The sequence below is a fragment of the Talpa europaea genome (genome assembly GCF_964194135.1).
Source record: "Talpa europaea genome assembly, chromosome: 3".
NCBI lineage: Eukaryota > Metazoa > Chordata > Mammalia > Eulipotyphla > Talpidae > Talpa > Talpa europaea.
This window is the reverse complement of record NC_140069.1, coordinates 134,846,882-134,964,357: the sequence shown is the minus strand read 5'-3', so window position 1 is coordinate 134,964,357 and position 117,476 is coordinate 134,846,882. Positions and strand designations below refer to the sequence as shown.

At 46.7% G+C, this 117,476-nt stretch overlaps 4 protein-coding genes across 6 annotated transcripts; all 4 read right to left on the bottom strand.

The window, feature by feature from the left end:
- Positions 1-7,286: 7,286 nt before the first annotated feature.
- Positions 7,287-13,679, bottom strand: CPA1 (carboxypeptidase A1; the record flags this gene model as incomplete). Its single annotated transcript, XM_084230955.1, has 10 exons — positions 7,287-7,474; positions 9,016-9,100; positions 9,589-9,788; positions 10,273-10,363; positions 11,143-11,253; positions 11,381-11,482; positions 12,047-12,148; positions 12,375-12,608; positions 13,063-13,144; positions 13,615-13,679. 10 exons carry the CDS (start codon positions 13,677-13,679, stop codon positions 7,287-7,289), a joined length of 1,260 nt encoding a protein of 419 aa, XP_084087081.1.
- A 7,398-nt stretch (positions 13,680-21,077) lies between these two features.
- CPA5 (carboxypeptidase A5) lies at positions 21,078-39,629 on the bottom strand (the record flags this gene model as incomplete). Of its 2 annotated transcripts, XM_084230193.1 has the most annotated exons (11): positions 21,078-21,265; positions 21,718-21,802; positions 22,160-22,359; positions 25,545-25,635; positions 26,021-26,131; positions 26,726-26,827; positions 27,966-28,067; positions 29,229-29,327; positions 37,244-37,378; positions 38,382-38,463; positions 39,514-39,629. In XM_084230193.1, the coding sequence occupies 11 exons, from the start codon at positions 39,627-39,629 to the stop codon at positions 21,078-21,080; spliced, it is 1,311 nt and encodes a 436-aa protein (XP_084086319.1). The 2 variants fall into 2 exon arrangements, with proteins under 2 accessions (XP_084086319.1, XP_084086320.1); XM_084230194.1 differs by lacking the exon at positions 21,718-21,802 and having other exon boundaries at positions 21,113-21,265.
- Positions 39,630-55,316: 15,687 nt separating this feature from the next.
- Positions 55,317-76,397, bottom strand: CPA4 (carboxypeptidase A4; the record flags this gene model as incomplete). Of its 2 annotated transcripts, XM_084230186.1 has the most annotated exons (11): positions 55,317-55,534; positions 60,336-60,420; positions 61,388-61,587; positions 62,983-63,073; positions 64,129-64,239; positions 64,895-64,999; positions 66,264-66,365; positions 69,380-69,478; positions 70,555-70,689; positions 71,080-71,161; positions 76,330-76,397. In XM_084230186.1, 11 exons carry the CDS (start codon positions 76,395-76,397, stop codon positions 55,347-55,349), a joined length of 1,266 nt encoding a protein of 421 aa, XP_084086312.1. In that variant the 3' UTR covers positions 55,317-55,346. The 2 variants fall into 2 exon arrangements, with proteins under 2 accessions (XP_084086312.1, XP_084086313.1); XM_084230187.1 differs by lacking the exon at positions 69,380-69,478.
- Positions 76,398-79,279: 2,882 nt separating this feature from the next.
- CPA2 (carboxypeptidase A2) lies at positions 79,280-98,440 on the bottom strand (the record flags this gene model as incomplete). The annotated part of the gene is made up of 11 exons (XM_084229199.1): positions 79,280-79,467; positions 84,477-84,561; positions 86,628-86,827; positions 88,358-88,448; positions 89,570-89,680; positions 91,001-91,099; positions 93,207-93,308; positions 95,040-95,135; positions 95,706-95,840; positions 96,496-96,577; positions 98,376-98,440. 11 exons carry the CDS (start codon positions 98,438-98,440, stop codon positions 79,280-79,282), a joined length of 1,254 nt encoding a protein of 417 aa, XP_084085325.1.
- Between the last annotated feature and the right edge of the window lie 19,036 nt (positions 98,441-117,476).

Below are 117,476 nucleotides of genomic sequence, written 5' to 3'. Positions count from 1 at the left end.
CAGTGTTGCTTTGAATGTTCAACACTACACGTTTCTTCATTAGATTAACTGACATGTATTGTTTAAGTGATCAGTGGTACTTTGTGCAATTATGAATGTTGAAGATTAAAGTACATAGTTCTTAATTTGTTGTTTCTATTAATATGCTGAGACCTGCCAATGCCTCTCTTCTCTCGGTTGAGCTGATCTGGGGGAGCCACAGGAGACTGGGGTGATTTGGAAGAGTACCTCTTTTTGCTGCATCTCCCTGGAAGGGAGAGCTGCTCTTTGTGTAAATGAATCAGGAAATCGTTCCACTGAGGGCCAGGGACCTGAGCTGTCTAGTCAGGAGGTCTGGATTCCTCTGCAGGCTCAGGCAGAAGCTGATTGCCACCGGAGCCCATGACAGCAGGGCTGTCTCGTCAGTATTTTGGGGGTGATGAGCTGCCCTCCCCGGGAGCCTGTGACCCCCTAGAGAAAAGGTGCTTTCGATGTATAACTAGCGCTCCATCCGAGCAACTGTGGTGTCCAGCATCTAAATAATGTGTTCAGGGCTCTCAAGGAGGTATGCATTCAAGACAGAGAGGAGGGAAAAGAGGGGAAATGCGAGGAAACAAGAAGGGTGAATGAGGAAGGGAGAGGAAAGCTGCATCACTCACTGGGAACCAGATGAGGGGCTGTAACGTCCTAGGCTGTAATAATGTCAGGTTTAATCTATTGAAAGGTATAGAATGATTCAAATGGCCTAAAAGCACTTTTATTTTTTATCTTTAGTAGAAAACCAGAACCAGCACAATTATATTGGACTTGGTGTGAATCAGAATTAAGAGAGAACAAATAACGTTCATTAGTTGCTCAGAGATTTCTCCTGTGGTGCTATTTAGATGATACAGAAATTCTAAAGACTTTAGGCTGCTCACCAAGAAAAGAAAACAAAAAAAAAAAAAAAAAAGCTTCTTTTCTTTAATTCCCTGGTGGAATATAAGTGAAATCAGAGTTGTAGGCTAGGAAGAAATATGTAGGTAATTTTTCTTGTGTTGGTTTTGGTTTCTGTCATGTTATATATTGGTTATAGATTCTGTCTTTTATGTTATCTGACTTTTTTAGGGGGGATAATTAATTTCTGTCCACCTGGATTTAGATCCATGACTCCCTTCTTGCTCTACTCCGAAAATAATCATTAAGAGCCTTTCTCTCCCTGGTTCCAAAATGCTGTGTCTTTAGCGTACGTGTATTTTCTTCATAATTCCTTCAAAGAAAAACTTTCCTTTTTCCAGAAACATCAGAAACATGGGCATGATGATATGCTTATATGCAGGTCAATTAATATTTTAATTAGCAAATATATTTTTCCTATACAGACAGTAAATAAGACATGCCGAACTTCCAAAGTGTTCAGAACACATTTGGGTAGTAACACATTCCTAGAATTATAGTAATTATTGAGATTGTCACTGCAGTGCCCTTAAGTTGATACACAGGGCAGTCCTAGCATAAAATGTGCCATGGTGGGGATGTATAGGCATTGGATTCTGACAGAACGGCATTCGGTGCATGATTTTATGTGTGTTTAAGAAAACTATTTCTCACACTGTGATGCCTGTATGGTCTCACTCTCTGATGCTGACCCTTTGTCCTGAAAGCTTCTGCAAATTCTCTTGGCCTGTGTAATATCCCAAGACACCTGGCAAAATGAGCGGCAAACAGGGGTCACTAATTAAATGTTCCTGACTGATGGCATACCCTTTGTAAGGGATGTAACTAAGTCTTCTCTGTGAAATAATTTTGACTGTAAATTCTCAGAGTGAAAAATCACCATTTGTAGGACGACAGCGGCCCTTCCTCGGTGTGAATGAGTGAGTGAATGCCCGCTGTGGTCTCTCAGTGTTGGCTGCTATTCTGGAGAGCGGGGGAGCTTGCTACCTTTTGTCCTCTTGTATGTCCTGCTTTTGTAGGCGAGTTACTCACAATCCTGCGGCTTCTGGACGACCCTCTGCAGGAGGCACCCAGGGAGCTGTTAGGGGTGTTGTTATTACTCTGGCTGCCTGCAGCCTGCCAGGCCTGTGGTCACAGTCCCCTCAGGCCCCCAGTGGCCTTCAGACTTCATCCCATATAGGTTGCACGCCGTCCCCATTGGGGAGTGTGCTGTTTTTTCTCTCTTGTTTCAAATCTCGAAGCTCTCTAGAGAACACTAGTAAACATTTATGAAGCACTAACTGTGGTAAGTGGTTTCCTGGACTCTTCCTTATAATTACTGACTCATTTAATTCACACAACAGCCCTGGGAGGTAGGCACCCCCATTTTCAGGATCGGAGACTGAGGGTCCAGCGGAAAGGTAGTAACTCACCCTGAATCACTGAGTTCTAAGTTTGGGAAGCCGGGGTCCAGCCCGAGAGCTGCGGTCCCAGAGCAAGTCTGTTCAGCCCTCTGCTCTGTGCTCCCCACTGGGTGAGCTCTCCCGGGCCATGCATCCACTGCTCCCACGAAAACAGAACCTTCTCTTGACTGCTGGCTTCCCTCCCCTCCTGTCACCCGGGGGCCCATTGACAGCTTTTTTCCTCCGCCAGCCCAAAACGGGGTGGAAATTCTGGGACCGAAACATCCGCCCCTGGGAATATGTGTCCCACATTTCTGTGCGGCTGGTGCCCCGGCTTAAAGACTGGTGCCCCGGGGTTCCTCAGGTTGGCCTTGTTTCTTAATGAACACCTCATGGGATACCACCGAAGGCATGGGAGTTATAAAGTCCTGATAAGATTGTAGGGGGGAGCGTGCAGAAGTAAGTTGTTTTCCCGCTCGGCAGAACTATTCATCCAATAAACCATATTGATATGATTTGTGTCTGATCTTTTCTTTCCTGTGTGGTGATGTTTCCGATTTAGGCTGAAACATAAATTGTGGGAATTGGCTCGTGGCCACCGGCAGGGGCTTCAGGGGAGGAAGCAGAGGCAAACCTCTGTGCCTCAGTCTGTGTTAACAGAGCTCAGTCACCCACTGCTGAAAAGGTAGCTGATCACTGCGCCTGTGGTGAAGCAGAAGACTTTTAATTTTCTTCTTTTAGTTTGGCAACAAACATTTGGCAGTCGCCCTCTCTGGGACTGTTAGATGATGCTCACAGTCTGAGTTGCCAAATTAATGCGGATGGGAAAGCTTTGGGGAGAATTCATTACCCTTTGACAGCTTCTCAGATTTGCCGGGCCTCTGTGCTTTTTGCTCACAGCTCTTCCTTTATCTGGCCAATTTGGATCGATGGCCGGTCACATCAGCTTCCCACACGCAGCGTCGGGGTCTTAGTGTGTTCCAGAACCATGTTTCTGTCCTTCAAGAAAGGATCGACAGCATCTTCAAATCCACCTAGTCCCACTTGCCCTTGCAACAGTTGCTAAGATGACCAATAGCCCTGCCCTGGCGGGCCAGTGAGGTCAGGTCTGGATTGTATTCAATGGCATTTCAATTTTAACTTCTGGCCAAAGCCAGAAAGTTGCACATGCGTATCCAAGTGTCGATTCAAAAGACCACCCGAAGGAGTCTCATGGACCATGACCCATAGTCCACACCGAGAACCACATATAATGGTCTATGAAAAAGGAAAATGAGTTTATTTAAAAATAAAGATTTTTGGAAAATCCTGGAGAATAGACATTAGCATAATCAATTCCCTCCCAGATTGCTACGGGAACAGAACATGAGCAGAGAGAGTGCTTGGGAGTTTTCACCTTACTTATGGCCAAGTGCTTAGGGACTGGCCCCCAACTGGAGCACATGAGTAAGTCCTTCCCACGGCAGTAAAACAGCTCTTTCCATTGGAATGTGAATTTTTCCAACGATAAGACAATCACATTTTTTTCTGGGCAAGACAGTGAAACGTGATGGCAGAACAGAAGAAATGCCTATACAAAAAGGATCTGGGCACAAATTAAGATGGCCTCTACGTGTTTGATGTTGATAATGAATTGTTATTACATAACTTAATACACAGGTTACCTGTGTGTTGGAAATATTTGCTTTTTTTTTTTTTTTCCTGATTATAAAAGCTCATTGCAAGAAGTTCAGAAAAACCACCACCCTTCCCACGGTAACCACAATTATCACTGGGGACTAGGTCCTTCCAGGCATAAGGTGTGTGTGTGTGTTTCAAATAAAAAAGGAATTTATGTTCAACATACTGGTTTGTGGCCAGCTTTAAAAAGAAAAAAAAACAAAACTATGAAAGTACAAATCACAAACCATAAAATTCACCCATTTTCAGTACACGATTCAATGATCTTTAGTAAATTTTCAGAGCTGTGCAGCCATCACCACAATCCAATTTTAGAACATTTCCATCGTGTGGCTAACTTCTTTCATTCCGTATATTGTGACCATTTTTCCATGTCAACAGACCTCAGCAACTTTACAATATTCCCTCGTGAAAATACATCAGACTGGTATCAATGCTGGTTTCTATTTAGGTGCTTTTTATTTTCGTTGTTTACCATTGCCATCCTGGACATCCATGGATTTGAACTTGCTCAAATATTTTTATAAGATTCTTCCAAAAGGTTTTTTTTTGGGGGTCAAAGAGGCAATGCATTGAAGATTGTGATTTATATTGCCAAATTGCCCTCCAGGAAGGTGGTGAGAATTTATACTCCCACCAGCAGTGTATGACAGGTCTTATTTCTTCATACCCTTGATAACACTGAGTTTTCAGTCTTTTTATTCTTTGTCAATCTGATGGGGGGAAAATGATCTATCTGTTTTTCTTTAATGTGCAAAAAAATCACCCAGAGGATCAGTATCTTTCATACTTTTATTGGCTTTTTGTGTTTCTTCTTTTGGGAATTACAATTTTTCTTCTGAAATGTTAGTCTTTTTTTTTTAACCCCTTATAAGAGCTCTTTCCCCCTCAAGACTATTGATACTTTTTTGTATGCACTACAGTATTTTCTAAAATTCTTTCAGCTTTATGCTTTTATTTATTAAAAAAAAAATTTACCCACAAATTTGTAAAAATATAAAACATGTAAAAAAAAATTCTGCAAACGAAATGTAAAGCTATTCCCACTCTGGAAAAAACTTTAAAAAGTATTGGTGACTTCTGTGTCTCCATTTAACACGTATTTATTAAGTGCACATGATGTGTGTGTGCTGGGCCAGCCAGTGGGGGCTGAATGTTAAAACAACATAACGCAATCCTTGCCCTCATGGAATTTTCTTTCTGATACCTCATTCCTTGTCTTTTCAACTTTCTTAAGACTCTTATTTGTTCAGGGCCTTAACTTCTAAGTGGCAATTCTGGGAATTCCAATGAACTTGCAAGCCTCAATACACATTATAAAGTTTATGAAGTTGTTAGTAAAAGTGGAGGAGATTCATTGAACAATATCTGCTGTGGATCTCTCAGTCAAGCACTGCGGATGGTTTCAGAGACTGAATGCCAAACAAGTGGTCCTGCTCTTAGTGACCAGTTTATTTTAAATTAAGCGACTCTGCCCTTAAAGGTATCCAGTTGTGTAAAATGACAAAGTATCTTGCTAACTTAATTTTTTTTTTTTTTTTGCTGATCGCTCTTTATGAAACAAAAAAATAAGATCAGCTTTTTACTCACCCAAACTGAGCAGTTGACATGGGTTTCAGTTTATCTACAATTTCTCATTCGTTAGATTGATGGGAAAGTCTCCTGAAAGAGAACTTGAAGGAAGCCTTTGTGCAATCTTTAGGTCATCTTTCCGTTTCAGACTGAAACACCGTTTTATCTTGTCTCATAAATAAGTACAGAAAAGTCGATGTATCCTCTGTCTAGTTAGCCTCATTGTTACTTTTGTTTTTGTTTTGTTTTTTTAGAATGGTTGGTAGCAAAAACAATATTAAAATGGGACCCAGGATGAAAATTCCTCCTGAAGAAAGAAGCATTTGCGCTTCAGGCCATTTTATGTGGTAAAGAAAGCAACATGGAGGGTGCTGGAAGGGATCATGCTCAACGAAATAAGCCAGAAAGAAAAAGAAAAATACCGGATGGTCTCACTCATAGCAGGAATCTAGAAAACTTAAATAAGGGACCAGGAAAATGAATAACTATAAGAAAGTGAAAATCAAAATCAACAAAAAACTATGAACCAGAGACACTTGTTGGGGGGTGGGGGGCAGGAGGGGAGGGATTGGGGTCAGAATGGGGGGGTTGCAATTGCATGGGGAATATAAAAATAAAATTTATTATTTAAAAAAAATAAAATAAAATTCAGACGAGTAAATAAAAAAAAAAAAGAAAGAAAGACTTTCCGTCAGTGGACCTGGGTGTTCTCACTGCTGTTCTCACCCATGGTTCCCTGTTTGGGGAGCCACAACCCCCTCCCCTGCTTCCCAATGATTCTGTGGGAGTATCCCTGAGCTCCGGAGCCACATCTTAAAATATGTGAAAGAAACAAAAGGTAGATTCTAGCTTTGAAAAACCCTTGAGATTCCCCAGGTACTGTGCTAGCTACCCACTATGAAATCACACCCTCAGCATCTCCAAGCCAGGGGAGCAAAGCCAAATTTCAGGAGCTGTGGGGAGCATCAGTAGGAGACCCTTATTTGTGAGAAAGTTCTTGAACAGTGAGGAGCGGGGGTGGGTAGCACAGGAGAGCTCTGTAAGGGAGGCTGCCAGGAAGGAGGTGGCAAATGAAAAGTAAACTGCTTCTGTCCCCTAAGGCAAAGTCGTCATGATATACTACAATTAATAAAATGTCTTGGGATTGGTGTTAGTTCTTTATCTTCAGTAAATGATTCCATGTAACCCAATTGTTTTCTTCCAATTCAATTCAGGAGTGGGAGATCATATTTTGCTTTATAGAAATTGGCTTTGCCCGGCTGCAACATCTATTTGGGACAGCGGTGGCCACCAGGATTGTTCTGTTTCATACTCAAGGATATTGCTTTTGTAGATGAATGGATCCAGCCAGCTAGACTATTGTACAAGCTGAATTCCTTTGCACTGCAGGGTGCCGGGCATTTGGTTAGCAGCTGTGGCTGCTGCTTGCTACTAAGGTATGAACAAATCACCCCACTGAAGAGCTGAGCTCAGGGTGGTCTAATTAAAACAGACGCCACTTGGATACAACTTCACAGGACTTGGAATGCAGGGGGAATGCAGGGGTCATCTCGTCCAACCACACACACATTTCCAGTGAGGCCTGCAGGAACTAACCCACTTCTGTCCCAGCTTGAAAAGGCAGACACACCACATGCATTCCCACATGCAAGCCCCAAGATTCTGTTCTATGTACACTCAGAATTTATTGGGTTGCCTGGGTAGGGCAGAGGAAGAGGAGAGTGCCCAAGGGCCAGTTCAGTAGGGGTGAGTCACGACATGCTCCATGATGGTCAGAAGGGCCAGCCAGGTCTCCTGGGCGGTGGGGACGATCTGGGAGGCGGGCAGCAGGAAGCCGTAGCGCCCGGTGTCCCGGAGCTCAAAGGTATAGGAGTACTTGATGCCCTGGCTGTAGGTCCAGTCAACAGTGTTTCCACTGGCTTGGTCTGCAGCGGGAGCAGAAATGGGAATGCAAAGGTCAGTCACTTGGGAAACATTTCCATGGGCCAGTCTAATGGCCCAAGGGCCAGAGCCTGTGCAGTGTTGCCGGGAGCCAGCGTCTACGAAGTGCCCTCCGTTGACCAAGCAGCCTGGCTACCTCCCCAGAAGCTCCCGCCAACAGGTCTCAGCCCAAGAGACCCAGAGAGGCAGCCCAGCAATGTTGCTCCTCTCACAGGGGAATGCAAGAAATCCCTGCCACATTGCAAAAGTCCCCCTGAAAATTGCCACTGTCCAACAGGCACTTGGGTCAAGTCTCCAAATATAGCAGTTACCCACTTGGGTAACGAGGATCTACCCCCCACTCCACTCCACCCCCCAGGGTGCTGGTCTGCAGGGGAAAGTGCAATGGGCCAGAGTCGAATCTGTCTTTTTGGAGGAAACTCAGCTGAGATTTGCACTTAACCGTGGGGTATGAAGCCACTTTGTTATTGGGTGGGGGCAGAGGAAGGGAGCTGGCTGTCAGAATTGAACTTGACATTAAATGGGAGCAAAACCCTTTTGACGCAGGGTTGAAACCGTTTCCAAAGTAGGCCTGGAGTGCAAAGGCCAGGACAGCCGTAGGGAAGACCGTGACTCACTCGCCCACCAAGACTGGGCACTCAGGGACGGAGTTGCTGTCTTCCCACCTCCGTGCTCTCTCCCTGCTTCTTCAGGTCGCCTGCCCCCTGCCCTGTTCCCTTGGTGCCTTCGCATCTGCCACCACCCCACCTGTTTTCTACAACCCCTGCCCCCATGCTGCAGCCACGCAGGTCTCCTTCCCCTTAATTCCAGTCCAGTCCAGTGGGGCCTTTGCTCTAGAAGGTTCCTCTGCTTGGAAGCCTCTTCCCCAGATGGATAGCCTTGGCTCCTTCCCTCATTTCCTAACTTCACTTGCCCAGAATTTCACTCTTCCGATGAGGATTCCTGCGGCCTCTCACCCTGTCGAGTTTCTCATTTTCTCTCTAGCATTGCTCACCCCACATAAACTTATGTTTATGGCCAGTCTCCCAGGCTAGAGTTCTCTGATCTCTGCTTATTTCCAACTTGTCCCAAGCACACAAAACAAGGCCTGGTGCATAGCAGGTGCTTAGTAAACATTTGTTGATTTCATTGCACATTGATGTCCCATTCACGCAATGCAGAGCCTCTGTGTGTGCAAGCAAGCTGGAAAAAGATAATTGAAGGGCCTTGGGGATGGAGCCTTTTGAGTTGAATTTCTTGGTGATCCACAAATGACAGCAGGACTCTCCACCCCATCCATGTGTGAAGGGCCAAGGGTTCTCAGAGGAACAGATGTGTTTATCCAAAAGTGTCAACGAAAGCAGAGCTCACATCAGGAGAAGGCACTGCCCGCCCATTCAGCGATCATCAGCACAGCCGGGGACATTCTCCTCAGCCATGTACCTAGGCCTGGGCACCCTCCAGGAGGGACACCCCCTCAGGCAAAAAAAAAAAGTCAAGCTCAGTCCCTCCTGAGGCCACCTGCAGAGACCATGAGCCCACTTACAAATTGTGGTGTAGACGCTGCCATATGTGAACTTGGTCCCGTACAGGGAGGACAGGGCCGTCACAGCCGCCTTGGCCAGCTGATCCTAAAGAAAACACAAATGAGGTTGCCCGCCATGGCCAGCAGCCCAGGCCTGGGAAGAGCAAGGCTAAGGTAGCCTGGGAGCTGGGGGGGGGGGTGTCCCTGGGGAGGCATCCTGCAGAAGCCAGTCCCCAGCAAGGAGCTCGGTGCCAACTGGGGCCTTCAGCATCGGTTCTGGGGGCTCAGCAGCCTCAGGGCCCGCTGCCCTGTGTCTGGCAGGCACGTCCCTGCCACGGTGCAGTTCCACACACGAACTTGCCTGACAAGCCCAAAGTCGAGTCCTGCCCCTGACTTTATCATGAGACAGAAGTGACTCAACCATTCTGTGCCTCAGTTTCCCAGGGAGAAAGTAAGGCTAGTCCTCCTTGCTGCTCTTCCCAAGCCATCTGAAGCCCCTGGGAGAAGGCCCTGGTGCCTAAGCAATTCTGATGAATGAAAACCCAGGCCTGCCAGAAGCTGCCCCAGGACCAACAAGAAGGGGTCCGTGCATACCAGCTCTTCATGGTCGGGGGTTGGGGTGTTTGTGTAGCCGTGAGGATAGAGGAGGAGCTGGGAGTAGCTGTGGATGGAGACGAAGCCCTTGATGTTCCCGTGGTTCTTCACAAAGTCAACGATGGACTTGACCTCCACCTCGGAGTTGGCATACTGGCCGTGGTATGTCTCTGTGCAGGGGTTGCTGCTGGCGCCGGGCACTGTGGGGGGAGAGGGGTACTTGGCATTCCTTACATCCAAACGGACTGGCTTCCATGAGTCCTCATTCTCTGCATGGAATTAGGGGTGTGGTGGGGAGCAGGAGGCTTTCCCCTTACCCCCAAATTCAGGAAAGAATGGGGTTCTGCCTCTGTCCCCACTCAGATTTGGGCAGAGCTGATGGTGCCACCCAGGGAGCTAAGAAGTTTCCTTAAGAGAAACCCGTTCTTGCAGTGAAGTGGGCCAGGCAGGAAGAAACCGAGGTGACATTAGAAACCCCAGGTTTGTTTCAGAACTTTCCTTTTAGGAGAACTTTCCTTTTACAGACCAGGGGCAAGCAAATCTCAGAGCGCTGCCTTCCACACTGGCAGCAAGAGGGGCTGGCTGGCACCCCGACCTGACCCTCACTGCCGGGACAGGAAAGGGTGGGGGCAACAGGACAAAGGATGGTACCCCATTCCTGCTCCCAATCACACTGGGCCTTACTCCCAAAGGCAGCATCCCAGTTCCTGTTGGGATCCACTCCGATGCAACTGGAGCCAGGTGTGCGGGATCGAGTCTTGCGCCACAGGCGATTCTGGGGAAGGAAAAGCGATCAGACCCTCATCAGCTGCAGTACTGTTATAGGACAGCCCTGATATTGAACGGGTTGCCTGGCTGTGGGGCTTTAGGACATCCTTTTCCCCCTAACAGTACCAGGCGGGGGTCTGAGCCGCGTGGGTGGCCGGCAGCCGCAATCAGCACTAAGTACCCTGATCCAGAGCTGGGGGGTGGCCACAGCCTGGAATCAGAAACTATTTTCGACTGGCTGCCAGGGAGATGGTCTGCAAAGGGGGTTCTTTATTGAAGCAGAATGGCGGGAACGGTGGATGCCATTGGTCGGAGGTTCTACTGGTGGGAAGTGAAGACACGAGCCGCCCCCGGCCCCCGATACACACGTGATCAGCAGCATATTGTCCTTGCCACAAAAGTGAAATTGAACCAGGAAGTAAGGTCTGGGGCACTGGACCTCCAGTGGGAGCAATTTTGCCCTCTCCCGGGGACATTTGGCAACATCTGAGGATGTGTTGGGAAGTGTCAACTGCGGGACCCTACTGGCATCTAGTGAGTAGAATGTCAGGACACTACCAAGCACCCTGCATGCACACCCCCCACCCCACCCCCCCAAACACACACACACGCTCATGAAGAACTATCCACCCCAGATGTCCACAATGCCATGGTCGGGAAACTGGTCGTGGGGGACGGGGGCTTGCTCCTCCTTTGATTTATTCTGTTGAGATGAAGGATCAGTAGTTTTGGGGGCTCAGAGGCCAGAACCACCCCACTTTCCCGAGGACAGGACAAAGTCCATACCGTGCTGTGGGTAAATGCGAAGCCGTCAGGGTTGGTGACGATCTCCAGGAAGATGTCCATGGTGTTCAGAATGTTCTTGAGAACTGGGTCCTTGTCATAGTCCTCTGTGATCTGGTGGGGGGATTGGGGAGCAACGGGGTGAAAGGGCAGTCACAGCTTCTGACTGCAGGGAGGGCAGGGCTTCTGTGGGCCTTGGCACCAATGCTCTAACCACCCCCCACCACCTGCCCAGGCTTACCTTCTTTGCAAACCAGATCCCGCTGGCCTGGGTGACCCACTCCCGGGAATGGATGCCTGTGTCGATCCAGATGCCTGGACGTTTGCTTGTGCTAGTGCTGAACTGAACAAGAACAGGGAGACGGTCCAGCTGGGGCCTCGTCTCGCCTTCCAGTAAGCAAAGGTGCCCCCGGCCAGAGGCCATCTGCTCGCTGGCTATCTCCGGTTGAGGCTCTGTCTGTGGGGCCGTCCCTCAGGTGGCTGGTAGGGTCTGGACAAGGATCCCACAGAGCTGGGCCTCCTGCCCTCAGCCCAGGACTGGGGCAAATAGAACCCAGTCAGATTCCCAGGCCCCACTCTGCTCCACTGCCCCTCACTGCTCTCTGCGGAAGGTCACAAACAAAACTTTGGATCCGGACTATACCCTGCTCCCCACCCCCATCTTGGGGATATTCTCCACAATAGGACCCTTGATTGGAAATACCTGGATCACATAAACATTTCAGTTGTGTGTGTACATGTAAGCACCTGCCTAGACCAGCGTGGAAATCCAGGTCTTTCTGAATGTTGGCTGGGGAGTTGGTAGGACGGTGGGAATCACAGATCCCAGTGACCTTGGGCTACCCCCAGAGGCAGGTGCCGGTTCTTGCATCCCAGCCTGTGAAGTTCACCTGCGGGGGCCCAGTACCTTCAGCACGTAGATGGGACGACCTTCATAGGTGTTGCCAATCTGTAACTTGCTGACAAGCTGTGAGTTCTCAGCCACCAGCATGTCCATAAACTCGTAGATCTGAGAAGGGGAGTGGAAGCAGCCTTCATGGCCTCTGGGCACCTGGACACCTCACTCGGCAGCTCTGTCAGCCAGCCTGTGGCCAGCCCAGCGACGCGGAGGAGCCGCCACCCTTTCCACCCATGGCACTTGGGGGAAGAGCAGGTGCCGTGCCCGGACTGGCTGCATTCTGCCGGCAGGATGGAGCACTTGGTGCCCAGGGCAGCGGTCCCATGGGTGCCCTCACCTCGTCCAGGGTGTGGTAGGTGGCATAATTAAAGTTGTCAGTGGAGCGGGCCCGGGACTGGAAGGCAAACATCTGCTCCTGCTCCTCATCCAGCAGCGACTGCACGTCCTCGATCATGATTCTGTAGCTGATGTCGTTGGCCTCCAGGAAGATCTTGACAGCCTGGATGCTGGAGAAGGGCACTCGGACATCGATGGAGGAGCCAGGCCGGGCAGGGCCCCGCCAGAAGTCCAGCTGGGGAGGACAAGAGCAGGCACGGTGGCTGTGAGCTGCAGGCACCAGCCGGGACAGCAGCTATAGTGAAGGCCAGCCGGGGTGGGGGGTGGGGTGGGAGGTGTTGGAGTCAGAATCTCCCGTATAATTGGGGCTGAGGTGCAAGTATCAGAGGGCAGAAGGCACTGGACAGAGGCCTGTGTGTTCAGGGCAATGACTCAGAATGCAGAGAGAAGGGGCTTTGTGACAGCAAGGGAAAAAATTGGGTCCCCACTTTGCTCAGATGCTTAAGGGCAGCAAGATTCTGGAATTGGGAGGTTTAAGTCACTTCCTAACAGGGATCCATCCCATGGTTCCTTTGGGTGGGGCGAGCCCAGACCCCGGTCAGCCCAAAGGGGTGGTAGGAATCTGAGATGGGCCCGGCTCGCCTGGGTAGTACCCAGGAGTCTCAGAGAGGGCTTCCCCTTCCTCTGACCTGCAGGTGCTCCAGGTCCTCCAGCTCCTTCACCTTCTGCACCTGGGCTTCATTGGCTGCAGAGATTCGGAGCACCTGGTGCCTGCGCAGAGCAGTGGGGGAGACTGAGGTGCTGAGAAGCCCCTGCCCTGACCATGCATCTCCCCAGATAGGGGGAAGGTGGCAAGCAGCCTGGAAGCCCAGGCTAGCCCTCCATCCTCTGGGCTGAAAGTAGGAAGCATGATGGGTCTTACCAATGGGGGCTCCTTGGAATCTTCTAGACATTGCTTCTATTATCATACAAACTTAGACTCTTTCTCAATCTAAAACCAGCAAGATTTCCCCCTCCTTCTGTCCTGAAATTCCTCCTCAGGGCTCAGATTTCCCTAGGGCTCAGGAGGCTGTCTGTCCTGAAAGACCCTGACTCTACTCAGCCCTTGTCCCAGTCAGCTGGCCTCCCACCGCACTGCTGGGCTGCTTCTCTCTGGCCGTCTTCCCATGGCTCTGTCTGTCTGTCTCTTCCAGACACTCACGGGGGCCAAACCCTCCCTGTCTCCCTCTGAACACCCTTACCCCACAAAGTTCTCTAAGCCAAGGGTGGCCCCCAGCAGCACGCTCAAAATCAGCAGCGCCCTCATGCTGCAGCCTGTTGGGAAGGTCACCTGAGGCTGTGTGAAAGCCCTGAGGCCTTTTAAACCCTCCCAGGACAGAGCCTCCTGGCTGTGCCCATGTGCTTCTCCCCTTGCACCTGGGCCCTTCCCACGGGAAGGGTAAGGTGGGACCGCTGAACTCTGGCACCTCCTTGCCCTCCCTGATAAAGTAGTAGGGAACAGGGCAGCTGGGGAGATAACTGGGCCTCCACCCCTTGGCCATGAGGGGCCAGCCCAGGGCCCTGAGGGTCAGAAGAGCTTGAGGCCTCCCAGTGGGGACCTCTTGGCTACAGCCCACAACCCAAGGCCCGCAGTCAGTGAATTGCAGTCCTGTTTGCCAGCCAGGCAGTGGGCAGGAGCCAGGACTGCCGTCAGCCATACCAGCTGGGGTCTTGTGCAAGGTGACCCCTCTCCCACATCCCTGACACCAACTTATTTTGTTCCCTGACAGAGCAAGTTAGGACATCCACCCCATCCAACTCTTCGACCTGCTGGCTTCATCTAGGGCTGCCCATACCTGGTGCCTGGCTCATCCTTGTCTTGGGGTACAGCCCCTAGTAGGACTTTCCTTGTCCCACCCCCACCAGCCTCGACGATCCATGGGAGTCAGGCTGCAGCAGCAGCAACAGGTCTCATGGACGGTGCGTCCAGCAGGGAAGACAGGAGTAGCCAACTAACTGTTTGCTCAGGTCCTCCAAGAAGCTGTCCCAAGACAGGATTCAATGTGCAAGGGCTTTATGGGGGAACCCCCCCACCAGGGGTAGAGGAAGGAGCAGGAGGAGGCAGGAGGGCCTTCCCAGGCTGCAGGCTGGCACCTGGGGAAGGGGCAGGAGGGGGGATGGGGCAGGAAGAGCTCAGACAGCAGCACAATTCTGAGGGAATCTTTGAGTCCTCTTTGCAAGTCAAGGGGAATCTGGCACCCCAGCGGGCACCTCCGTGTTCTCCTTCAGCTGGGAACAGCCCTGGGGGCCTATGGCCTAGTACCCCATGACAGTGGGGCCAGCAGTCAACTGTGTTCCCCCCGACTTGTCCCTCAGGTCCTGGAGCTCACAGTCTGGTGGGAAGGTCAGAAGGAACCAGCTAACGCGTTGATTTTCTAACAGGTCTTTACAAGAAGCTGGCGCTGTGGCAGGGATTAAACATGCAGGAATCTGGCACATTTTTTGTGACATGTGCAGGAAAAGTCTCTGTGGGAATCTGGACTCAGCACTGTGGGCACAGACAGGAGGGTCAGGGAAGAATTTACCAAGAAGGTGACATTGGACCTGGGTCTTAATGATAGGTTTTGTCAGGCAGGGAAGGGATGGGGTGTGTATCCCACTGCTCGGCGCCTGAACCTGATTCACATTCCTTCCTCCTTAATTGTTCCAGGGCTGTTTTTCCTGTCTTCCCAACAAGACTGCAAATTTCCTTAGACCGGGAACCCCGTCGTACCCAATCCTCACCTCCTCCATCCCGTAGCGCCCTGCAGTGTTCTCCAGCTTTCTACTCTAGTCCCACCAGGAAAGAAGGCTTTGGAGAGCCAGTTTTTTGTTTGTTTGTTTTTAGTTTGCATTATGAAAACAATATTTCTTTTTCTATTTCTAAATCTGAAGCTGTCCTATAATTCTGAATATGTTTCACACACACTGCACATGTGGGGAGCAGGGACTCGTTCTTGGGCCTTCTGCGAATTCTTTCCAAGAAAGACAAGCCCGTCAGGAAGAGGGGGGGTATATGGGGGGAGGGTACTGCCTCGCCAAAGAGCCTCTTACTGCCTCCAGCCAGCAATCTAAGATGTCCAAGAGTCATTTAATCTATTTTCTTGCAAGGTTGGAAAAGATTAATTCAATGCTGCAGGCTGAAATTAGGGCCAGTGCTGGCAGGGAGCTGAAAGCACAGTGGCAGAGGAATTTGGGTCTCCAGTGGAGGCTAAGCCTAATTCTCTGGGCCCCTCCAAAGCACCTCAGGAAGCTGAAAATTGCCTGTTGGTAAAGAGCAATTTACTAGAATGGAACCAGGGGCAGGGGGCCACACCTCTGCCCTCCCCTTCTTGTTTCACACCAGCCCAAAGCAAGGGCAAAGATGAAGGTCCGTTAGGCTGAAAGCCGGGGGAATAGGCAGAGCACCAAGACCTATTAGCATGAGAAAGAAACCAGGCTGGCATTTGGTTCAAGGACAGGTCACCAGGCAAGAGCTGGATGCAAATAGAAGCTTGAGGAAGCCACTCTGCCTAGTGCTCACAGGGCCCTTCCTTCTTCCTTCCTGGCTAAACAAACCCAGCCTGAGTGCAGACATCACCCAACAGGAAGCCACCCCATTCCCAGCTCTGGATTAAATTCTAATATTAGTCTAAGGCAATCAAGGAATCTCACTCTCTTCTCTGACTGGTTTAGAGGTGAGCATGTGGCCCAGCTTTGTTAATGAGATGTGAGGGGAGCCCAGCAAAGGATTTCCCTACTCGTGAGGAGGCGGCGTGGTCCTCTGGATGTTGCCAAGTCTGTTACCCCATCTTTGGATGATATAATATAAAAGAATACACATTTCCTTTTTATTAATTGGAGTTTCTGTTGCTGCTGTGGAAAGCATTCTAATTGAGCCACTTACTGAGCTTTTAAAGTGCTTCTATTGTTAGAAGACAATACAGTTTTAGCCTAGGGGAGTCTTTCTGTCAAAGGAAGAAAGGCGCCCTTCACCTCTGGACAGACATAGCCCCTCATGTGCTCAGTAGAATGCTTTTTGTGCAGTGCACACACTGGACAACTATCCAAGGCAGTCCAGCGGCCAGAGAACATCCAAGCAAGGGAAGCAGAGACTCTAAGGCAATGCGCAGAGACCTCCAAGCCAAAACCTAGAGAATGGGGTGCTAAAGAGGCAAGAAAACCATTCTCCACTGTCCAGATTAGGGAGCAAAGGGGCCCGTGGGCAAAGGGTATCCTTGCAGAGAGCACAAAGGGGCGCAGGCACAACGGCTGTCCACAGCAGCTGGATGAGACTGCAGTTGCCTCCCTTTGGCAAGTGTGTCTAAGGTTGCTGTGGTTCACTTGTGAGCCTGAAAACAGAAGCCCGGGAGAATGGGGGGCAGTCAAGCAGTAAACAACAGTGGACAGCCCTTGTTTTTCCTGCCCAGTATCCTCCTCCTTCCGATGACAGCGCTTCCATTTCCTAAGACCACCCAACACGAGACCACGTGACCAGGTGGCCCTCACCACCCCTGCCCGCCCGGCTCTCAGGATGAACCAATAAAGTTCATTTCTCCCCTCAAGCGTTTTCAAGTTGCTTTTCTGTCACGTGTTTGGGGAAAAAGGGCACAGCTAATACACACACTTCTCTAATGTCCGTGGTGGTAGAGCGGGGCGATGCTGCCTTCAGAAGTAGGTGGGCAAAGCCAGTCCTTGATTTGGGGCAGGTCACTGGCCATCCCTAGACATCCGTGTCCTCGTCTTCATGTGCAATGAAGTTGCTGGTCAGACGCTCTCTTGGTGGTCCTCTCCTGCTGGGACACTTTACAATTCTAGGACACTTGTATTTTTTACCCACAAACAAATCACAACAGTGGTGACAGGTCTGGGCAGGTTAGAGTGCGAGGCTTGCCAGGTTTGTGGGGAGATCAGACGCGAATCGCAGGGACTTGGGCTGGCGGTGTTAAGTGGGGAGGACCACATCCTGCTGAGGCTGCAGTGGGCGTCTCGGGTTGAGGGACGTCATGGAAGGCTGGCCGGGAGGAGGAGGCCCCATCAGTGACCTCCTTGAGTTTTGCTTTCATAACTGAGTGCCCTGTAGAACCTATTTGTTTTGCTTTGAAGCTGCAGAACTGTCACTTTCAAGTGGCTAGTGGTGTTTGTTTCCAGAATGGAGGCAGAATTTTTTCCTTGAAGGAAGTGTCACCTGAGGGAGCAGCACTCCAGCGGGGCTTTAGGAAACGTCAAGTCAGAGCCGGGATCTCAGTGGATGAGGAACTAAGAAGGAAGTTACCATAATGGGAAAAGAGAAATAAGGGAGCAGAGCTTTGCTTCTGACTGAGCCTGACGAAGGAAGTGGGAGCTCTTGGAGGGCCATTCCTGTCCTTGGGGCAGGATGGGCTGCCCCAGCCTCGTGGGTGCTGGCAAAGGAGTCACAGAAGCAAAAGCCGTAAGCGTTTACCTCACAAAATGTCAACTCCAAGGCCAGCCATCTCCAGGGCCCAACTGAAATGTTTCATTTCCTACATTATATTTCCCTTCTATATTTCCAAGTAAAGTTTTGGGAAAAGTTCCCCAGTGGGCTTAGCTATGCCTTGGGTGAAGTAGGCTGAGGGGCAGGAGGGTGGATGAAGAGCCACAGAGCCAGGTGAAGCTGGTCAGGGGAGAGCACGGGGCAGAGGCCTGGTGTGAGAGCCAGCAAGGGACAAGCCAGAGAAATGGACCTGCAAACCTGTTATCATTCCCTAGGACTGTCCCAGGTACTAGGGAGACCCTCCAAAGGCCATACAGGTTGGAGCTATCCTTCAGGACACCCCTACCTGCCCCCCGCCCCAGAGAAAAGAACAGTCCTCTCCAGACAGGGCCAGAGAGAAAATGGCGTTACTGAAAAAAATCAAATTTTCTAATCCACTTGCCCCTCAGGCTTGAGGAGCTTGAGATGGGGTGTGGCTTCACCAGACTGTGAAGCCCTGACAGGCCTGAGGTACCCTGGTTTCCCTCTCAGCCTGTATCAAATGGCTGCCTGGACTGTCTTATTTTTCTAAAGGAGCGTTTTTGAATTTAATTTTACTTTTTTCGGTAAAACCATTTTCTCTCTGGCCCTATCTGGGGCCATCAGAGGGAATGGTAGCAGACGGGGGGACATGAAGGGCACCTCGGCGGACTCCCCAGACCCCGGTCGTTAGCCCATCAGCTCAGCCTCTGCAGCCCGCCCTGTCCTCACACAGGACTCTTTCACGTTCCAAACTGCCGGCCTGGTTTGTTTTTTTAAGAAAGCAATAACCGCAGCACATTCACTGTGGTTCTTTATAGCTTTCCATATGTATAATCACTCTTTCTCTCTTCAGTTTTTCCAATGTTTTTTTCTTTTAAATAAATGCTCATAAATTTTACTGGTGAAAAGGATGAAAAAACATACCTAAAAAGAGCAGTTTGTTGCAAGGGAAAAAAAGTCAAGCAGAATGTAGAAAAACTGAACTCCTGTTAAGCATTATATATACCTAAGAAAATGAGGGGGAAAAGTTCAGGTTTTATGAAAAAGAGATTCTGTAATATCTCTAAAATGCGTGTGTGTAAGTCTTGAGCTTTTTTTTTTAGATAAACATATCCCCAGCCATTACCTCCCCGGGTTTACTGAGGAGACCCTTCAATCCTGGGGAGGACCCCTGACTTTAGTCTCCTCAACTGTTCCTTTGGGACCTTGTAAAAGTCAGGTGATTCAGGGTCCACGATTGTTTGTAACTACAAAGTAAGGGGGTTGTACTAGTATAATTTAAAGAACACTTTCTTCTGGAAAGTTCTATGACTTTATGATTAAGTCAGTCAACTGATTCAGAGGCCCCTTCAGCTCCTCCTCCCTTCAGAGAAGCTGCAGCAGACTCTGCTGGAGGAGTACTCAATATCCATTCTCTCCTTCCTTCTTATGATCTCCTTCCTTCTCCAACTTTATTTGGGACAGCTTCCTTGCAGATGGGCCTGGTCATGTAACACAGCCCCAGTCAATGAGATACACGTTTAAGCACTCAAGCTGTGGGCAGCCACTGCAGCACAAGTTTGATCCCCGGTTGGCCAGGGAGGTGACCCACATGGTGCAGCAGACCTCTCCTGTCTTGCCGGAGGCTCCCCTCTGCAGTGTGTTTCATTCAATTTGCCTGTTCTGTTCCCCACTCTGTCTCTGGTGAATCCTCTCACCCTCCTGGCACCTCTGGCTTACACCCCAGTTCTTATATGCATAAATAAATAAATCTTTTTTAAAAAATAATTTTTTTAAAAATAATAAAAAAGCACTGTCAGCCACAACCTGACTCTGAGAACAAGTTCCTGGTCTTGGTCCTGAGGGATTTTGAGCAAAACTCAGGCTCTCCTGAAGGCCAATCCCAGGCCTGCCTCTCCTAACTGGGTGCCGTTTAGCCACTATTCTTTCTGAGCCTGAATTTCATCTGAAAATAAGGACAGTCAGTCACTTGATGAACTGACTCAGAGGCCCCCTTCAGTCCCTCCCGCTTCTCAGAGAACTTGCAGTAGACTCACCACTTAGGGCTGTGAGGAAGCAACGGGTGAATTCTATAAGGCACTTGGAACCACGCCTGGCACATAGTATGTGCTAGAAAAGAGTTGACTATTTTCACTGTTACTGGGAAACCCATCAGAGTCCAGACCTCCTGTCTCTAGACCGAAGCTTCTCCAACTTGGCATTAGAATCACCTGGGTCCCTTCCCCGGAGATTCTGGCTCAGTAGGTCAGGATCTGAGACTTGGCATTGCCCACAAGCTCCCAGGGGATGCTGGTGCCTGTGGTCTGCAGACCACACTGCTCTAGGCAAGTGCTAAGGCAGCCCCTCACCCCCAGAATAGTTTGGGGATGGATAACCAGCCTCCCCCACTGTTGTAGTCACCTTCATCCTGTTTTCTTCCCTTTCTATGATTTTTAATAAAACCCTGTGCTCTGTGCCCTGCAGGGGGAAGACCAACGTACAAGAAACTTGAGGGTTGGGGGGGGGGGGCACCTCCTTTGGTATCTCCAAAATATTTCCCCTACTTTCCCTTAGACAAAGTGCTCACTTAGTGCATGGCCTGGCGGACCGCCCAGCAGGCCAGCCGTGATGACCCCCGGGAGAGAAGAGGGTTTTCCTGTACACGTGTTCTTGGCTGCGGAGCTCTGCTGTGACCCACCCCCAAGACCAGGGGGCCTGCAAGGATGCCCAGGAGGAGCCGGTGAGCAGCTCACTTGGGTTTCTGGGATAAGTGGAGTCTTTTAAGTGGGGCCTCTGAAATGGACCCAGCTTGGGAAATGAAGCAGGCCCATTGAGACCTGGCTCCCCCTCATGGAAAGCTATCCTTTAGCTCAAACTTTCCCCTTTGGGGTCATCTTAAATGGTAAATACTGTGGAGGCCATGTGTCCATCAGCAGCTCCCAGAGGGGGAGTTAGCTGTTTGAGCCCTGAGAACATGGCCGCGGGGAGGACACGTCGTACGTCCTTCACTGTCCCGCGTACCCAGGGGCCACGAGGCTTCCCAGGAATTTCAAGTTGTCCTGACCCCTCCTCAATGTTGAGCCCAAAGGGGTGGCAGCCAAGCCACCCCAGAGGCCACCAAGCCTGTTCAAAGATTCTTTTATTTAAGGGATCAGGGCTGGGGTATGGGGTAGGGCTGCCTAAATGAGGCTCAGGAGGAGCCCCAGGCCTTGGGAGAGGACAAACCCTCTTGCTCCTCCCTCAGTAGTGCGGCTAGTAGGGGTGTTTCAGGGTGTACTCCATGATGGTCAGAAGCGCCAGCCAGGTCTCCTGGGCGGTGGGGACGATCTGGGAGGCGGGCAGCAGGAAGCCGTATTGCCCGGTGTCCCGGAGCTCAAAGCTGAAGGAGTACTTGATCCCATGGTCGTAGGCCCAGTCCACAGTGATCCCGCTGGCCACATCTGGAAGCAAAGGACAAAGAAGTGCCCCAACAGGAAAAACAGGGTGTGGGCACAAGGCACAGATGCATCCTGGGTAGGTCCTTGGGGCCAAATCCCCCCACCAAAGACCATATCAAACTTCCGGCACAGACTCTGACTTGGGCCACCTGCTGCTTACCCAGCCCAAACTCTGCCCCCTCAAAAGAAAGCTCCCTGAGGCCAGCAGACTTAGGATCTCGCCCCTCAAGGAACTTTGCAAGAAGCCAGGGATCAGCTCTGTGTTAACTGATGCTGCAAAGCAACCGCTGCCCATTTCTGGGTACCCCCACTCACACCCTTCTAGTCTGAGGTGGGAATCAGCTAGATCTAGAGCAGTGCCCTGTGACCAACCAGGGCTGCCAGCCAGCCAGGAGCTGCACCGCCAGCCCTGGCGGCTGTGGGCTTGAAGCGGTGTCAGCGGGAGGCTCACTCACAGAGGGTGGTGCTGATGCTGCCATAAACGTACTCGATTCCGTGGACCTCATGCAGCGCCTGTGCTGCATTCTTGGCAAGATTGAACTGCAAGGTGGCATGCATCGTTAAATGGTAATTTTTCCTTAATAAGACCAGAGTTACCTGTAGCTAGAGGAAGCTTTGGTCTGAGTTCTGGTCTAGAGTTCTGGTCCAGAGGGTGAGGAGTGGGGGATCCCCAAGCCTGGCACCCTCTTCAGTCCCCGCGATTAGGAAGGGTAGAAGGTTCTCGTGAGAAGGTGACACAGCACTTCGGGCTGGAACCTGGTCGCCCATGAGCACAGCAAGCTGCCCCCACTCCTACCAGGAGATCTACTGACCAGACCCTCATTTCAGAGGGATTACCTGAGGCCTCTGGGAGTCTGCTAGATCCCCCCACCTCCAGCCCTGAGCGACTGATCTCACCAACTCCTCCTGGTCAGAAACAGGCTCCAGTGAGTGGCCGTAAGGGTACATGAGCATCTGGGAGTAGCTGTGGATGGAGAGCAGAGCCTTGATGTTCCCGTGGGTCGTGATGAACTTCACCATGGCGGCCACCTCTGGCTCCGACTCGGGGGCGGGGCCGTGGTAAGTTTCTGAGCAGGGGTTGTTATTAGAGCCATTTCCTGGAAGTGACATAAAACCACCCAAAGGGTTAAAATACCCAGTTTTGGGAAAAACCCTGAGTGTTCACAGGGTATCCAGGATTCCTCTACATGTCCCGGCTCCTCTGCAGTTTGGTGGAGGCCATGAGACGACGTGTGATCACGGAGTGGGGACAGGAACGATGTGTCTCTTCTTGTCCAAGATCAAGCGTTTGTCCCCATGTCTTCTAGCCATGTGATTGGAAGGAAAACTCTAGATGGAGGGGGTGTCCGGGGTCCCTCTGACACCGTGGGAAGAGTGCTGCCGAGCAGTGCCCTACCCACCGTGGACTTCATGTGCATGAAAAATAAACGTTCACCATGTTGGGCCACCAATATCTGAAGAGGCGCTTGTGAGCCCTGTGTTGCCCCATCTAATTCATCAGGAGGTGGTAGCCACGCTGGGAGGCAGCAACTCTGGCCCTGTGGGAGTTCCCTTGGCCTGTCCTCTGATTCAGTTCCAACTGTGGTCCCGTCGGAGAGGCAGACCAGGGGCGACGCTAGGTCTCCCGCCCAACCCGGCTTCCCCTGAGCAGAGACCCCTTGACCTGACCCTTCTCTGCGGACCCTCCATGGTCATGGGAAGGGTTGGGTTCACTGCCCTTTGGCCACAGCTGTGGCCCCAGATTTGACGGGCTCAAGGGGCCAGAAACAGAGATAATAGATCCCCTGAGTGGCCTGAGGTTGGTCTGGAAACCACAGATGCAAAGAGGTCTTTGAAAATTCTCCTTAGCCACCTAAGTTGGGGAAGAGGGCAATGAGGAACGCAGCCTCTGTTCCGTTCACAATTTAGTTTGTTCCCATTTCATCCTAGATTCTTAGGACCCATCTCTTTTTTTCCTCTTCTGCTCCTCTCCTGCTTTCCTCCCCTTAAAGGTCATGTTCTAGGGTGCCGGGCTGGTCAAGATTTAGGGATTAGGGACCCTTAGGGGAAGAGCCAGCCCAGGTTTTCTTCTAGCACCTTCTCCCCGAAATAATTGTACATAAGCCCAATCCAGGGGCCAGAAATCCTCCCAACTTCTGTAGTCCCCAGAGGATGCCAGAGCCCCCCATTTTAAGCCCCAGGTTAGCAGCTGGCTGAGAGCTAGGGGTTGGCCCATGGACCAGGTGAGATGATGCTCAGGATTGCAGGAAACCAGTCCTCCCTAAGAGTGCAGGTGAGGGCGGTATAGGTGGGAGAGATGGTCTACAGATTACTCACTATGTAGCAATTAAATTAATGCAATGATAAACCATAAACAAAATCTTCCCGCCTGAGTCACCAGCCCAGACACACACTATTTCTGGCCACAGGCAGAGCCAGGGGCAATTCTGTCACTGGGGAGCACACACCTCTTGGTGTGCAGGTCTTCACCTGGGGTGGGGACCCTGTTTAGAAGGGGTTGTTCCTGCAAGGAGTGAGGGGTAAGAAGCAGCCCCACAATCTGGAGTCGGACCCCCCTAACAGTGGCCTTGTTTGTTGTGTCTGCCGGGAGTTTCTGCACCTGCTATACTTGATGAATGACAAATAGCAACAGATGAGCAGAGGGGTGGGGGGCTGGGGAGGCTGAAAGCTTTGTCTGCGTTTGCAGCCCACGCATGGAAAGCGGTTCCCTTGCCAACAACCAGGTGGCTTTGCCCAAATATGGAGAAACACTTCAGGCCATTAGTTCTGGTTTGAGCTAAGCAGAATAAACTAATCTTCCCCTGACCAAATGGGAATTAGCTGCCTGCCTCTCTCAGACATTCACAGCCAAAGTCCTCTGAGCCTGCCTGTTTCACAAGTACCTGCTAATGGATTCATTAGCTATTTATTTTTCCTTCTCTAAAAATGTAATTTGTAGCAAGGGGAAATCTCTGGAAGGACACGGTAAATTATTAAAAGCAGTAATCTTTGGATAGTGGGATTATGGGAGCTTTTTGTCCCTTCTGGACTTTTTTTCCATATATTTTTTTTTACACTGTGTATATACAGGTTTTTTTTCCTGGAATGAAATTCACAAAAGTTACTTTCTTTAGGAGGTGATTTGTCTTTCCATGAGGTGGTCTGTGTTGGGGTCCGTGAGCACACACTTCAGCCAGTTCCAAGGGGTCCTCCTGGGGCGAGCGCCTAGTTGTTGAGGGGTAGAATTGCCTGACTTTATGTATTCCATCCCCTTGCACAAGCTGTTACTCACACAGACCTAGACTCTAGGTAACCCCCACATTGTGGACTGGGGGGCCTCACTCCAATGCTTGAGATCAACTCAATGAGAACAGACTCAAAGAAGTTACATTTTCAAAGTGATGGGCATCCATCCAGGTGTAGAATGTCCTAACTCATTGGCTGGGCCACCTGTCTATAGAACTGTTTTTCAACAACAATGGCACGTCTTCCAAGAAGCCAAACCCCAATTCCCTGTATGGTGTGGAGGCCACATCTGGGGGCTGAGGGCTGTGCCTGCAGTCCTTGCCTCTAGAGACTGTCCTGGCAGAACCCAGCCCACCATCAAATTGCCACATTCCCAAAATCCACATACTTGTGTCTGGGCTTTCTGGAGGCCTCAGTTTCCCCATCCAGTCCCTGTGCCCCTGGCATGATGAGGGAGATTACCAGGGAAGAACATTAGGGATTCAGGAGAACTAGAAACACACAGCCCAGTAGCCCAGGGCTACAAAGGAACTGGGTCAAAAATAACCACCAGGCACAAGTCAGTGTTGATGATAGAGTTGGCTTATTCTATATTTGAACCATCATCCTGGCTTCCCCAGAGGGCAAATATCAGATCATAGCTCCCAAGGAGTGAGTTCAGAAGCACCTTCTTGCATTGAGCATGCTCCCTTCAGGAAGGGCTAAGGACATTTGGAGAGCACCAGCAACTCTGAACTTTGAAAAACCAACAAGTCTACCATGTACCTCCTTATGCCTTTCTTTGCCATATTTGCGAATTGCAGTCAGTTCCCATGCAAGGAGCTGTTTCCCACGGAGGTCTGGCGTACTGTACACATTTAACACACACGTGCAAGCTCTCCCAGGGCCCACAGCCAACCCTGGGCATGTGTTCACCTGCCCCTGGCCGTGACTCACGCCCATTAGCTAACTACGTTGCCTCCCAGCTTAAGAGTCAACATAATTGGACTGTGTGGGACACGTGCCAAAGTTCAAGGCCTTCTCCAGCCCTGCCCCTGGGCCCAGCAGGTTGCCATACCTCCAAAGCCCGACTTCCAGTTCCTGTTAAGATCCACACCAATGCAGAAGATCCCCGATCTGTTGGACTTGTTCTTCCGCCACAAGCGGTTCTGAGAAAGCCCAGAACAGGTGACTTCATTCACTGGGCCCATTGCCAGGATGGGGGCCTCTGTCAACCTGTCCTAGGAAGGGGGCGGGGACCTGATAGGACAGAGAGGGGCAAAAGGAAGGCATCTCGAGGACAGGATGGGGCTGGGCTGAGGCTGCAGATCATCTCTTAGCAGTTAAAGTTGGGGTATGGGTAGAGGCCTGAGCACAAGCTGCCAACAGTGGCCTTCCATGGGCCATGGGAGGGTAGCCTGAGGACAAGAGATGAGCCAAAGACAAGGCAGCCCACCTGCCACAGTGGAACTCAGCAAGGGGCTCCCAGGACACTACAGCCCAGGTTCCCGAAGCACAGTGACTTTCCCCTGCCCCCCAGTGCTGACCCCTTACCATGCTGTGGGTAAAAGCAAACCCATCGGGGTTGGTTACGATCTCCATGAAGATGTCCATGGAATTCAGTATCTTTGTCAGCAAGCGGTCTTTGCCGTATTCACTGACAATCTGCAAGAAAAGGCAGAGTGGGTACAGGTGAGAGATGAGAGGCCCTGCAGGACGTGTGCGTAGTTGGTAGTGGGCAAGGGTGTCATCAGGTCATCAGGCAGTAGCTTCACAGGACCACAGCCGGGGATTTTAGATGACCTCAAGGCAGAGGATAGACAGGCACGAAACCAGAGATGTGGTAACTGCTCCACAGGGCAAGAGGGGGAGAGTGCCCTGAGTTTAAACAAACCCAGGAAGGGGCCTCCCTGGTGGTGAAAGGGGTTAAGATGCAACCAATGAAGCTGTCCGCAGCCTCTGCAGCACTAGTTTGATCCCCGGCCAGGGAGCTACCCACATGGCGCAGCAGACCTCTCCTGCCTCGCCTGCTGCTCCCCTCAGCAGTGTATTTCAATGAGTCTGCCTTTTCTGCTCTCTACTCTGTATCCGGTGGATCCTCTCACCCCCACACCCCTGGCCTGCACCCCAGCTCTTGTATGCATAAATAAAATCTTCAAAAAAAATAAACAAACCCAGGAAAATTGTCCTACTGGAGGTGCCCTAAAATGGTCGAGCAAAACCCACCCCCTTGCTGTAGCCCCCATCATTCAGGCTGACCTTCTTGGCCGTCCAGATGCCAGTGGCATGGGTGATCCACTCCCGGGAGTGAATTCCAGTGTCGATCCAGACGGCTGGGCGCAGAACACCTCCCGTGCTGAACTGGGAAAAAGCACCAGGCCCCAAACAGAGGTGTGAACTAAGACAACCACAGGGCTGCCCCTGGGCTGCCTCAAAGAGGCCCTAGTTGAGTCCTCGCAGCCTGGGGTGGCCCAAGGTGCCCGAGAGAGGGCAGGTACATGCATGCAGGTCCCTGAGCAAGAGCCCTGGGGTGCTCTTGGAGAGCAAAGTGATCTGGTCAGAAGCACAGAATTTCCCAGATTTGGGTGTGTGTTAGATTGATGCTTCCCAAATCTAACGGGCTCATGAATCTCCAGGCACCTCACTAAAATGCAGATTCTGATTCGGGAGGTCTGATTTCCCGCTAACAAATTCCCAGGGATACTGAAGCTGCCAGTGCAAGGACCGCACCCTGAGGTCTTAGATGACAGTATAGAGAGATAAAGGGTGGCTCCTGGGGAAAACTGAAGCAGGGGCTGGCAAAGTCAGGTCCTAGGTGAGACATTTGGGCCTTTCAGAAGGTCCTTAGGGCATGTTGAGAACAGCAATGCAGGTACTCCCGACAGATGGACAGCCAAGGCTTGCGTGCACCACTCTCCTAATGCTCACTAGGGCATATACAAAGAATTTTGTTTTCTTGGGAGGCAGGAGGGGTGACTCCACACTCTCACCTATATTGGCTCCTTCATGAGCAAGGGCACTGATGCTGCCAAGTTTGCTCAAATTCTGTCTTCACGGGTCCCTATGGAGGACAAGGAGGTGTCTCCATAGACCCAGGCCTATCTGTGGGGCTCCCTGAGCCAAATGACCTCAGACATTTGCAGATGAGGCCTCTATGCACCTCTTGTCCCATTTAACAGATGATGCAATCAAGGTAACAGGAAGACCGTTGACTCACCCACATTCACACCCCAAGTCCAGGGTGATGACTGTCACTCTGCAGTCCCCTCTCCTTAGCAATCCTCACCCCTACTTCCTGACCCAGGACATGCTGGGTCACACTGTCACCTGCAAGGGTGGGTCCCTGGACACAATCCCAAAGCTCATGGGTCACCTCAGGACAGGAGTATACATACCTCTCTCCCTACTACTCCCCTCCAGCCACAGCTCCACATGAGCTCAAACTTAGGCCAGAAGCTCTCTAACTATAGAGTCTAGAGGTCAACTCTGAGAAATTTACCTTCAGGACAAGAATGGACCGGTTTTCAAAACTGTGGCCAATTCGAATTTTTGAGACAATATCTGAATGCTCAGTTACAAAGTTGTCGATCCAGCTATATATCTGAAAGGAATGAAATTTATCACACAGGTAATTAAGCAGGGAGGGGGTAAACCCCAGGACCTCTCAGAATATTTCCCATTCTCCTTAATGCTCCCCTTCTCCCCTGAGGATCTAAAAGAACCTTGAGAATTACAAGAGTCAAAGATGCCCTTCAGGACATAGGACAACAAGTTCTGGTCAGCCTGCATTCCCAGGTTTCCTGCCCCCTTGCAGGGCTAAGACTTTGCCTGAGAGAACAGCATAAGCTGAGACTACTCAGTCCTCAGAGTCAACCTGCAAGTCTCTCTCAGCTGGAAATGCTCTCTCAACCCCTTCTATTCATTTGACAGATCTCATAGGTCTTCCTTTCCCTTTTAGACTCTAAGACCCTCAAAGGAAGGGTTATTTATCTTTGACATGAATAAAAATTGACAGGCTGTATTAATTCACTCCCTTATTCATGCAATACCCATAATTTAATTGACAAATACAAGAAAGAAAATGAATCCTCCATTATAGGCCTTGTGGAATGAGAAGAGTAATCATGACAATAATAGAGAGGACGGCTTCAACCTTTATTTGGAAATGGGCCCTGAGCCTCGAGTTTCTGTATTAGGTCTTTCCCTGTTCTGCTTACATGTTCTTTATAAATAAGTCACCATCAGTCACACCTGTCCCAGCTGGCTGTAGCTGTGATCACGAACTTTCTTCAAGTGAAGGCATCTCTATTTTATTCTACAAAATGACTCTCAGTGCGCTGACTTCCTGCTCCTTCTACCCTCAGTACCCACGGCTGGGCCACTTAACACCAGGTCTAGTTGTGGTGAGGTCAAGACCCCTCGTCCCTAGCCACAGGGTTGGATAGGAAGGCAGTCTCTACCTGCTGTTCCAACCAGTGGAGGGTCCCTGCCTTGGCTCCACCTAGTGAGCCCATAACTCTGGCACCATACCGCTGTGGGCTGCACTCCTGCCCCTCAGCGCCCTCTTTCAGGATCCTGGCCTTTGGGCCTCTTTGAAACTGTCCTACCTAAGAACCCTCCACCCAGTGTCTGCTTAGCCTGCCCCAAGTGTCCCACAGTCTCCTCAGCAACCCACGGCTCTTCACTGGTCTCTGCTTAAGTGCCTCTGTCCCTTAGGGCCCAGAGGGACAACAAAACCCCGAGCTTAACTGGACAGACCTACCTCTTCCAGGGTATGGTAAGAGGAGTAACTGAAGCTGCTGGCGCTGCGTTCCAGCCGGCGGGACCTGGCCATGGCTTCCCTCTCCTGATCCAGCAGCACCTAGGAGAGAGGAGCATGTTTTAGAAGGAAGGGGAAGGCTGGGCCTGCCAGGCCCCTCTGGAGCCCAGACTCAGCTGTACCCAAAAACTGCATGATCCCGGGAGACTGAGCCACCACGAGCAAACCAGACAGCAGGGGAGACACCGGGTTGCCGGATGGTTCTTCCACTTGGCCATTGGCATTCATGCCACCACTTCCCAAGGACACAGGACAAGGAGTCTGGAGAGCTGAGTTCCGTGTCTGCCACCGCCACTAACTTGCTATGGAAAATTGGTTTTAGTGTCCTCAGCTTAAAAACTGGGACAATTATCTCTGTCTTGCCCAACTGATAGAATAAAATGCAGTGATGGATATGAAAGTGTTCTGGAAAGATGCTTGTGGTCTGCTGCCAAACTTGCTTTTGCCCTCCATGAACACTCCACGTAGCCCAGGCCCACTCTGGACCATGTGCATTGACCCTCAACATTAACTCTACCCCCAGCAAGTGCCTAGACGCTTGGTATCCAAGCCATCTGGAAAGCCAGGTGTGGACAAAGTCAGTCCAAATTACTGTGATTTATGTGTCAACATCCGTTCACTCACCATGTTAACTGCCTCTTAAACAGAGTAGAGGTGAGCCAGAACTATGTCCTTGAGCACCAGCCTGGAGTTGGCACTCAGTCTTCATGGGGTACATGCCACCGACCATAGTGAGGGCAGCACGGTGCCTGGGTTGGCTCGACACCCACACATCCCAGCATTGATCACCCCAAGACACATTTCCCAGCCTGACACTCAGCAAATGGGCAGGCACCCTTTTTCAGGAGCTGACTGTCCAGTGTGGGTCTACCCGGGCCCCTCTGAACCCTGGGTCTGGGAAAACAAGGCCTCGACCCAGAGTCACTCTGGTTTACAACCCTGGGTCACAAGTAAGTCTTGATGACATCTGACTTAGGCCAGAGTCTGTCAGTTTACAGGATTCTTATCCTCATTGTCTCAGTTGATCCAGCCACATGCCAGATGACAGAGCAGGAATGAACAGTTCATGTTGGAGAGACAAAGCACACTGGAGAGGTAAAGAGATTTAATGGCAAAGTTAGCCAAGGGCAGAGGTGAGCTACAAACCAGATACCCTCGCTCCCTGCCTTGGGTTCCTTCGTTAGTTAGCTATCAGAATTAAAGGCTAACAAGAATAACAAACATGCACACACAGAGGTATGTGCGTGTGTGTGTGTGTGTGTGCAGAGAGAGAAAGAGAGGTGTGCAAAATGTCACACCAATAGCTGAAAAATAGCTGAAAAATCCATCATACTTGTCTTGCAATTAAAAACTATTTTAAAATAATGAAAAAGCAAGTACCCTAAGCATAGAAAAACAAGACATTAAAATGCCCAAAAATTACACCAAAATGCCTGTTAGGATAGAAGGATTATGATTAAGCAATTTCTTTTCTCTATTCTCATGTTTTGGCAATGTGTTTATACTACTTCAATGAGTGAGATCTTTTAAATGAATTAGTAATACCAAAACTAAGGCAAAAGTCCCTGATGGCTGAAATGAAGTTGTAGCCATGGAGCCTTTAGTCCCGGGCTTGGAAGAGACCAGCTCCCCTTAAACACACACACCACCCACCCCCCCACACACACACCTTGCAGCACCCACAGCCACTGCCCCGTGGCTCGCTCACCCTGCTGCCCCACTCAGCTGGCTCACAACCCTCTGGTTTATAGATTTTAAAATGGGACTGGAAATCGATGTTTAAGGCTCATTTTCTTTCCTTTTTGAGCACTGACTACACGCTAGGCAATTGTAATTGCAGCGTTTGCGGGCTGAATTGGAGAGGCTGGGGATGATTGCACTTGGGCAAAACTGAATTGCTGGTTAAGTTAGAGATGGTGGAGGAGTCCTCAGCACTGCTGGCACAAGCACCCCCCCTGGGAAGCTGGAACAAAGGGAATTTGTCTTCTCCCCAGGAAATCCATGGGAATCTCAACAGGCCTCCATGACCAATGTGTGCCCAGCACTGCTGGTTGCCCGCTACCAGCTGTGAAGAGCAGCTGCAGAGGAGAGAGCAGGCCAGGCCAGGACACCCCAAGTGAGGGTCAGCCTGGCCCCAGCTCTGTCCTGCCTGTAATGCAGTTACAAGTTTCATCTGTCTACTCTCCTAAGGACTACAGGAGCATCCGGAGCTGTGTGTGAATGTGAAGGACAGAGAGAAACTGGGAAGAAAGGGCCAGAAACCCTAGCTCTTCCCACACAGCCCAGGGACACCCACAGGAAGACAGCTCCCAAGGAGGGGGGTGTCCTTTGTTCCTCAGAACAGCTTGGAGGCAAATGGGAAGTCGGCACCAAACTGCAAATAACTTTCCAAACACCCTAGCAGGCTTGTGAATGGATATGACGCCTGCTTACAAATTGGGAATGCTCAGCCCTCGCAGCTGCGCCCCAATTCCAGGAATATTAATCTGCCCTGGCCTGAAAAATACACACATGTTTGCTCCCTTCACGGAGCTGAGGGAAGGGGATGGGAGAACTGAGCACGCATCTTGCCACAGGCTCAGGAATGCCTAATTACAGTCCTGTCAGGCTGCTCAGAAAGAAGAAAAAAACCTCAGACGTAAGCCATTTGCCTCCCTGGAAGCCATAACCTGACAGGGAAAGTAATACCTTGGTGTGAATTAATTTATGACAGGGATGAGGAAGGATGGGGACATTAAGCAAAGATCAGCACTTCCTTAGTGGGGGAGAGACGGGGGACCCTGAGGATGATGTTGAGGCCTGAACTCCACAGACGGTAAAATGGCCGCCGCTCACAGGCCGCCGCACACAGACACATGGGCTCTTCCCCCACTCCCTGCGGCCAGCAGGCACCTCTCCAGGTAGGTCCCTGGCCTTATCGTCCAGGCTTAACATTCGTAGTAACAGGTCATGGCGGGTGGCAACTGCAATCCAAGCATTCTTGAAGGGCGACAGCACATTCCCCCTTGTTAGAATGAAAGCCCCCCTGAGGTCCAGGCTGAACTGTGTGTTCACTGCCCAGAAAACAGTTAAAACACCCAAACAGCAGTGATGACCACCCAGGAGGCGGATGGCACAGGAGCAGAGAACCAGGCAGTTTCAGATTAAATGCTGAGGCCGTCAGCACCTTGGGCAAATGACTAACTTCTCTGTGCCTCAGTTTCCCCTCATATAATGGGGGTCATGTTCTCACACACTTTAGCACTTATTTTACCGTGTTCCCGTGAGGACTGGAAGGGTTAGTACACACAAAATGCTTAGATCACTGCGGAGCACGCGGTAAACGCCAGCTATGAAGATACCAGTGACAAGACAGCAGTTGGGGTGACTGGGGGTTGGGGTGACTCCAGGACTCTGGTGGAATAATCATCACACGGTGTGATCTGGACACCTGGCTTTCTCCAGCGGGAAGGTGGTGTTGGGGGGACTCCCAAGGCAGATTCCGCATTAAGGGTCACGTGGGGATACAGTCAGGCTGCCCCTCCTAACGGAGGGTCCTTTTCCTGTCCCTGGCCCCCTGGGACAGCCAGACTCACCCCTGAGGTTCTTGCTCACAATTGTCTCTTTCTTCCTTTGCCTTCTCTCTCTCCCAACCTATCTGTCCTGTCCTCCTCAGAGCTGCACCCACCCCCACCCCAGAACACAGCAGTTCCACTAGTTTAATTTCTTTTATTCAGCAAACAACTGTTTGTTGAGCACCCAGGAGCTAGGTATGACATCGTCGAGGGCATTTTTGTTGCAGTGAGGGGTGGAACGGCTGCCTGGCGAGTGGGATAGAGATGGTGTCCAACAAAACAGAACTGCCTGCCCCCACGGAGCTGGGCAGGGGAGACAGACAATGAGCTGATAAGTGCTGAACAAATTCTACAGAATATTAGAAAGTGGTAAGTACCAAAAGGAAAAGAGAAGCAGTGGGAAGGGGAGAGGGAGGAAGGAGAGAAGGGTACAATTTAAAATAAAAAGGTGACATGAATAAAGTTTTGAAAGCAGCAAGTGAAGAAACCATACAGGTACCTTCACAATGGCATTCCAGCTCTGAGGACCAGCAAGTGCAAAGGCCCTGAGGTGTGAGCCTAGTCAAGGGCCCTGAGGTAGAAACGTGTCAGATTAGGTCGAGGAATATCTAGGTGATATTCCTATATTCCTATATTCCAGTGATCGAGGAGAGAATAGTCAGTGATGCGGGGAGAGGTGTAGGGTAGAGAGAAATTTAGAGGCATTTTAAGGACTTTTACTCTGGGTGAATCGAGAAGTCATGGAGGGTTTTAAGTAGAGTAACGTCACTGGACACACGTACTTTCAAAGAGCTCCTCTGGCTGCTGTTTGGAGACAGGGCAGTAAGGAGGTAAGGGTGGTACCAGGGACAGTATTCAGAACCCCCCACTGGAATGATCCAGGGGAAGGTTGATGGCGTGCTGGCCGGGTGACAGTCAAGGTGTGAGAAGACGTATATCCATGAGGGTAGAGCTGATGGGTTTGGCTGGTGGGTTGGCTGTAGGATGTGAGAAAGGGGTTAAGGATGACTCCAGCTTTCTCATCTGAGTGACCCAAAGGGTGGTGTTGGTATTTCTTGAGGTGGGGAAGGCAGAGGAGAAGCAAGCAGGTTGAGGGCCAGCAGAGCTTGAGACACCCAGGAGGACACATTACCTAGGCGGCTGGCTCTGAGTCTGGAGTCCAGGAGAGAGGGGGGCTGACTGGAGCTGCAAGTATGGGAACACTCAGGAATTAGGAGGTATCCCCCACCATCATTACAGAGGAGGAGGAAAAATCCACAGGCAGAGTCGCTCAGAAAGGCAAATGCAGAGGAGCAGCCAGCTAGAGGGGGTCACCCCAGCCGTCCGCTGTCCCGGAAGCTGAAAGAAGAGACATCAGTTGTGCTGAAAGGTGACAGAACAATGAGCTGAAACTGGGCTGGACCTGGGAGCTGTGTGTGACATTGTCCAGGGACAGTGGGCCCTTGGGCCTGGGGCGAGACAGAGGTGGTGAGTAGAGTCAGTGTCTCCCATTTTACTCCAGGGGGACGGGGAGAAAGGGGTGATGCTGGGGGACAGGGGGAGGGGAGGGGTGAAGAGGGGATTTTTTTAAGTTGAGAGAAATAACTCCATATTATGCTAATGGGAATGATCCAGGAGAGAGGGGGAAATGGGTAAAGCAATATTTACGCGAAATTGTATTTTGCCCTCGATGGTCAGAGCATGGGTGATTTTTGCTTTCTTCTTTGTGCTTTCCCCTATTTTCCTAATTATTGAACATGAATATTTATTAATTTTGTAATCAGAAAAAAGCCATTAAAATCCACAGAGCTGATTGCTCAAGTGAAGCTTTTCCATGGCGACTCATCCCAGGGAAAAAAAAAAAAAACTAAAGGACTCGGGGTGGGGGGGATACGAGGAGGTGAAGAAAAATTAAATGCAAATAGAGCTCACTCAGGATCTGATAATTTCTTGCCTGGCCCACCGCAATTTCCTCACCACCCTCCTGCCTGTCAACCTTTCCCCGCGCCTGTCCCCACTCAACATTGTCACTGTCAGAGGGATTCGTAAATGCTAATCTGATCAAGTCAGCGTCCTCTGATGGCTCCCCCAGAGTTTGGGGGAGAAAACCTCGACCTCTTCACCCCGTGGAGGATGCCCTTTGTGATCTGGTCCGGCCTTATCCCCAAGGGGAGGGGCACCCCTTCCCCTGCCAGGCCCCCCCAGCAGCTCTTCAGCCAGCACTGGCAATTACCGCCTTCTCAGAGCCGCGCGGTGCCTCTTGTACTCGCTCCCATAGCAACCCGCTCCACTCCATCAGCGCACTCATCCACTCCATTGTCATCACTGATTTACTCTCTGCCACGCTCCCAGCCCCCACCCCCCGGCGCCCCTGGAGACAGGGACGGTCACTTGTCTGTAGCATTTCAGCCCCTGGCCCAAACCCAGCACACAGTAGGGATCTGCTTCTACGGGCAGAATGAATGAACCCCCCTGTTTTATCTCAAGCTTCCCTCTCTGATGGGGACAAAGGGGCATGGGAGCCCCCAAATTCTCCCGGTGACTCTGGCTAAAGTGAAAAGGAGCCATAAGGTGCTCACACCCCTCTCAGCCTGGTCCCAGCAAGCACACACCCTGTTCTCGCTCCTTTCCTTCTCACGTCCATTAGTTTGGCTAACAGCCATTAAGTCCCTAGAAGCGGCAGATCCTAGAGTAGGTGTTAGGGTGTGAGGAGAGACCATGAGCACCATCCTGGGCCATCCTCGAGGAGCTCTGGGGAAGGGGCTCTGGAGACAAAGCCCAACCTATGGGGAAGTTTTCTCTCTAGGTGAGTGTTTCCTGTTCCTGCCAGGGGATGTTCACCCAGCAGACAGCTCTTAAGGGTCCACCCCACAGGAGACAACAAGCCAAATACTGGACTGAGGAGGCGCAGAGACAGGGAGAGACCAGGCCTGCGAGGCGATCAGTAACTGAGTCATTAGACCGGAGGCCAGCATCTTGAAGGGCCAAAGCCCTTCCCTCCTGTTAGCGCCTCGGAGCTTTCTTTCCCTGGACACCTTCCCCCATCATCACCACAGATGAGTCCACACAGCAGCTTCCCCGCACCCCCCGCTCTCAGCCAAAATGTGATCTCAAGGATGACAGTCGGAGCTTGATGAGCAGCAGACAGCCCAAGCTGTTGGTGAAAATCCTGCCTGGCGAGGTTAGAGTCCAGGACAGTTTACTGAGAGGGAGTGAAAAGCTCTCCCCAGCTCCTTGCTCTCCCGGGATTCCAGGAGAGGACAGGCTGAGGACCAGCTCCCCAGGAGGAGACTCAGAGGTGCCTTGGGGGCCCTGATGTGCAGAAATCAACAGAAAATTCTCAGAGACCTCTTGATGTCTGTTTGCCAAATGCTGCAGGCTTTCCAGGGTGGGGCAGAAGTAGGGAAAGGCAAACTTCAAAATGCGGGCAGAGGCTAAAACTGAGAATTGAGTTCTAGTTCTTTTGATGTGGTGGCCTCTCTTGTCTGTGGGATTTGCCCCATTTTTGTTTGTGGGGGGTTCAATGAGAGAAATAGCCCACCCTGACATGTTGAGTGGGAAACAGATGTGCCTGATGAGGGAGAAAGATCTTTGAATGGACCTAAGCGCCCCAGCCCTGTGTGCATGGGAAGGGAGTGCTCCCTCGCCGCAGCGTCAAGTGTGCGCACTCCGGGAGACTGTTCCCACACTTGGAGGTTAGCTGCAGCACCACATGGTGGGGATCCAGTCTGTTCTGCAGGTTCTGCAGGTACACGGTGCTCAACAGCATCTGTCCAGGGGTGCAGACTGAGCTGAACCGCTGAGCGGAACCCAAAAGAATCACTTTAGGAAGGAGGGAGAGCCCTGCCTTGGGATATCCTTGCAGATAGGACAATCGAAATAGAATTCCATGACCCTCAGCAGAGACCCTGTGAGGTGCAGTGGTGATGGGGAGGGAGATAGGGATGCCCAGGATGGAGGCTCTCCTCTACCTACCCAGGGTGGGGCTGCAGCCGCCACTCCTGGAGAAGTGCCTGGAGGCAGAGGTCAGGGGAGCCACCGCAGGGCTCACAAGGGCCCTGGTATAAGATGGCTGAGACGACAGATGGGGGAGCTGCCGGGAAAGCAGGGGTAGACGTGCAGCCTGTTCTCCCCTCCTGCCTCCCTTCCTCCACCTTCTGTTGTGTCCCCCCTAAGAGGACTGTCCACAAGCCACCTTGCCATCACCACACGATGAGACCCTCCCCAACTCGGCCCCAGATTCACAGTCCTCTGAGAAGGATGAGGTTTCATTATTTCCACGACAGGTTCACAGAGATGCGTCGGGAACTCCAGATACAAGACGTCCCACATTTAGGCCTGGATGATCTCCCTCCGTGTTGGGCCCAAACCAGAAAGGAGTATGGAAAGGGAGACCTCAGTCTCCATGGCGGAGCGGGACCTCACCTGGATGTCCTTTATCATGATGCTGTAAGCAAGGCCGTGAGAATCCAGATAATCTTTGACATCTTTGAGTTCCGAGAAAGATACTCTCATATCCACAGGGAGGCTGGGCCTGGCTGGGCCACGCCAGAAGTCCACCTTATCCACAGAGAAAGAAAAGTGAGTGCGTGTATCCCATGTCCTTACACGCACTCCTGTAGGCCCCCTGGACAGCCAGGCGGTCTTCTCTTACACCATGAAAGGGGCTAAAGTTGCCCCAGCTCCCTGATTCAAGCCCTACGGCCAAGTAGAAACACCAGGATACACAAGATTCCCCCAGTCACTGAGTTTCTTCCCCTAATTTCAAGCACCTTCACCTCCCAGCCTCACTCACACATTGAAACTTTGCCAGGTTCCAGAGAACCCAAAACATCCTCTGGGACACGAATACGGACAAGAACCCCGGTCAGAAGAGGGAGACATCGCCAACTCGCAAGCCCAGGAGAAGCAGGAGAGGCCCCATCTGAATCCCCAAACCATACAAATGCTGTCTGTTTCTCAATTTGTAACATGGGAGGATTATGATGGAGTGTTGTGGGTCTTGGCAGATGGGGGCACGCAGGAAGCTGGGCTTTGGGTCACGGCCAGAAACAGCGGGTGTTTCAACAGCCCTCAAACAAAACCCTTCTATTATAGTAGTTGAAGAAAATGTTTCCATTGTGGGATACTTGCAGAGGACAAATGTTCTTGGAAGCAAATGCTCGGGCTGACAGGGATGAACCCAAATAAAACACAGGTTTGCCAAGCTAAGCCATTCCAATTGGGAAGCAGATGGGTCCAGGCTGCGTGCCCCGGGGCATCCCACCCAGAGATGTGTGCACCTCCCGTGTGGCCTTAGGGTATTCCAGCTGTTTCCAGAGTCCCCCAGCTCAGCCCTGTTACAGGGTCTGCTCCGCAGCCCCCAATCCAGAAGGGAAGGGAAAGCCAGGGAGGGCCGCCCACCCTCTGGGCAAGTGTTCCCCACCTCTTCTAAAGAGGAGCCGCGTTTGATTTTTCCACAGGGTTGGAAGCTCTTTGGCAGGTTTGGGGGTTGGGGGGAGCCAAAGATGCAAGCTTCTGTGAGGTAGGGGGCCGAACGTGCACAGTTCTGGGGGCTCCTCACCTTCTGGGGCTTTAGGCCCTCCAGATCCCTGAGAAGAGAAAGCTGCTTCTCATTTTTAGCCAGGACTCGAAGAACCTGGTCTCTGGAAAGACACGGGAGGAGCTTGAGCTGTTGTGAGGGCTTCCTGGAACCGGCTGTCCGCTCGGAGGAAGGCAGGGGAGAAGGGGCCAGGCTAGGGAACCTGGCAGGAAGGCTGGGAGCCACCCTGACACCAGGAGGCAGGGCCCCTAAGCAGAAGGGCTTGCTGCGGGGGAAAGCACACAAGTCCTCTCCTGCCCAGCAGCCCACCAGGGTCTAGAGGAGCCTGTCAGTGTCACTGACACATCTGAAGCCAACACCAAGACAGAGAAAGAAAGATGAGAAGGGAAAGTGGAGGATGGAAGAGGGGAGAGCAAAGGATAAAAGAGAAAAAGGACTAGATACAGGGAGCCCCAAATGCCCTTCCCACAAAGACCCAAGGCCATGGTCTGTCTGAACTCCACGCCCCCTCCTACCTTCTTTCAAGAGCCTAAGGACATGGAAAAAGGATCAGCTTCACTATAGATTGGGGGTGGGGGGTGCTGAGAGACTCCAGTCCTAGTGGGAGGTAGAGTAACTGAGGAGATTGTGGGGTGACCTCTGGGATCTGATGCCTGGCATTGGCCCTCTTTCTAGCTGGCTGAGACCAGCTAGCCAATGAACCCCCTCTCTAAGACTATGCCCTTCCTACTCCTGTGTGGAATAGTGACCGCCAAGGTCTCTAGGGGGCTGAGAAATCGCGTCCATAGATGCCTGAGGTAGGTCCCAGCACCTGTTGTATTGAGAGGACAATGTCACATCTATCTATGAGGGGATAGTCCCTCTAACTTCTTGAAGAATCTGAGGAAAGCTATGAACAAAATAGTTACATGTAGTTCCAAGGGTCTCTTGGAGCCTTAAAGGCTTAACCAGAGACCCCCAGATGGGGAACTCTGGATTTAGGGGCCATAGAACTGGTGATTGTGCTGCCCATTAGCATGTGAGTGAGCGTCTGAGCCGGTAGTGTCTTCAGTCCTGACTCCCTGTGCCACGTCGCTTGTCCCAGCAGGACCCCCGTGGGACAACTGGCCCCCTAGCCCGCCGTCCTCCCTCCTGTTACGGAGCAGCCACTCACCCTGTGAAATTCATCTGGCCCCAAGTGGCCGCCAGGAGAAAGCTGCAGACCAGGAGCATCTGCCTGCTCACAGGGGCCAGGCCAGGCCCCAGGCCTCGTCCAGGGGTGCTCTGCATGCTTCTTCCTCCAGGCGAGCTTCAGGGGCTTTCCTGGCACACAGCCATGGCCCAGACCTCAGGACAGCACAGCACCTAAGGGCCAGCAAACCCAGTCCGACAATGGGTATCAGGCTCCAAAGGGGAGGCATGGGGAGACCCAGTGTGTGGCTCCCACACGCCAGGCCTTGGGAGAGCTGGGGCCACCCCTCCCCACTTCTAGGTGAATCCTCCCGGGGAAAGGGGACAGGGAAAAAGGAAAGAGAGAAGAAGACAAGGCCCTTCACTCTTTTTTTTGTCTCCCTGGGTGTTTGCTGGGCCAGCCTCTTGTGAGCCTCAAACCTCCCTTCTCTGGAGAACGATGAGCGACTCGAGAGGCCCAGGGAAACCACTGTTCCCTCCCTCCTCATTTATCTGTTCTTCTACTCTCCTTCTCCCCAACACCTACCCCCTCCCCGGGCCGTATCCTCCTGACACACAAGAGTGTGGACACCACTGACAGAAAGCAGGGGTGAGAGGCTGTGAAGGTGCTCACTTCCTGTCTAAGAGATCTAGGGCCATTACCATGATACCCCTAAATCTCAGTTTACTCATCAGTCAAATGGGATTAATAATCCCTCCCCTCCCTACCTCACAGGGTTTTGGGGGGCTATTAGATGAGACAGCTTGGGTGAATTGGCTTGGCAAAGCCTGCAAAAATGTAACGTATTATTATTTCAGAAGCATTAACTCTTAGTCACAGCTGCAGCTTAGGTCAGTACTGCAGTTGCCATGGGGAGAAGGGCAAGAGAAGAGAATGGAGAGCAGAACAAAGGAAATAGATACTGTCTGAGAAGGAATTCAGTGAAGATTCCCTTTTGTCTGTCTTCAGGTGGTCACCATAATGCTGGCGTAGGTGGTGCTTTCCTGCTAGACGTGAAGGTCACTTTGGTCATTATGATTGTTCTCCACAGACAGCAGAGTCAATTTCTCCAGCCTGGAAGCCCTGCACAGCCCCCTTTACGGTCTGGGAAGAGTGGGAATAAAGCAGAGGCCAGCACACAAAGCAGTCATATTACAAGGAGAAAGCAAAAGATGATGCCTGAATGAAAAGTGATGAATCTAACAGAAAACCCAACAAAGTTGTTCAGCAGAGGACGTCCACAAAAGGCCACTTAACTGTCACCGGCGATTCTCAGCAGCCCCCCTCCCCGTCCATACTTTCCCAGAATGGCCAATTAGCTAGCTGTGTGTGCAGAGAGGGGAGCTCTTTCATTGACAGAGTGCCCTGCCCCACACCCGCCAGACCTACTCCATTATTTCGTGGTTCAGCTGTTCAGACATGCCAATCTCTCCCTGAAGCCTGGCTTTGGGGGTTCTCAGACAGTAACATCAGCAAAGGGCTTAAGGACCTCGAAAAGAAAGCAATCACGCTTTCCACCCAAGTAACGTCCAGCTTTAGTAGAAATAGAAATAAAAGAATGGGCTAGTAAACAATAGCTCAGGAATTTAAAAGAAAAAAGTGGGAATGGTGTTAGTCACCAAAAGAACCCAGCATCTTCTTTTTCAAAAGCATCATTTTAAGTCACTCAGAAAAAGACAACTATCCTTCTATTTGGTTTAGAAGTGAGAAGAGAGAAAGAAAGAGCCAGAGCCAGAGCAAAAGAAAAAGAGAGGCTCAGTTAAGAATTCTCAAGAATTCTATGGCAGCACTTCCAATAGAACTTTCTGTGATAATGGAAAAGTTCCATGCCTGCATCGTCCAATAGGAAAGCCATTAGCCACCTGAAACATGGCTAGTATGATTGGAGGAGTTGAGTTTTAAATTCATTTAATTAATTAAATTTTTAAAAAGATTTTATTTATTTATTTATACAAGCACTGGGTACAGTCAGAAGCACGGGAGGGTGAGAGAATTCACCAGAGCCAGAGCGGGGGAACAGAACAGGCAGACTGACAAAATACACTGCTGAGGGGAGCAGCAGGCGCAGCAGGAGAGGTCTGTGCGCCATGTGGGACCTTCGCCGGCAGCCAGGGATCGAACCGGCGCGGCAGAGGCTGTAGGCAGCTTCGCAGCCCAGCGCTCAACCGCTGCGCCATCAGGGGAGGCCCTAAATTCATTTAATTTAAATTCATTTAAATAATTCAAGTAACCACAAGTGAGTAGTGGCTACTACATTTGAAGGCGTAGTTCTATGGGAATTTGCCGGTCCTGAGAGACAGCGGCCAATGACTAGATTTGAGGTGGAGACACGACTGTGCTTGACCTAATACTTAGTATTGGCTTCTCACTCAAAATTAATAGCTCATCTAATGATTTGCTCAATAAATATCTACTGAATGCCTACTACGTGCCAGATACTTGCACAGATACACGAATAAAATAGGGAGCAATAGAGACCTGGCTCTTAGGTTTTGAGTCATGTGAGTAGACAATTAAAGTATTTAAATATATATGTCAATGTGAAAATGTAGCTGCAATAACAGGAAGGTAAAAGGTGTCTTGGGCATAGGTAAATGAACTTCATGGAGCCTGAAGGGACAGGGAGGTTTTGTTGGGGTCTTTTACCTCCTGCAGGAGGGTAGACTAGACTATCTAACCAATCCTGCTCAAATGAAACAACTAAAAAATAATGCTGGATAAAATATTTTTAATAACCATTTTTAAGGCATCATTGGGCTGGAATGCAAGTAAGAGTCTATAAATTAAAAAAAAAAAAAAAAGTCAAAGCCAGGTAAGAGATAAGCAAAATTTCCCCTTCAGAGTTCTCTGAACCCTAAAGGTTTTGATCTTTCTCTGAGAATATCCTCTTATCTAGGGCCATTTTCCTTCTGTTTGAAGCCTAACTTTCCTTTAGGATACTAGTCTGTTTTCTATTTATTTGAAAATGCATTATATTGCTTTTATTCTTGAAGGAGTTTTACTGGGTATAAATTATAGGTTGATTTCTGTTTTTGTCAACACATTGAAAACATTACCCCACAGTCTTCTGGCTTCAATTTTTGCTATTAAAAGGCAATTGAGTAGTCTATTAATTGTTCTTAGTAGGTGATCTTTTCTTATCCCAGTTATTTTGAAGATTGTCTCTAAATTAAATTATTTGCATGAGGTTTTGGTATTGTTAGAGTTTTATGACTACATAGTTAACATAGATGTAGACCACCAAGTCATGTGGGGGCTCACTTGTGGTTATGGGTTCTCAGGGGATATTTTTCCCCAGGTCACCTAGCACCAAGATTTTAAATTCTGGACAATAATGTCACATTAGCTGCAAATGGGTTATCAGAGTTTGTGGCTTAAAATTCTGTGGATTGTTGGGAGAATGAGTAGACATTGATAATTTTTTATACTTTGTTAGTCTGCATTTTCCAGTTACTAGAGTAACAATTAAAAGACTAGGCATGGAGCATATAATATCCAAAAGGTAGAAACAATAGAGATGAAATGAGAAAAAAAAGGGAGAAATGAACCAAGAAAAGATGAGAAGTAAAATAAAGTAAATGTTTAAGTAGGACAAATAACAAGGACATAAAAAACTTACATAAACATACGTTCAATTGTACTAAATGTAAATGTGTTTAACCCTCCAGTTAAAGACAAAAATTATCGAAATAGATTTTTTTAAACCTACTAGATATACCCACAAGAGACAGGTTTAAAGCATAAAAACAAAGAGAAACTAAGTCAAAGATAGGAGAAATATTCCAGGTAAATACTAATCAAAAGAAGGTATCTGTAGCTTCATTAATGCAAAATAAAATAAAATTTAAGAAAAGAGTTATTATCAGAAGTAAGGAAGTCACTGTGTAATGATACTACTTTTAATTTCCCAAGAATATTTAATATAGGAAATTATTTGGGAATGATTCTAACAAATATGTGCAATCCTCCCTGGAGACAATTATATAACTTTATTGGAAAATGATGAAGTTCTAAATAAATCAAAAGACATACTGTATTCTTGGATAAGAAAACTCAATATTGTGAAATCATCCATTCTCCCCAAAATGATGTGGAGATGACTTGTTACCTAGCAGAGCTGAAAATGTACTGCCACTCTGTGCCTTGACAAGTTCATCCTCAGCCATAAGCCATATGCCCTGGAGAAACTCTTGCACACGCACACCAAAATAGACATACAAGGCTGGATACTTAGATGGAGATTCAGGCATGTGATAGGCTGGAGCAGACCACAGACACCGAATGAAGAGCCTCAGCTTCATGCACCCAATTGGATGAACCTCAAAACCCTAAGGTGGAGTGAAAGAAACCAAATGAGAACATGCACCATATGTTTCCACTTATATACACTCACAAGCAGGTAAGAGTAAACAATAGATTGTTTAGGAATATGCACAAACGTCATAACTATAAAGAAAAGGAAGGAAACTGCAATGATTCGTGTTTTCTTCGGAGGGGGAAGGATGGGTGTGCAACGGAGGGGCATACTGTAGGTTTCTCAAGTCACGTTATGTTCTTGCTCTTAAATTGAATGGTGGATAAAAGATTCAATTTTATTTTTAACAGGCCATGGACATTTTATACAGGCACTTGTATGTATATGTGCTATGCTTCACAATAAAACATACTTTAAAGGAAATATGGGAAAGCTAAATTCTTATCTTACATAGTGAAAAATCGATAGAAAATGCCTCAAGTTGAGCAATCAAGGAGTAGCAATGTAAGCACCTTATTAAGTTTATGGATGTTAATATCAAGGCTAAAAGAACTCAATACAGTCATTGCCAGAGAGTTCGACATGGTCAGGAGGAATAGGTAGGAGACTCGGCCGCCTTTATAACAAGTCTTACAGAATTATTTGATACTTTCACAAAGCTCTATATATGTGGTTAAAATAAAAGTGAAGTTTAAAAAGTGTCATTTGATACCTGGAGTAGTCAAATGCACAGAGATAGAAAGAAGAGCTGTGGCTGCCAGGGGTCGGTGGAGGATTTAGTGTTTAATGGGTTGGAGAAAATGAAAAACTTCTGGGCATGCGTGGTGCTGGTGTCTGCACAAGGCGGTGAAGGTACCTAATGCCACAGAACTGTATGCTTAAAAACAGTTAAAGTGATAAATTTGATGTTATTTCTGTTTTATCACATCAAAAAAATAAATGCTCATAGAGATGATAGAGATGGACTTAACCAGCCACAGCAGGGCATGGGGTGGTGGGGGAGAGGAAATCTGATTCTTGCTCTGAATCCTTTCTTCATTAAAGGTATTAATTCCCACTTGCAGTTGGGGACCACCCTGAGGGTCTCCAGAGATTGCAATAGGTATCCAGAGTTTGCAAATAGAACTCCCAAACTAAATTTTGTTTAATTTCCCCAAAAGTCCCTTGAGTGTTTAATGGAAATAAGCATATGCAGTGTAATCTTAACAAAACAAAACAAAACAAAACAAAACAAAACAAAACAGAGATCAGGAGTGTTATCATTTACATTACAAAAAGATTCTTTGATTAACAAGAGGATTTACCACGGTTTCTTAAAGCACCCAGCCCCCACTAGGGCAATCAAAATGTGATTTAATTAACAACAAAATACAGGCTTAGCCCACCTTCCAGAATTACACCAAACAGGTGTTTTTAGAGGTACTGAAAATCCAAGAAGATAATGACCCACTGAAATGTGGTAGACACCTTAATACCGCCCTAGATTAGAGTCTCTAAATCCAGTCACCATTCAAAATCCCCCCTGGGGCCACAGCCCATCTCCACCCCCCAGGAAAAGTCATAGCAAATCAACCTTATCACTCTAGCTTAGCTACTGACACCTGGTGCCCCGCCTATTGTCACACACCATACAGAGTCTAATTTGTTACCAGCATCAATCTAACAGGACACAGAATCCTGCAGACTGGAGCCATGTCATTATCACCTACATGACCTTGGAAACCCTGCAGACAGCCCAGACCCCCACCTGGCACCTGCTTATGGATAGATTTGTTGATTCACTCATGCATGTGCCCAAAGCTTAGGGGAACAAACCCTTGCCTCCTAGACCTTCACGGTGCCCTTTCCACCAAACCTGTGTTCACCAGCTCAGAGTGTGACATCTGCACTCTGTGCTGCTCCCCATTATCAGTTACTGGACCCCACTCTCACCACCCACTGCCAGAGAACTAATCTGATATCTTCCTGAAGTACAGCCTCCCAATACCAGGGTTTTGCCTGCCCTCTCCCCCAGGACTAGTGACCCTCCTCAAACCTAGGCCCAACTGTTGATGCCAGGTTCCTGGGCCACCCTCTGCCACAGAGCTACCTCCACCTGTGCACTTAGCTGGTCTCCTCCCGCCCCACACAAGAAGTAGCCACTCCTTGCCCCACAGGTCCAGTCAGTTAGCAAGACAGCCCCAGTTCCAGTCCAACTCCACTCAGGCCTTGGTTGGAAGAGGGTTTGCCCCATGAATGCCAGCTCCCACCAGACTGAGGATGAGGATCTGGCCACCCAGAAGCCAACTAATGATCACCATGAGGTGCCCAAGAGCCTGCTCCCTGGAGGCCGGAGGTCAGCAGCTAAAGAAGTCACGTCCTGCTCTTTGGAGGAAACGTGCAGGCCGAGGGGTGCAATCCCTTAGGCTAGAGAGCCTCCTAGACACCCCATGAGGGACATACAAAGTCCCTTCTGCCTGGAGGAAAGACAAAGGTGACCTAGACGCTGCCGTGGCCCAGGGGTTGGCAAAGTCTTCCTGGAAAGGTTCAAACATTAAGTGCAATTGACTCATGGCAACCTGGGTTAGAACTCCTTTGTCCACTCATGCTCTGATTTTTTTCAGCCCCTCTCTTCCTCCACTTGTCAGCCCACATGACATGGAGACAGAGATGACAAAGGCCTTTATGATGGCCCACTTAGGATTTGCTTAGTAGAATTTTTCTCTAGCTTATGCAAGAATACAGAACAGAAGACACATAACACACAAAACGTGTTCATCGACAGTTTATGTTCTCGGTGAGACCACTGGTCAACGGCAGGCACTTAGATGTTAAGTTTTAGCAGAGTACGATTTAAACTCGGATTTTGGACTGCAAAAAGGTCAGCGCCCCTAAACCCTCTGTATTGCTCAAGAGCCCACTGGATTTTAGGCTTTGCCAGAGCTGGTCTTCTTGCTGAATACTCTTTTTCACTTTTAAAATGAAAAAATGATTCTCAGGTTTCAAGTTGTGAAAATGGTTGGGGGTAGATTTGGCCGGTAGGCTGGAGCTCACCTACCACTGGTCTAGTTGCAGGGGCAGGCATTCATCTACAAAGCTGTTGGAAACTACTAGAACTCAAGGCAAATTAAGGGCAGGAGTCAGAAGCATTCTGCAGTCAAACTTGGTGTCTCCAACATGAGGCACTGACTTCTACAAGGAGTGGAGGAAGAAATTGTGAAGACTTTTGTATATTTTTCTCTCATCTTCTTATATTTCAATTTTTGGGCCTCCTGAGTACAGCAGAATTTGTACAGAATGTATAAAGACATTATTACATATGTTGGGTATGACGCACTAGATTTTTTTTTTATTATAGGGGCGAAGGATGGAAAAACTGAAGAATGCTGCCCAGTGACCTATGGAACTTATTTTGAAAAGCCTTGCACTGTCAGGCCTTTGTTTCTGTAAGTTTCTCTTCTCTCGTGTGGTGTTGGAGGACAAAATATGATTTTTTAAATTAATATTGATTTAAACCAATGCTGACAGTTAGTCACTATCCTTGAAATCAATGACTTATGGCAGGGGCAGGGGGACGAAGCTGTGAATCAAACACGGGCATGAGCAAGAGTCCGTCTGTGGAGCCTGATGTCCGGTTGGGATTTTGAATCTTTGCTGCTCCTTTTTGTCACGTAGGTTCAGAACCAACCATCTTCCCTGCTGGCAGGCCTTTGGCATAAAGAATTTTAAGACTGCTGCCACGGGGTCCACGTTTACTTGAGGCTCACCTTGACGTACATTAATAATATAGTAGCGCTCCCTGTAGAAGCATATCTGAGAGATATTGTGGGTTCAGTTCCAAACCACCACAATAAAGCAAATGTCACAATAATGCAAGTCACATGAATATTTGGCTCCCCGGTACATGTCAAAGTTATGTCTGCACTATACCGTAGTCTATTAGGCGTGTGATAGAATTAATTATATCTAAGGCACAACATCTGGGCTTTAATTTTAAAACATTCATTGCTAAGTAATGTGACACAGACGCAAAGTGAGCTCGTGCTGTTGGAAAGATGGCGATGGACTTGCCAGCCAGGGAGGCCCCGCACCTTCCTTTTGTAAGACTCACCCTCTGGGACTCACGTTCAGTCCACATTCTCATCCCGTTGTCTTCTCACCTGCGAGAGTGGCCCGGGCTCACTTGAAATAAGCTTCTCATTAGAGCCCACATAATCTGTGTCCACTGCTGGACGTTCACGCTTTAGTTTTGAAAGACATACATGAACATAAATGTACCACTATGAAAGGAGAAGACAGCCTGGCTCTGGGAAATGGTTCTTGCAAAAAGAGGGAAGTGTGTCCCCTCCCGGGACCACCTGGGTATTGACATCTTTGAGAAATTTGACAGATATTGCAAGTGTTGCCAAGTAGGGGTTCAGAACACCCAGGCCATTAAATCTATGCAACAGATTTCATCTGAATCTTAGGACTATGGATGATGCCAGCAATCGGGGCAGGGTCCACAAATTTGAATTCCAAGTGTCAAAGAAATAAAAAAATAAAATCCTGATATTGGTAGAGCAAAACTCATTGGGGTTTGAGCAACTCAGAAATAAATTGATCAAATTCTTTCTCCTTCTATTGGGAGAAAGGGCAGTCCTCTCTGGACCATTCTGCTAGTTTCGTGACCGAACACCTTGATACCTTTGGCCTCTGAGACCACGGAGCCAACACCTAGACCCTTTCACCATGCTGCAGGGAGAAGGGGGCGGGGAACACTGAGCTCCAGGCTTTCCTGTTCAGAACCAGACTTTCCCCAGCCTCACAATCTGTCCACTCTCCAGCTTGAACAAATACCTTTCTGGCTAACCAAATCTTCCGTTTGTTTTCCAGCGTAAACAAAGGACTCCTAGACCTCCCGCCAGGCACCAGGAGCCCCCGCAGACACAGAGACATGCCTGTTAAATATTGATCCTCCTGACGGCCATGGGGCTGGGGAGGAGGAAGAGCTGATGGCTTCCTCTGTGACATGCCTCCTTAACAAGTTAATACTTGTCCACCAGCAGCTGCCCCTGCAAGCGTTTTAGACAAACCGCTTCACTGTGATGAGACAGGTCCTCTTTCCTTCCCCTCGGGGCCTGACTCCTCTGAGTCTTCTAATACAGATTTGCTGAAACTGGAGCAGAAGGTCTTTGCTTTCCCTGACCTCTGTGATACTCATATCCATCAGAAAAGAACAATGTCCTGGCAAGGTACTCAGAGCCGAGGGAAGGAGATTGCCAGCCCATCAGTGTGGTGTAAAGAAGACTCCAGGCTCTTTTGGATCAGGCATGAAATTGACTCACGGCAATGATTCACTGGGTACATCTTTATGATGCACATGTGTGCTGAGGGGCTGGGGATCCAAAATAAATAAAACCTCCACTCTGCCCTTGAGGGTCTTGAAAACCCAAAACCTGAGTTAATGGTTTCCTAAGGTTAGGTCAAGTCATTTCAACACTCAAACAGAATATATCTATTGTTTGTGGAGAGATGTGGGTATTTTGTCATACAAAGTTTTGAGAAACTCTTAAAATGGGTTAGGTGGTTCTGTGGGTTGTCTAATCCCTACAAAGCACAGAACATCCCAAAAGGATGGAAATAGTGTCCATTCTGGGTCTTTCATAATCTCTGAAAGTAAAATATGAATGTCCCTTAGATGACAGTCTTGAGAGCTGGCATGAGGGGGGCAGATGCTCACAAACAACACAATCCCCTTCCATCAGGAGTCATCAGCAGCCCAAGAGGGAGACCAGGCTCCGACTTCCTCCCAAAATTCCCTCTCGTCACTGCAAAACTGGAAGTTTACAGGTCTCTGGAGCCAGGCAGATAATACAGGGCTGTGAGACCAGGAACAGGGGGAACTCTGCATTTTAAAAGCACTCAAATTCAAAAATAAAGTGAACAAAATGGCATTCCCTGCGTTCTCAGCAACAACCTGGAGAGTTGATGCTGAGAACTACATTACCATTTCCATCTGTACGTTTGGGCACGTTTCACCTCCTTAAGATGTGGTGTCCTGGCCGGTTAAATAGGGATAATAATACCCATCTGCATGGATCAGCAGGTGGTTGTGATAATTTAATTATCCAATATCTATAGAAGCATTTTAAAACTATAAATCATTGCAAAAATGCCAACAATTTAACCAATATCAAGTCGTCCTTATCTCTGAAGGCTTAATTTATGCTCTGTTTCTCTTAGAACTTAGAGGCTTGCATTCCAATCTATTTTCCAGAATTCCACTGATAATATTTGTTGGAAAAAGTACTCTTTTCCTGCTGCCCTGACTTGTTGAGAGTATGGCTTATGCAATTGTTAACTTGCCGCCCTGCAGCAAATCAAATCAACAAATATTTACTAGCTGCTGAGCTTGGCCTTGTAGGAGATACAAAAAACTAAGATTCACTTTCTGCATTGAAGGAGCAAATTGCCCAGCTGCACCGTGGTTCCCACATATTCTAGAGAAGGGGGAAACTGCCTGTGCTCTGCGGATGGCCCCTGTACACCTGGAGCTTCACTTCAAATACAAGAAACAGCTGGTGTTCATGATTTAAGGCACAATTCAAATAGTAGAGAGAATTTATTTTACAAGCTGTCTGGTTTGGCAGAACTCCAGAATTCATCAAACAGAAAGATAAGGATGATGATGATAACGATAAAAATGATTCTTCATAGTTGTTCTTTATACAGTGACATAAAAGAAGTGCAATCTACATGGGACATTCCAGAGCTAGGACATATCCTCAGCTTCACCCAAAACAGACAACAGGGCCTTCGTAGCACCTGTGAAAACCAAAGGTGACCCTCGCCCCATACTTGGCACAGTTGTGCTTGGAAACCCGGGAAGATTTTGGGCAATGTTAATCCACAAAAGGGCATCAATATCTACTTAACACGGAGAAGCTGCCAGAGAAAGAACCCCAATATTTCAAGACCCAAATGCTAATTTGACTTAACATCCAACTAGTAATTTTCCGTGAACTGTTCAGTTCTTTTGTCATTAAGTCTCATAAAAAGTCTAAAGAAAACAAGGTTTCCAATTAGAGAAAATGTCAATAACCAGATTCATAAATGAATTTCCGCCACTTAGTGAGAATAATAATTCTAGCTAACACGCAGAGTGCTTCGAAGGCCAGGTGCTGAGGATTTAATACATTTCCTTGCAGAGTCCTTTTGATAAGACAGTGAATACTATGATTATTCTCATTTTAAAGAAGAGGTAACTGGGGATCCCAGAGATTGCATCATGGCCCAAGGTCACATGGCTAAGTGGAGGCATAGGAGGCTCTTCAGCTGTTCCCCAACATCTAGAGCTTAGAAGACAGAGGGCATATGATCTGCCTGTCAGTCCCCAAGTGGCTCTGGCTTCAAGTGGGCACCACGGATGACAGTTAACCTTATCCACGATCACAGACTGTTTCCCACATCCTGGCAGCAACTTCACGGATTCTTCATCTGGTCTCCTACAGATCAAGGGTTAGACCTGGAGGTGGCTCAGCACATCCCCTCCCCAATACTGCAAAACAAGAAAACTCAAAATCCTTTTCCTGTTACAAATGGATCATCCCTTTTCCATCCTCCTTGCTGTCCATCATGGAAAATTCATGGAGCCTGATTGGATGAGGTGTCAAAGGCTGTTAAATTTAAATGTGTTCCAAAAAAAAAAAATTAAATGTGTTCCAGAAATTTAAGTCATGCCCTTGAATGTTCGTGGCTCAAGTTTTCTTTTTCAGTGGGGTCTTTCCTTATAGATAAATTAATTACTTGTCTTGAACAACAGACCATTGAGATTTTTTCATTTGTAAAATGGGGTTAATAACATCTAAGCCACTTTTTTTCACACGGCTTGGGGGAATATAAAATAAATACAAAGAAGAAAGTTACAAATAATCTTGTAATACAAACCAATGCCATTTTCTCTAGCTTTCCCAAACTAGAGACACCCCCACCACCTATACTCTCCTTACAGCAGCCCGTTTTCTTTTATTTATAACTGCTCTCATTATCCAATTAAATTTTATAATTTAATTGCTTACTTGAGTACTTCCTGTCTCTCCAACAATAATGGAATTCCAGGTAGGAAAGGATTTTTGTCTTCTTGTTTGCCGTTGCACTGTCGGCATTTAAAACCATCCCTGGCACACACCATTCAATAAATGTATGTTGAACAGTAAAACCTTTTTGTGTTAAAATCTGTCCCTCTATAAACATTTTTAAAATTGGATTTCAGGTCTGTAGAAGTAGATTAATCATAATCCTTGCTTAATGGCAATTCATCATTGATCTGTTCATAACCCTCTTTCATTATTTATTTTGCTCTCTAATTAGGTTTTTTTTTTTAAATCATGTAATAAGTACCTGAAAAAATAGAACCTAAAACAAAAGCTAGAGTCTGTCATTGAACCATAGTGCCCTGGTCCCCAGCTCATGTCTGCTTCTCCTTATCGGAGGTAATCAACATTCAGAAACCCAGATTCTTTATTTACTGTTGTCTTAAGCCCATTTCCTTAGAATCTGAGCCTGCGATGGGATCCTCATTTAGGTGATTTATTGAGGGACAGCTCAGGAAAAGGGGGGAGTTGAAGTAAGCAAAGATGTGGAATCAGCTGCAGACCGGATTGGGAGTCTGGGAGCACACACTGCCCCAGGGTGCTGACTCCACCCTAAGTCAAGAGTAGCTATTTGTACCAGAGTCAGTCTCTGGGGGTGTGAGTGATATAGGGAAGGCAGGTGTGGAGCCTCTTGGTAAGGCAGCCCCCATTTGGCAGGAACTGATTCTTCAGAGAGGAATGGTGCTCTGTGTGTGTATATATATATACACACACACATATTTCAGTTATTTGGTACTTTGTAGAAAGGAAACCATACTAGCTTTTTTGACTGTTGTATAATATTTCAGTATGTGAAAATGCCATTCTTTATTCACCCATTCTCCCACTGAGGGACTTTCAATGGTTTAGATTTTTGCCATTATGAACAGTATGGCCCTGCATACTCTCATCTATGTCTCTTGTTGAATATGTGTCAGAATTTCTTGGCTCTATACCTGGGGTGGAATAGCTGGGTCACAAGTTGTAAACTTCAGAAGATAATGCCAAACTATTTTCCAAAGTTGTTTTACCAATTCACACGCCAACCAATAATATATAAAAGATCCTATCATCTACCTCCTCTCCAACTTTTTCTGTAAATTGAAATTTCTGTAAATTGCAAGACTACAAAATAGCATTCCATTGTGGTTTTGACCTATGTATCTTTCATCATTCATCATCCTTTCATATTTGTCATATTTACCTATTTTCTCTTTTGTGAAATTCTTGCTCATACCTATGTCCATTTTTCTATTGTTATTTGTGCTTTTGTCTTTCCTTTTTGTGATCTGTATGTGTTCTTTATACATCTTTTGACTGCTGTGTACATTATAAATATCTTCTAGTATATGACTTGTTTTCTCATTTTCTTAGTGCTGTCTTTGAAATAACAAGTTTTTTTTAGTTTAATTTCTATCGAAGCTTATTTTATAACATATATAGGTTTCAGGTATACAGCATTTTAATTGGTATCAGTGTTGTAATAGCCACCAAAAGTCTATTTTCAATCCACCACCATACAATTGACTCCCTTTTTCCAATTTACCCACCCACTTCTTAATTTTTTTTTGATAGTCAGAGGTTTCTTAATATATCTTTTCATGTTTGTTTTATAAACCTTTCCATGAAGGGCTCCAGAGGACAACCTCAATCTTAGGGACAGAGGATTCACAGATGGAGCCAGGTTACAAGCAAGTCACAGAAGCGAGAATCGTCGAGCCTACATTGTCTGGTGTGAAGTAGTCCTAAGTAGCCACACAAGCGACCAGCTGGCAGGTGTGTTCTGGTTATAGAATTGGATATATCATGCTATTAGAGCTGGATACCATTAAAAATTCTAATCATAGACTGTAATTAACTTTCCTTGCTCTGACGCCCCGCTCACTAAACAACCTTCTGATTATAATTTGGCTTCCCATGTATCTTGCCTACAGGGAGAGAATGTACTGTTCAGCCGACGTGAGAATCCAATCCACTAAACAGTTACATGCCATGATGTAAATTAATAAATTCGTATTCTGATTTTATCATCTGTCTCATCTGCGCTCTGTAGGCGTGAGTCAGCATCCCCAAGTCTAATCAACAGGGACACGGAGAATATCGAGCTTCTGAGCTAAAAAACTAAGGACTAGACCCAGGACCAGAGCAAAATCACCAAGGTAACATTGCCCGGGAGGCCCCTCGGTCTGATGGAGTAGGCCTTCCTTCATGTCATGCAATACGGATGGGGATTAAAATTGACTTTTGACATTATAAAGAGCTGCATATTCAAAACCATGGCTTGGTTCCATTCAGGTGAAGGCAAAGAATAGGAGATGATCATGAGACTCACATTGAATATTTATTGGCTTATGAGCACACACCAGATGCTGCACAAATCCTAGGCAGAAGGATAAGATTTACAGACATGTTTGAAAAAAGGGGGGAAAAGGGCAGATGGTACGTGCTGTGGAGGATGGGACAACAGCAGCCTGACTGATGAATCCTAGCTTCACCTTGGTGCTCAAGGGCCAGGATGCAAATGGAAGAAGGCAGCTTTAAAGACAAAAATGAAAGGGAAAAAAGAAAGAAAGGAAGGAAGGAAGAGAGGAAGGAAGGAAGGAAGGAAGGACACACCAGAGCACAAAAAGGAATGTGCCAGGGCAGTGAGATTATCCAGGCCAGAGGCATGATTTAGGACCTGGAGGGTAGGGGCAAGATCTTTGAAGTGAGTTCAAAAGGCAGAGTGGCGATGAGTCCATTAGGACAGATGGGGATAATTTAGCCATCCTGCTCTTTAGCTCTCCACTTCACCCAGGATTTTGGGGTTAGCAGTACCTCTAGTGACAGAGATCCCCTTCTGGGATCCCAGTTTCACTGAATAATAAAGAGAAGAAAGTGATAAGAACTGTAGCATCTGGGAATTCTTGGCGGTGATGGGGAGAGATCCTCCACTTTGTATTCAGACCAAAAACAAATAAACAAAAACCAAAAAGGGGAGATGACCCATACTGATGACCTTACAGGATTTATTTTCAAAGGGAAAATATGTTCCAGAGGAATGAGATAAATGAAAGGAAGTTCTGCATCCCCTTTGAGACTCATCTAACGGACGAGCATTCTCTCCCATGTGCCTCTCTGGGGGCCACCAGAACGCGGTCACCGGCTTGGCTGCACTGGACTGCAGAAGCTGAGGTCTGGACTCCAGAGAAGCAACTCAGACCGCTTTTAGTTCTAAAACTGTTAGCCACGAGACACCTACCAAGGGCTGGTCTGCCCAGCCAGCTGTGTGGGAGGAAAGGCACACAAGGGCACAGTAAAACAGCAGGACCTAGAAGGTTGACAGATGGGCTTCTCAGGGGCACCCCCAGAATTCACAAACAGGGGCCAACCTGTGTTTAGTCCACAGCCAGAGAGCTCTGACGTGCACGTGAAGGAACAGTCTTCTCAGAATGGCTTCAGAGTGTGCTGCCCTGGGGTAAGCAAATGTAGGCAGAGGGGGGGCCCATCTAGTAGAGGTTGTCCTGCACATGCTCCATGATGGTCTTCAGCCCCAGCCAGGTCTCCTCCGCAGTGGGGATGATCTGGTCAGCGGGCAGGAGGAAGCCATAGTGGCCGGTGTCTCTCAGCTCAAAGGAAAAGGCGTACTTGATGCCGTTGTCATACGCCCAGTCCATGCTGCTGCCGCTCGCGGGGTCTGCAAGTCAGAAGAGGAAACACCTTTGAAGTCCGGGATCTTTTTTTTTTTTTTTTTTTTTAAATCATTCCTGACTGCAGGCTCAAACAGGGGTGGGGAAAGCACCCAGGCCTCGGGTGAATGGGTGGTGGGAATTTCACTGGGACTATAACCGAGAGGAGAGAGCATACATTGCACAAAAATGAAGAATGATGTAAAAATATATATAAAATTAAAAATATAATAAAAAATTTAAAATAAAAATAAATCATTCCTCATCATTGCTTTTTTGCCTGTTTTTAAATGAAGTCCTTTGAGGCAATGCTGGTTGACAGCACTGTTTACGGTTTAGCGGGATCAGTTCACAATGTAGTCATCACACCGAGCCCAGCACCAAAGCACCGGGCTGCTTCCATCTCAATCCACTGAGGCCCCCGCTCCTGCCTTTGCTCTCCCCTCTCCTCCGCCTCTCCCCTCCCGGTAGCCTCAGTTCTGCCATCAGATTACAAGCGTTTGTTTTTGTCTGTTTCTTTGCTTTGCGTTTTATATTCCACATATAAGTGAAATCCTCCTGCCTTCGTCTTTCTCCTTCTGACTTATTTTGCACAGCATCATCCCTTCCAGTTCCATCCAAGCTGCTGCACACTGAAGCCCAGCGTCTCTTGGGGTTAGATGAGAAGGGGCCAGGAGCTCTGCCTGCCACTGATTCCCAGGGAGCCAGGCCTCTTCCTACAAGTCATCAGGCCTGTGACACGTGGACAGGAATGGCCTGGCTCGCCTCCCACCGTGACAGTCTTCACTTACCTCAGGCCAAGAGATTTTAAATCTTCATTCCCACCTTGTCACTAACTCACTGTGCAGATCCCTGCAGGTCACTGCCTGGGGGGGCAGCCTTCAGAGAGCCCAGAGGTCCTTGTCTCCTGGCAGTCTCGTCCGGTGCAGCGCCCCCCACCCCGCCTCCCGTGAGTGTAGGGCAGCTGTGGCCCGTGTAACTGCAGGAATGGAGGTGTGCCACCTTCAAGGCTAGGTCATAAGAGCTACTGTGACTTCACCTGGCTTTCTCTTGATTCTCTTGTTCTTTGGGAAACCAGCTGCCATGTTGCAGGACACTCAAGCAGTCCCATGGAGAAGTCCACATGGCAAAGAACTGAGGTCTCCTGCCAGTCATCAGGACTCACTCACTGGGCGCCTGAGTGAACCACCTCAGAAGCCCATCCTCCAGCCCATATTGCAGCTCTGCAAGGCATCCCTGTGACCCAGCGAGAGACCCTGAACCAGAGTCGCCCAACGAAGCCACTCTTAGATTCCTGGCCCATAAACTGCATAAGAAAGGAATGCTTGTTGTTTTAAGCTGCTAAGAGTTGGATGACTTTTTACATAGCAAGAGATAACTGATACCCAGAGAAAGAAGCAGAGCCCTTGGGACTTCCCTTGGCCAAAAGGCTGGAGGAAGACAAGACGGGGGTCCAGTTTTCTCCCAAACTCTATGAGAGCTGACATTGGCCCATTGTGCAAAGTGAAGCTGAATAATGCAATGATGAAATCAACCATGATCATTGTTTACTGACCATCTACCACGAGCCAATTGCTTATCCTGGAAACTTTACATGTATGACCTCATTTAATCTTTAAAAGCCCAACAAGGTAGGTGTTATTGTCCTTGTTTTACAGATAAGGAGATCCAGGTTCATACAAATGTAAAATGGAGGGCTAGAATTTAAACCCAGGTTCTTTTGATGAGGAAGCCCAGGCTTTGTCCAATCTGCTTCTAGTCCATTCAGTATATGACATGTCTGCTAAATGAAAATGGGGGTCCTCTTGTTTTGCCATCATTGCTGAGAGTTATTTCTCCTGATACCATTCGTGACTTTTCCTAGAGGTGCTGCTTCCACTGAGATAATGTGCTCCCTGGGATTACAGATCAGACTCTCCCATATTCTCTGGGATCCTTGTATTGTTCCCACAGCCTTTCTCTATTCTAAGAAACAGATGCCAGAGGTTAGTAGAGGTTATTTACATGGGAAGCTTAAGTACAATATTTCAGGACACGTTTGAAATCCAGGAAGGAGGCACAAAGGCCTCAGCTTGAGCAGTCCAAGAGATCAAGTTCAAGAACTTGGCTTTATTTGTGTTCCTGCTCAAAGTATAGCTATTCTTTTTAATTTTTTTTACACAAATGGGAATATACTATGCACAGTGTTCTTTCCACACAGTCTTTTTTCACTTAATGTTTGAAAATTATTACTTATTAGCAAAGAAAGATCTCGTTTAATCTTCATTCATTCCAGGACCACACACATTCCAATGTTGGAATGCATCGAATGTGACTGACCCAGCACCCTAACTGTAGATGTCTTATTTAGAGGCCACCAGTCTTTTATGAATATTTTTAAATTGCCATCCTGACCACTCCTGATTGACCCATGGGCCAAAACAGCTCAAAGAAGCTGTTTCCAAGCCCTTAGTAGGTCAGAATCAGTGAAGTGGAGGAGAAAGATCTGGTATAGACAGGTGGCCTCAAAGCCCATTTCGAGCAGGAGACATGAAAACTCTAAAAAGCAGATACCAGAATTAAAGTCACAAAAGGAACCTGGGCTATTTAGCACAGAGATCAAAGTTCCAGAGTGACCAGGCCCTTCAGACATTATATCTGACATTCACAAGGCCCCTCAGCCCTGAAAACAGGCCCTTAAATCTCTTCTACATGCTTTGTTTAAGAAAGCAGAAAAGGTCACCTTCCTAGTGGTGCAAGGGGTTAAGACACAGCATTATGAAGCTGTCCACAGCCACTGCAGCATGAGTTCCATCCCCAGCCATCCAGGGAGGTGACCCAAATGGTGCAGCAGACCTCTCCTGACTTGCCTGCTCCTCCCTCAGCAGTGCATTTCAGCACATCTGCCTGTTCTGTTCCCCACTCTGTCTCTGGTGACTCCTCTCACCACCCATACCTCTGGCCTGTACCCCAGTTCTTGTATGCATAAATAAATAAATCTTTAAAACAAAAAGGCAGGAAAGTGTGAAATCCATTTTAGAATGATTTTTATCTAAAATGCTAATCTAAGAAAAGGTCCTACACTTGAAGGAGCAAGCATCAGCTATGTATGTAGCACAGGCGTGCACTTACGCAAGACTTGATTAAATTTTTGGAAAGGAAGGAGGGCAGACAAAGCCTAGAAAGAATACACAGATGGGCTTTCGCAAGAGCCAGGAGTTTTTATGCTTCCTGGACAACACTCAGGGGTGCTTCCTCCTGGGGTTGGCGGAACCAGACACCTATCTCTTGATTTTGGCATCGTTCACATGGGGGAGGAAGATGTGTTTGATGTGGGAGGACAAGACCATTCTTCTTTAAACTTGTGTTTGACCCAAAAGCCAGGACCCCGGTGACCCACAAAGATCTTCTGAGAGGATCTTTGGCGCCACAAGGCGCCAAGCCAGTCTTTGGAGCTCTCTTTGGTCCCTATTCTGTTCTGACTAATTAAGCAGGAGGTGGAGAAACTCTCCTGATGTGTTTGTTCTCTGAGGAGTTCCCATTTAACCAAACTAATAATAATAAGCCATGAATAATTAATGGATTGTTGCTGCAATTAGCAACACAAACACCAACATCATGCTAACTGCTCTATGCAGCACTTGAAACAGACAAGAGAGATCACAGTACAGAAGGCCCAGGAGGTGGGATGGAGAGTTTTTGTCCCTGAAAAGGAAGACAAGAGAAAAGCTAGTTGAGTGTGAAGCAGGTAGGATGGGAAAGGGAGTTGCAGTTTGGAAAAGGAGACACTAGAGAGGGAAAAAAAGATGGTAGCTTGAAAGGGGTCAGAGCTGTGCTCCCCATGTTTGTATTTATATTTCCCATTTATCGCTAGGGTCTTGGAGAATGATCATATTCTTCAATATGAGCTTTAAAATTAGGGAACTAGGGCCTCCCCGGTGGCACAACGGTTGAGGGCTGGGTTGCAAAGCTGCCCGCAGCCTCTGCAGCACCAGTTCGATCCCCGGCTGCTTTCCGGCCACAGGAGGAGGGTCCCACATGGGGTGCAGACCTCTCCTGCCGCCCGCTGCTCCCCTCAGCAGTGTACTTCGGTCCTTCTGCCTGCTCTGCTGCCCGCTCTGGCTCTGGTGAATTCTCTCACCCTCTCGTGCTTCTGACTGTACCCAGTGCTTGTATAAATAAATAAATAAATCTTAAAAAAAAAATAATTAGGGGACTAGAAAGATCTTAGCAGGAAGAAGGTGAAATGCTCAGAAGACGATGAATGAGACACCAAAACAGAGGTATTTCCTCAAGATGAGGTTGAGGTTGTGAGTAGTGAGACTCAAGGCCATCTTCGGGTTTGGGATCTTGCTAGAGTTGTGGGGTTTCTTTAGTTTGATGCTGACCATGTTTGGGAACACCCCCTAACTCAGCTCCCAGCCGCTCTAACACTTGTTCATTTCTGAAAGGAAGGTGAGGGAATCTCTCTCAACCCCTCTCCCACCACCTCTGTCTGCCACTCCAAAGGCAAATGATGATTTGAGGAATTTTTGATAAACGATGTCAAGGTCTTTAATGGACGATAAGGAACACAGACACTACCAGGCCGATGGGGCTTAACTCGTCACGGGCACGTGATAAACAGCAGGAGAGTGGTGGTGGGGATATGGATGAATGACTGCCTGCAACAGCTATTATCACACAGGCATGACATAAATTCAGACCACTGTTAACAACACAAACAATCACACAAATGTAGGAAGTCTAACTTGCAGTTCGTTTCCTGCTCCATTGCAAGTTTCCTCTCTAAGTGTTTTTCTAAACAACCAATAAATGCAGAGTACTTACAGACAGTGGTGCAGGTAGGACCCACATGGTATTCAGTGCCTGACAGGGAGGCCAGAGCCGTGGCCGCACGCCTTGCCACATCATCCTAGGAGGGGGGAGTCAGCAGAGTGAGAAAGAATGGATCCCGCAGCCAGACATTCCTCAGCTGTTCTGCATGCAAAGGTTTGGAAGATCCTCAACCCCTCCCCTGATTTTCCTTTCTGGTCTCTTCAACCCAGAACCAAGACCTGACTATAACATGAAGTAAATGCATGTTTCCTCCAACTCCTTCTCCCAATGTGTCCCCAGGTCTTTACTTCCAGTTTGGGGAAAGAGGTAGAGATTTGTGGGAGATAAACCCTCAAAATGCATGTGCCCTGCATGCTCAGATTGGATGAGCTGTCTTCAAGCTCTCCAAAGATCTGGGGGACTGCTCGCCAGCGCATAGGAATTTCGTAAAAGCACCACCATCATCACCTCTGCCAAGGGAAGACCAAGTATGTTCAAGAGAAAACTTTCTGAGAGTTGAGTGTTCCCAGAGCAGAGGCAGACAGGCCACCATATATGGATGTGCGCTACACAGGGCAACTGCTTGAGACCAGAATCTAGGCCACATCCAGCCACAAGTCCTGCATCTGCCAGAAGCTTTGTGGCTTAGCTATGGCTCTGGTTAGAGGGGCACATTAACTCTGACCAGCACTCAGGGAGGGGCCTGACCTCAGATGCCAGCCCTGCTCTGGTCAGTCCATCCTAAGTGCCCTGTCACATCCCAGGGTGAATCACTGCACATGACACAGAGCACCTTAGGCTGTGGCCCATACCCTTCTTCAGCACCCCTTTACCCTGTGTGGGGAGCACATGCCCCTTGCCCACCAAAATGCCTCCCATGGTTCTTGGCATGGGTACGGTTCTTGGAACTCACAGCAAACACAGTACTAAGGGGCTCCCTCATTATAGGGAATGAAGACTGGACCCAGGATGAAATGCACCCAGGCTCCTGGGCATTCCCTATAAGACTGTAGAACCACCACCTTGGCAGTGCCCGGGGGTAAACGAAGGCAGCCACCACTCACCAGCTCTTCAGCATCTGGGGCCTTCTTGACCGTGTACCCGTAAGGATACATCAGCAGCTGAGAGTAGCTGTGAATGTCGATGAAGCATTTGAAGTTCCCGTGGTTCTGGATGAAATCAACCACTGATTTCACCTCCACTTCTGAGTTGACACGGGGTCCATGGTACACTTCGGAGCAAGGGTTACTACTGGCGCCTTCTCCTATGGGGCAGCCCAAACAGAAATGTAAGTTCACAGGCCAAGAAAACAGAAGCTCAAGGCATTTGACCCAGAAGAAGGACAAAAAGTACTGGCCACAGGCAGGCCACGCTAGATGTGCCCCCCACCCCCCACCAGGACCTGGTCCACGGGTGTGTGTTTCATGGGCAGGGCACAGAGCAGGGACATCGGATCTGCACATTCAAGCAGGAAAAATGATAGGATTCCTTTAAATGGCTGGAGTTGACCTTGTATTGTATCACTAACAGTTGTCATAAATAATTAATATCACACTTGACAATGAGTTGAAATTAATAAGTATGCTAGATAATTAATATGAATACCAATTAATAATGAAAATGACTCCATTTATTCTGGTGTCAACTCATTCTCTTGGTTCAGATGTTAATGGCCAAGTGCTGCCAAAAATAATCTATTGTTGTGGCTAAAATCTCTTGATTATTTGACAAGTATTTAGAAATATTGCCTTCTGTATTACTTCACAGTATAGCTCCCTGAGGTCTCTGGTGTGTGTGTGAAACCACCCCATTTGTGGGAATAACTGACTTAACTTTGATGCCCTTGGTTCCCACATTTGTATCAGCTCCTTTCCCACAGTCACATTATTTTCCCCCAATGGTTTATGTGGTATTTTTATGCAAGTTGAAGAAGTACATTAAGAACAAAACAGCAGCTCAGCTGTGGAAGAGTGAAAGAGAGCTATTCGGATTCAGAGTGGGAAGGTGAGTTTAGATCCTAATCAACCATAAGCTCTTGAGTTGGTCTGAGCTTCAATTATCTCATTTAAGATTATAAAATGCACTCACTGGGTCAGAAGAATAGTAAGATAATATATGGGAAGTAGCTGGCATTGTTGTGCAGATGATTTTTAAAAAGTTGCAACTAAGAACCCAGCTCCCCTAATTCCCAGCCTCCTTCCATGACATTGAAGGGCTGAGGTCCATCTGTACCCAGGTGAGTGACCTGTTCAAGTTTAACCTTCAGGAGGTGATCTTGCTTGTTAGGATAATAGTGGAAATTGCTTGCTTCTGAGTTGCTATCAGGAACCCTTCAACCCACCAGTAATTTACCCTGGAGAAGCTGGGATGGCCAGGGAATAAGGAAGGCCTCTGAAGGTTATATCAAAGACAAGGATGGGTTTTAAAATATTTCATTCTCTCAGGAAAATAGGAGTTGCTCAACCATTCCCCCTCAAGCCCCCCCCACCCCCATCCAAATTTTTTTAATCAAGACACGAGATACAGAGATCATAAGGGATTCACCCAAGTTGTTCAATGAATTGGCAATGGAGCCAGCCTGGGAATTAGCAGCCAACTCTGAGCCCCGTGAGCCAGGCTGCCCTTGTAGCCAGGTTTGAGAACTGTCCCCTCCACCTACCTGCAAAACTGGCGTTCCAGTTTCTATTCGCATCAACACCAACACAGGAGCTTCCAGGATTTACAGACCGTGTCTTCCTCCATAATCGATTCTGAAAATCCACCAAGGAAAAGACAAGCGTCCAGACACAAGTCAGGGCATGGGAAAGGCAGAGGTTTTCTTGGGGGGTTGATGAAGATGAGCACCGCAGAAGGGGTTTGGGAGGCTCATCGGGGCTCCAGCCCTCACTGACGAGCAATCTCCTCTTGTCTCCCAGAGAAAAAAGGCTTCACACTCTTGCTTTGAGAGAGAACAGCAGCCATATGCCCCAGGAGAGCTTTATAATGTGTGAGCTGGGGTGGTGCTCCCTGAACCCACTGATGATATTTTTCATAAAAGTAGGACAAACACACAACTTGCACCTCAGTGACCACCAGAGCACCAGGACATGCACAGCAACTGTTTTATTCTTGCCTAAAAAATTCACCTGGATCAAATTAAATCTGAAGATCTGATCACCAGTGAGTAGGAAATTGGGAGCAAGGGAGCATAAATGGCCACAACAAGGAAGTAGTGGGGCAGGTGCAGACCTGGGGACAGTCTACAGGACACACGACTCAGTTTCTCCAACAAACAAATGACTTAAAAAAGCGCCTGTGGTGTGGGGTGGTGACTATTGTAGAAAAAGAGTCTGCAGAGCCATAGCAACCAAATGCAGGTGCGGACTCTATGGAGACCCTGATTTCAACAACTTGAGTCTTTAAAGATAGTTGGAGGAGTTCCATTCACTTGTTTAAAGCTGATAGCAGTACAGTGTACAGCATTTGTTTGTTTTAATTATCATCAGAGATGTACACAGTTTTGGGTGAAATGTCATGATGTCTGGGATTTGCTTTAGAATGTGTGGGAGGAAGAGAAATGAAAAGAAGTGGGTAATGTGTTGGTAATTGTTCGAGCTCCATGATGGGGAGTTCATGAGATTCTTCTAAGAAAAATAAATTCCCTGGTGAGTCTCAGGTCCAAGAATGACCAGGAAGTGAGAGCTTAACTCAGAACATGCACAATTGTGGGCGTTTCCACCAAGGCCATACATATTTTAATGGCAAAGCTAGGAATTCAATAAACAGGTCTTAACTCTAAGCCTGTCAGCATTGCGGTCTTACTCACTTTAGTTTGCGTGTAAACATATCCATCAGGATTGGCCACAGGCAACAAGAAAATATCCACTTTCTTCAAGATGGAGGTGATGGTTGGTTCCTTCCCGTAATCAGATACAATCTAAGCAGAGACAGCGAGCTTGTGAGCTACGCCAGGGTGGGCTGCTGAGCCCAGCATCTTCCCAAGATGCTTCCCAGGTCTGGAGCATCGTCCACCTCCTCCACCCCCAGGCCTCCCAAACAGGCACAGCTCTCTCTGCAAAGCCCTCGGGCATTTCAAAACCTGGACAACCAGAACTTCAACTGCAGTGAGTCCTGGGCTGCCTGCCTTACTCTCTCCAGCTGCACGTCATAATCAGTATTAGGAATCTGAGTCCCCAGGCAAAGGCCAGGGGCTCCTCCACACTTGCTACCCCGCCTCTCCCAGTGCTGGCTTAAAGCAGGCCTCCCAGAGGGAGAGGAACAGAGCTTGAGGTCCCTGAAGGTCTGGGACCTCAGGGCTGGCTTGGAAGGGGCTGAAGGCAAAACTGCTCTGGCATCTGCTCGGAAAGCTCTGGTGCCTTTCTGAGGGCTGACTGTGAGTCTGTTTCAGGTCCACCTGGGCGGCTTCCTCGTGGCCACGAATGCTGACGGCCACTTAAGTGACTAAGTGACTGGGGGCACTTAGTCAAAGTACAGAGCATCTTCCCACCTTAGCCCCTGGACCCAGTCTCGTGGGGTGCTTCAGGGGCCCCGCAGGCCCACCAGAATTCTTGGCTAATACCAGGCGACATGACCTTCCTTGCAGTCCAGATGGCTGTGGCCTGTGAGATCCACTCCCGGGAATGGATGCCTGCGTTCAGCCAAATGGCCGGCCGCCTGCCGCCTTCTCCAGTGCTGAACTGTGGAAGGAAAAAGAGGCCAGAAAATGACCCTCTTGCCTGCTTCTCCACTCACCTCTCATCTCCCCAGCTCACCCCTATTCATTTAATCCATTTAAGATAATTCAGAGACCAAATGTTCCTAAGGGCACCATCTATTAATTGGGCTTCTCCGTGACCGGGAAGCTTAATTGCTTGGCTGGCGGGGCCCAGCGGTGAATGGGGCAGCTTGAGCTGCTCCAGGATTGGAAGCAAATGGAAGGGGAAAACAATTGCTATTGTGAATGAAAATGCCAGTGTGATTAGAGATAATATTATGCCTCTTGAAAGACCTCAAATGGTAATCCAACAGAGAGAGACAGCAGAGTGTATGAGCCAGCCTGTTGGAGCTGAGGCAATAAAAGAATTCCGTTTTAAAATGAAGACAAAGGGTCTTCACTATCTCTCTTTTTAAATGGCATTTAATGAATCTGGCTCCTGCATTTGAGTGTTGGGCCCTCTTGGGTCAGAGCGTGGTGCTAATGAAGCCAGGGTCCCCATCAGATTGGCAAAGAATCTAAATTTATGTTGAGTATTTTAGAGCAAACAGCTCGGTGGTGAATCTCCTCCTGCTGCTACTTTAACCATTGCTCTAACCCAGGTACTTCAGGGTTTATAGGAAGCTAAGAACTTGACAAATTCTTCGTTGTCCCATGGTTTCTATCTCCAAATTCCTTTTTATTCATTTGGCTGGATTATTTTTATAATTTATGTCACTGCCATAAATTCTCTACCTCCTTGGCCAATATAGACCAAATCTGTTAGAAATATCTGGAAATTAAGCTGTGTGCAGCCAAGGATCATAGGCTGGGTTTAAAATTACATCAACTCTAAAATTAGCTTCCCAGATTGCTATTCCAATAAGTACCCCTAAAAGAGGAATAGAACTCATAGACCTTTCCAATTTGTCTTGCTACTTCCAGAAGGTGGGAATGAAGGAAAAAGACTACAGCCCATCTGAGAGCTTTCTGGAATATTAACCACACCCCCTCACTTGCCCCTATCTTGCCTTTCAATCAAAAGTTATAAAGGGATGTGATCTTTCTAACTTCCCTCATATCAGGCAAAAGCTGGGACTCTGTCAGATCAAATTCAAACCCGGGAAGAGGATCCTCCACCACACTCTCCTCCCTGAAATCAAGGTCTTAAAAAGCTGTCTTCTCCAGAAATCTGAGGGCTGATGCCTGGACACAAGGAGCCAGGAGTCTGAATCCAGTCAAATCCTTTGAACTGCAAGGGGCCTCACCTTCAGTACATACATCGGCCGTTTCTCAAATGAATGCCCAATTTCTACCTTGTTCACCAAGTCGGGAAATTCTCTGGCAATGCTGTCCATCTCTTGGTAAATCTGAAGAAGAAAAAGGGCATCCGCAGAATTTTTGGAACATTGTTCTGTTCTGAATAGGTATCCTCAAACTCTATCTTGTTGATCTTAATGATTTCTGCCAGCCCCCTAGCCTTGGGGTTGATCCTATTGTTGGCAGGGGATGCTTATTTTGATTTTGTGTCTACAAATTTCTAGAGAGCAACATATCTCATTTGCCCACCAAATTAGAGTCCACCGAACTAGAGTAGTAGGACTTTGCACCATCCTGGACTGGATAATCTGCAGTGGCCCAGTTTAGACAAGGTTCTTAAAATCTGTGGTCTCCAAACCTTTTTGATCACTTTCTCCATCCCTGGAAAAATAAAACCAGCATGCACTACACAGCATGCACATACATGTATACACAGATGTGTGTACATATACACACTACTACACAACTACATATACATATGTAGTATGTACACAACTACATATACACACTACTACACAACTACTACACTACTACATATACACACTACTACACATACATTATCAAACAAAAATTGAAATAAAAATGGTTGCATTAATAATAAATATAAATATGTGCAGAAATATAAATAGAGATTGTAAGTGTTTCTTCCTCCACCCCATCTTGCTTACACCCTGCAGCACAGCCACCCCATTTTGGAGATGATTCTTCTGAAGGCTTTGAAAGAACAAGTGAAGTAAATCATGGTTGCGAATGCTTCCATTTGCTTTCAGTCAAAAAAATAAATATAAAAAGTTTGATTTAAATAGAGTTCATGCATCTTAGTTGCACAAACCTTTTGAGAGTCAAGAGAAGGAAATAAACAAATTTATATTTAGACCTTAAAATTGAAAGACACTTTACAGAGGCGGAAAATGTGCAATCAATATAGAATAAAATCACATTTAAAGGGTTGATCAGACTTGTAGTCAATATGGTGGATTGAGCAGAAGCCAGAAACTACCTCCCAAATATATAGGCAAGCCAGATAAAATACAATGAAAATGATTCATGGTCATCTTTCACAGCCAAAAACAAAAAGGGGGACCTGGGGGAAGGGGTGGACCTGCAGGTGCCATAAATGAAGAGGCACAAAGCTAGCAGAGTGGAGAGCAGAAGCTAAAACCCCAGGATCAAATTTTTGCCTTGGGTGCAGAGTGTAGAGGCACGGGACCCAAAGAGCTAGGACCGGAGAGCTGGGAATCCAATTCCGGCCATGAAAAGGGGCCTGGAAACTTTACCCACTGACTCTAGAAAGTGGACCAAAAGCCAGATGGCTGCCTAGAGCCATATGAAGAAAGAGAGACCCCCAGGAAAAGTACCGCCAAGTCATGCCCAGACAGGGGGTCCAAATCCACACCACCAACATCAGAGGAAGACTCACAAACTAAGAAAATAACGGCACCCGCAACCACACACACAAAGGATCTGAAACTAGAAACCCTGGCAACGACAAACATGACATTCCCACAGGAGACCTAAGAAGGCCTAATGGTTCTGCGCTCTTAAAAGCTGTTTTCAGAAAGAACTGAATTGATCAAGCCAGGAGGGAGACAGTACACCAACCCACAGCCAAAGCCCTTGCAGGGAACAAGAGAAAGGTGTAAACCAGATGGCAATAGCACCTAAAGCCAGAGAACAAGCAGGTGGGTGAGAGAGGGGGGCGCAGGCAGGTGAGGGGATAGAGTTTCTCGAGTCCTGGGTGACATTTGCAGCTGGTTAGCTCAGCTAGGAAACCCATGTTAATGAGCTAACGTCATGGGTTTGATCCCTGTGTGGGCCCTGAGCTCTGCTTTTGTCCATGGCCCCAGACTGAACTCCTAACTTTATCCAGCTGTTTTGCAGATGTATGTCACTGGTCACAGAGGGATCAAGGGGCAGTGCGGTTGGAAGTGTACACAATAAACAAAGCTACTGACAATCATGGGAAAGGAGTGGAAATAGTTGGTGGACCTTTGAAATAATCCCTCATCTAGAAGGAAAAACAACCTAAAGCAGATCCCTTGTGCAAAGCGTACCGGAAACACCATCTTTGGATATAAAGAACCTGTATGGGGAGGGTGTTCCTGAGCTAGTAGAGAGGTTCCAGGCTAAGGAAGAAGACATTGAGGGACGTAAGGGTACTGTATTGTATGTGGTACAGTTCCATTCCACAGCCCATCTTGGTTCCTCAAGTCCTGGCATCAAATTAAATTATTCTGCTGTGCGTTTTTCATTTGAAGGGTTAGCTTACCTTGAAAGTCAGCCATCTGCATAAAGTGGTTTCTAACTAAACACAGCACCAGAAGGCATTACGGAACAAATATATGTTATAAGCAGTCATGATAAATGAATGGAAATATTTGGTTAACCTTGGAAATAACCACTTGTCTACTTTCCTGGAATAAGAAACATTTTAATCTGGTTGAATAAAATACAGGGATTATGGTGGGGTCTAAGAAGGTTGAATTACAAGGACTGAAAATGATTGCAGTTATTTCATGGTTTTCTTTAAGGGGCTGCTGGAGCAAAGAAGGAAGCATGTGAGAGAAACTGTCTGTTTGTGTTTCACTGTGCTCATAGATGTGGGTCGGGTTAACCCCCCAAAACTAGAAAGGGAAGAAAATGTGCGCACAGAGTTTGATTTTTTGCCCTGTAAAAGGGCAGATAGTGTCCCTTTTACAAATGGAAGGTTTATGTCAACCCTGCAGTGAGCAAGGCTTGGGCATCACTTTTCCAACAATGCAATAAAGCATTAAAATATTTTTAATAAAGCATCAACGTTTTTAAAAATACATAATACTATTGCACACTTAATAGATAATTCTATAAGCACTGGGAAACCAAAACAATTGTGACTCACTTAATTGCAACATTCCCCTTATGGCAGGGGTCTGGAACCGAACCTGCAGTATCTCCAAGCTGTGTCTGCACACATGTTAGCCCCCCAGTGAAGGGATATTTGTGCTAAGGACTAATGCCGCCTGGATAAGGAGAGGGGTTGCAAAACCCAGATGCCCTTGATCTTAACCTGTTTTGAAACACTTACAGCTTCCAGGGAATGGTAGGCCCCATAGTTGAAGTAATTATTGCTCCGTTCTTGCCCTTCATTGTGTTGCATTTCTTTATCTTCATCATCTAAAAGGGCCTAAAACAGACACAGCAACATCAGGAAATGATCCGCTGGAGGTTCTTGTTTTCACTGTATCTTGGCACATGGGCTGGCCAAAATGGTGGCACCCTGGGCATGCATACCAAGCAGTGCCAATGTCAAGGTGTCAAAGAGGGTCAGATTTCTTCCACAGATCTATAAGAGCTTACTTCTTGGAGCCCAACAATATCACCCCATTCTAAATACACTTACACCCTGGAAGTAACATATGTGCTATTTGGTTATTCTGTGCTATGAATTCTCTAGACATCGGCCCGCATCTGGTATCCAGTGCCTCTGACATACACAGCTTGGGAAACCATTCAGAAACAAAGAAATTCTTATAACCACTCATACTTTGAAGGTTCCTGGCAGATGTGTGTGACATGTGAGGATGATTAATAAGCTCACAGCTGCTCACGCCATCAGGAAACTCCCGGGCCAAATCACCAATTAGTCCATAACCCACCTCGGTGAAGGAGAGAACACGAGCCAGACTCTGTCCTGCTGTTCAGCTATAGGTCGCGAGGCTGGTGCCTGGCTTGGGTGGTGATGTCCCTCTGCTGGGTGACATCCCCCTTTCTAAAGGAGACTTGCAATCACCAGTCTCCAGCACCCTCCCACCGCCTCTGTTCTCTCCTGACTTCAAATAAGAAAATGGAGAAGACTTAATAGATGTGAAGCATCTACGATGCAGCAGGTACCGTGAGACATTTCACGTACAATTAATCCTTAATCTTCTCAATAAAGAGTACAAGGTAAATACTACGATTACCATTTTAATCTATGAAGAAACAGAGGTTCAAGGGCTTCATTTACAGCTTGTTCAACGGCTAGTAGTTAGCAAACTACTAGCTAACTAACGGCTAGTAGTTAGCAAAGTCAGGATTTGGTTCAAAAGGTGTCCTTCCTACTACATGTTTCTCTAAGTAGTCCTTGCACTTTGCTGTCATATACCTCAGTTTCTTCATCTGTAAAATAGAGACAGATAAGAACAGAACTTGAAAATGTCTGAGGTCCATTCTGGCTGTTTGGTCCTATGCAAAGCTAGTGAGGGACCTTGGCCTACCCACCTGCAGGTCTTCAATAGTCACTGCATACTCTAAGCCCTGGGACTTCAGGAAGGACTTGACTGGTAGCAGACTGACAGATGGGACCAGGACATCTACAGGACGACTGACAGTGGTGGGGGCTTGCCAGAAGTTGAGCTGAAGAAAATAGAAGTAAAGGCAGGTTAAAGGACAGTTCAGGTGAAAAGCACACTGAGTTCATTCTTCTAGAACAATTCCCAAAAGCCAGAGTGATCCCTGAGGGATTGGGTTCTGCTAAGGGAACCCACTGCCTGTTTCACAACTGTGTTCAGTTGTGCCTACCCAGCAGATATCAGCGTCAGAGGAGTAAGAATCCAGGATAGATAGAAAGACGGAGCAGAGGACCAAGACATCCCACCCTCCGCCCCCTCCCCAAGACAGCACATCTCCCCCTTTGATTCTCTATCAAGGCAGGTGGAAACTCTTCAGGATCGACACTGCTGGTGGTGCCAGGGTCTTCTCCACCACAGCTAAAGATACCCAAGAAGACTAAGAAGAACCAAGTACCTTAAAGTTGTTTGAATTCACTAGCTCACTTAATTTGCTCAACTCGTCTCCACTTCTGATGTTAATCCTAAAAACTTGGTCCCTAGAGGAAAAAAAAAAAAAAGCAAAAGAAAATGGTGAGCTTTCAGTTGGCAAATAAGCCCAAGCCTACTATCCCAGACATAACTGGGCCGAGTGAGAGGAAACGGTCTAGTCTTTGGTTATAATGTATAGCCATTAAAAATAAGACTACGTGGCAAATATGAAAAAGTGCTTATGGTATAACTTTAAAGGAAATATTAAGTGAAAGAGCAGGACACAGAATTGTATGTATGCCATGATTACAAGGATGGAAAAAGCAGATGCATTGGAAGAAAAACAGACAGCGGAAACACAGCGAATGCTGACAGCGCTGTGCTCAGGTCGTGGGATTATGGACGACTGCCTTTTTTTTTTCTCCCTTGTATCTGTTTTCTGTAATGTGGTCATATTACTTTATAATGAAAAACATATATATTTTTGCAGAAAGGAATGTTCCTGAGTTACACGCAAAGCTAACTCAAGACATAAAGAAGTATTTCTTCACTGTCAGGAGCTAGGACAAAAACTGGCTGAACATCCCTGCTGGAAAGAGCTAGAAAAGAGAGCAGACCTTGCAGCCTTGGCGGGTAACTGTCTACCTCTTAGCAAAGAGGGGAGAGGCCGGGTGCTTTCTCTGTGCTAGCCAGGTCCAGACCCCTAGACAGTTACAAACACAAAATGACCAGGGTGCTGAGGCTGAACTTGGGATTCAGTCTCCCGCGGGGGCCCCCTGAGCAGACCAAGAAGGGAGCCGCCAGTCTTGAGCCCCCTTTTGTTGTTTGTCCTGCACTTATTTTGCAGACACCATTTAGCTTCCATAGGAGCGGCAGGGGTAGAGGCCCCTGAAGTCCTGTGTGTGTGGGTGGGAGAGGCCAAGCCTGAAAAGTCCCCTTTGTGCTTTCAGCCGGCTCAGGGAGCCAGGGGAGCCATTAGGCCGTTGCTAGGTGACAGCCCAGTGAATCTGCACTCGACGCTGTCACATGCGTCATCCCTTTGACAGGAATGAATGCGGGAAGAGCTGCCGGAGAGGGCTGTGGGCTGAAGGACCTGTTGACAGAGAAAATGTTCTGTCACAGGGAGCTAAACGTGCAGCCTCACGTGGCAGATGAGCATCTCTTCACAGACAACCAGCCCTAACCAAATGGACTCTCGGGGCTTAACTTTGTTCTGGGAGGTTCTGGAGGACCTCCAGGGGGGTCTCGCCCAGCCCCAAGGAGGCAAGGTTCATTGCAGGGTTGCATCTACTGCAGGTGGCAGAGCTGGGGAAAATGCCAGAGCCAATGGATCATTTTCTCCCAACTTAGTTGATCTCCACAGGGCTGGAGGGGGGCAGTAAGCTGCACCCCATGGGTGCTGGGTGTTGCTGAGGCCATAGTGGAGAAGTCATTGGATAGGCAGGTCTCAGTCTGAACCCAACAAACTTGCTAGGAGTTGGGCTTCAGCCCTGAGGAGATGGGGAGCCCAACCCCACTTCCCTGACCTGGGTTGGCAGCCTTGCCAAAAAGGGCCGGGTTTAAAAACAGAAGTAAAATCCTTACCCCTGGCGGAGTACCAGGGCCCATCTGCCAACCTCGTGCTCTCTCACAGCCCACCCCCACCTCCAGGAGAAGGGGTGTCTTAAAAAATGAACATTCTAGGGCCTCCCTGGTGGCTCAAGGGGTTAAGCACCGCACTATGAAGCTATCTGCAGCCTCTGCAGCACAAGTTCCATACCCGGCCGGCCAAGGAGCTACCCACATGGCACGGCAGATCTCTCCTGTCTCGCTCGCTGCTCCCCTTAGCGGTGTGTTTCGGTCAGTCTGCCTGTTCTGTTCCCCACTCTCTCTGGTGAATCCTCTCACCCCCCGCACCTCTGGCCTATACCCCAGCTCTTGTATGCATAAATAAATAAAATCTTTTAAAATAATAATAATAATAAATTTAAAAAGGAACGTTCTAGAAAGCACCTATGCATTGGCATCTCTATGGCAAAATTAGGCATTTGGAAAGTACAACAATCATAAAGGAGAGGAGGGAGAAAACAGAAAATTTATAATAAAAAGAGAATGTAAGAAAACGGAGGGTCTAGGAGTAAAATCACGTTACACATTCACCTACAGCACGTGTTTTACTTTTCCCAAAGTAGTAACTTGGCGACGGAACTTCCATACTCCTAGGCACAGCTTCCAAACTCCTGGGTCCATAATAGTGAAATGCTGTGATTCTAACTGGCCCAGAGGAGGATGAAATCCACAGCCCATTTCATCATGCCTGCACCAGCCCAGCCAGAGAAGACACATCTGGAGCACGCAGAGTGGCGGGGCAGAAGGGCAGGCTGCCGTGTGTCTCTCCTCCGTCTCTCCCTTGGCTCCAGTCTCACCGAAATCCCCAATTCACCCTGGACATTGTCCTTCTCTGTGACTCTGCAACTGCTGTTCCCTCCACTGCCACATCCAGCCTTTTCCCTTGGCTGCCTGACAATCTCCCCCCAGGCTTGAAGACCAACTCCAGTCACCCCTGAAGTTTGCCCTCGTCAGAGGATGCAAAGTTGGGGATAGGGTTCATTGGGGGCTAAAAAGTGGGCCAGGGGGCCTCCCTGGTGGAGCAAGGGGTTGAGCACTGCACTATGAAGGAATCCACAGCCTCTGCAGCACAAGTTCGATCCCCAGTTGGCCAGGGAGCAACTCACATGGAGCAGCTGACTTCTCCTGTCTCACCCACTGCTCCCCTCAGCAGTGTATTTCAGTCAGTCTGCCTGTTCTGCTCCCCACTCTGTCTCTGGTGAATCCTCTCACCCCCCGCATCTCTGACCTGTACCCCAGCTCTTGTATGCATAAATAAATAAATCTTTTAAAAAAAAAAAAAGTTGGCCGGTGCATGAGCCAGTGTCTAAGATAATTCTCATGAACGTAAGTCCACCGATGCCTGAGAGCAGAGAACCTATGTAGGTGACAGGTGAAGGGTAGCCCTGGCCCCCAATGTCCTTGTCTGCTTTTGGGAAATGCCTCTCCAGGCACTGAGAGTGTGGGTGACCAGAAACCACCCAGCACCACCATCCAGAACTTCATTCCAAGACCGCAAGCTCTTTCTGAAGGAACACCAGCCTGGGCCGGGGGCTGTGTTGGGCCTTGCAGGATGCCGTGTTCACCCTTCCTCTGCCACACTGGTGTTCTCAGAGCTCTTCTGAACTCTGGCCTTTCCAATACCCAGCTGCGGCCAGCCAGTCTTGGGGATCCCCTCTGACCCACTCTCACACCTGCCCCGACCTTGGACAGTCAACAGTCACCTTGGAGCCATGGCTCTGCGTCCCCTCTGACCACGCAGGCAGCCACGGCTGCGCCTGTGCCTTCTCCCCTGCAGCCCCGGCCAGGCTTGGCGCCACCGCAGCACTGGAAGACGGTTTCACAGACTCAAAAATGCCTGCCAGCTACTACTAATGCCACAATAATTCCGCAACGACTTCCTGTTCTCCGCCTGCCTGGCACTTCTGGACATCCTCACCACCATTCATCTCGAAGCTGACTGAAGCCCGGGGGGAAGACACCAGCAGAGCGCGAGAGATGGGGGAGGTAGGTGCGCTGGGTGGAAGGAATGGAGTCTTGGTGGGGGGAGACCCCATCCTCTTCATCTCCATCAGCACTGTGCCCCCTCCAACCAACCTGTGTCCCTGAAACCTCAGGGCTCAACTTCCCTTTGCTTTAAAGCTCACCAACCTGGGTATCTGGGACACATCTATGAACCCCAGGAAGGATTCCACCACCTTCGCTGGGTTCCTTACTACGGAGTAAGAACAGTATCATCAAGGATGATACTATTGGTTAAAACCATCTGCAATTAGCTCAGGCACAGTGCTCCTGCCGTGTACACTCCAGGGCCCGGCCCAGCTGTCTCAGCCCAGGTGTCTGCCGCATTGTAAGAGAAAACTGTATCCTGAGAAATAAAGATTTTTCAGCCACGTGAATAGCTGCAGTGGGAGCCTGACAGCTCCATGCATCAGCCCACACGGCAGTGAGCATAGTTATTACACACCTACTGCTGAGCTGCCTGTGGAAAAATCTCCTTCCCTGGCCACCTGCTATGCCTAACCCCTCTGAGCTATTTGGCAGCAGAGGCCAGGTGTGAACAGAAGTCATCACCATAAAAATTACTCAATCTCATATAAGTAATTACCTCAGTAAACAACCTCAAAGTCCCTTTACCCAGATAGTATAATAGAGAGTAAACTAACAGAAAGAGATGGACTAGAGATACAGGACTCGATCTGGAGATTAACTAGTGTATGGCAGAAGGGTGTGGGTTCTGCATGCTGAGTTCCAGCTCCCCCGCTTACAGCTAAGTGGCCTTGGGCAGGTTTCCTAACCTTTCCAAGCCTAAGTTTTTTCATGTTTAAATTGAGGAAAATAACACCCTAGCCCGGTAGAGCCTTGTGTGATCCAAAAGATAATGCACATGAAAGCTCTTTGCAAATGGCAAAGCATTATGCAGTAATGAGTTATTAGAATTCAGTCCTCTAGCAGGGCACCCAGATATCCTTTCATCTTTCCTACTTCCCCAATATCCTCTCTGCAAACCTCAAAGCATTCTGTGTAAGGCATGTTGGGCAGGTACGTGCATATCCACAAGAACGCGCATAGCCACAAGAACGCGCACGCGCGCGCACACACACACACACACACACACACACACACGGTGCAGATGTGTCTTTGCTTGTCAATTTGCACAGCGTGGCTACGCAAAACCTATCAAATCTCCGTGTCCCAGATGTCCGAGAAAGCGCCAGCCCTACTAAGCAGAGCAGGTCACCACTAACAGAGAGGTGAAATCAAAAGCCCAAGACCCAGATTTTCCTCTAAGCGTGGCAGACATTAGAAACAAATGCTAGAAACAAATCTAGCAATCCTGGGTAATTCACAACATAAGAGTAAGAAAGTAAAAAATGTCCTGGAACTGATCTTACAAGAACTAGGAAGAAGAAGACCTGGCTGGAGATGAGCGAACCAGAGAGGGACCACTTAGGGAGGGACCACCTCACCCTGCTACACAGATAAAAAGAACCTCAGAGAGAAGTCACTTGTCAGGGGGGAGCCAGAGGCCAAGCTGGGCCAGGGGCCCAGGTGCTTTTTCCCCAACCACTGAATCAGTTGTTTCCAAATCCCTTTGGCTCCTGCCTCCCTGAACTAACCAAAACATAATAAATCCAAAAGAACTTACCCGAAAAACTTTTCTCGGCCACAGATGCTGGGCCCAATAAGGGCCACAAAGAAGAGGCTCCACTTCATGTCCCGGGAGTGTCAGTCATGCCGTGGCTGAGTCAAGCTGTGGTTATATAGAGATTGAGGCAGACTCATACTCTCAAAAATGCAATTCCCAAACACTCTTGGACGGTGACAGTACCTCAGGCGGGCCACTACCTGTAGGCCGTTTCCATTCCTTCTGAGTGATCAAGATCAAGCCAGTGCCGAGAGGAACTTGCTCCTCAGGCTGGAAAAGTCTGTGCAAAGGTATCACATTGCTCATCAATTGGTATCTAAATAGTGTTTTTTGAGCAAACAGGGAAGGCCTACAGTGCTGGATGGAATTTAATCTGCTAGGAGAGGCCAGGGGATAACCCATGATGGGGCCTATCTCTAGAGTAATAATAAAGTGAAGACTGTCAAAGAAATTCCACGCCACTGTCGAGACCACAGGCTGGACAAGCCAGGTCAGAGAACTTCACCAGAGCAGGCCATGGGACAAGGGTGTGTGGCCTCTGGGATGGAGCTGACCTGTAATTCTTATGACTCCACTCAGAAAGGAGACATATATGAGGTAAATGGTATAGGAAGACTAGGTAAGTACGAATAAATTATCAATTTTCCTTGGGGCCTGAGCTGAAGGTTTAATAGTACTACTAACACTTTTGCTAGACTTGGAAACTGGTGTCCGTTCCAGCAGATTAAGTGGATGACATTCTTGATCTAATAGTCCAACACCTTCGAGTCTGTCCTGTGGAGCCCCAAATCCCACAAGCCTCACAGAAGCCTGTCTCAGGCTTGATTGAGGAGAGCTTTTTTGTTTTTGTTTTTTTAAAGATTTATTTATTTATTTATTTATACAAGCACTGGGTACAGTCAGAAGCGCGGGAGGGTGAGAGAATTCACCAGAGCCAGAGCGGGGAGCAGAACAGGCAGAAGGACCGAAGTACACTGCTGAGGGGAGCAGCGGGCAGCAGGAGAGGTCTGCGCACCACATGGGACCCTCCTCCATGTGCTCTCCTCCGGGGAGCAGCCGGGGATCGAACCAGCGCTGCAGAGGCTGGGGGCAGGTTCGCAACCCAGCGCTTAACCGCTGCACCACCGGGGAGGCCTGAGGAGAGCTTTTGTGAAGAGCTGTGGGGCTGGGGTCCTGCTGTTCCCATGGTCTGCATTTTTTCTGTACTGCCCCAGAGTGGACGCAAACAAGCCTCATGGTTGGGGTAGTAATGAAAAATTACTCTGACACTTGTTAGAAAGATTTTATTCAAGATCATTGCAAATGGAGCCACAAGACAGGAAAATATAATTCCAAATATGGTAAATCAGAAACGTGAGGGGGTTAATGGATGAAAAAGTGCAAAGGTGAGGCCAAAGACTTAGATGTCAAAGGTGGGAGATGAGAAACTTGATTAGATCCCAAAGAGTGGGGGTGATTTAGCAGAATCCTTTCCTAAGAGTGACTTAAACAGAATCCAACTGCAAGAACAGTCAAAAAGAGCTCGCAGAAGCCTAAGGCTTGATCAAGGAAAGTCTTTGTGAGGAGCTGTGGGGCTGGGGGCCTCTTATCAGGGTTCTTTTGTCCTTCCAACACTTAAACTGACCTCCTCGGCCCATGCTACCCCATCACAAAGGCTGGATTCTACTTTACCAGCATAGATTTCAGATTTGAAATTACTAACAAGATAAGCTGAGACCTGATCTGCAAGAAATGTGAAGGAGGGCCTCCCCAGTGGCGCAGCGGTTGAGCACTGGGTTGCGAAGCTGCCCACAGCCTCTGCAGCGCCAGTTCAATCCCCGGCGGCTCCCCGGCCACCGGAGGAGGGTCCTACATGGCGCGCAGACCTCTCCTGCCGCCCGCTGCTCCCCTCAGCAGTGTACTTCGGGCCTTCTGCCTGTTCTGCTCCCCGCTCTGGCTCTGGTGAATTCTCTCACCCTCCTGTGCTTCTGACTGTACCCAGTGCTTGTATAAATAAATAAATTAATCTTTAAAAAAAAATTATATTTAAAAAAAAAAGGAAATGTGAAGGAAAGAATCAAATACCTAAAATTCTAAGCAAGTTATTATTCACTTCTCACCCTTCCCTCCCAGGGAAAGTTTCAACACGAAGAAAATCTAAATCCCTATTGGAAGTGAAGAGCTGCAGAGAAACCGTAGAATCTGAGATCCAGGTTTGGTGGGACAACCAGGAGGAAGGAAGGTCCTTGGTTCGAGTCCCCACCAGGTTTTATAACGTGGTTCCAGAAGTGGAACAGCACAGCACAGGGGAGCAGGGCACACAGCGCCTAGCACAGTGTGTGGCTCTATGTAGTTGCTTCATTAATATATATTGAATAAATGAACTCAAACAGCCCTTCCTCATTCCAAAATGCTACTCTGTTAAGATGAAGGCGCTGACACAGCCCACACATGGATGAAACCTGGAAACACTATGCTAAATAAAATCAGTCACCAGTGGATAAATACTGTACAATTCCACTGATAGCAGACACCTAGAAGAGGCAAATTCATAGAGACAGAAAGCAGAGTAGAGGTTACTGGGGCCAGAAGGAGAGGGTGGGGAGTTAGTGTTTACTGGGTACCAGGTGACAGGTTGGCATGATTTTTTAAAGTCTAGAGATGGCCAGTGGGGAGGGTCACACCATATTGTGAATGTACTCGATGCTGCTGAATTGTACACTTAAAAAGTTATAATAGTAAATTTTATAATATGTATATTTTACCATCATTTAAAAATTTTACAGGATTTTGGGAGCTTTTTGCTCGAGATGGATTGAGAAACAAAGATGAAGGGGTACAGGTGTGTTTTAGGACAACTTGCATTGAAGAAATGACGATCCCACATCAGGATTAGAAAAAGGAGTAATCACAATTCAACTTTGCTTCAAATCAAAGAGCTTTTAATAGTGTTTGTTTATCACCCAGAGCCCTAATAGGGGTGGTCTCGCACATGCTCCATAATGGTCTTCAAGCCAAGCCAGGTCTCGCTGGCTGTGGGCACGATCTGACTGGCTGGCAGAAGGAAGCCGTATCGGCCAGTGTCTCTCAGCTCAAAGGCAAATGCGTATTTGATGCCAGAGTCATAAGCCCAGTCAATGCTTCCTCCGCTGGCTTGGTCTAAAGGGCAAATGAGAAGAAAGTCTAGTTATGCTGTTCCCACTGGCCTCCATATTAAGTTCCACCATTATCAAGGGTCAATCAGGTTCCCACCCACATGGACCAAGGGAGCAATGAGAGCTTAGTAGGGGATCATGCTTACAAAAAATAGAGATTCATTTGAAAAGCAAAGGCTATTTAAATGAACACTGTACTTAGTCCTTCTTTGGTGTCCTTGGAAGCTCTGGCTTCACCCACCCATTGGGAATTCAGCCTGCTCTGCAAATAGGCATCATCTACAACTTAGTGACCACATCATGTCCTTCTTTAGATGAGTGCTAGGTAGACATTGTTTCCCCTAGGGGGGAAAGAGGCAATACAAATGGAGTGAGAGGTTTCATCCCTGTCCTCAAGGGACTTTTAGTGTAGGGGTGGAACTGGCTTTGCTCTGATACCAAACAGAATGCCCAACACCTATGTGTGGGGTGACAGGTTAAACCAACAGAGTGATGTGCACCTGTGTGGTGTGTGGCCACTGACGTGAAAGATGATGAAGGAAGGTGGCATTAGCCTACAAATACCCGGGGCAATCATGACTCAGAAGAGTTGAGCAATGGGCCAGCTCTGAGGCCCCTCCCAGGGCCGGCAGGGTAGAGGTGAAATGGAGGACATAGTTGGGACAGAGATGGAGGAAGTCACCTGCTCCCTAAGAATGGGGCTGGGCAAAGAGGAAGACCAGGGAGGCTATTCCAGGGAAGACGAGGATGAATGGTTAATATTGTGAATTAACACATGAAGTCCTGTGACTTGTGTCTTTGCCGTCACCCCCACCAGCTATGGTAGCACTTGGTAAGTAACACAGCAAATCATGGTCGACTTAAATTGAATCTTCCGTGGGTACCAAAATTACTAACTTATACTTTTGTGATTCTACACAACCAAGTCTACTGAGAAGTCCACAGTGGACAAAATACTGACTTGAGATCGAATCCTGACTCAGAAAATCATTAGCTGAGTGACTTAGGGCAGGTCATTTATCTGAGTCCCAGATACTTCATCTGTCAAATATGGATAATAGTACTACTTATTTCGCCAGACACTGAGAATTAAATGAGATAATGGCTGTGGTTCCAACACTCATTGAGTACTTACTGAATGTGCTAGGCGCTGTGCTAACCTGCTTCATTTAATTCCAACCTGGGTCACCAGATAGAACTAATATTATTCCCATCCTGCAGATGAGGAAATTGAGGCTCAGCAAGATTAAATGAAAGATCTGGGATAATGGAGGTAGAGTAGGCATTCAATAAATGTCAACTGTGATCATAAATATCATTATCAATAAATAACTAGGACCCAATCAAAAAAGTTGGACCACATTAAAGATCAGAGGAACTGGAGGAGGGCAGTTCACAAGAAACTAAACAGCAGCATTTATATAGTGCTTTAGAGTTAGCAAACACTTTCATTCCACATCCTATCTTTTGAGCATCTCAACAACCCACTTCACAGATGAAGAAACTGAGGCCCCAGGCTACCTTGTTCTAAAGTGGGAGAGCTGAAACTCAAATCCAGGCCTCTGTCCCCAAGGTCTGTGTTGTTTTTATTCCTGCACCTCTGAAAAAGAATTCAAGTAACATCTTCTCCTGCACCAAACACCTATTGTGCAGCTTGTCACAGCCCTTTCCTGACGAGAAACTGCCCAGGAAGTGTCTCACTGGGCACAGAAGTCCTGCCACCACCTGCATGGAGTGACACAGGTATTCAGCCCTGAGATGCATACAGATCTGGGGCAGGAGGCAAAAGTACTTCACCGGGCCTAGTTCTCAAGGCAGTATTTGTGCAAGTTGGACTGAGGCCAGGATAAAGGATAACCGAGTTGCCCTGGGGGGAGATGCAATCAGAACTTCCTTGATCACTAAAGGCAAGGTTCCAGAAGATGACACAGCAAACCCTGCACTTGTCCTAAATGTGCTCACTGGAAAGTCTTCAACATCCGCATGTTTGCCAGGAAAATCACACCAGGCCTCAGCTTTTCCAGGTCTACCTTACTTGTAAGTAAATACACAAGGAAGTATTTACAAGATTCCTTGTAATAAAATGGCCAGGACCCCATGGGGGTAGGGGAGTCTCAAGGTGCATAAGGTGTCATTCTGATAACATTCTGAACTCCAGCCTCCACTCACAGGCTGCCAACCAGAGAAAACGTGCATTCTGGCCAGCCAAGGCCTGCCTTCCTGCCACACTCAGAGGACCCTCCTCCCTGGAGATTCCTCCACCAAAAAGAGGGGCAAAACTATACGGAACATGGTTAAAAGATCTGGAGAACTATAAGCAGATAATCTTGCTAGAGAATAGCCTTAGAAATACGTAACAAGAGAGCCACAGCTCTTCATTCCTTTTGACTTGGTGATCTGGCCTTTGGAATACACACCAAAGATTATCTAAAAAAAGTTTGTCCCAACATATTCATAATAACCTCATTTAACTAAATGTTGATGCAACCCAAAAGCCCAATAACTAGGATAATGGAATAATGAAAAAAGTTTAGACAAAAACAGAACACAGACATTGATTACAAATACATTTGTTTGTGTTCATTGACAAAATCATTAAAAAAAATTGAATGTGATAATAAAATATGATGAGTATTGGGCTCTGTTTTTCCCACAAAGTTTTGTTTAACTCATCATAAGAGCAAAAAATAATGTGGGAAAAGAAACTTGTGAATATTACCAGATCTGTAGAATCTGGATCTCTATCAAGTAGTCTAGATATGTTGAGAAAACTGTTCGTCTGCTGCTCTCAAAGACACCCCTTAAGAAAACCATGACAGACGGGTGTGCGTCCTTCAGAGTCCGGCCACCATCTCCCAGAGGCAGCTGTGCCCAGGCCCCAGCTCTGCAGACTCGCTCCTCCCACTCCAGTCTGAGCCATCACCTCTGCATATCCTGTTCCTGCCCCTGTTCCCCCAATCCTGGAATAGCACCCCCTCTTTCTATTCTCTTCCCAAAATCAATTAATAAGTTTCTTATCTCAAAAAATGAAACCCTCCATTCTGTCTCTCCTTCCCTTCTCACCCTCTGAAGAGCACCTACTTGCCCCTTCCCTCTCCCGCCTCCCCTGTATGCCTCCAGCTGCCCTCACCACGCCTCTGAAACTACTCTGTTAAGGTCATTGACAGGCTAGTGATGAAAGTCCAGTAGGAAATTCTTGTGATGTTTGACCATTTCATGGCCTCGGTTATCATTAATCATTGTCTATTTTCCAACCATTACTCCTTCCTGGGCTCTCTCCTCTTCTCTGCCAGCCCTGCTGTGTGTCCCTCCCTCGCCACTAACCCCTTCTGCTGCCTACTATCTTGGCCTCATCCACAGACCCACAGCTCTCCCCACTCCAAATGCTCTCCTTGGTCTCCTGCCCCAACCACCTACTCTACAGTCAACCTCTTCCAAATCTCCCTGCAGAATCCTGAGGCCATGTTTCACAAAGCCTACAGGACACCTGAATATACTCCAAAGACCTCACTCTCAGAATGTCCAGAGAAAATTAATTATCTTTCTAACTCCACCCTCTTTTACCTTCCTCTATCTCTCCCCCAGATAATCGTAGCAATCAATGAAACGTCAGTGAGAAATTCCCCACATCCCAGGAAAGGCAAAAAGCCTTTGGGTTTTACCAACTAAATGTCTCCCTCCATCCTCACCAGCACTGTTTTTGTCTGGACCATCATCCCTCTTTCCCCAAAACTCTTCCTAATCTTCCTGTGGGGTGTTCTGACAGGAACACTCTGGCTGCTAACATGTTTTATCTAAAACATGATGCCTAGCACACTACCCTGCCAAAAACTCTTCAATGGCTTCCAGAACACTTTGGGTTAAAATCTAAACTCCTTAGCATGACACACAAAACCCCAAACTCCCCCACTTCTTTTCATTCCAGTCATCCCAAACCTCCCTGTCATTCCCAAAGCCCCTCATGCATGTTCATACTTCCAGGCTTTTGCATGAGCTGTTAACCAACCAGAATGTTCCACCCTGCTCCCCTTCTCTAGCTATCTGGTGGTCAACCTTCAAAATCTTGTCTTCTTCCTACATGCAGCTTTTCTTGACTCTTCCACTGTCCAATCCCCCCAACTTTCTAATACTTTTGTCCCAAGTACCGTCTTCTATCACACATATCATTTGTCTTCCTGCTTGCCTCCCATATTAAACAGTGAGTTCTCTGTGTGTTCATTACATCTCCAGTATTTGGTATAGCGATTAGCACATAGTAGATATTCAATATGAGTGTATTGAACAGCGTAGTGCCTATAAGAGGCATTTGTTTCCAAAGAATTCTTGGACATGGGAATGCTAGGGATTCCTGGGCATTCAACTGTGGGGTCTTGAGTTTCTGACTTTATCCATAAGGGAGCAGGGGGATTCTCTGGGGAGACCCAAAATCTGCATGAGGGTACATTAGGACTTCCCACTGTACTGCAGTTGTTTCTTTCTTGTATCCTAATCCACTGTAGCACAGTGGGCTCCTCAGACTTATTCTTGACATTTCCATCCATTCCTGGCTTGCACACCTCTTTGCCTCCCCAAACTCTGTATGGACAAATGACTGCAACTGAATCTATCCATTGAACTATTCTGTTCTCTTAAAGAGACACACCATTCTGTTCCCATGCACAGTCCCACGCATCACTCCGGGCATGAGACCCTCTTAATCAGGGAAGGGAAAGTTAACGAAAGTGTATGACTTAGGACCAGATCTTGATAGAGGCCCATTTTTCAAGCACAGAGATCCCACATAATGAGAGTGAGTCGTAAGGATCAGGACAAGCAAAAGGAGAAGCAGAGGTTCTCTGTTTTAGATATTACATAGCAAGTCTCATGGTGGACACCAAGCCTCACTCAGGGAAACAGAGTAAGACTGGGTTCCATGTATGCAGGCCTATGCCTTCAGTATCAAGGCACTGGCCCCAAATCACAGGGTGTCTGCCCTCTAAGTGGGCCATTTGTAAAAACAATTTAGATACTTACAGATGACTGAGCAGATGGGTCCCACCTTGTACTGGGTGCCATGCAGGCTGGCAACAGACTGGGCAGCCCTCTGGGCCACTTCATCCTAGTATGAGAGAACCAAGGAAAGGTGGGTGCATGTCTTTTGGGAGAACACATGGTCAATGGCAGAATGTAGAATGGAACAGTGAGATGCACTGGGTTTTCTGGTTAAGTGAGTCTGTGCCCTTTTTGTTTCCACCATTTTCACTGAGAAGTAAGCACTAGTTCACGTCTGTTGCCTTGAAAACTCCATGAAGACCCTCGCCGTTTATGATCATTTAGGTGTTTGCAATACATCAGGGACATTGTTTTACCAGCAAATTTCCTTTTTCAGGAGTGTGGATAGAAATAGCGCGGATGTAAGGGGCTACAGCAAATGTGTTCTGACCCCAGGATGTACTGGGAAATTTGATTGTTGTTTTTTCCACGAGTTCCCTCCACTGGCTTATTTCCCTATGATTGTCTCTTTTTCCAAGTAGAGCTCAGCAAAATATTTTCCACTATTGGAGGGTTCCAATTTTGACTGATTGAGGCTTTACTGTCCTTGGTAGGGATAAATGTAAGGTCTTGAACTTGGGTCCAGGAAAACAACTGTACAATTACCAGATGGGGGAAACCTGGCTCGGCAGAATCCTCCGAGAGCCTGGGGGTTTCGGTTGTCAGTGAGCCCAGCATGAGTCAACGGCACGGCGCTACTGCCAAAAAATGAATGTGACCCTCAACTGCACAAGCAGAAGTACACAGTCTGGATGCGGGCAGTTACGGTCACGCTCTGCTCTGGGCTGGTTAACCCACAGCGTGAGATTTACATTCACTTCTGGGAGCGACCCTTGAAGAACAGAGACAAACCAAAGCAGGTTTGGAAAATAGCAACCAGATTGGTGAGGGAACTTGGGACCGTGTTATGACTGCTTAAAAGAACTGGGAGTATTTGATAGCGAAAAGGGGAAACCTAGGAGAAGCTGGTTCCTGATCCTCCAATAATTCATGAATTTACCTCTCAAAGGGAAATAAACCTGTTTTACAAAGCAAGATGATAAACCAGTCTGGCAGATGATAACCATGGGAGAAAACTTTGACTCTTTATAAGGAAGAACTCAAACAATCAAATATGCCCCAACATGAAACAGGTTCCCTTAAAGACTGGAAGCCATGGAATCACACACCGGACGACTGACAGACAGGTGTGCCCCAGGTTTGGATAATTTACAGTTCTCTGGATCTACTAAAGGCATCTTTTAGGTTTTTTTAATCCTGACATTCTTTCCTTCCCCTTCCCACCCTCCAAATTGACCTTGAGTGGTAATACTCAACATCAAAATCTTGAAAACTGTCCTAAAGGGCCCACATCCACTGATGAGATGAAAAATACACCTGAATTAAAATAATCTATTCCATTTCTGCCAGCGGCTGCTGACAATAATCTATTTGACAGTAAATTGACCAAAAGGTTCCATCTCGGGGCTTATCTCTAACATACAGGTTGCAAAAACCAAGCCTAAAAGCCAAATTGGAAATATTTGCACATTCTCTTTTGTTGGAGATAGCGCACACTCAATTGTAAGCAGCCCCCCGAGTCGTCACCACCTGACTTACGGCTGCCCAGAGTTTTGCTTATTCCTGAGACAGGAAAGATGAGGGGTGGTATTAAGTTATGGAAGTGAGTGTTTCATCCCCCACATCATACACCAGCACACTGGACAAGTGAGCCACAGTGCAGAAGCATTGGGAAGGTGTCAGACAAGGAGCGGGCAGACAGCTCACTTGCGCAGAACACCTGACTATACATATAAGAGTCTCGAGTCCAAATCCAAGTGGTTATTTCCTAAGGGACAGAAAGTACATTCTTGGGAATTTACGGTCAAATCAGGCTCCACTGAGCTAGATTAAGGCAACAAACATTTCACGAATTTTCCTTCCCAAGGAAACTTAATTTAGGAAAGTCCAAAACCAGACTGTCAAAAAACTTTACCTGAAACACGATCTTCTTGGTAGTTGGATGGATAATGTCTCATTCACCTTTGCAACCTGTCACTCGTCTAGTTCCAAATCAGCATCTAACTTTATGACTGAAACATCCTTGGCCACATAATGGACATCTGTGGCTAAGCCGAAATTTCAGAAACTCACCAGCTCATCAAAGCTATCTGACTTGGTGCACTTGTATCCATAGGGGTACATCAGCAGCTGGGAATAGCTGTGGATGGTAATGAAGGCCTTGATTTTTCCATGACTCTTGATAAAGTTCACTATGGAATTCACTTCAGGCTCAGAGTTGGCATAGGGTCCATGGTATGAATCAGAGCAACGGTTGTTGCTGGCTCCGGGTCCTAATGGGATACAGAAGCAGCCAGTGAGAACAGTGAGCTTAAAGAGACACTGTATGGAGGTGCTTCCCACCCATCCCCAAGTTCCTCCTCGGGAAACCTGAGCAAGACTGTTACTGTATTTGGTCAAGTTGCTACCTGAGAGCAGTCAGGAAGCCTAACTGAAGAGGTTCTGGACACAGCTCCTCTTTTTAAAAATATGGTTCCTCTATGTGGCAGAAAGAGCTATCAAATTAGATCATCTCCTCTCTGTGGGAGTTTGTTGGAAGAAAAGCTACATTTAATATTATAGATGGAATTCCTGCATTGGGTGGGAGTTGAGCAAGCTCTTTTTCTGGGACCTCTTCCAATTCTTTCAGTCCAAGAGTAGAAGATTCTATGCATCTGTACTTATAAGTCACAACACCGCAAACCAGAGGAAACTCTGACACCCTTTCTGCAGCAAGGAAATCACGACTACAAGGCACAAGGCCACCTCTGGCCTTGATTTTCTCAATAGCTAGAGTTACTCATGACCACTGAGAAGAGCCCACCAGCCAAGCTCCAAATGCCAGAGAGACTCAGGGGACAGGTAGGGGCTGGGACTCCCCAGGGTCCCTAAGTGACATGGACAAAGTATAACTACAACTTGTCACCGTATTTTAAGATTCTTTTAATAAAAATAATTTTCCGGGAAAAAAAAATTGACCTTGAATTGCTGGGCATTGTTTGGATCTGATTTTTTTTTTTTTCTATGCTAAAAAAAAAAAAAAATTGTCAAAGCAATGAATGAAGTTGCCACCTGTCCACAGTCCATCCCAACTCAGTTCCCTAATGTGTCCCTTCCTGGTTCAATGCCTCTCATTAATTCAACTTACAAATATTTAGTGCTTTATGTTCCAACATTGGGTTTAGTGTTAGGAATACCACGGTGAAAAAAGACAGTTTCTAACCTCAGTGTTATCATACCTAATGAGGAAAATCCAAACAAATTTCAATTCTGTGATTAGAGAAACATAAAGGATTTTAACTGGTGCCTGAAAGCATAAAGGAGCCCCTCAATCAGCCTGCCACTGAACTCGAAAAAATTAGAGCTGCAAGTCAACAAAGCCTGAGTAGAAAGCTAATATTTTCTCTTTGAATCTATTTTGAAAATCAATCTCTTAATCCTATTTGTACTTCTTTTTAGTTTTCTTTCTCGAAGCATCCATAGATGATGTAATGCTTCTCCTCCGAATAGATCCCAACGCCCTCTAGTGGCTGGTTTCGGGAGGCTTCCTGAGGCCTCTGCCATTGCACAAAGTCTCTTTCAAGGAGGCTGTCAGAGGCTGAGCCAGACTACAGCTTGTGGGAAAACCAAGATGTGAGACAAAATACATTAAATTCTGCTCAGAGGTCTGTGACAGCACTGTGAGCCTTTGAAGGGAAGGTACTTAAGTGTTTTCCAAATAGGTTTTTAAATGGTTCGAATCCTGAATGGGCTTAACAGGCTGACAGTTCTTCAGAGCCAGGCAAAGTTGTTCTGACCCGCCTGAGGCAAGTCCCTGCATTCACCTGCAAAACCTGCATCCCAGTTCCTGTTAGGATCGATGCCAACGCAGACGCTTCCAGCTACTTTGGACCTGGTCTTCCGCCACATACGATTCTTTACAATCCAACAGAAAAGGAATGGGGGGCGGGGGGAGAAGAAAAAGAGGTGGTCATTCAACCTGGTGAGAAGGCCCTTTAGAATTCTGTCAATTTCCCTCACTGCCCCCCATAAAGGCCCCTTTGGAATTACACTCATTTCCCTTGTCCACAGAGGTGTCGACCAGTCATCATACCGGGTCTTGCCTGGAGAGTCTCACCCAGGCGACAACTGAATACTCCCCCATTCCCTCCAATGACTACCTGCCAAACCACGTTCCATAGAACACCAGTTCTATTAAATGTTAACAACAAAAAAGCAAAACCAAACCCAAAAAGTGGGGGGGGGGGGGAGAGCATGTTCTATGATAAAACGCGTTGAGAAAAGATAGAACTAAATTGGCTAACTTATTTCAGAACTTTTAGGGAGTCTTTTTTTAATGCTTTATTTTTTTTAATTCACCTCCAAGAGAGGGATACGGTGGGCGTACTTCCCAAACTTGACTGTGGAACCCTTTATTCAGAGAATCTCACGAGGTGAGTACTAGGAATTGTATGCGTTCCTTTTGAACACGCTATCTTAGTTCAGCTCTCTCCAAAAATAAACTGGAAGCTCTGATTCATTTTTGAATATACGTGGGGTCACGGTTACCACAATAGTGTTTTGTAATGAGATTTTTTTAAGGAAAAAAAGAAGAAACTACCTAACTCCTTTTAGTGATACTATGGAGGATTTCTTCTGCAGATTCTGAGTTAGATGCTAGACGCACTGTACTGCTTACCGAAACCTGCGACAATCTGTCAGCAGGTAACATCCGCCTCCTCTTTTCTATCAATCCTACTATAAAAACATAGAGATAATTGGAACAAATCTCCTAGGTGACTCATGGTGAACACAGAGCTCAAAAAGCCCAGTCTAACAGCGGAAATGGGCTCTGACCGAGGCAATACGTAAGGACAGTGTGTTGGAATAAGAAGTGATAATAAACTCCACTGTGGGCTTCAATGCAGGGCCACTGAGAGATTTAAGTGTTCCATTTAGGGCAAATCAGGAACAGAAAGATTACTTTTCTTTGTTTTTGAAGTTTTTCCACACCTCTTTAGATTCCAGTGGAAGAGGAATAAAAAGTCCAATCTTACTTTGGTTTGAGAGAAGACGTAGCCATCAGGGTTTGTGACAGGCAGCAGGAAGAGATCCATCTTGTCCAGGAGAGAAGTAATGAATGGATCGGTTCCATAATCAGAGGCGATCTGAGCAGAGACAACAACACGTGTCAATCTTATGCTCTCTTTCGCTGAGGAAAATGGAACAGAATATTACAGCAATGTGTTTTTTCTAAATACGAACTAGGTATCGCTGCTGGTTAATGAGTTTTCTAAACTAGTATCCAATCTTCTTCACTGTTAACGTGTTTAACACGCCAGTGTCTATTTTTGGTCAGAAAAATTTACCTACGATAAATAAGAATCACATATACCTTCTCCATTCTCTCTGAAAAGCAGTAGAATTCTCCCTATTAATTCTAGTGAGGCACTGGTAGGCAATGGTGTATGTGGCTTGTAAGGACCTATAACCAAAGACATTTTTTCAGTTTCCCTTAATCACCAAAAGTACTCACAACTAACATGAGATTACTTAAATATGCAGAGACTTTTCTAAAGATACAGAGAACCGGTTAAATTCCATTTGGGGAATTAAATTTCTACTTGAGATCAATTGCAGTAGAGTTGAAGTTTCTGCTGGATTAAAATTTATTCATTTCCTGTGCTCAGCCATCCTAAGGCATTATTATTCAACTGTTAAATATCCATTTCATAATACCCTAAAGGTAACCGCATTTTAATTGAAGGGAAAAATGTATCAGTCGGTATGCACGTGGTTGCACATGCTTGAATGAGCTGATGTGGATTGATTTCCTTTGCTCATGAATTAACATTCTGATTTATAGCGTGTCATTTTTGAATTACTTAAGAAATACCAGACTAGGTCACACCCAGGCCAGTGTCCTGACTCTAATTCCGACGAACATGTGGAAGAGAAGTATTGCTACACTCTGACTTTCAAAATCAGATTCAGAAAAATTAGTAAACTCTTCTAGCACCTGCTTAGATGTTCCATCTGAGTCCCTTTGCTGATTTTTTACATTTAGCTCAATCCAGCACATCGGGTCTCAAACCTCAGACTTGGAGGCAGCAAGGAAATTTTTCTCTCTTCTGTTCTTATGCTGAAATTGTACTCTGTCTGGGGTCCTTACAGCCTCCCTCTCCATCGCTTCTAGCAGGCTGCCCTTTCAACGGAGCGCAGCACTGGGGAGGTTGGGGGTGGGTGGTGAGAGCTGGGGGGTGTGCCCAAGGGGTCCAGGATGCTGGCTGGGGTGGGCGTGGGTGAGCCCAGGGTGCTGAGGGGAACAATACCATACCAAAATAGGTTGAAGGGGTCTGTTTCCTGCCCGTGTGACAAAAGAAGGCTTGGTCTGAGCTGTCAGCCGTAAGAACCACACGGACTGCGTGTGATTAGGTGGGGCTGATCCCCGAAAGACAAACTGATCGAGGAATTTTCGGCGAAATGACCTTATTTGCAGTCCACAGAGCAGTAGCTTGTGTAACCCACTCCCGAGCATGGATCCCGGCGTCCAGCCAGATGGCGGGTTTGTCTCCTCCGGTGCTAAACTGCAAAACAAATGTGGAAACGTGACCGGCGGAGGCTCCGCGGCTGTGCGCCCTCGCCCCATGCGCCCTCATCCCCATGCACCCCCGGGCGCCCTCTCGGGTCCCCTGTCTCTACTTGACGCGATTGACAGGAGGAGGAGAAGTTGGAGACAGATGCTATCGATTCACCCTTCTCATTTAGCTTGATGTAGAAATATAGATTTAGATATATGTAAGCCCCCTTAAAAAAAATTTATTTTTGGTTCCCTTCTCTTCCTGGAAGCTTGGATGCAGGCTAACTCTTAAGAGAAGCATACATTGGTTTTCTCCTTTGATGTTTGTTAAAAAATAGTTGCGGATAATGCAAGGACATAAATATGTTCGTCACATGTTGCAAATTGAGAACGACGGGTTTCAGAATTGTGTGATGTCATTTTTACTATTTCAAAGAGCCTGTTCGTGTGTTCGTGTGTCTGTATAAATGTACACACAGAGACACGTGAGAAAAAGGGAGGGGGATGGAGAAGAGAAAGAAATAGATTTTTTAAAAAGTGTGACCAGCCATGATCCTATAGTTGTGGAATGAGAATTATGAGGCTATGTTTCCTTTCTTGCTGTTATTTCTCTATTTTCTAATTTTATGCAGTGATTGTGTCCTTTCTTCGTAATAAAAATTCTTGTGATAACCTTTGGAGTCCTTCATAAAAACAGAATGGTAGGCTCTTGGAGGTGCTTTCCAGAGTTTAAATTTTATGATCTAAGTGAGTCCGTTTTATTTGGAACAGTGGCTTTGCCAATTGGATCAGTAAATGGGGAGGAAAAGATTATTTTTGCACCATCAACTTCTATCTCTGTGCAGCCTTCTAAACATAGCAGATAAGGTAAATGAGAAATGCAAATCCTTGCTAAAAATTACATTTCACGGGTTTTAGTTGAAAGTGTTGGTGTCTTTTCCTCCAAAGAGTTCACATATAAAAAGCGGTGAACTTTCAAAAACACCTACCATCCTTAACCAAGGAACCACCCTGCAGAGGGGAAGAGCAGGAAAACCCAGGGGGGAGGAGAATCTGGGGTTTCCCGACCCAGTTGTAGGAGAGAGCGAGAAGGGGGGGCTGAAAGAGAAGCAATTATTAGCAAATGCACCCCAATATCGAAAAGTAGATAACCACTCCTCCCAGGCCTATTTTGGGGGCGGGGGGGGGGTGTGTGTGTGAATCGCTCTGGAGAAACCCATCTGTCCCAATGAGTCGGCTGGTTCTCAGCCACAACGTTTCCACATTTAGCAGGGAGTTGTGACATTTTTTTTTTCCGTAACAAACTCTTTCTAGGAAATCTGGGGAAATAATTTTCAATGGTTTTCAGAGCAAGTTTACCAGCACTAAGACTGTTGGAGGTTACAGATGGGCGAAGAACCCTAACCTTTTTCCAGCCAGCACCTCAAAATGCCGACGCTTCTGGGCTTTGCCTTTGCGGGGCGGCTTGCGGGGCACCCCGCGCCCCGCGCCAGCTCCTCTTATTGCGGCTCAGGCAAGCACTGGGGAGCTTTTTTTTTTCTTTTTTCTTTCTTTTTTTTTTTTAAGCTCTTGGTTTTTTTTTTAAAAAAAAAAAAAAGGAGGAACTAACAGAGGAAAAGAAAAACAAGGCACAGAACTCTCTCTTTGATGAATTACAGAGTAGCTCCCCCGTTCTCCCTCACGCTCACCCCGGGGCCCGCACCACCCCCATCCCGCCCCGACCCCGGGGCCCGCACCCGCGCCCCCACTCTGCCTCCGCGGGGCCCCGCCACCTCCCCCACACCCCCTCCCCGGGGCCCGCACCCCTCCCCCGTCCTCGGTTCCTATTGGCGCGTCCGCCCCGGTTCCCAGCGAGCGAGGCTGTCAAGATGGGAGCAGTAATTCACTCCCCAGCCCTGCGTCAGCCTGCGCGGGGAAGAGCAAAAGAAAGACCAGGGGGGGCTGTGGGGAGGTGGATGCTCCAAGCCAGCAAGGACCGGTTAGGAGGGGAAAAGGGGGGCGGGGGGCCCCCGCTCTGCGGGCTGGGGCTGGGCTGATGGCCCCGGCCTGGGAGGAGCGGGGTTCTAGAAGCCTCGGGAGCAAAAGCCAGCGCTACACCTGTGCAACCTGTGTACCTTAAGCACGTTCATGGGGCGCTTTTCGAAAGAAGAGCCAATGGTCACTTTGCTGACCAGACCAGGGTGCTCAGCCACGAGGTTATCCAGTTCTGCGGAAATCTGCAGTGGGTTAAGAGGGAGAGACATTTGCAAGTGAATGATCGGATGCATCCCTGAGCCGCTTGGCTCTGCCCTCCATTTGCTCTGCCCTTTCCATTCCCTTGGGACAAAGTGGAGCGGACTGCACGGTCGATTTTGTAGGAGAGGGGGCTTCTGCATCAAAGCCGAGAGAGGGTGAGCGCGGGGTATCCGCAGGGGCTGGAGAGGAGAAGCCGCCATTTTGCAGCAGCGGAGCCGGCTCTTTGCACTTTTGTGCTTAGAACAAAATGGCACGTCTCTGGCTAGCCTGTGGGCTTTCCTCAGCCCGGCTCTGAAGGGGAACTGCCCCAGCCAGAAAGCTGCTCGCCCCCTCACCCCTTTTTAAAGGCGCACTGATAATAGTGGCACCCCCCAAAAGGTGGATTTAAAAGCAGCAGGTGGGTGAGGGGGGGCTGAGGGGAGCTTGCCCCAGATGCACTTGGGTGGTCTTTTACTCGGGCTCCTCTTTGCAGGGCTGATTGGAATCTTGCTACAGCTGGGGCACCCAAGCTGTGTCCATTGCTGGGGTTGAGACATGTCTGGGTGTGTCTGGAGAGTTAATAGTCTCTCCAGCCATTGCCAACACTTGCTCTCAGTAGGACACAGACACCAATTTGTGAGGCCGGGCAGTGGAGAGAGCACATCTTGTTATTCCCACTCCCTTTGCTCTCTCACTTTCTGTACTGGTGCATAATGTCTTGTTTGAAACCCTTAGAGGCCATACTTAGCTCAAATTAAAAAAAAAATTTTTTTTTTTTAAAGAAAAAATAGTAGGAGGCATATCTGGTATATTATACATGTGATGTTGCTCCATATTCAAACACGTTAATATTTCTACCAGTGACTAAATAGGTAGCAAGTGAGTTCTGCTCTAATTTTGCCACCAGAGTTGTAGAGGTCAAGTCAGGTTTTACCACCAAATAAAGTAGGAGAAAATTGTTTTCAGGGTTCTTTGCATTTTAGAATTGATGATCTGGGGGATCTGTGCTCGTCAGATACCTCTGCTTGGGCACTTTCTGTTCCCCCATCTCTCCCCTTAGCCCCCTAAACCCCATCACCTCATCTCCCCCTTCCAAGTCAGTTAGTTCAAATAGAGCCCTGTAGGTCCCCAGAAAAGCTCCACGTCATAAAGACGCAAAGGCAGCACTGTCCAGGTGTTCAGGTGGCATCTGAGACCCAGGTCCAGAAAGGGGACAATCTTCATTAGCACCAACAAAAACTCAGGAAAGACAGCAAAGGCTTTGCCATCATGCAGTCTGGGTGCATTAGCGTGGGGCATGAAAGGTACTTCAAGCCAGCCAGATGCAAATGTAGGGTGACCGTCCACCCCATCCTTGGCTGTCCCCTGCCTCCATCATGAGTGGTTCTGTGAAGCACAGTTCTCAAATGCCTTCGTGGGCAGCACAGATCAGAAATCAACTGGGGGAGCAGTCAGAGGGATGAGCAGGGCCAAGGTGAGAACATGGGCATGAGAGGTTGTTTCTATGTTTATTTAAGACCCTCCTGGACACTTCTAATAATAGGGCAGCTGCTGGGATGCGCAGCAGCCCTAAGGCAGTGGCGCTGATACTGGCTGTGAAATCCTAGGGAACCTTGGAGAAGCTGGGAAATTATAGGAGAATAATGTCCATTAAATCAGCAAGGGGAGGTATAGATTTTGTCATCAGAGGAGAAAATGGCCCACTTCTCTCGTGTTCATTTTGAAAGACCTACCTCCTCGAATGTATGGTAAGCCCCAAAGTTGAAGTTACCATTTCGTTCTCTTCTCTGGTTAAATAACATCTCTTCATTCTCTTTGTCCAGCAGAGCCTAAGATAAATCAGTTGTGTCTGTGGTTAGCTTGGGGCCGTGCATTTGGATCTGCAATTGTGAAGGGACTGGTAGCGCTCACCAGCAGTCCCCGCTTGCCTGTTCCTGTCTTACAGGCTTTGCAGTCATGCATTAAGCCACCCTTATTCTGGTAGGATCCCAAAAGGCAATGGGGCTTCCACCAGATTCCTGGACAGCCAGACGCTGCGCATACAGAATGACAGTCTGTCTTACGGTTTATCCTTCCTTTCAGGAACCCAGATCTTGAAATAACCTCTTATTAATAACTAAATGAACAACACCTTATTCTTACCTACTTTGACTAAACATTTGTACTTTATTTCATCCTTTGCCCTTTCCTTTAAATTTCTTTTACTGTATTCCACTAGTTTCAAATGCAAAAGGGAGTGGATGGTGCCTATCTGCTTACTCTGAAGGAGAACCCCAGGCTTCAGGGAGGTTCTAGTAGCCCCCACAGATTCCCTCCCCAGGTGAGGACAAAAGAGGATGGACCTGCAGAGCCCATGGGAACCAGGACACCTCTGGAAGGAAGGTCTGTGGGGCCATTACCTGGACATCTTTAATCATGATGGAGTAGTCAATTCCCTGGGATTCCAAGAAAACTTTGACTGCCTGGAGGCTGACAAAGGGAACTCGGACATGGGCTGTCTCCTCTGGGGTAGTAGGTGATTTCCAGAAATCAAGCTAAAAAGGATAAAAGACCAAGCAATGAGTGAGTCATTATAGAGAAATGGGCAGCTCAGCACTGATAGAGTTCAAGAAATCAATTCATATCTATTTCATCTCCAGCCCACGAAACCCAAATCATTGTGGAATCACTATGGTATTGCAAAAAAAATACCCAAGCATCAGCATATGTGTTAGATTGTTTTTCCCCCTACAGTTAGATATTAAAACTGGCAGGAGGAAAAGATTATTTAAAACGATTGCAGTTTTTTTAGCAGTTGACATTCAAGTGATCCAATTTATTTCATAACAGAATATTAATACTATAAATTATTTGAGAAGGGAAATAATGCATTCAAGTTGTCTGGCAATCTAACTTTCCCATTCAGCTTCTCTTTTCATTCTTAAAATAAACCTATGAAAAAAGGGTGTATTTATTCATCATTATACTGAATGGGACAGTGAGACATGGGGAAGGTAGGTGAGCTGCCCAATGTCACATGCGTGGGCTAGAGTCCAGTTTTCTGCATCTCGGCTCCACAAGTTAGCGTTCCCTACCATGTCAGAGAAGGTGAGATACAGCCCAAAGCAAGACACCACAATCATCCTATTTAACTGAGGAGCAGTCACACTCAAGTTTCACTTTAGAGAAATCCCCTCTAGGACAAGATACCTGAAGATGTTCTTCAGCCTCCAGTTCCAACAGATTCTTAATTTGTTCATGATTCCTTGGTGTGATCTCAAGAACTTGGTCTCTAAAGAATATTGACCACATATTAACAGGACCTTCAAAGCAAACCTGGACACTTTCTCTCATTATTTTCTGCTCCTGTTAGGTCTCCATATGTCAGAGGTTAATGTGCCACTCAATATTCTTTGACAGCCAAGAAACTAATAAATAATATACTGACCCACATCACCGGAATGAGGAGTTGATATATGGCTTTTTCCCTCCCTCAAGGAAATGTTATCTAAATAATAATTAAGTGGTGTACCTGCTTCTTGCAGGAAACTTGCCATTAACATTGTTTTTCCTTTAGTTAATGATTATTTAGCAAGTAACACCTGCTGTTCATAAAGCATTCACTTTTAAAACTTGTCTGCCCCTGCTTTTCAGAAGTAAGTTTTTTTAAGTGAACTAAATGAGTTTGTTTTGTCAGTGCTTGCAGATGAATCGAAGTCACATCTGAGTTGACCTAGGAAATGCCAGAGTTCCATCTCAAGTGGAACCAAGATATGTCCCATCTATTCATGGGACCCAAACTGGGGGCACAGCTAGGAATACTGGGGCCCAGAAAAAGTTCTACACACGCACACACAGAGAGAAAGAGAGAGAGAGAAAGAAAACTAGATGACATCAAGGACACCTTGGCTGGAAAGAGAAGTTGCAAAACAAGAAAACACACATCCTTAGAAAAGAGTTGGGTATCAGAGATGGATTCTTACAATCCTCCTTGATAACAGAGTTTCCTCTTCTATCCCTTTCTCCAAGTGCACTGACTTCCAGAGTCTCTACCTGTCCCTCTCTACAGTGAGGAAGGGTACAAAGAACCACATACAGGGACCAGAATCCAGAGAATTCTGGTGGAACATGTAAGTGATCGAACGTGAGCTCTGCAAGGGTCTCCTACCTCCAGCTACCCCAGGTCTGAAAGTTCTTCCATTTGAGTCTCATTCTTTTGTTTATGCAAAGACTCCCGGAAGTCCTTTAGAAACGCACACTAAGAAAAATAATAAATTAGGCTTGTATTTCCTAAAGAATAGTTGTCCTTTGCGTTGCTCAGCAAAAGTTCAAAAAAGGGGAAGGATGGAATCTGGTGATCAAAACCACTGAGCAGACGCAGCAACCTCCATGCCCTCTTGGAGACTTAGATCACACTAATTTAGTAAAAGTAATTAAGTTCATTTAACTCCGCTCCCCATATTTATTTGACCCTTTTAGAGGGCCACATTTATTTCACCACCTCTTCAGTTCCCTGGAATGCTCTTCAAGGGATGCTATCTAGAACCCTTCATGAAATCTTGAAACCAAACTACTTTGGAACAGGGATGAACACTACAAGGCCCAGAGCATTGGAGTCGAGCTGAAATTTGCACCCTGGTCCTCCCTCTCAAGAGGATCCATGGCCTGGGTGCCAAGCCTGAAGATAGGGAGGACAAGCGCTGACAAGGGGGACACCCGGGGTAGGGGGAAGGAAATGGAAGAGCAACCGTCATTGAATAAGATGGTGCGGACACACACAGCCGGACAGCTTTCTTTTTGCTGACACCTATCATTCCTACATTGTGATCAGCAGTGGGGAAAATCCTAAGGACAGAGAGAAACAGGACATATGTGTTCAGCCTTCTCTTTTTTTCCCCTTGAAATGTCATCATCTCTTTTTTCATCTCTCTATTTTTTCATCTCTTATTATTCCTACTCTCCCCTTTCCTAGTCTAAAAGAACTGTGAAAATGCTGAGCACTCACACCCAGTACTCTGCATCAATCCAGAGAGACACTCCTGAGCATCAGGTAAACAAAATTCAAACAAGCACCAGAAAGCGTCACTTACCCCACAAAGGTTTCCAGACAGTAGATGTGCCCTATTAGGGCACCGAAAAGCAAGAGCAGCCTCATGGTGAAGTGTTTCCCAGAGTCCAGAATTCAGTGACTCTTGAACTTTATTTATAGGGACCAGGGCCGAGGCTGATGTGTTGGTGGCTCAGAACTTGGGTACATTTCCACATGGTAAAATTCCCACCTGCATGTACAATTCTCAAGGCTATAGATACCCACCTGTGTGATATCACCAACCTGTGCTTTTTCTGTTCCCACAATGAGATAACAAACTTGGATGGAAAGAAAACACAGTTGTTAGAGCTTCCCAAGGGCAAATGGTGGGTTCATGATTTAGAACATAAAGTGCCACTAACTCCCCAGTGATAGAAGCCAGATTAATAGACCCAGAGGTTAAAGTCCTTGCTGGGTCTCTGACCAAAAAAAAGGGCACAGCATTTATAGTAATTACTCAGGCATCCTGTCTATCACATTCCATTAGTTAGCTCATTTGTTTATTTTTATAATGTTTACCCTGAAACGCTGCAATCACTCAGTCCACATCTGCTGAGTCTCCCTGTAGATGTGGCCCACTCCTGTCCTCACTTGATATTAAAACAAAACAGAAGGCCTTTTAATATTCAATTTTGGACTGTCTCTAAAGTGATCCATCTACATTTGTACCAAATTGATGTCCCTGTTTCTGTGGGGTTTTTTCCCAAAATGAAAATGTCTTTCTGATTATGACAATGAAATTGCTTGTTATGAAAAGTTTGGGTAAAAATGAGGTGTTTCACTTAGTCACCAATAATTCCTCCACCCAAAGAAACCCATTTAGAGTATATCTTTTCAAAGGTCACTCTATTCTAGAGTTTTTTTTCCTTTTTTCCCCACCACCATCCCTTACCCCTTAACACACATTAGATCATATCATACATCCTAATTTTTTAATGAAGGTGAAACATAGTTTGCATTCATCTGAATCTGTGCTTCATTGCATAGCTTAATATACCTACATGTATTTAGGAATCATACTTTATTGCATTTTAGTCATTTGTACACATTATATTCCACCTAACAAGAATAAACCACAAACAGACACAAAGAAGTTTCCATTTGTCCTCTGTGTATCAAATTCTTCATCTGCACACACTTTAAATTCCTGGGTTAAAATTTGCAAGTACTACTTAAAGGGGAAAGGTAGGTAGGTAGATAGGAAGACAGATAGATAGATAGATAGATAGATAGATAGATAGATAGATAGATAGATAGATAGATAGATAGATAGATGGATGATAGGCAGATAGATAGTTTCTGGTTTAAGAAACTCCCAGATTGGGCCTCCCTTGGTGGCACAGCGGTTGAGCGCTGGGCTGCGAAGCTGCCCACAGCCTCTGCAGCACCGGTTCCATCCCCGGCCACCCACGAGGGTCCCACATGGCACACAGACCTCTCCTGCCGTGCCCGCTGCTCCCCTCAACAGTGTATTTCGTCAGTCTGCCTGTTCTGTTCCCCACTCTGGCTCTGGTGAATTCTCTCACCCTCCCACGCTTCTGACTGTACCCAGTGCTTATATAAATAAACAAATAAATCTTCAAAAAGATTAACTTGTGTTTTGCATTCTCTTGGGTGTCAGGGAGAAGACAGACCAAGAAGCAGAGAACATGATTCATCCTGTTGTCCCCAGCACCTGTCAAGTAAACAGTGGCCTAGGACCTGAATTGAATGTACTTGGAGAATCGGCAAAGCTTCTTGGAAAAGATAGGGCTTGAGCTAAATCTTAGGGCAAGTCAGATTCACCTGAGAGCCTGGATTTCTGTGGAAAGGTGAGAAAGGTGGAGAACTGAAAAAGCATAAGAATGGGTTACCCCCACATGAATGGGTTAGGGAGGAACTTGCCCCCCTAGGGTGGTCTTGACCCTGGGTATGATGGGACAGGTACAAAATGAGGAGGTGGGTCAAGAGGGTGAATGAAGTACCTCACAGTCCAAGCAGAGTTTACACCTGATGAAGGGGGAAATGAAAGACTATGGGAGTTTCTGAGCTGATCAGTGATTGATGAAGGTGGTATGAGAATGATGAATCTTGCAGGATGGATTGCAGGGCAGAGAGATACTTTAAGCAGGGAGCCAGGTACGGAGCTTACTGGAGAAACTCAGATTTTAGATGAGGCATCTGGACGAGGTGGTGGCAGAAGGAATATGTGAGATGATCCTAAAGAGATATTTCAGTGGAAGAATCATGAGTCCATGGTGAGAAACTGCATATAAGAAGTCAGGCAGAGGGTGCATTCTAATGGGTGTTGTAGGCTAGGGGCAGATAGACACCTTCATGGCATTTTTTTCACCCAACTGTGAAATTCCATTGTATGAATTTGCTTTATCTCCCCGACGTTATATTTTCCAAAAAAGATTTTTGCTGAGCAGTACCACCCAAAGAATTGAATTCACTCTCAAAAAATGTTAGGGACATTGTAGCTCTTTTCTTCCTGAAAAGGACAGTTGGGGGTGAGTGTAGAGGGCATGTTACAAAGAGTAATCTCCATTAAAAGGGAAGGTTCCATGTTCCCTGCCTCACCTAATAAAGGGTGGAGCTGAGCAGCAAGGGGAAGAAGCCCAATATGGAATAAGTCTTAGAGGAGGCACATGAAGCAGAGAGACACATGAAGTCCCACTTGCTTTCAGTTTGGACTTACACCAGGAACTTGGGGGACATGGAAGGAGATACATGGAGTAGAAACATGTAGAGACATGGAAGAAATAATGGGTGAGAGACCTGTGGGGATGCTGACAATGGCAGGCTTTGTCTTGAGTAGTGCTCCTTTATTTTGCTCCTTTACTTTCAGACTTGCTGGCCTCTCCTGCCCTGTTCCTATGGATCCCCACCAGAAGGTGCCTTAGACTTGTGGCAAGCTTTTCAGCCTCGGTGGCTCTGCTTTGGGCCAGCCCTGTTTGGTTGGACATTTACCCACAAGGGAATGGGTAACTTTGGGTATTTTATTGGGAAACTATTCTCTTTTCTGCTCATCTCTTTCTAGGCACACTAACCTACCAAAGCTCTTTCACACTAAGAATATGTTTGTCTTGAAGGATCGGGATGGGGTGGGAGGAGCATAAGGAACTAAGGATGGTGCACAGGTGAAATGGAGGTGGGAATTTCACAGGGAAATCATGCATTGTACAAATATGAAGAATGATGTAATAAATATATAAAAGAAAAGACACAAGCTAGGAGGAATGTGGGAAAAAAGAAATGAAGACTTAGAGGAGATGAAAATCAAATCTAGGTTTTCTTGACTTTGATTCAAAGTTATCGATGCTCTATTACGAAATATATTAAAAAGAATGTCTAACCAAACATATGTAGAAGTTTATCGAAAAAAACTTCTTTCATTTTAAAGAAACTGTGAGTCTTTACCATAACTGAATTTTCCAAACTATACCCATCTATAGATGCCTTACCTAAAGACATTTAATATAACATATTCACTGAATATGCTTTATTGAATAAAAATTTTAATTAGAAATGAAAAAAAAAAGAATATGGTCATCTTTAGGAGGTGGATGGCAGAACAGAGTGTGCGGGTCTGAGGGGCCCTGGGGTACCCTGGCCCTCAGCCTGCCTGTTAACAGATTGATCTAAGAGAAACTTGAACCCCTCAGTTATGTGCTAGGGAAGTCCAAAGGAGAAAAAGGGCTCCAGACGATGCCTGAGAGGAGGAAAAAGATCATTCCCAGGAGTGAATGCAAGTGGTAATTAAAACACAAGAAGGGAGAAGTTGCAGGAAGAGAAAGCACAAGGCTTAGTTAGTTGGAGACTATAGAGAAAACTCCAGAAAGCACTGCTATTTCTCTGTTACAGACAAAATAAACAGATCCTTATCAGATTGGTACATCATCCTACTTCCTCATCGTTCTAGAGGCTGGATAAAAAGATCTGGTTTTTTTTAGATAACTGTCTTCAGGTGTATGCGATGTCTAATAAGCTGTGACATATAATACACTACATATAGTTAAAATACGCTATCTAGTAGTTTCTGCATATATACACCCATAAAACCACCACTGTAATCAGCTTCAGGAGCATGTCCATCGCCCCCAATAAAATCTGTTTTGGAGACTAAATGAGAAAATCTTCTGCCAGATGCACTGTTGGTGGGAGTGCAAACTGGTCCAACCACTGTGGAAAGCTGTGTGGAGATTTCTGGACCTACTAAACATAGAGCTTCCATATGATCCAGCAATTCCACTCCTAGGTATTTACCCAAAGGACACAGAAACATCAATTCCAAAGAACACTTGCACCCCTATGTTTATAGCAGCACTGTTTACAATAGCTAAGCTTTGGAAACAACCCAAATGCCCAAAAATAGATGACTGGATCAAGAAGATGTGGTACATATATACCATGGAATATTACTCAGCATTCAAAAAAGATAAACACATGCAATTTGCTGCAACATGGATGGTGCTGGAAGGGATCATGCTCAGCGAAATAAGCCAAAAAGAAAAAGAAAAATACCGGATGGTCTCACTCATAGCAGGAATCTAGAAAACTTAAATAAGGGACCAGGAAAATGAATAACTATAAGAAAGTGAAAATCAAAATCAACAAAAAACTATGAACCAGAGACACTTTTAGGGGGGCGGGGGCGGGAGGGGAGGGATTGGGGTCAGAATGGGGGGCTGCAATTGTATGGGGAATATAACAATAAAATTTATAAAAAAAAAAAAAAAAAAAAAAATCTTCTGCCAGAAAGAGATCGTTGAAAATGAGGAAGTGGGCCTCCCAGGTGGCGCAGCGGTTGAGCGCTGGGTTGCGATGCTGCCCGCAGCCTCCGCGGCACCGGTTCGATCCCTGGCTGCTCCCCGGCCACTGGAGGAGGGTCCCACATGGCGCACAGACCTCTCCTGCCGCCCGCTGCTCCCCTCAGCAGTGTACTTCGTCAGTCTGCCTGCTCTGCTCCCCGCTCTGGCTCTGGTGAATTCTCTCACCCTCCCGTACTTCTGACTGTACCCAGTGCATGTATAAACAAAAAAAACAAACAAACAAACAAATAAATAAATAAAACATGCTTCTATTAAAAAAAAAAAGAAAAGAAAAGAAAATGAGGAAGTGAGGCCCAGAGGGAAAGTGACTTCACAAAGCCCCAGGGCCGATGGGGAATGTAGCAGGCGCCCTAACTCCATCCTCAGGCCCTGGGTCACTGCTCTGATACGCTAGACCCTCTATGTAGCCAAGGTAAGTCTACTCAGCTCTAGGCAAAGGCTATTTCAGAACAAAACCCACCTTATCAACCTATCTCTAGGGGAGCTGTTCATTCAGAGAGAAAGATGATACCTCTCTCTAGATAAGTGCTCTAATGGCATGTTACTTCCTATTAAGGAGGATGTTAGGCACACTTCTCACTTTTGCCCTTTAACCCCAGAGAGCAAGAAGCTTCATAGTAGGGAGACTGAGACACTAAATGGAACCCAAGAAGAAATGGCTACAAATGAAATCCTTCGGGAGAGTTACCAGACTCCAAAGCACTTCAAAATCAAATTCTGAATAATTTTGTATATGGGCACAATATTACTCATAGCAATATGAATTCTATAGCTGGATTAGTAAACTATGAGTGATACATTTCAAACTCAATGGATTAAAGGGACCTCGTGGTCTGGCTGGAAAATACACAAAATTATAGTGTCTGTGAAAAAATACATACTCTAAATTTCAATCAACCACACTTTAAGTCAAACTTTCCATCTCAGGAAGATGAAGATTATATCAGAGTTACTTGAACACATGAGCAAGGCAACTTTAAAACCTTATGGGCTTGGGGGTGGGTGGAAAAAAAGTAATAAAAAAAAATAAAACCTTATGGGTTTGACAAATAAACCATGGTCATGTAAGATCTGAACATTAGGGCAAGATGGGTGAAAGGCATACAGGAACTCTGTATGATCTTGATAACTTTTCCTTTTCTCTAAATCGAAAATATCCCCCATAAAAAGTTTATTAAAAAAGGAAAACCTTCTGGGAAGCCACCTGCAAAAACAATGAAAAGACAAACAATGTGCAGTGGGAAATACTTGCAGCACAAATCTTGAAGGGTCAATATCTTTACTAACAAAACTCTACTATAACGTGTTAAGGCAGAAAATAAATCATCCAGTACCCCTCTGGGTTCTTCATGGGCCAGATGAGTTATCAAAATAGCATCAGATGGGTTAGCAAAGGAAAAATAATGAATTCGAGGCCATATGTATGGAGAAGTCACATGGTTGTAAATTCTAAAGAATAATTGAGTGGACCAGGAATATCTACCCTGTGTGTAGGATGTGGGGCCTCAGGGATGGAGAGAATTCACATGACAGGCAAGGGAGTGACCTCGTCCTTACTCAGAGTAAAGATGAGATTCTTAGATAGAAAGGACATGTTGACTAAATCTAGAACTGGATAAAGCACCCCCCACCCCCAGCTACATTCTTCTAGGTCATAAAAGGGAAAGCAGAGATTGCATCCTCTGTTAGTAAAAGGGCAGAAACTTAGGACTTACTGACCCCTTCTTTATTTAGGGCGGGGCTAAGAACTTAAGCAAGAACAGAAATTTCTGGTAGCTTCAAGGCCCTCACTGCTGTCGGCCCCAAACTATCTGTATTCTTTAAGTAATCTCCCAAGGCTCACAGGATTGTAACTGACCTCTAGTTTTCATACCAAGGTGATGAGAGGTCCTACTCTGAGCCTATGGAGAACAACCCATTTAACTCTTTTAGGGAAACTGACCCCACAAAAGTATCATAAAGAAAATGGACAAAATGGACACACACACAAGTATATGGCCAAATATATTTTTCAAATGTTCAACATCTAGACTAGCCAAAGAGATACTGTGATTCAAAATAAGTTTCCTTTCCTTTATTTTTTTTTCCATCAATCAGATTAGCAAAATTGGTGAGGTTTTGATTGTGGGAGCTACTTGTTTGTTTTTAATATTCCCTAGAATTGGTGAGGATTTGGGAAGATGGACACCAGTGGAAGAGTATATACTGTTACACCTATCAAGAAGAGGGATTTCGCAATTCAAATCCAAAAGAACTTACAGCTATGGTTCCCTGCACATATCATTCTGCTTTTAGGGATTTATTCTGAGGAGATCATCATGGATACACACAAAGATTTGCCTAGAATTTATATTGCTTAAAATGATGAAAAATTAGAAAAATCCTAGTGTTCTAATTGACATTTGGTTAATTCAAGCATAACAAATCCGCACCAACCTAAGATGAGTTGACCATTTAAAATGATGGATACTAAAAGAAAGATGTTTATGGAATATTAAGTGTCATTTTGATTGTTTTTTTCGTTTTTTAAGCAGCTTATAAAACATAACATGCATTCAAAATAATAATTATTTAGAAGGAAATACATCAAAATGTCAGCTTGGGCTACACAAAATGCTAAAACTTCTGTGTGGTTGACTTTAATTTTCTTCATTTCGCTTATAACTTACACAAAAAGAAAGACCAAATCTGTTTCTGAAATGTGATGAGAAACCAACAGATTATCATCTTTCCTTATACCTGGGCCCCCACCTGGTTTGGTACCCTTCTTGACTATGTCCACTATGGCTTGCCAGCTTTTGTGCACCAGATCCCAATGTGGGTTCACCCTGCTACTCCATTCACCGCCCCCCCTCCCTCCTAGTCTATCTACCCATGGGGCTCCACAGGGCTCACCACCCTGGTAGCTCTCTGCTGCCCCCTCCTGCCACCAGCAGACAACCACTGTGTCAACCCAGTAGACCCAGTTTACCCTGGGTCCCAACCTTCTTCTGCTAAAGGAAGCCTTTGCAGTTGGGTCTAAAAGTCCACTCCACAAATTCCTTTTTATTCAAAGTCAGCTATGAAGGACCAACTGGCTTCATAGATCATTTGCTGCTTGCAACACCAAGCTCAAAATACCTCTAAGTACACAGCTATTGATATACGTTCTGCCTCAGTTGGGCCACCCACCACCCCGTGGTGGAGACCTGTGTCCTCACTCTTCTCTTTCTGCCTCAGTTTCCCATTCACATGACCCCAATTCAGGATCCATGAATGCATTCCTCATTTCTGAAATACCAACTATGTGACTGGCTCTGTTAAACTGTAGGGCTCCAAAAATGAGTAAGATAAATTTTATCTTCCAAGAGCTCAATGTCAAGACCAGCTTTGTCCAACAGAACTTTCTGTGATGGTAGAAATGTTCTATATCTGTCTAAATCTGGAGCAACTAGCCACCTGTGGCTGTTGCCCACTTGCAATATGACTAGTGTGACTAGGGAATTGAATTTTTTGTCTTATTTTAATTAATTTTCACTTAAAATTTAAAACTAAAGCAGTGAAAATATTTTTCCTTTAAATACTTTTGTTTTGGGGCCTCCCCTGGTGGTGCAGGCTGTTGAGCGCCACGCTGTGAAGCTGTCCGCAGCCTCTGCAGCACCTGTTCGATCCCGGCCGGCCGGCAAGGGTCCCACATGGCATGGCAGACCTCTCCTGTCTCGCCCGCTGCTCCCCTCAGCAGTGTGTTTCATCAGTCTGCCTGTTCTGTTCCCCACTCTGTCTCTGGTGAATCCTCTCACCCTCCCATGCATCTGGCCTGTACCCCGGGTCTTATGTAAAATAAATAAATAAATAAATCTTTTAAAAAAAACTTTTGTTTTAATACAACATTTTAACTGTTGAAAATTTAGCATCTCAATTGAAATATGTTCTAAGTGTATATATACCAAATTTTTAAGTGTGTATATTTTAAGTGTATATATACCACCAGAATTTAGAGTATGAAAATTGAAGTGTAAACCACTTCATTTATAATTTTCATATCCTTTATATGTCAAAATGATAGAATTCTGGGAGCACTAGGTTAATAAAATACATTATTAAAATTAATTGTACCTGCTTTCTTTTACCTTTTTTAATGTGGTTACTAGAAATTTTAAAATTATACATATGACTTCCAAAGTTCTATAGTGAGCACTGATGTAAAGAAAAAAAAAAAAGTGGGCCTCCCCGGTGGCGCAGCGGTTGAGCACTGGGTTGCGAAGCTGCCCCCAGCCTCTGCAGCGCCGGTTCAATCCCCGGCTGCTCCCCAGCCACCAGAGGAGGGTCCCACATGGCGCACAGACCTCTCCTATGGCCCTCTGCTCCCCTCAGCTGTGTACTTTCGTCCTTCTGCCTGCTCTGCTCCCTGCTCTGGCTCTGGTGAATTCTCTCACCCTCCCGCGCTTCTGACTGTACCCAGTGCTTATATAAATAAATAAAAATAAATCTTAAAAAAAAAAAAAGTGATGTTGAAACAAACAATTGCTACTAAAATACACTATAGGTTTCTGGAAATCTACACAAAAGTCTAATGCATAAAAATCAGGCAATAGACATGCCTGCTATAACACAACGAGGTGATTAATTCTCAAGAGCTAAAAAATATTACAAAATCCCTAATTTCAACCTATATTAAATAATAGTCTCTTATCCCAATTGCAAAAGTAATTCATGCTGCTTATTAAGAATTGAAACATTATAGATAAACTCAGAAAATTAAGGTACTCCTAGAGATAAATTATAGTTTGAGCTATGTAAAAATATATTGTTATTATTGGTTATTTTTCTAAGGGTAAGATTACACTGTATTTCAGAAAGAACTAAATTGTACCCCAGTATATAGATACATTAAATTTATTTAACCAATCAATCCTTTATAGCATCCAATTTTTTTAAAAAGATTTATATTTATTTATTTTATGTATGTATACAAGAACTGGGGTGTAGACCAGAGGTGGGGGTGGGTGAGAGGATTCACCAGAGACAGAGTAGGGAGCAGAATAGGCAGATCTACTGAAATACACTACTGAGGGCAGCAGTGGGTGAGACAGGAGAGGTCAGCTGCGCCATGTGGTAGATCCCTGGCCAAGGATGGAACTCATGCCACAGTGGCTGGTGATAGCTTGATAGACTGAGACTTTAACTCCTGCTCCACCAGGGAAGGCTGATTCAACTTTTTAAACTATTTCAAAGCATATTGTTAGGAATACTCCTACACCATCTTTATATAGCTTTTACCTTTATTTTTTCTACTTTTAAAATAATATTCTCAGGCCTCCCCGGTGGTGCAGCGGTTGAGCGCCGGGTTGCAAAGCTGCCAGCAGCTTCTGCAGTGCCAGTTGGATCCCCAGCTGCTCCACGGCCACCAGAGGAGGGTCCCACATGGCGCACAGACCTCTCCTGCTGCCCGCTGCTCCCCTCAGCAGTGTACTTCGGTCCTTCCGCCTGCTCTGCTCCCTGCTCTGGCTCTGGTGAATTCTCTCACCCTCCCGTGCTTCTGAATGTACTCAGTGCTTGTATAAATAAATAAATAAATAAATAAATCTTAAAAAAAAAAAATAATATTCTCATAGTCAATATATTCAAATATTACTGAAACTATAACCAAAAAAGTGATAATGTCTCACACCCCTTTACCCCCTCTACTCCAATCTATAACTCTGATGTCTGTCACCAGTTGGGTGTATATTTCATCAAAAAATTTTCTCCACTCTATGCCCAGTTTAAATTTTATAAGATGTTAGATTTTGTATACATAGTGTCCAACTTAATTTTTAACTTAAAAATTTTTATTTGACAAATTTCCCTGTCAATGCTTATACTTAGTTTACCAATAAGTGCTCATCAATACGAAGCAAGTTGAATAAATATAGCTATATGATGAAATACTATACAGCCATTAAAAAGAAGTGACAATTTTTATGAACTAACATGAAATGATGCCAAAAATATATTTATAAGCAAAAAGAGGCAAGTTGTTGAATGGTATATATTACAATTCAACTTTTGTAAGAGAAAAACTATTTGGCTATCCAAATTATTTCTAAATTCAGACAGCAAAAGTTTGGGCAGTGAATTCGGATAGCAAAGAATATTAAATTTTCCCAATGTATTTGGTGCCTAAGTTTTGGACAGCAAATAACAAGAGTTGGAATGAGGAGAAATAAATCTCAAAATATTTATTGAAATCTCTTCAGTTCCTAGGTTCTGAATAAGAGTCCAAATTACTATGTTATGCACAAAAATGGTTGGAAAATAATACATATTAAACATAGCAGAGATCTTTTTTTTTTTTACTTTTACATAACTGGGTTATTTGAATTCCTCATAACGCACATGAGTACTTCTAATCAAAAAACACAAAAGAAATGTCATTTTTAAAAAGTAGATTGTGAGAACCTAGCAACTTAAGTAGACACAATTTCCCAAGCATAGCTAAAGTCCTTAGGTATGTATCTATACATATATATTTTTTAAACATAGTTGGTTTTTTTTTTTTAAAGATTTTATTTATTTATTTATACAAGCACTGGGTACAGTCAGAAGCACGGGAGGGTGAGAGAATTCACCAGAGCCAGAGTGGGGAGCAGATCAGGCAGACTGACAAAGTACACTGCTGAGGGGAGCAGTGGATGGCAGGAGAGGTCTGCGCGCCATGTGGGACCCTCACCCGGCGGCCGGGGATCAAACCGGCGCTGCAAAGGCTGCGGGCAGCTTCGTGAACCAGTGGTCAATGGCTGCGCCACGGGGAGGCCCTATGTATCTATATTTTTAATACATTTGAAAGGACCAATTCTTAGCAAAAAAATTGCTGGGTTACAGATATTTTAGTTATATTTCCAGGTTGCCTCCAAAGAAATTATAGCCATTTTCTTTCCCATCAACACTGCTTTTGTTGGCCTAAAACAAAGAAGTTGGTTACTTCACCAGCAAAATAGGTTTATTTGAAAGCAACAAAAAGCAATTCAGAATGTACAGTCTCATGGCAAACTACTGGCACAGTTTTTCAGAATAAAGGGAAAAAAGTGATCTTGTATAGATTTTAGAGGGGCTGTCATAAATGAAGAGTCCATGGAGGAACCCGGGAGCTCAAGGTGTGGCAGCTTGGCCTGTGCTGGGCTAGGGCACTCTCTCATTCACTGAGAGTTGCTGGGCAAAGAGGAGCCTCTGCCTTTCTCCCAAAAGGGCCACAAAACATCACTACCTGTCACAATGCAAAGCATTTCTCCTCCCTTGGATTCTGTCCTTTGCCTGAGAGCTCTCTTCCGGCTTTCCAAACACTAATTATTAATTTCTACACCTTGAAAGGGCCAGCTCCCACAGCTTCCCTACAGCAGTACCATCAAACACTAGACCTATCATTCTATTATCATTTGTATTTTTTAAATGATTGATGAAGTTGAGCAACCTTTTAAGTATTTATTTGTCATTTGGACTTCCTGTTTTGTGAATTTTCTATTCATCTATTTTGACCATTTTTCTACTAACTTGATTGGTTTCATCTTATTTTATAAAAATTCTCTCTATATTAGAGATTAAGGTTTGTCCTGATTTTGTGCCTGAAATTTTTCCCAGTTGTCTTTTCACTTCATTTAATGAGGTTTTTTTTTCTTTTCAGATGTTTAAATATTTCTACGCAGTCGAAGTATCAGTCTTTTCCTTTAAGGATTTTGGAATTTATTTCTATTATGCTTGCAGAAGTCTCCCCTACATTAAGATTAGAAAACTTTTTATTAGTTTCTTTTTCTTACTTTTATTGTTTCCTTGTTTAATCTATATTGTTCCATCTGGAATTAATTTTTATATAAGGAATTAGTTCACATAATCTTTCAGATATATTCTGCAGGAATATGTATTTCTCAGCCTTTTATATGTATTCTTTAATTTTGATCTTTTTCCCACCAAATGATCAGTCAACATGCTTAAGTTCAAATACATGACTGAGGCTAAAATGTACACTTTCCAGCATGTCTAATGATTTCCAGCTTTGTCTCAACTGAACTAAATTTATAAAATCTATTCTTCTTATCACTAACATCAACACATTCATTTTTTCAAGTATAAATGTTAAGGACTAAATATTCCAATAAATGCACAGACACTGATCCACAAAGCAAAGAATGCCATTGACACTAAAAAAGGTAGTTGTTTGAAATGTTCATTCATGAGTTGAATCCAAGTGGAAATCCACGCTCCGGGAGTTTAGGGATGTCAATGCACCAAAAATCCCAATTATTTGAACAACAAACATGCAAAAAGCAGGTTTGCAGTTTCTTACGATAAGATGTGAAAAGGACCACACAGGTCTCAACTGAGGTTCCCAGCTTTCCTAAGAGAACCACAGAAAACGCTATAAAGGGGTAATCTTTGAGATTGGTCTTTAAATTGAGGAAGGATTCAACATTTGAAGAGTTCAACTTCTGAAGATTTGGGGACTGGAGGAATCAAGTGTAGAGAGGCTTGACACCATCTCCTTGGAACCTACCCTCATCAAAGGAGGGAAACTCTGGTGCCAGGCTTGCTCTGGCTGATTATTGACCTCATTCACAATATACTATCACTCCAGCCCTCCCAGGCCTTCCATACCTTCCTATCTTATCTCTAATTGTGTTATAAAAGACTTATCCCCCTTAAAAGAACTTCAGAGAAAAGTAAAGCAGGTCAGGAGATTTTTACTTGAGATGACTAGATAACCTGACTTAGTCTTTTGTTGGTATGGAGGCCCTGGAGTGGCCTCGGCTTGTCACCCCCAGAATGAATGTCCCTGCTTACCTGGGGAAGGTGATACTCTCTGTTTTGTCAAGACCTGGACTCTGCCTCCACATAGATCACATTCCACACCTTCCCAAGTGAATTCCCAGTCTCGTTCCTGTCCTCAAACCAAGCCTCCCGCCTAGTCCCAATACCGGTTTGCCCTGACATCTAAAGGAGCACATTCCTATGAAACTGTTTGTAAACTGAAATGGTTTAAAGTGAAGAAGCAATGACCTCTCATTTATATGGACATTTTTTAGCATCTCAGATCCCCAAAATAGCCTACCAAATCACACTAAGACATAAAACTCAAAATTATTCTCACATGTAATAAAAACAGGAATGATCTGGTAAATACATAGCCTGATAAAATCATGCCCCAGGAAGGAGCATGGTGGGGTCACTCCCACTACACCAAGCACTGTTTCCACTTATGTCATAAAAGCAAAAATCCTCTTTGGAGTTTTTTCAATGAGCAAAAATAGGTACAGTAATACCTCACTTAACATCCTAGATAGGTGCCTGGACACTGTGACTTCAAGTGAAAAAACAAATAAGGAAATCAATTTGACTATAGACTAACAGATATAAATAAGAGTTAACTTTCTACACAAAACATCACCAAACTTCTAACCGAAGACCCCAAATACTTCTAATATTGTTAGGGGGAAAAGGCTGTCCTAAAGCTAATTCCATCCAGGCTTTGTGGACTCCACCCCCACCCCAGCCAAAGCCAAAGACACTGGGAACTCCAAATCCCATCCCCACCCAAGGGAAGGTGGCTGGGACCTGAGGGTGGGGTTAAGCAGCCAGGTGGATATAAAAGGCAGACACGTGGGCTTTGGGGATCCCCCATTTTGGCTCTCCGCCAGCTCGCAGCATCCCGCCAGCTCTGAGAGTGACTTTGGGTTTCCAGGTCGGCGGATCGGGTAGGACGCATTCAAGACTTTATTTCCCTATTTTCTCCCTGAGTTGTACATTTTCCTTATTTCCTTTTCCCTTGTAAATAAACCTTTTATTAACCTTTTGTGTGTGTCTGCAGTGGAGTATTAATAAGTCCCTTCTAAGCGCGCGGGTGAGGACCCACAACCAGGAACCCGTTAAATATCGGGGCTGCTCTATAACAATATTAAATAGTCATTTACATTCATTCACTCATTTCCAACCTGCTTATTCTGATTCCCAGCTGGCAGGAGCCTCCCCCAGCAGCTCCGAATGCAGGTGGGGACTCAACCCTGGACAGGGCACCCTTCCATCTTGCGATGCATCTCACACACACACATGCCCTCATTCAGACTGGGACAGCTGAGACACACAGGTGAACTTAGGTGCACACCTTTGGGATAGAAGAGGAAACTGTAACAGTGTGATAGCCATAGACCAGGGAGGTTCCAGGTTTCTTGCCCCACCCAAGGAAGGGTGGAGCTGAGCAGGGAGGGGAAGCTGGAAAAGACTGGGAGAAGCAAAAAAGGAAGAGTAAGAGAAGACTTGCAGAAGGCATATGGAGGAGAGACATGTGAAGAAGCCACGCTAGCTTTTCAGCCTTGCACTTGCAGCAGGGACTCGTAGGACATGGAAGGAGACACTTGAAAGAGATAGAGATGTGGGTAAGAGACCCATGGGGAGGCTGACAATGGCAGACTATCTTGACTTGTATTTTGATTTTGCTCTTTTCCTTCCAGACTTGCCTGGCCCCTTCTGCCCCTCTCCTACGGGTCCCCACCAGAAGATGCCTCAGACTTGTGGCAAGCTTTTGGGCCTCAGTGGCCCTGCTTTGGGCCAACCCTCTTTGTCTGGGCATTTACCCATGAGTGGACGGGTAACTTCTCTCTGTTGCTTACTAATTCTATTAAAGTTCTTTTCTACTGAAGGTCTTATGCACTATGAGTATGTTCTGTCTTTATGTGGTAGATGGCAGAACCCATTTAGAGTAGGTTTGGGAGTCCTGGGATGCCCCTCATTCTGCCCACTAACAAAACCAGAGTACTTGGAGAAAACCCATACAGACATGGGGCCAACATGCAAACTGGAAAAGACAGTGGCTCCTGGTGGGATTTTTTTTTTCTCGTCAACAGCCCAACAAAACAATGTCAAACAAAACATTATTTGAGGACCTGCTCTGCTCGTCCAGATCTTTCATAAAAGCAAAGAAGCATAATGTGAATTTTTGAAAACCAGCAGAGGGGCCTCCCTGATGGCACAGGGGTTAAAGTCTCAATGCTATCAAGATATCACCAGCCATTGTGTCATGAGTTCAATTTCCAGCAGGGAATAGACCCCACATGGTGCAGCAGACCTCTCTTGTCTGGCCCACTGCGCCCCTCAGCAGTGTATTTCAGTAGATCTGCCTGTTCTGCTGCCCACTCTGTCTCTGTTGACTCATCCCCCCGACCCCACCTCTGGCCTAGGCCCAAATTCATTATGCATAAATAAATAAAAATAAAATATTTTAAAAAAGAAAGGAAAAGCAGCAGATACCCATACACAGAAGAGCATTATTATACTTATTATACTTATATAAAGAAAAGTATGTTTTTCAATTTTCCAATGTGACTTTCTGTACTTCTTCTACTCCCTGTAGCCCCAAGACTCTGCATATTTGAAATTAAATGATTTTGATACCAGTATCCCCAGCTAGGTAGCCGTCGGCATCTACCTCTGAAACTCTTACGCAGTACACAATCTCCTGACAAGCAGGCCGTCGGGTACGCTTGAGGCAGCGGTGTGCTGGAGCAGTCTTCGACGGGCTCACAAGAGGCAGTGTGCTCCTGTCTCTCCAACTCCATGTTCAGTGACTCACCCTGGAGACTTGAAATGAAGTGGTGTATCCCGGGCCTATAGCCAAAGACTGTTACAGGTGGTGCCCCCTGGAGGGGCGTGCTGGTGAGCATGGAGAGTCCCAGGTGAAATACCAACAAAGTATCAGTCAGGATGGAGACTCTGATAAGAAATATAAAAGACCATAGAAGTGTAACAGGTAACAGGGTGGTCCCTAGGAAAGGGGGAGGTTCCCTGTCCCACCCAAAGGAGGGTGGCGCTAAAGAGAAGAAGCTGCAGAGGAGATGGAGGAAGGAAGCAGTATGGAAAGCCAGACCTGGAGGAGGCACATGGAGCCGAGAGTCATGTGAAGAAAATGCTCTTGCTTTTTGGTCGTGGACTGGGTGACACAGATGTGGGTGAGAGACCCATGGGGAGGTGGCAATGGCAGCTTTTATCTTGATTTTGATTTTGCTCTTTCCTCACAGACTCGTCTGGTTGTTTCTGACCCTTTTCTGTGGGTCCCCACTGAAAGATGCTTTAGACTTGTGGCAGGCTTTGGGGACTTGCTCTGGGCCAATCCTACTTGGGTGGACTTTTACCCACGAGGGGACGGGTAACTTTGGGTACTTGATTTAGAAACTAGATTCTTTGCCTTTCCTGTATTGTTTCCTAGTTGTATTAAAGTTCCTTTTCATTAAAGTCTCACGTTTTCTGTTGATGCGGCGGATGGCAGAATCTATTTAGAGCAGGCAGGTTTGCAGGGTCTAGGGTGGCCCTCTCCCTGCCCTGTAACACTACGAGTGGCAAACAGATGGGCCCTAGGAATAAACTCAAACCAGGAACTCGGAAACCATCAGAATCTTCCGTCTCACCTCTCTGCTCTTCTCCAGTTCATTTCATTCTTTCAGCTTACTACCTGCTTTCTCTGGTTCTCAGGCTACACAGAGGGAAATATGGGCCCTGAAAACCTGCTCTGAAGTCAGCCACCCAGACAGGCCGATCCCTCTCCTGGTCCCAACTCCAAAGTCTCAGTAAGGGACTCTCACAGGAAAAAAGTCCCAAGGTGGGAAGGATCACTCTGTACCTGTACCAACACTCGTGAGAACTGTGGGAAGAAGAGGCTCCTGGGAAAGAAAAGAGATGAATAAGGCAGTCAACCCCAAAATGTCGATGACACCTCTTGGGCTGAAAGGAGAGCCTACAATTAATTCAGTATTTGACCCCTGAAGGCTTCCAGAGTACCTTTGATATCGAAAGTTGGTCTCAGTTTCCCTCAGCCAATAAAAGGAAACAGAGCTTGAGGAGAAGAAAAGTAGTTTAATTTGTCGATGAATTGAGGCGGGCAGCAGACTCGTGTCTGAAAGACCACTGTCCTGCTCTTTGGCAGAGGGCAGGGTATTTATCCAGTTACGAGGGAGTGGAAGGGGGAGTGGGCCAGGGTCGGCATGTCCATCCTTTCAACATAAGTGTCTGGAGGTTTTTGTTGTTCAGAAATTCAGATGTTATCTTCCTAATGATGCTCTTTTTCTTCAGAATGTAAGAAAGTAAAGTTTGTTAAGCCTAGAGGGTAAATAAAGGAAATGGGGGGGCTCACCAGGGCTATCTCTGGTGGGATAGGGAGACAAGTCCTCCATTCCTGTTTCACCTTCTAGATAAAAGGAGCTGCTTTAGAAGATGACCAAGACCCTATATTGGCTGCCAGTAAAATTAAAATGCTTAAACAATAAGGGGAATTTTCTTGCTTCCCAAGAAGTCCAAAAGCAGGATGGCTGCAGAATTTAATTCAGCAACTTAAGACCTAGTCTTTTGCATGGACACAGGCGGCTTCCCAGTTAAATTGTCACATTCAGACTCAGTCATCCACCTAAGGCAAGACCATCTCTTGCGGTGAGGGTCTTTTTTTTAACTGAAGAAACTTTTCTCAGAATGCCCGCACCCCCAAACTTCTCTTTCCAGAACTAGATCGCATGTCCATGCGGGAACCACTCATGACAAGGAAGGGGCACCACCCGGTCAGCACAGACCATTGCATCTAAACTCTAAGGCCTGGAAGGCAAGGAGAACAATGGAACAAAACGGAGCTGCCAGAATGCAAGGAGAACAATCCATGGAGGCTCCCAGCTTTTTGCATCTGAAGGGGTACAACCAGAGAAAGGAGGCAAAAAAAAAAAAAAAAAAAAGCGCCAGGTCCTAAATGGAGTATCACTAAGCCCCTTTGTCTTGTTGTAGAGCAACCCCGATTAACTCAGGACATCACTTCCCCCTAACAGTCTCTCACTCAACTCTCTGACCTGCCAGTCAGTCTTACCAACCCTGGCCCCACACCCTTCCAGGGGGACCTGGTTTGTGTCTTCCCGAGTCCCCCATTTGATTTATACTAATTAGTAGCAGAGTTGGCTCCCTGTCTGATGTTCTCACTGCTAAATCAAGATTTTGAACACATGAAACTTCATGGTGACAGAGGGTCCTAATAAACAAAGACAATTAGAGACAGCAGGCCCCTGGAGTGAGGCAGCTTGAGGAACCGCCTTCCAAGAGGCCACGCTCAGAACATAAAAGATAAGAAATGGGAAACAGTATTGCCCGGGATTCTAAACATTTTTGTTTAAAAAAAAAAAAGAGTTCCCATAATGCCTTTTGTGCACTGAATGGAAATAATGTATCTGTGACAGATACATTATTCAAAAGAGGACACATATCATTTTTTTCATAATACACCTTTCCTCTGCCCACTTCTCCAGGTCTCTTAATCA